The 144,179-nt window shown below is 35.4% G+C and overlaps 2 protein-coding genes across 4 annotated transcripts; one reads left to right on the forward strand and one right to left on the reverse strand.

The window, feature by feature from the left end:
- Nucleotides 1-41,190: 41,190 nt before the first annotated feature.
- On the forward strand, nt 41,191-71,058 carry LOC145684403 (uncharacterized). Of its 3 annotated transcripts, XM_081756700.1 has the most exons (4): nt 41,705-41,861; nt 50,824-51,138; nt 63,043-63,579; nt 69,850-71,058. In XM_081756700.1, exons 3-4 carry the CDS (start codon nt 63,341-63,343, stop codon nt 70,895-70,897), a joined length of 1,287 nt encoding a protein of 428 aa, XP_081612826.1. In that variant the 5' UTR covers nt 41,705-41,861; nt 50,824-51,138; nt 63,043-63,340; the 3' UTR covers nt 70,898-71,058. The 3 variants fall into 3 exon arrangements, with proteins under 3 accessions (XP_081612825.1, XP_081612826.1, XP_081612828.1); XM_081756699.1 differs by lacking the exons at nt 41,705-41,861; nt 50,824-51,138 and adding an exon at nt 41,191-41,308; XM_081756702.1 differs by lacking the exons at nt 41,705-41,861; nt 50,824-51,138 and adding an exon at nt 50,413-50,620.
- A 7,130-nt stretch (nt 71,059-78,188) lies between these two features.
- LOC145683562 (putative gustatory receptor 28b) lies at nt 78,189-88,157 on the reverse strand. The gene is made up of 3 exons (XM_081754911.1): nt 88,099-88,157; nt 86,938-87,027; nt 78,189-79,164 (listed from the first exon to the last, which is right to left on the reverse strand). Exons 1-3 carry the CDS (start codon nt 88,120-88,122, stop codon nt 79,009-79,011), a joined length of 270 nt encoding a protein of 89 aa, XP_081611037.1. The 5' UTR covers nt 88,123-88,157; the 3' UTR covers nt 78,189-79,008.
- Nucleotides 88,158-144,179: the final 56,022 nt, after the last annotated feature.

Genomic DNA, 144,179 nt, shown 5'->3' on the forward strand with positions numbered 1-144,179 from the left:
TGACACTGGGAGGCCATGACGAACTAGACTCGTCATTTCACTGCAAGGGGTTTATACAAACTCTTTACGAGGTACTTTGTTTCATGTTAATAATAGAAGTATTAACTTTTTAAATATTAATACAAAATTATATTACAATAATTTTAGATTATATCAATACAAAATAGAAATATATGTTTATTCAACGTTCGCACTCAATTTTCTATCTTCCAAAATATGTTAAACACCACAGTTTATTAATAGTCAACACTAACATTGTGCACTATGATACTGTTGTTTTGGAAGTGCACCTGGTATCCTTGGATGCTTGTCATTGTTGCAATAATAGGGTACGGTTTGAAATTCTTGAAATGGGTAAAGGCAATGGAAAATGTTTAGTCCACCTAGCAAGAAACACATAATTTTACAGAGAAGTGAGTAGAATGCGTAAAGTTTAGTTTAATTTGTTAATTATAATTGCAAGTATTTCACTGATTTTGAATCAGTTTGAAAAGTCTCTTCAGCGTTATTTTTTAGACAGGATAAAACTAATTTACGACCTCCCTGGCCCTCTAGCCTCCCTCTAGCCCCTCACTGGCTATGGGCCTGATCCGTTGTTTGTTTGGCTTATAATTGAAGTTTATACTACCCTTATATATCACCATCCTTACAATTAGCCAATGAAAATAAATCACAGTCGACACATCTGTGGGTGAGGATTGTTTACTCTGTAATGTCCGCCCCTCCGAGCAGGTGTGTGAGCTCGAATAGGTTCTTCTATTTTACAGTGCGCAAACTTCCCGTTGCAGGTACATCGCAGGCGCAATTTTCTCTGTTCTTAAGGTAGAGCGCAAATTTCCCAGCGCAAAATTCTCGGCACACTCAGTTATTACTTACATCCAGCTTTTTGTTTCACACTTTTTATTGCAGAATTGAGCTCAATAAATTTACATACATATGTGTAAAGCTTATTGGTATTCTCCAATAAAGTCGAAGAAAATGTATATCTAAAAATTTATACTTAACAGGAATAATAATCTTCTTCAGAGATACTGATACTGACACTTACAGTAGTCATGACGCTCATTATGACCATAATAAGACGAGAGTAAATTTAGATTTCTTTTTAACTAAAATGTCCAAATATAGGACACGTATCAGTCTATAGATGGCGTTGAGTTGAATACTGTATCGTGTTTGGGGATTCATTGCTAATTATTATTCACATTTAATTTGCTGGATATTTTTGTTCATTTATATCCTGTGTATATAGCAAGATACATTATTATCTAGCAGACTGTTGCTTCTCCTTTTTTAATGATGGCACACATACTCTTCACGCCCACATTACTTGTGACCATGCAGAATAATCATAGTAGATATTCTCATATTTTAAATATCCCAATTCTCTTTATTATTATCTGACTTATATTAGGTCTACATTCTACAAGAGAAATTATGATCATTTAATGTTTGTTTATTTCTGATACTTCACACGAAGTCTTTGAAATGGTAATGTACTGACTAATCATAGTGGCTCTTAATGTGTCAACAACATGTCACTTTTGATGTGGGCAAGGTTCAGTACACACCCATACAAATAACCTTGAAGTTATTGAAATCAATTGAAATTTACAGACAATAAGGAATAATGTGCTTAACTGAGTGCAGTTTGTAAGTCTGTATAATATTTTAAAAGACCCACAAATATTGCTTCATTATTATACTTTTATGAAACTAAACATAATACTAAAGAAAGCTGAACTGTAATGTTAATTATCTTCATGACAGCATTAGTTTTTTTTTTTTTTTTTTTTTTTCTCAATAGAATAAAGTTTGACTTTCAGAAATAACTTTTCGCTTTTGAATTGGAATGTTTGGTACTTCAATCGTATATTCGCAAAATTATCATTTGTGAATCATGGAGATCGTTTCAGCGTTCGATGTTCTCATTGTCTTCAGCAAAATATGTGGTTTAGCACCAGCTTCTGACGACTATAAACTACTCTCTGCTGCGTATATCTTTCTTACTGTCTTCGTGACCAATATATTGATCACATCAATAAAAGTCTATAATTACTCTTTTGAGACAAATATATCTGACATATTTCGTGGATTCTTAGAAATTTTGCCAGCGATAGTTGCATTTTTTGGGTCTATTTTCTTCATACTAGTTTCTTATAAAAATTCTTTGTCTATGATAAATTCACTATCACAACTATCTAACACTTTCGTTATTGAATCTAAAAACAATAAAACACGGATTATGAGCAGAATATTGTTTCCGACCATTTCATTCTTTCTTATTCTTATACTTTTCATGATATTTGTATTTTGTTCTAGCGCTGGACGTTTCTATTCTAAAATCATCGTAGTTTGTTATTGCTTTTCCCAATTTCAAAATGTAGTAGAAGAAATTTGGTACACAAATCTATGTTGTCTTCTTAGAGAACAATTTACAAACCTTAATATCGAAATGTCTAAAATACAACATGAAAATATCACAAGGTATTCAACTGAAATCACGAGAACCTCCTGTACCGGTACAGAAATTTATATTTACCGCCAGATTTATAACAATTTGGTTGAAATATTAAAAGAACTAAATTCAAGTTATGGATTTCCAATATTGGCGCATATACTCAATATTCAAGTGTATACTATGTTCGTTATTCTTTCAATCATATTCCAGATTAATATGATTAACATTGATCGATCAAGTGGTTTTAGTATTTTATTTTATATTTGTATGTTATTATGGTTTGCTGTTAAAGCATATATTCTTATGAAATTATCGTCAGCAGTTTGTGAAGAGGTAAGTAAGTAAATTGTTAAGTGTCTGTGTGTAGTTTAAGTAAAGGAGCAGTTTTTCCTACTATAAATAAAGTTTAATCGCTACTCAAAGCTTACAATTATTGTTAACCAACAATTCTAAGTAGAAAGCAAATGCAGATTCTGAAGACAACATTAACAATTTTTTATTATATAATTATAATATATACTGTATATTGCAACGCTATACAACACATAAAACGTTAGGGCTATTGTTTATATCTTACAGCGCATTGATCATTATGAATTATACCCATAAACAGCAAATCTAAAAATAAAAGAAATTCGTATAATTACTTTTTCTCTCTCTCGTTATGATCATAAGCTTATGAATTTCTACTGCCTTTTAATAAACATTTGTTATCATCATATTAGTCTAATTATAGTTTACTAACTTGTGTAATACGTACCTGATGTTTGTAACATCAATATTATTTAGTAAGCTCTTGTTATAGTCATCGAAGTGTAATTACTTTATTACTTCACATTTAGTTTTCTCTGAAGATATAGATCAATCTTCAATCTTCGTTCTCATTATCCTTCTTTCCTAACACTTTGCTGTAACTTGCTGTATACCTTATTATTATATTTTGGAAAATCACTTGTATCAAAGTAATTAACCATATTTTCATATATGTATAGAAGTCATCAGTTTATAATTTATATGGGATGCTTTTGTGACGCATTGACAAACTCAGTGTGAATATAGACGATGACAAAAGAAGGAATTTGAGAATAGAAACAAGTGTCCGGAAGTGCGTCGTTTCAGAGATAGAGACGCCCAAAAATTTGTAGCAACGCGACAAAAATGGTTGTGTAATTTGAGAACGAAATATCGGACTAAAGTCTGGTCAAAAGCAATATACATCATTCGTCTCTGAAGTGTCATAGTTGAAGGAATGAATTTGATGCAGGGACAGAACAAGATTAGTCCGTAAAGTACAATAAACCATACATCTAAGGCAAAAATGCAGCGAAAATCGTCAGTTTTACGTAATAAAATTGTAGTTGGGTGAAAAGGAAGCAAAAACTTGAATCAAATGAGTAGAAAATGTGGGTCTGAAGCCATAAGCTACGGTTTGAATAGAAAATATTAACTATAAAAAATTATAGAAATTGTGGGGATCACGAAACAATATTTCTGGGTTACAGCTTACTAGTTTGAAATGTTTCGTGGCTGAGTATGGCCATCCATAAAGTTGCGGGAATTCAGAGTAACTGAAAATAAAATTTCGGAATCCCTAATTAAAACAACCGTATGAAGCTTTTGTAGTTTCCCTAACATAACCATAAGTACGGTTTTCCCGTTTCGGTTTGTAGTTGTAGTAGAAAGTCTCGTCTATTCTCTTATACAGGGTGGCGCGTACTGTATCTATCAGGTACAGTTCTTAACCCTGATCAAATACGCATACAAATGCTGTGCATGCGTGCATCGTTCAGTATGAGGGTATCATTCAAATAGTATGCCATGAAGCGATAGTGTGTAAAGACACAAATTATGAGGGTGGAAGCCTTTATTCGAACTGGCTGTGTCACGGAGGCTCAACGGGCACTGTGGCAGTATAGTGCGACAACGGGCAGTGCACAAATATTACCGTACAACTAATGCGATGTTCATTGGTACGCCTACTGTATGATTTGAAGTTCCTTCCGTATGAACTACTGGTGTGGTTCAAGAGTTGAAAGACATTGATAAGCAAAACAGACTCAATAACTGCAATGACATTCTTGCAATGATTAACGAAGAAATAATGTTTCATCAACAACTGCTGATGTCCGATGAAGCAAACGTTTTCTTGACTGGATATGTGGATAAACAAATTATCCACGAAGTTCACATGTACAGCACCAAGCAACTTAAAAATTTGTGTGATTATTGGTCCCTATGGTGTGAAGATGATGCTGGACGCGTTGCAATCCTGAATGCCGACCGTTGAAGAATTCCTACAGTCCGGAATTTCAGGCAACAGGGTTGCTCAATACCATTTAGTTTCAGTTGAATGGTGCAACGGCACACACAGCACCCAAAATATGACTGTACTCCGACAAACTATTTCAAACTACATATTATCCTACCTTTGCGATATGATGTGGCCATTGTGTACTTCAGATTTAATAGCTCATATTATGAAGGAAATGGTGTTTGCTAATCGTTTGCAAACAATTGGCGAAATTAAGACTGACATTGATGTGTTGAATAGCAAAGTGGCGTAACCCATTTTTTAAAATTGGATTAAGTCATTTCCGTGAAATTGAAACCATAACCTGTTGGGTGGCAAAGTTGTGTATCTCAGAGTTAAAATACCAGGCATAGACCAAAAGATTGTAGCACAGAGAACCGATTTTGTCCGTTTTTTCTATGCCAATTCTAACTAAAGTCTCAACATCTCATAATGTCTCAAAACTGAGTTACACCACTTTGCCATCCAATGCCTCATTTGCGTAAAATAAGCGCTATTCTGCAAAACATGTTAAAGCGTGCAATGAAAGCCTTGCAGTGCTGCCTTCATCTGTGCATCCAGGCTAACTAGGAACATTTGGAAGAAATTATTTTCAAGGTGTAGTGACGTCTTTTGATATGTGTTAGATATTGTAAGAATTTCCAGTTTATGTACTTATATTTCATAACTGTATTAAAACACTATTTGCCTTCACCGTGTTTCTTTTATCATGTGGGGGACGCGGTGGCTCAGTGATAAAGCGTTCACCTCCGGTGCTTGGGGTCCCTGGTTCGATCCCAGCTCGCGCCGTGTGGACTTTGTGGTGGACAAACACCGTGCTCGTGTGTTTTCTCGGTGTTCTCCCGTTTCCTCCCACTTTCTTCATTCCACCGTTTCATTCATTTCTAATCATCACCGTCTCCTTTAGCCTAACCGGTATAACCGTGGGACGTAAAACTCAAAGATTTCATTTTTTATCATGTCAAGTTGATAGATACAATACACACCATCCTGTACCACTCTCTTAGGTTTTTCTATAGACAAGCTCTGATTCACGTGAGTTGTTTCTGGTGTCAATGAGGTTCTAAACTAAAAATGTGTACGATGCTTCCAATCCATAGCCATGAGGACGTTTTCTGTTTCAAAGAAGACCAACACATGACTACCAGGAAATAGCCAGTAGATAGACAGCTATTTGGAGATAATGATAGAAATAATGTAATCACGCCCTCTTTACTACAGCAGTATAGGATGTACGGGTCACTTTCCCACCGTACCAGCTATCACTTGTCTGTGAAATGTCTCATTTCATGTAGTTGCGAAGGTTTCATGGCAACCAACTGCTTAGTGCTGCCAGACTGATACTCATTGTGTCGTTTATACATCAGTAATTACTTTATCAGTGCTATGGAGTTCGTGGCTCACAAACTTCGAAATATGGTATTTACCTATGGAATAGTTAATGGAAACGATCATTAGTCGGATAGATTATGTCCTGAAAGATTTTCAAAAATCAGACATCCAAAATATTACACATTTTCGCGCCTGTTTGTGTTTGCGGGAAACATCGCATTCGCGACCGAAACTTTACTACCAAGGAAACGATGAACAACCAAGACTTCGAAGGAATACTTAATTGTGTGAAGGAACAGCCATCGCCAAGCAAGAGGACCATAGCGAATGAAATGGCTAAGGCACACAGTACTATGTAGAAAGCATTACATGAACATCAGTTGCATTCGGATCATTAACAAAGAGTACAAAATCTGAGTCAAGTTTACCACGACTCGTATTTTGTGAACGGGTAGTGCATCGCTGTATACCCGATCCTCTCTTTCATGCCTCTGTATTTTTCACCGGTGAACGCTGTTTAACTAGAGACAGCTCAATTAATGGGATAATGTTATCTCTTACTTGACAATCATCAAAAGTCATGAACAAAGATTTGCAGTACGCATGTGAGCAGGGATTGTTATCTGCCACTTAATAAGGTCATATCTTCCTCCTTCTCGTTTAACTACAGTAGGCACTTCTGGAACATATACTGCCAGAATTATAAGTACATGTCTCGCTTCGTGTTCATTACCATATGCGGTTGCTACACAACTGAGCACCAATCCACTTTTCTTCTGTTTCTGGTGCGTATCCCTATCAAAATTCCTTAAATAGGTGGATCGGACGAAGGAATCCTAGTTGGGTGCCAGATCGCTCACTGAATCTAGTCTTATCTAATTAGTTCTTGACGGGTTGCCTGAAAACCATTCTCTACGGAACTCACTTAGAGGGCAAAGGGGAAGTCACGTGGTTAATTAAAAACACTAAATTTGCTTCATCTAAATTACCTATATGGTTTTTCCATTTCCTGTCCATTGTCGGAGCAAAGAAAAAGGCTACTATTAGTTTAATTACACGCACAAATTAAAATAAATTGGAAACAAATATCAACAAGCGGTTTCCGCACAGTTAAAAAGAACTCAACTGAACTAACTTGTCCTCTTTTACTTGAAACATTGACTAGCTATTATAAATAGAAATTTATAATGCCTAACTGGCAACAGGTGGTGTATTTTATTAGCATCCCTTCTTTATCAACCGAAAATAACATTCCATAGAAAAGAAGTTTGGTAGGCAGGTCATTTACCCAACTTTGAAATATGGATTAGCGAGTAGTCATTATTGGTGTCAAGTAGCAGGTCATGGCTGGCTTTATGGGTCTTACTTTTGAAAAATGAAATGAAATCTTTGAGTTTTACGTCCCACGAGTATGCCGGTTAGGCTAAAGGAGACGGTTATGATGAGTAATGAATGAAATGGTGGAATGACGAAAGTGGGAGGAAACGGAAGAACCCCGAAGAAACCCAAGCACGCGGTGTTTGTCCACCACAAAGTTCACTTGGCGGGGTCTGGGATCGAACCCAGGACCCCAAGCACCAGAGGTGAACGCTCTATCACTGAGTCACCGTGGCCCGGGTCTTACTTTTGAATATGAGTAAGGGGGAGGAGAGAGGGAAGCAATAAATACCGCCTGTATCCTTGTTTCAACAAAGAAAAAAGAGCGAGCCAACCCCAAGCCAGCGAACTCGTGTCTCCGCTAGTGATGGGTAAATTCCCGGGAAGATATTTTTCGGGAATATTCTCGGTAAAATTCCCAAAATGGGAATTTATGTACAATCACAAAGAGTTGAGTTGAGTTCATTTTAGTTTAGCGTCCCTTTCAGCAGCGAGGCTATATGAGACGTGGACCTACTGATTAACGTGGAATCCGAACCACATGAGCTCCCGCCGGGAATCGAACCCGGGTCTCCCACGCCTACAATCACAAAGAAAATTGCATTCTATTACTATATTATGATTTCAAAGTTGAATTAATTTTTATATCACAGCATATTATTACTGTTGTCTCCAGAGGATTCTTTAAAATGTATATTCTGAACGGTACTATGTTACTTTATTAACACTTTATTATATTTAGATAGTACGCATAAATGTATATTTATTTACAATATGTTCTATCAATTAAATATGTGTGAAAAAATATATAGTAAGTCCTAATACTTTTAAACCGCTAAACAGTTTAAATTTATATATAAGTTGATTTGCTCAACTTGACTGTATTACTGATATTAAAAACATATTAAATTTATAAACGTTATAAACCAATTAGATTGGGTAAATGCTAAAAGATACATGTCTCACCAATTTATCAACATTTGCGCATAATATTTATGTTCACAAAATTATACGTATCTATATATTTTAGCACGTAACATTGCCATACACGACCTTTCATTCTATCTATTTCTCGAAATTCCATACGTTAGTTCGCATGTACAAGAAGTCCGAGTACCTCTTCAGAAATTAGAGTCAGAGATAATGATTGGTAAACTCCTGGGAGATATTTTTCCGGAATATTCCCGGGAAGATTCCCCAAAATGGGAATTTTCCGGGAATTTATGTACAATTACAATGAAAATTGCATTCTATTATTATATTATGATTTCAAAGATAAATTCGTTTTTATATCACAGTATGTTATTACTGTTCTCCCCAGAAGAGTCTTTAAAAGGTATATTCTGAACAATGTTATGTTATTTTATTAATATTCTATTATATTTAGAGAGTACGCATAAATGGATATTTATTTACAATAAGGTTCAATGAAAGTAAACATATTTCAAAAATGGTATAGTAAGTCCACATATTTTTAAACCGCTATAAAGTTTAAATTTACATGTAAGTGGTTTTTCTAAACTCGACTCTATTACTGATATTATAAACATATTAAATTTTTAAATGTTATAAACAATTTTGTCAACATTTGCGCATAAATATATATGTTCAGAATATTTGCAAGATACATTCTTATCTTTATAATTTTGCATGTAACATTGCCACACACGACCTTTCTTCCTGCCCATTTCTCGAAATTTCATGCGTTAATACACATGTAAGAGAAGTCCGAGTACCTCTTCAGAAATTCGATTCAGAGAGAGGAGACAGACCGACGTCTATTACTAACGGTGGTTCAGGGTTTATTAATCGTACTTCATCTCTATTTTTACATAATTCTACATTACTTTACAAAATGGTTCCTTTTCATCATTTGTAAATTAGTACTTTGCTAATTTTGGCTGTTGTTTAGCTTTGGGAGCCAGGTTTTGCACTTACTTTTTTGCGACATTCTATTCCGAGGTAGTTGTTTTATGGTTTCATACGTTAAATTACGTTACCAACATTAAATTCAGACAGCATTGCAGAGCGAGCGTTAGCGAGTAAAGGCGGGTTAGAGCCCCGCATGGCACGTTGTTTTATATTTTCGTTACCAACAATTCACTTTCTTTTCTCACATAAATCACTTCCACTTACTTTTACGGTTTGTACAAATCCTCTACTGGCCTAAAAAAATGTTTTCGATACTTTCTTGACTACTTGAACATCACTATCAACTCATTTCTTCCCTAAATCATCCTACTTTTTGCTAGTTTTGCCACCCCCTCCAATACTAAACAATTACCTTACTTTTTAGTGCAAATGGAAATGTAACTTAAAAAATCATATTATTAGTTATATAAAGTACAGTCAAAGAATTTTAAATTTTTAAACCTCCAAATTCTTTAAAACCTATAAGTAGATCATAATATATTAAAATAAAGTAATTTGTCATATGGTTCTTATAATTTGGAAGATAAAGTAAACAAATGGAAATAAATTCCTTCCCGGGAATTTATAGGCCAGGGAAAAAAACCGGGAATATTCCCATTTTTTAAATTCCTTTCCACCGGGAATACTCCCACTGCCCATCACTAATAATGCCTACGTATCCCTCCCTGTAGCTTTCTAGAGTACGAAAGCCAAAAAACTGACTAAACCATTTGTATAGAAAAGGACGTTTTCCATTTACAGCATCTTGTTTAAAATTATACGTTTGGCTAGGCTGCCATGGAGGTACTAGCAGATCATACCTATCAATGTCCGACAAACATGCCTGGGAATTTATGTCAACATAATTCCCAATATCTTTGGGATCATAACTGATCGCGTCACTTAAAACACTGTCAGAAAATCTGGAATCAAATTTGGGACATTTCAAGGAAAATACACTCACTTCATTGTCATTTGATAACTCTACTTCTCCACTTTTGTACCAACACTTACTGCAGAAGAAGTATCTTCAGTAAAGGTAGTTTCTTTTATAATATATCAATCTTTGTTTGTTTTTTCCTTTTCTTGTCCATTGTCGGAGCTGAGAAAAAGGCTACTATTAGTTTAATTACATGCACAAATTAAAATAAATTCGAAACAAATATCAACAATCGGTTTCACACAGTTAAGAACTCAATTGAACTAACTTGACCTGTTTTACTTAAAATATTGACTTACTACCACAAATATAAATTTATAATGTCTAGCTGGCAAATAGATGGTGTATTTTATTAGAATCCCTTCTTTATCAGCCGAAAATAACATTCCATACAAAGGAAGTTTGGGTAGGTCATTTACCCAACCTTGAAATATGGGTTAGGGAATAGTCATTATTGGTGTCAAGTAGCACGTCATGGCTGGCTTTATGGGTCTTGCTTTTGAATATGGGAAAGGGGGAGGAGAGAGGGAAGCAATAAATACCATCTGTTTCCTTGTTTCAACAAAGAAGAAAGAGTAAGCCTGCGAACTCGTGTCCCCCCTTTATTTTTAAAGATGTTCCGTTTTGCGTGCTTGTCCTTGGTCTCCTGGAAAGACACAAACAACGCCTTTGTTTTATTTATAGAGGAAACTGCCCGCTGAATTCAAATATTTATTTTCAATTGTGCACTTGACCCAACCCAAGTCACGTGTTTGTAGTGATTTCACACAAGCAACGCAGAGATTGAGAGAGAGAGAGAGAGAGAGAGAGCAATGCATATTTTTAACGATGAGTGTGTCTCCTCCTCTTTCTTCGAAGAAGTTTTGGTCACTTGGGAAGACGGAGTAATGCTACCTTGCTTTCCTGACATTTGATTTGGAACACCCACCAAGAGGTCTAGCAGGTGAAAGTAATCTCTTCTTGAGTTCTAAGAAAACAATTTCAAGATATTGTCATAATAAGCATTTTACATGTGTGCATCAGGTCGACATATATATATATATATATATATATATATATATATATAACTAGCACAGAAGTGGAAATGCGTAGATAAGATGTATGTACACAGGTGTCCAAAACTTAAGCATAATGACTGTTCGAGTATATAGGGCACGAAGAACGTAAAGAAGTCACACCAAATACCACCACCATAACAACATATCACACTTAAAGGCCACATTAACACGAAACAGGCCAAACTTGATGGAAAACATGGCAGAAGGGATCACACAACACAAACTCAAAACTTGGTACCAAAATACTCATACCACAAAAAAAACTGTGAGGCACTGCGGCATCGAAAACAGGTTAATATGGAATATGGTCGCCCCGAACAGCTATACATGTCTGGCAACGATGTTCCATGCTCAAGATCAGGTTATGGAAGAGCTCTTGGGGTAGCTAATTCTATTCCTCATGAAGAGCAGTACAGAGCTCGTGGTGTGTCCTGGAGGCGGCTGGCGGGTTCCAATACATCTTCCTAATGCGTCCCATTCATGTTCAATCGGCTTTAGGTCAGGAGGTCGATCTGGCCGCTCAATATGTTGTATGTCTTCCGTCTTTAGACATTCTTCCACCAGTTTGGCTCGACGGGGACGGGCATTGTCATGCATAAGCAGAAACTGCAGGCCAAGTACCCCCTGAAAAGCTGCATATGAGCATGCAAAACATCGTCCCTTTTCCTCTGGCTGTTGATGGACCAGCCTCGAAGATGTGCTGGTCAGTACGACCATTCATCATAATGCCTGCTCAAACCAGTATTTCACTACCATCATACAGATGCCTGTCCACGATGTTCTTGGCATGTAAACGAGTTCCCGGTTCGTGCCAGATCAGAGAGCGATGGGAATCGCTTTGAGAACTGAATCTGCACTCATCTGTGAACAGTACGCGGCCCTATTCGTTGAGGTACACTGGTGATGTTTTCGACACCACCATAAACGGGTCCTTTTGTGTGTCTGAGTCAGTGGAACGCATGTTGCTAGTCGTCGGTCATACAAACTACTGGCACTCAGTCTCCGGTACACAGTATGGTGTGACATTCTCACTCCTGAGGCGGCTGCAAGCTCCGTTGGCTGTTCTCTTGTAGGCATGGTGGGGTTCTGACGCGCGGTTACAGACAAGTATCGGTCCTGTTGTGGAGTTGTCACTCGTGGAGGTCCTCCAACGGACCTACAGCTGATGTCTCCTGTGTCGATAAACTGTTTCCACAACCTAGACACGACACTCTGTAGCACATTGATGGTTCGTATTACTGCAGTCTGTGTGTCACCTTTTTCCAAGTGCCCGATGATCCGGCCTTTGGTATATGCATCCAAATGACGTCTTTGTGCCATATTCCATTAATCTATTGCCATATTCAACTTAGCAGTACCTTCCACTCACTACAACACTCCACTCACTGAACACACGAAATGCGCCTATTACTAATCCAAGCACTAGTGTTCGCTTTCTTCCCATAGGAGGTCAGGCGGAAGTTTGCCACATTCGATTCAATGCTCCTCACAAGCAATACATTGCATCCACCACAATTTCTGTGCTCGCGATTGCCTTCCCGGACTTTACGTGCAACTTCTTGCATTATGCTTAAGTTTTTGACACCTGTGGATGTAAACAATATGAAGCTCTACTTTTATAAACATCTTTCTTTCTTTAAAAATAATAAATACATTTTTTATTTGAGACAATTACTTCTTGTTTTAGATATTAGCGTGTACTCACTAGATTCCAGGTGGGTCGGTCGACCCGTTCGACCCTCCCTGCGGATGTCATGGTCCCGAATGTTTTTTATTTTTATTATTAATTTCAAGTGTCTTAATTTTAGCCTGCAAAAAATTGCGTTTCTTTGTTCTAAAAGTTTTGGAAGTTTCCCGACTGATATCTACGAAATTTTGTGTATTTAAACAATTATATCACACAACCGACCCTTAAGAGTAAGAAAAGAAAGTCTTTCAGTGACAAATTCAACCCGCTTAACTGCTGATATTATTCGTTTGTGAACGAAAAACCCTGTTCCTAATTACTGGTTTTATTTCCTTCCCTGTAGAAAAGTAAAATTTCCGGTATTCACAGTTCCATTTCCTTCCCACCTAACTTCCTGAACTCCTACTAGACCCATCCTATATTTCTCTAACTCACTCATTAGGGATTTTAACGCACCTGACCTATAGAAACTTAATATTCCCAGTACATTTTCTCCTTAATAATAACAAATATTAATTAATAGTAACAAAGAGGCAAGAATTGAACTGAAAGTTTGCAGAGGTTTTACCAGTTGTTTGTTTGTTGGACAAACATCAACGTGACTTTCCTTTTTCATAAGTATCGATTTTCTTGACCCAATGTAATATCAAGAATTCAAGCTCGGGCAAAAGAGCAAATGCAGACAGCATCGTGTCCTACTACAAATTAAATGCTGCTCATATTTTATAGCTTATATACTTGTATATTATGTTATATTACAATACGCCTATAAATGTATTAGGCATTGTTAAGGTAAACTGAAACTAATTTACGTATTGAGCTATGTATCATTTATCATGAATTTGAAAAAGCCGGAACCTGTCCCGTTTTCAGCTGAAAATTTTGTGGTCATTCTGTTTGTCTACCAGTTTTCTTTCCCTTCCTACTGACACCGTTCTGCACGCAACCACACAAAGTTTTTTTTTTTTTTTTTTCTTTTGCGAGATATATGTAATGATAATAAGTACTTGCCTGCCGTAGCTCTCGTAAACATTTATGAGTGTAATTATTTTTCTGTCTGTCAGGGTCGTAACTCCTAACGTCAAATTGCTTCATTCATAATTAACCACAATTCCTATTAGTTTCTTATGGTCATAGAGTTCCGATCTATTATGTAGCTCATACTTTCGCAAACCCAAACGCTCATACTTTCTCTAAAAGAAAAATGCATTTTACGGACTTCCATTAAATAGCCTTTTTACATGACAACACTGCATCAAATTTGTCAGATTTTCGCTCCAATGAATATACGTTTATGCATACTGCATATATACATAGAAATTCACCCGCTGGAAATCAGTTTTCTGCAACTGAGCATTGATCTTCTTCATTTTATACACTTTTATTCTATATTTTCGCTAATTTATTTCGTTGCTACACAAAAACGTTACAAATTTCAAAATTGGTCAAGATCTCGAAAATATCTTCATGGAACATGCTTACATTTGTTTCAAATCTCAGATCTTTATCGTTCTTGGTTCAAAAGATATACGCAGTCAAACTTTATGGGTTGCGCAACTTTACAGACACACTGTAGTCTGTAACCAGTTTAAGAGATGTTCATTTACCTGTATGCAAGGGTGAACCCATCCAAAGCATTATATGGTATTGTTGACTTTCAATCTAATTATACAAGTTACTTTCATCTATGTATGATATATATGTTGAACCCATTCATATTTATAATAATCTTGAATGTATTTGTTATTTCACTTTACGCGCTTTCTACTACACGGAGTGATCCCTCATCCCAAATTCAATAGACTGAAAGTATTTGAGAACATAGACTGGACATAGGAAGAACATAGACTGATAGTATTTGAGAACAAGATCCTGAGACGAATATTCGGACCCAAGAGGAACGGGAATGGGGAATAGCGGAAACTTCATAACAAGGAACTACATAATTTATACGGTTTATCCAACATTGTTAGGGTCGTGAAGTCTAGGAGGCTTAAGTGGGCAGGTCATGTAGCTAGAATGGAAGAAAGTAGAAACGCTTTCAAAGCCTTGACTGGAAGACCAATCGGAAAATGACCATTAGGAAGACCTAGGCGCAGATGGGAGGATAATATTAAGATGGGTCTCGCAGAGAGGAATACAAAGTAGAAATTGGATCAAATTGGTTAAGGATAGAAGTCAGTGGAGATCTTTTGTAAATGCGGCATTGAACCTCCGGGTTCCATAGTCCATAGAGGTAGTTAGTTAATACCAAATTCATTTATTAATATCTTGTTATAGCTGGTTATCATTAGTTTATTTTCTTAAACTTTGAATCCGTGATATACCTGGTGCTGTATAACAACAAGCAGAATCTAACTAACAGACTTGTAAACAAATATATCTAAAGTTCTTTAACATATCTGATGGGATCAATATATTTTTGTTGTAAAGTTCAGAGTGCTCTTCTAGATTATTAATATGAAGTTAGTCTTTAACGTTGCTAGCAACATTAACAATATATGAGGGGAAAGTAATAGTGGGAACTCGGTGGGGAAAAGTAATAATCTGTCAACCCATGACAATGACATACTTAGTAATAAGTTGCTAATAACTATTCTTAATTGGCACTATTGTCTTTAATTTTGATGAATTGTATTTTCTTTTTCAGTATATGATTCTTCTGCATCTTCATCCACAGTATTCATTTTATTAGGTTTATTACATTTCATTTTTCTCTTCTTCCAACATGTAAGAAAACACCTTCGCAGCATATGTAATTAGACTTTTTTAATCTCCATTCGAATACTTACGTTATTAAAAGAAACTTATTGAAGGTACTTCGCATATTTTACTGTTTTAAGACAATTATATTATGTTTCTAGTTTTCATAACAAATTTTCAGAGTCAATGTACGCTGTACAAGAAACTCTTAACAATTTATTATAAATTTAGTATCATATTTGATGGACATATTATTTCGGAAACTGTGTTCTAACTGCCTTATGCTCTTTGAAATACATCTCACGTTTTTCATCTTGCTTTTTCACTTCTAAAGTGTTTTGTTAAGAAAACATAAGTGCCTGCTTTCCTTTGAAATTTCACTTTTTATTAATCTAGATAGCTCGTTCGTTCAACAAACAATCATTAATATTATTTTTTACAGGTAATAAATTTACGTGATATATCTGCTTACTTTCTTGCGATATGAAGTGGATACATATTATGAGTTTTATTCAGAATAGTCTCTAGCTTTGTATGGAAAGTTTAACTAAGACGTGGTGCCACCTTTCGTATTTGAAAACATGTTAGTGAATTAAAAACGGTTCATATTGAGAAAATCCAGGTACGACTTCTCCGCAGGGCTATCCAACACATTATATGAAATCAGGGTAATAGATACTAATACTGTTTTGTCCTGATTTCTTCTAGTGTGTTTGGACAATCCTGCGGAAAAGTCGTGGCTAGTCTTTTTCGAAATGAATCGCTGCTTATTCACTATATGTTTCTAAATTATAAAGTTGATATCAGATGTTAATCTAATTCTTAGTGTGACGTTAAAAACGACCCTGAATTGGACCCTATGTGTTTTATCAGAACTATAAACATTTACTGGCATATTTGGTGTGAAAACTTTTGTATATTTATTAACTCAACATAAAATTAGATGCTATCTCAGCCTTTCCTTCGTAATTCATTACTTATTTACTCGTAATATGAATGATTTTTCGTAGTGTGAACACCGGCCCATATGTTTTAAGTAAATTGCATTAGAATAAAAAAAAATATTCCTTGATTTTAATAGTGATTTCCTATATTATATCTTTGATTGGTTTGTGGAGGTTAATGTAAGAAGCATATTCTTAGTACAAACTTGTTTATTCATATTTCTTGTTGTATGTTTTCAGAAAATGAGTACTCTGAGCCACAACTTTAATAAACTTCTCTCATTTCTCATAAAACGATTTTATTTTGCATGATGTGTGTATTCATCTAGGTCAGTTGATTCAAACTTCCCTTTTTTTATGTTTAAAAATTGGGTTCTAGGACTTCTTTAATATAATTAGAAATGAGGTTAAATTTTAAATTGTAATTCTTGTATGATTTTGATACTAACAACTCTTCCACTAGCTCTTAGAAATTGCTTTGGATTATTATATTCACCTATGCTATCAACTATAATTGTTTGTAATTGCTATTGGAATCTGTTCCTTTTATTTCTACTTTAATGGATGCTTTTCAAGAATCTTTGTTTAGACGGAGGTACAATAATAAGCTTTAATATATTGTATTCATCTCGGTGTCCTTGTTGCTGCTCTTTATGTTTCTTAATACAATTAATTGATTTAATCATCCTTATGCGAGAGTAATCATTGATACCATTGGCTTTAGAAACCTTCTTTAACATAACTGCAGTATTCCATTTTAATATATCTATTTTTATTATATTAAAATTTTTAATTTAACTGTTAAATTTTATTTCACCCTTGGAAGTTTCGTTCTCATGTTGTTTGATAGTGTTAATTATTTCCTTTCTTTCTAGTCTGGAATAACCTGCTATTCCCTTTGATTCAAGAAACTTTCTTAATTAAACTACCTGTACCAGCCATTGTTTATGTTGAGGCATCTGTTACGTTAGTATTTACAGAAACTTGGACCATGTTAACTTGACAAAAATAGACATTTTCAAGCAATACATATTCTAATATACCAAAATTAAATTACATCCGCATTATAAGGTGTGATTACGACAGTTTCTGAATTGTTCATTTCAGGCATTTTATACAAATAATTGAAATTATTACTTAGTGAATTACTAAGAGAAATTATAATGTGTTTGACATACTGTTAAAATGCCACTTCGATATGGGCAAGGTTCAGTAAACGCCCATCGGTTAGTCTTGAAATAATTAAAATAAAATCAAATTTACTGCATAGGAATGCCTTTCATATACATGCGCCATGTTTTTGGACTTGAAAAACTACTGTTATTACTATAAAAAACATTCTAAAGACACTATAATAATAATAATAATAAATAGAACAACTATAAGTGCTATTTTGTTTAGTACAAACTGTTCTCCTGAGAACAATATCGTTTAAATTTATCGCATATTCTCGACTAAGAAAGTTTCCTAAGTTGCAATAATATTTTCCTTGGAAGTTGTAACGTTTCATAGTTAAAATAAATTTACACAACTATCATCTGGACATGGACATCGTCGGAGCTTTCGATCATCTCATTCTTTTGACTAAAATATGTGGCTTGGCGCCACTTTCTGAGAAATATAAATTCTCTTCATTTGTGTACATATTTCTTACTGTTTTTATGACCAATTTATATATCATATTCATGAAAATCTACCATCATTCTTTTCATACAAAGATATTTGAAATATTTCTTGGATTTTTAGAAGTCTTTCCAGAGGTATTTGCATTCGTTGGTTCAATTTTCTTCAGTAAACATTCCTATGGAAATTCTTTTGCAATGTTAAGATCATTGTCACAACTTTCAAACCCATTTACTTCTGAAACTAGGAAGCATAAAGCGCGGATCAAGAACATCTTATTGCTTCTGTCTGTTTTATTTTTGCTTGTTCTCATGCTGGACATCGCATTCATGCTCCAGTCTGGTCCTCAGAATTTCTACTTTAAAATAAGGATATTTTGCAATACATTATCCCAACTTCAAATTTTAGTAGTAGAAATTTGGTACATAAACCTATTATATGTTCTTAGACAAGAAATATTATTACTTAATGTTAAAATTGCTAACATACACTTTGAAAATATAAAAATATATTCTATTGCAAATAAAAGTACGCTCTGCAAAGAAATATATAATTGTCGCCAGTTTTATGGCAATTTAACAAAAATATTTAATGGTACTAAATTCAAGTTATGGATTTCCTATATTGACACATATTCTCGATATGCACTCTCTAACCACGTTTATTGTGGTCTCGATACTTCGTTCCATTAATATGGCTGATGTTGATCGATTCAGTGGATATGGAGTTTACTATTATATTTTAGCGTTATTATGTTTTGCTGCGAGAGCATTTATTCTTCTAAAATTATCGTCATTAGTTTGTGAAAAGGTAAGTAAACTCTGGGGTCCTTAGTCAAAAGCGTTCTTATTTGTTATTAACGTCATTCTAAGAGTTTGACTAACGTATGATTATAATTTCTGTATTTAGAAACAACTTCGCGATGTCATCCACAATTGTAAGAAAAATGATAAGCCTGAATTCTGCATAAAGTGTGTAAACACATTAAGAGAAAATTAGATATTGAGATTCTTAAGCAGATATAAAGCTATACGTTAAAATTAAAAGGGAACAAGCAGGCAATTATCTTAAATAATATAATGCAAGTATAGTATATAAATGAGCTACTTAATACGGAAAATTCTGAAGTAAAAACTGTTTCATATTCTAAACCAATTTTTAAACAAATTGTCAAAGAAAAGCAGCAGTGGGATTAAGGGCACCTTCAATTTTAGAAACCTTATCCCAAGTTGCACTCTTGTAGGAGTCCTTCCTGCTTCTAACGCAGTTGGGTGAATTTTTGTGCCTCTGGGTTCCTGCTCCAGAATTCATGTCCAGGGGTGCATAGCATAATCTTTCTAAATTTTTGCATGAGTATGTTGTCTAACAACCTAAATTTTGGGAAGAACAAATAGAACCAACTCCTTAAATTTTAGGTATTGCCAAACTTAAAATTTTCACATGGTAATTCCATCTTTCTGGAATTATTATATAACTAATTATTAATACTTAGGCCTGCTAGTTACCGTCTGATGAAGATAACATTAAGTTATTGAAACTATTACGACTTATTTTAATTGTAATTAATAAGTACCTACTCTGATCATAAAATTATTAATTATTCATATTGTAGTATAAGATCAGGGTATGTGCCCTTCTAAGTTTGGCTGATCAATCTCATTCCCCATATAAAATGCCGAAAAATAAAATTTCAAAAGATTTTCCAACTATATTATCGTCGTTGATGAGGTCTTATAGCTTTTATGTTTATATCCGGAAGTACAGAGGTATTTTCCTTTTACAAGACAAGGGTACATTAACACATCGCTCTTAAATTTCGGGAGAGGTACATAGGACCACCCTTAAATTTTGAAGTTGTAAAGAAACAAAGGTTGTCAAATGTTTTCTAAGATCCAGATATATATACCGCTATAAAGTTGGGAGTCAATCTCATTCCCTTTCATTCGTATAAATTTGCCAAAACTTTCAAATTTGGAACTTGTAGACCTATTTTATTTTTAACAGTTCTTAAATTTAAGAGGTGAGCCAACGTACCCTCACAAAAATTTAGAAAAACATATTATTGTACGCATGTCTTATAAAAGAGAATAGACTATTATACACAACCATTTAAACATATAAGACAAATAGACCTTCTGAAACAGGATAAAATAAGGGTAATACCTCCAAACTGAAAACTGACAATTTTATACCAATTTAAAGGGGAACGAGATGAGCCACCCAAATTTATAGTTAAATATATTTGGATCCTAGAGAACCTTTACCAATTTTTGACAACTTCCAAATTCAAGGGTGGTCTTATGTACTCCTGCCAAAATTCAAGAGTAGTGTGTCATTGTACCCATGTCTTGTGAAAAGTACTGGACCCTTGTATTTCCGGATATAAACACAAAAAGCAATAAGGACTCGTCATTGAGGATAATAGTTCCAAATCCTCAGTAATATATTTTTGGTATTTTTTGTATTAATGACTTGGAACGAAATAGACTACCCGAACATACAGAAATGCACACCCTTGTCCAGTACAATCATATCAGTTTTTTAAATTTAGCGATTACTAAAGGTTAAGAGGATAGTCGTATGTAACTCTCCCAAAACTTAGGAAATGAGTCAACGTACCCCTGAAAAATTTAGATAGAGTGTTGCAGTGTAGGAGCCCAAAGGTAAAAGAATTCTCCCAACCGCCCCCTATACTACTACGTTATCATTTCAGGTTGTTTCTATATTATATGAGTGAACTAAATTACAGGTACAGTAATAGTTTTCGAAATACAGAAGGAAGCAAGAATAACATTGAATGATGCACAAAGAAAAATCCGGAAGAATTTATTTTTAAAATGTTACAAAGTATGAAGTACTTTTTAGTCCACTTCAGTTCAAATTTTCAGTAGTAAATGACAGCTAGTCATTAATTGTACATACTTGTGTTCTATAATTTAATATTGTTGTTAATTGGATTTGCATTCAAATATTAATTTCAAGTGTTATTTTTTAAGTAATCTCTCGTACCTTGATAACCTTTAATGTGCTTCGAAATCCGTGTGGAAAAGCCGTGACTAGCCTCTTTCGACAGAAGTTAGCAAATTATTTTTTCATTGCGCAAAATGACAAACTTACATTTAGTCAGCATTTCCTGTAATTTGTTGAGTTGATTTTCAGTTTAACGTCCCGTTCAGAAGCGAGGCTATATGAGACGTCGACCTACTGATTAACGTGGAATCCGAACAACATGAGCTTCCGCCGGGAATCGAACCCGGGTCTCCCACTCGTACGCTAACCGCTTAGCCACGAAGGAGCTCTTCCTGTAATTTGTACTTCTACTAACAAGTTAACCATCACTGACTCTACAGAAAACATCGTCATATAAGAGTATATTAGCTAAAGTATGGAAGAATATAACAAATGAGATCATCTACATATTTTTATTGAGGTGGGATCAAGATTAAAAGGTTGCCATGTGGGCATGTGGCCAATTAAATTGATCATACTGGGGCACCTTCAGACACAATCTGACGTATAATCAGCATGGTACTAAGGATTTGAGTAATACATGACTAGAATTTAGTGTTCAGAAGTACGATTGCGATATATCTCAAGATTTATATCAAACGATGCAGATCACGACTTTTCCTCAGGAATATCGGAATACATTATGAAAAACCTAAGATAACTTTATGTATATCTACCTTTGAGTTTACTCTTAATATGTTTGAACAAACTTACAGAAAAGATCGTGGTTCACTTCTTTCGATATAAGTAATGGATAACTTAATCAAAATATTGCTGAGAACGGAAATTTAATTACGCTGTGTTCAAAATGCTCGCTATGATGCTAATCACAAGAAAAGCTGTGTCTGAATATACCCCACTATATTTTCTCATGAATTTTAAAGTTCATTACGTATTGGTTTATTTAAACAAAACGCAAAATTTCACTTTACTTTGCCGTAATTGATATAGTACTTACAATTACTTGTTCCAGCTTCTGCGTTTATTACAGTAAAAAAACTAATTGCTGAATTTTCGCCGTTATATACAATAATCAATATAATAGTTATATCGATATTTTACATTTTTGCATAACTATTTATACTCAGAATTTTGGAAATACTTGAGCAGAACTAGACCTCTATTATACTGAAAGTAATACTCTACTTTCGAGTTGACTTAGATTATTGTCTTTATTCCAGACTGAGCATATCATGAGTCCTATTATATGCTTCCTATAGTGTTGTGTATATAGAGGGTGATTCTTTCAAAACTCACGGATTTCATTTGGGATTTCTAGAATTTTTAACTGAAGTCCGATTTTCATGCCCTTTGTGGCAAATGATCAAGGAAGGATGGAAGATGTATGGGACTATATGTTATGGTTTAAATTCATCCGGGGTAATATCGATCACACCTCAAGAAAAACAGCAAATTTTCGCCAGTGTACCTTTCAATTGGAATGAGGTTTTCGAGTTTTTCAAGCGAAATTGCAGAATACCAATTAAGTGTTAATCAAAAAGCAAATTAAGTATTAGTAGTAACACCCATAAATCACATGCTGATTGCTATAGCCAGTTTCTTGCCACAAACGACGGAAAAATTTCTTAGGCGATCTAAGGAGTCAATAACTGACATCTTCCACAACAGCCGCATGCGGGGTCCGATGCGTCCCTGTCTCACTCAGAAGCGATCTTGTTTCTTCCAATGTATTTACTAGTGACCACATTATATTTCTGTCTGGGGCAGAACGTGAAGCAAATTTGTTTCTGAATTCCTTTTGCATAGCAAGAACAAATTCCATTCTCCAAAACTTTAAACAACAAACTCGTGTTGTTCCAAAGAATGCACTATTCACACTGTGCCCTGATCATACTAAAACAGTAGCACAGAACAGTACAGCACAATTCCACATACAGCGGCCCAGTTTCCTGCTTCTTCTTGACCTTGTGAGGTTGCCATCTAACGAAAAAACTCAAATCTCCACTCCCCACCACACCTGGTTCCAACTGTAAGGTACACTAGCGAAAATTTGCTGTTTTTCTTGAGGCGTGATCGATATCAAGCCGGACGAATTTAAACTAGTAAACATAGTCCCATAAATCTCCCATCCTTTCTTGATCATTTGCCACAAAGCGCATGAAAATCGCACGTCAGTTTGAAATTCTAGACCCAAATGAAATCCGTGAGTTTTAATAGAATCAATCTATATTATTTCGTGTAAGTAAATGTACTTCAATTGCCAGATGCCTTAACTGTTTGCATTAACACGAAGCAAAAATCTACGTTCTTCTTTGTCATAATACACATAACAGTAATTATTAAATTTTGAATATTTTGCTTTTCTTTCTGTTTCGCAAATTTTGCTCCGGTTGCTACGAAATAAATTCAAGAGATCCATTCTTATATCCGACAACTTTCATCTTTTAGAAAATGGTTTAATTTATAGTATATATTTGGAGTACATATTATACAATTTTATGTATATTATATATTTCGAGTGTAAATACCGAAATATTCAATCTTTAAAGAAATAACATTCAGCAAATAAATGAAATGAGGAGGAATGAGCATGAATGCCTCTTTTGCTGGTGGCAGTAAGACCCTTCGCAACAACGCCATGAACAAATAAATAGCACCTCCAGAAAACAGTCTGTGCAAACCAAGGATGTTAAAAATAGAGGATCTGCCTATACGTATCTTCATTATATGAACTGAATGAAGCCAAAAAACAAACGAGTCTCGTCTAAGCCGGCACGTCTGATTGGTTACTCTCCTTTCCGCCATGACTGTTGGCTCCAAACATTGCGATCTTAGTGGCGCGGAGTAGGCAGAGTAGGTGTGGCGAAGCTGTGACGTATGGCTTCACGGTTTTGTTGTAAGGGGAGATCCTCTATTTTATAACATCCTTGGTGCAAACGCAATATTTGAAAATGCGCTCGGACACGATGCTGGAAATCTGAAAGAGACTAAATATCGAGAACCAAATTGTTCCATGTCACCTTGTACTATATACATTTATCACATCATGTTAGGTAGGAAGTATGTGAATCCCTACTTGGATACGTGTGACTGAAAAAGGAATTTTGTTTGTTGCAGGCTAACGCAACCAGTGGAGTTGTTTATAGACTCATACGAAGAAACATGGATCCTGACATCAAAGAAGAGGTATGTTCGACTTACGACCACAACACGACCACGGCACACTGTGATCATTTTGTCAGAAATATTGTTGTATAAATACATATCGAAGAAGTCAAGGATGTTATAAAATAGAGGGTCTGTCCATATGTATCTTCATCCTATTAGATTAATAAAGCCCAAAAACAACCAAGCATCGGCACATTTGACTGGCTACTCTCGTTTGCGCCATGATTGTTGGCTCAAAACACTGCGATCTAATTGGGCGGAGTGGACAGAGTAGGGGTGGCAAAACTGTGACGTATGGCTTCAAGATTTTGTTGTAAGGGCAGATCCTCTATTTTAAACATTCTTGGAAGAAGTAAGTCATTCAACTATTAACATAAAATAATACTACCCATAATTAACATGTTTTTATTTAATATTTTAATATGTTTTATTATCATAATTCTCGTATTGTGATCCTTTGTAATTTAATGAAGGCAAAGAAATATAATCACATTATAACAAAATGAACGAACTTATATATATATATATATATATATATATATATATATATATAATAAACGAAAGATATTTCATCCCTTTAATTTAGTAGATAAGTTGTCTGAAGCCAGACCGAAGTAGTTATCCTTTCGTGCTAAAGAAAATTAACCGTTACAGAAAAAGTGCAACTTGACAGGTACTACAAAGGTGTACATAAAAAGAGGTTTGTTTTTTTATTATTTCATATCCACCTAACAAGGAAAACCAATAATAATTATAATCAGTGATAAAAGTGGAACTGGAAAAGTAGAGGGTCGCATGACGTCACACTGTCGGCACTGCGTATCTTTGCCCATTGTAGATTTTTTTTTAAGTGGAGGGACGCCATATATATTTTCTGGAAGTGAGAGAACTGTGTCTCCCTGCATACCCCTTCACTTTTACCACTGATTATAATTTTATTCGTTTTGCGGTGTTGCTTTAATCATGTCGCTTTAGTGCTATATTCACGATATGATGGATTTTCAATAAGTAGGAATACAGATTTAATGAACTAAAATTTGACTTTTTTGAAAAACGTTATTTTGAAGTACTGCTTACATAGATAACACATCCGTTTCCACGTATAACTTTCAGTAGATATTAAACCTGTAATATAATTTACAGCGATTCTATACCTCAAATCATTCTCGAGATATACTAAGTAATAGTAAAAGTTGCAGAACTGCTAAAAAAATAATCATGTAATTCCAAGATCTTGTTGTAATTACACTACCAAAATATTTTGTTGAAAGGTTATAGAAACAAACGTATGATTTAAATCCCAAGAGCGCCCTATTTTAAGCGATGTATCGAAATTAGCGATTTTTTCCGTATGTCTGGAATAGTTTGAGATATCAAATTGCTGCAAAAACAATTACGATCTTTTTAGCCTTTGAAAACCATCTGTATAATTGGATATAATACTTACCTAAATACTTTGAGAATAAGGCTAATTCAAGAAACTAACATTTTTGATTCCTTGTAGCTTTTTTCTACTTGTTCAAAATGCATAATATGATCACCGTATTATTTAATACTAAGGTGCTTTGCAAACGCATTATCCCGTCCGTGTAACTTGCGCTATTCTTGTTGTAGAAAGCTCCAAAATATGATTTTTTTTAATATTTGTGGTAGAGTGTCGTTCTTTCTTTGCAATACTGCATAACAAGCGTGGTACTGGAAGTTTCAAATTGTATTGAGATTTAAATGTAATAACGTAACGTAGTGTTATTTGAGAAAAAATAGAACTCTATGTTACGTTGGCAACATTTTAATGTCGGTGTATGGTAGAGTAAATCAAACAATCATCCCTGCCGATATTTCAATGGTGCTAAATTTCAACTTTTTGTTTAAGTTAGTTTAAAGATAACAAGGATTTATCAAGACAAATAGTTATATATATATATATATATATATATATATATATATATATATATATATATATATATATATATATATATATATATATATATGGTGCTAAAAACAACACAACACTAACGAACTTTAAGATTTGATTCCTTACATCAAAATAAAATTAAAAATTCATATTGACTTGGGAGGAAAAATAAATATAATACCTAAAAATACTAACATCACAATTCTCAGATATGGTATGATTTCAAAGTGACACCAATGTAGGCAAAATGTAAGATTTGATCATAACGAACACGGGATGCTTCGGCGGGAAGTCGGAACTGTTAGGGAACGTGTACGCCATGGTTTCTTGTGTTGGGAATAATGCATATTGCGATGTATTTTGTCACGGTATACTTCACATTTTTCACTTATAAACAACACACTCTACCACGTGTTATTCCGTACACGAGAGACCGTGCAGCTTACTCCAGCTGGTGCATGGAATCCCTGGTTCGATCCCAGCTCGAGCCAAGTGACCTTTGTGATTTACAAACACTGTGTGAGTGGGTTTCCTCGAGCTTCCCCCGTTTCCTCCGACTTTCTTCATTCCACCATTTCATTCATTTCTCATCATCACCGTCTCCTTTAGCCTAATCGTCATAACTGTGGGACATAAAACTCAAATATTTCATTTCATTTCTTTACTTTCATTTCAGTTGCAGTTGTTTGCAAATGAATTATCAAACAGAAAACTTCAGCTAACAGCCTGTGGAATGTTCCCTTTAGATATGACTCTATTACATTCAGTAAGTACGGACTTTTAAAATTATTTGCATCTTCTTTGTAATGTTTAATATTTGCAATAACTATTGAACAAACACATACGCAACACTACCAACGTGGAAACGTTTAATATAACAGTTATAATAAAACATTTATATTTTGATTTTCTTGTGATGAGAATAACTTGAATAATCAAAATATTTTATAATTGTTATATATTAAAAGCTAATTCTTTGCAAGTTATCAGAATAAATTGTAATTCAATAATTGATTTGCGAGTCATTCAATACAAAAAGGATGCTTTCAATTTCCAAGACGATAAAGAAAATTTGAGAATGGTAAATATTTATTTTAAAATCGTGTCAACTTTAATTCAGAAACTAGAGATAAGAGGAATAACCCTAAATGAATGTTTAGCTCTAGTTTGAAAAGCTCAGCACGACCTGCTAGTGAATTCTGGCGCCCTGTGAAAGAAATTAAGGTGGTTCTTGCCAGAAATCCTGATTACCACACAATTCAAGCCATTTAATGATAATGTCAAAAGTGAGATTCGTCTCTATAAACATTTTCCGATAACATCTGTTGATGCTGAAAATTTATTACTTATTACTTTTAACTGAGAAACTCCACAAACTGACGCCAGAAAACATTCAAAAGAACCTTCTCATTTACTGTAAACCAAATTATGAGACGGAATAAATCCTGATTTTTTTATACAGTGGAAACATATTGAAAAGAGGCTCGTATTACTTCTTGTAAAGTAAAAGCGCTCTAAAATATGCCTATGAAGTAAAATCAGAGGTAGCGTTCTCATGTTAGTTTATTAGTTTTAATCTTATAATTAATGTTTAGTTCCTTTTTTAAAAAATTGGAGCGTATAAACTGTAAACATCAAACCAATATATTTTGAATAGTGGTATTTGAAAGGTAAAATACATTTTCCATGCTATAGGCCTACGCCACCTTCAAAACTTCTGCCACTATTTTCAGCATCTTTCAAAATACTCTCTTTTATTGTATTGTCAGGACATATTAAATGCATATTTTAAGACTATTGACAAAATAGTTGTTAATATATTTCAGGAATTTTAAGTGTATTGAAATACAATGTTTGGTAGAAATTACCAAACTGTATTATCAAATTTAACAACAAGGTGATACAATTAGCACTTTTGATACGCTCGTCATCAGCAAAATATTTTTTCAGATAAAAAAATATTCGTAGTCATGACACACACCAATACGTACATGCTATTTCATAAAGAATGACCGCGCTCCTTATTGCTGTTTTGGGGGAAAATTTTCTAAGTTCAACTTCGGGTAACTTCGGAAAATAGTAAACAAGGTTCGAACCTCGAAGAAAATTTTTACAATCGGGAAAAAATTGTGCAGATGTACATATGTGTTCTTTTAAATATAATGAAACGTGTTACGAAGTGTAGAAAAAACGAACATTGATTGAAATATTTAATAATACAATACTTCGAAACTTGCATTAATGTCAGCACATGCTTATTTGCCATGTACCCCTCCATACGTAAAAGAACATTTAGATATTAAAGGAATCTTTCCATATGAAAACGAATGCTGAAAGTTAGGATATAAAACATAATTCTCGCCTATGTAATAAAATACAAGACAAAGTAGATCAAAAACAGCCTTTGCAATGGATATGAATATCATTGTCTTGAAAGCCCATTATACATCGCAAGAACCATGTGGCTAAGAGTGGTTGTGTTAGCTCAGTAGTAAGCCGTTGCATTTCAAATCGTAAAGTCGTGAGTTCGATTCCCATCTGAGTCAATGCTTTTTTAATGAAATTATATTTTCTTGAATGTCAGAAAAATTACATAAAATAATTAGATTAAAATACATCAGTTGTATATATATATATATATATATATATATATATATATATATATATATATATATATATATATATATATATATATATATATATATATATATAATCATTACAGAATTTAAGTAATTATTATATTTAAAATAAGACATCTGGTACAGGTGTTCACAGCACATCGGTATTATATATGGGAATGTTAAATGCAAATAATGAATATCGTATAATACCAATAAATAAGTTATGTAGTGTATTTCTTTGCAACTATTTGCCATATAGAAGTTACTTCTTAACATTCTTATCACAGCATGTCATTTACGTTCTTGAAGTATTTCTTGAGGCAGAGAGAGAGGAAGTATAAACAGAGAACATCCAAAGTTGGACCATGGTTCCAGACAAACATCTCAATAGCATAGAAACGCTTACTAAAAAAATCCCGAACACCAAAGGTCACGTGAAGAAACTGAAATTGTCCTTAGAATGGAAAGCCTTCACATAGGGTTACAGTTCAATACGCTGATATCCTTTCGTAACATGGATGTCAGATGTTTTATAACATGGGGATGGCTTGGTCGCTCATTTTCTGGCTATCTTATACATATTATTATTGTTACTATTATTATGATTAATAATAATAATAATAATAGTACCTTCAAGGTATGAAACTTGCTAACCATTATGAACATGAGGTTAAGCGTACCGGCACCTTTATTTCTAAAATGTAAGGAGCCGGTATGCTCAATCTCATGTTCATAATGGTTAGCAAGTTGCATACCTTTCAGAGTATTAACAATAATAATAATAATAATAATAATAATAATAATAATAATAATAATAATAATAATAGTGATAGTAATAATAATGTTCGCTAGCATATCACCGCAGTTTTGTAACTAGAAACTCTTACGTACTGATACATAAAGATGCTTGAAAAATGTCTGATTCTTACATCCTAATGTTACAATACAATAAACGTAATGATAATATTTCTTAATCATTTGTTTGTTGTTTTTCTGTCTTTCTGTAAACGGACAAAAGTAAGTTGCTATTGTTTGTTTTCCAAAGACATCAAGAGTTTCACAAATACTGACTTACAATAACAACAAATATACAGTACATTATTATTTACATAGTGTTGTTCAGTATATTAGTCATGCTACCAAAATGACCTACAAACCTCTACTAAATTAATGGATAAACTTTGTGAAAGAACCTAGGGGGTGTTTTCCCATAATCCTATTACTAACAATGAAGGGGCGCGGTGGCTCAGTGGTAGAGCGTTCACCTTTGGGGCTTGGGGTCCCGGGTTCGACCCCAGCCCCCACCAAGTGAATTTTGTGGTGGACAAACACCGTGCTTGTGGGTTTTATCGGGGTTCTCCCGCTTCCTTCCACTTTCTTCATTCCACCATTTCACTCATCTCTCATCATCACCGTCTCCTTTAGCCTAACCGGCAAAACTGTGGGACGTAAAACTTAAAGAAAGATTTTGGACCAAGACTAAGTCTTTTTTTAAAATTTCGAACCAGATGGTCTCAGGAAGGGCGTTTACCGGGGCATGTAGAAGTAATAGAAAATGACAGATACTAGTGTCGAATTTATAGTTTTCGCGGTCGCTGAGATCAATTGTGAATCTCCGATGGTCATTATATATATATATATATATTTGGTCTAGGAATTAATTCGTGCGGGTGGACAAGAGATGGCGCAACGAACGGAGCGTCCCACAGTTCCGTGTATCCACACATGCGTTGCAAACCCCTGTCATCGCGTATCGTTCGTAGTATAGGGCAGTGGATTAAAGCGTCAACAACACCAGTTTGTAGTTAAGTGAACATGGCGCAATTTGTGCCTGATAAAGTGTTTTTGCGGGGTGTCCTGCTGCATTACTTTAACATGCAGAAAAGTGCGACCGAAAGTCATCGTATTTTGGTCGAAGTGTATGGTGACCATGCTCTAGCTGAGCGAACGTGTCAGAAGTGGTTTGCACGGTTTAGAATTGGTGATTTCGGCTGGCAGACCAAGAGCGAGCTGGACAGCCAAAAAAATTTCAAGACGAAGAATTGACAGCATTGCTCGAGCAGGATTCGTGTCAAACGCAGGAACATCTTGCAGCAGCATTAGGCGTTGATCAAACAACAGTCTCCAAACGCTTGAAAGCCATGGGAATGATTCAAAAGATGTCACATTGGGTTCCACATGAATTGAAAGACAGAGACGTTGAAAGACGAAAAACCATTTGCGAATTGCTGCTTCAACGACAGAGCAGAAAGGGGTTTCTGCATCGAATTATTACGGGTGATGAGAAGTGGATCCATTACGAGAACCCTAAACGAAAAAAGGCCTGGGTGAAACCAGGTGAACCAGGTCCATCACAACCAAAACGAGATATTCACTGTGCAAAGGTTATGCTGTGCATATGGTGGGATATGAAAGGTGTGGTGTACTATGAGCTGCTGCAACCGGGTGAAACTATGAATGGAGAACGTTATCGACGACAATTAATGCGTTTGAAGCAAGCTCTGGCCAGAACACGACCAGAATGGGAGAACAGACATGATAAACTTATTGTTCAACATGATAACGCTCGCCCACATGTCGCAAAACCGGTCAAAACCTATTTAGAAAATGTCGGATGGGAAGTTTTACCCCACCCGCCGTATTCACCAGACGTTGCTCCTTCGGACTACTACTTGTTCGATTGCATGAACAACGATTTGATTGAACAGCGGTTTACTTCTTCAGAAGATATCGAAACATGGGTCTCTGACTGGATCGCTTCCAAGGATGAGGACTTCTTTCGCCACGGAATCCGTACATTGCCTGACAGATGGGCGAAAGTGGTGGCTAGCGATGGACAATATTTTTCTTAAGGTATTTATGTATTTTGTGTTTGTACTACAGCTTCAATGTGTGCGTACCAACCGCACGAATTAATTCCTAGACCAAATATATATATCAGGAGCGTCATTTAGGGAGGGCAGGAGGGGGCAATTGCCCCCTTAAGACTATGAGGAATACATATACTTTAATAGATTGTCCACTAATATACTAGTACAAAATGTGAAAGTCTTATGTCGGTGGTGCTCTTGCCCCTCTCAAGCGATGTCTGAAATAACGCCCCTTCATATATATATATATATATATATACAGGGTGGGCCATTTTAATCAATCCACGGAAAAATCTGAAAAATGATAAAACATAGAAGACATGTTTGAAGTACACGTTAGGTATTGCTAAGGGGGAAAACTAATTCCGCCAAAGTACCCGTCCCCGCCCCCCGTAAATGGGGGTAACTTTGAAATGTCAAATAGGAACATGGGTCGAGTAATACCTCGTTCGAAAGGTCTTGGAAAACTAAGTAACGCTGTACCAAAAGATGTTCTATACGGAGCACCAGTTTCAAAATGGCCGCCATGATATGGTTCGGAAACTTCAGTACCCGTAGTATGAAAACCATGGAAGGTAAATGAATGGAACAAAATTGAAATACGTAAATATCATAGGGCATATCGAGTTTTGTGATCCCACTGGCCTCCCTGAAGGGGTCTTGTGGGCTAACTTCAAAATTTCAATGTCCGACCGGACAACGGTTCGGGCGTACGCATCACCTACCCAATGCTGTTTGGAAGGCAGACTTCATTGATAGAGAATTGGTATACTGAGTTGATGCGGATGGCCACATTTACATATTTTGATTAACTATTACCACTCATGTCATATTGTGAGCTTCAGGGATGAAACGGTGTTTACATATATCACCGAAATGCTTTCTGAATAACCAGCACGCATTGCATAAAAGTTTCTGTGGCTACAGAGATTAGCAAATTCACACGTTTGTAAGTTCCAGCAACTGCATTATTCGACAACTTCTTTCGTGTAACGTTCGTTCTGTTTTCGCATCAAATCATACTCAGCCATACAGATATGCGTTACCATTCAAATAAAATTTCACCTTTTGTAGTCACTAAAGCGTCATTCTTACAAACAAATGTTTCAACCACACCATACCTATTTGTAGTGTAGCCTTAATTTGCGAATTAAAGTAGAGTTCTCATTTGAACTTTCACAGTTACTTTCCACCCCACTCACATACAGAGCGGAGGGAGAGATTATTTTGCAGGACTTGGATTTCTCTCTATACATTATGGCAATTTTACTCTTGCAGTTTTATCTCTGTTGTATTATTCTCGAGCCATGGATTCCGTCCTTGGGCTTCCTATTTAATGTTCATTATTTTTATCTCTAACCGTATTCATACTATGGGCACTAGACGTTTTCTTAGACACAGTCACCATGTCTTGGTGATCATTTTGAAAACGGTGTCTCATGTCGAAAATATTCTTACAGAAGCTGTTTAATATTAATTTGTCTATCTAACGTGATGTTACTCGCTTCAAGTTGCTATTTGAAATTTCCAAGTTGGCCCGGATACCCTTCAGTTGGCCCTTGGAGTCACCCCGACAACACCTCTCGATGTGCCGTACGTCAGTTACCTACTCCAGTTTTTCTTCTGTTGTTTATCTCCAATTGTTTTCATACTACGGGTACTAAACCTTTTCTCTGACACGGACACTATGTTTCGGCGGACTTTTGAGAACAGTGTCATTTCATCTCAATCGTTTTCTCCTGCAGGATGTTTGATTTTGAAAGATTTATCGAACGAGGTACCACTCGACTCAGGTTACTATTTGAAAGTTTGAAGTTAGCCCACAAGATCCCTTCAGGGAGGCCACTGAGATCAGAGGGATCACAACGATATGATCACAAGAATCGATATGCCATATGATATTTACGTATTTCAATTTGTTCCATTCATTTACCTTCCATGGTTTTCATACTACGGGTACTGAAGTTTCCGAACCATATCATGGCGGCCATTTTGAAACTGATGCTCCATATAGAACATCTTTGGTACAGCGTTACTTAGTTTTTCAAGACCTTTCGAACGAGGTATTACTCGACCCATGTTCCCATTTGACATTTCAAAGTTACCCCCGTTACCCCCATTTACGGGGGGCTGGCAGGGGTACTTTTGGCGGAATTGGTTTTCCCCCTTATCAATATATAATGTGTTTTTCAAACATGTCTTCTATGTTTTATCATTTTTCAGATATTTCCGTGGATTGATTAAAATGGCCCACCCTGTATATATAATGCATTTTAATGTAATTATTATATATAATTTTCATGCATTGAGGAAAATATGGTGTACAAACACGGTGTGCGTGGGTTTTCTTGGGGTTCTCCCGTTTCCTCCCACTTTCTTCATTCCACCATTTCACTCATTCCTCATAATCACCGTCTCTTTTAGCCTAACCGGCATAACCGTGGGACGTTAAACTTAAAGATTTCATTTCATTTTCATTTTTGAGGAAAATAGAATATTATAAAAATGTAACTCCAAAGGGTAATGATTCGGACCCTCGGGTTTACCATTAAGCTAACATGACCAGTCTTGGGAAACTGCTTCTAGTGAAATATAGCTCAGTTCATACGTAAATGTTCTTTTCCGTATGGAAATCACAATGACGATATGAGAGTGTGAATACGTAGTTTCGAAATGTTGTATCATTAATTATTTCAATAAATGTTACTTTTTTTCTATACTTAATACCATTTCAACATTTCTTATAATATTTATCAGGAAAAACATATCTGTACATTTTTTCCCGATTGTAAGGTTGGCTTGGAGGTTCGAACCAGCAGCTTTAGTTTACTGTTTTCCGAAGATACCCGAAGTTGGACTTCGAAAGTGTTCGTCTCATAACAGTCATTCTCATATCTGTTTGGAATATGGTACATCTTTTTGTACGTGTAAAGTCAGTATAACAATTCCTTCTTTAAACAGTTTTTTGTACGTATTAATATTCCTTTATGAAAACTGTTTTTATTATTGTTACTATATTTCTCGGACCATTTTAAGATTTCTTTCGCGAGTCGTTGATCAATTCTTTCCCCAGAATAGGCATGTCGTGCAAGTAACCAATCACATTTCAGGTACTAGCTTTTGCCTATTGATTCCTGATAACAGCACAGAGCATTGATAGCTGTGGATAGACGTACAGCAGTAATTACTTTATGGGAGTTGGAAGGCTATTCTACAACTGCAGCTAACAGGCGAATAGCTATCCCGGCGTCTGCAGGAAGACGATGGATTCGGCAATATGGTGTTACAGATCAGACTGGTAATTTACGATCTCCTGTTCGCCGTCATGTGTCTAATGAAGCGGAAGATGCAAGGTTAGTATATGAAGCCCGGTTAGACACAATAAGGACGTCTAGACAGTTAAGTGAAGCTTCCCACTTTTCTGGAAGCAAGCAGACAGCTTTGCGAATTCTTCGTCATGCTGGGTTACATGGCCGTGTTGCTGCCGTGAAGGAAAGACTCTCAGACAAACACAAAATTTACAGTCTCGCGTTTGCACATGCGAATGTAGGTCGCAACTGGGTTATGTGGCTGCTTGCAATCGCAGTGGCTATGTATCTATTTCATATTAGGGTTGGATTTCCAGTCGCGCTGCAGGACAGCTTCACAGAATTTAAGGACTCTGAACAATGCTCAGTACTTAGACATCATGAGTAATATCATGGTGCCATCCGTACAAGTACTTCAGCCTGATCGTGTATTTCAGTTCCAGAAAGACCCTTCGCCAATTCATACTTCCCGTGCGATACAGGAATGGTTCGCAGGGCAGCCTGAGATTGATTAAACTGACTAGACGCCTCGTGGAGCAGTCCTCAATCCCATGGAAAATATGTGGGCAGAAGTGAAGTGTACTCTAAGGGACAGTTGGCCTGAGGCAGATCCACCAAGAACTCGGGATGACCTGTGCGACCTTGTTTCCGAGACATGGTTGGAGGTAGAGGGATATGGATTTGTTACACATTTAATAGATTCCATGCCCAGAAGAATGGAGCGTGTAATAAATTCAGAAAGGTTTCGGACATAATGTTAATGTCAAAACTTTAGCTTCCGAAAACAGCCCTTTCCTGGGCTATCTAAACGTTTCTGAAACTATTGCTAGGAGTAAGCTACTTCTTGTATCCGACTTTTGTGCAATTCTACTAACAAAAGCATTCGGTTCAGATTTTGAACTCAAGACCTCATGATTGGTAATCCCGTACTCTACCAGTGAGCTAACATGAACACACAAACCCAATGTGAAGAAACACAACTTTCAATTTCCGGTGTTCGATGACAATGATACTCATACGCGTTGCAAATCTTGTATTAAACTTGGGATATTCCGCACCACACACACACACAAAGCAAGATAGAGAGAAAGAGAAAGAGAGAGAGAGAGATGCATATACAAAAGCATGTCAGAGTATTAAACTGAAACTCTATGTAAATATTTTCCATTCTAAAGACAATTTCAGTCTCTTCACGTGCCCTTAGGGGGATCAGGAAAAGTTGTTTGAGTGGAAGCACGATCTGACTTTGAATACACTTTCTTTTATAGCTAGGAATAGATTTTAAGAACGTAAATGACATACTGTAATTAGCATGTTGACAAGTAACTTCTGTATGACAAATAGCAGCAAATAAATAAAGTACATAACTTATTTATTGCTATTAAACAAATTTCTTAATTTGTATTTAACATTCTCATATATATAATACTCACGAACTGTGAACACGTATCTGAGTTGTCATATTTTAACATAATAATTACTTATGCTCTGCAATAATTATATATATATATATATATATATATATATATATATATATATATATATATATATGTATGTATGTATATATATATTGCGGAAAATATAATTTCATAAAAAAGAATAGACCCAGATGGGAACAGAACTCACGGCTTTACGATTTGAAATCCAACTGCTTACCACTGGCTAACACAAGTACTCTTGGTAACCTTCTTCTAGCGATGTTTAATGGCTTTCAACACAATGACAATTCACATCCATATGACATTCAATGCAAACGCTTTTTTTTTTAATTTTCTACGCAGGCGAGAATTATGTTCTATGTCTTAATTTTCAGCATGTTTTTACATATAGAAAGATTCCTTTACATATCTAAATGTTCCATTACGTATGGATTGCTAAATGACAAAGAAACATGTGCTGGCATTAATACAAGGTTTCCAAGTATTGTATCATTAAGTATTTGTTTTGTATGTTGCTTTTTTGCTTTTTTCTGTATATTTAAAAGAACATGCCTGCAGATCTGCACACTTTTTTCCGATTGCAAAGGTTGGCTTGGAGTTTCCAACCTGGTTTACTGTTTTCCGAAGGTACCCGAAGTGGGACTTAGAAAATGTTTGCCTCAAAACAGCAATAAGGAGTGCAGTCATTCTTTATGGAACAGCATGTACATCTTCCTCGTATACTTTAGAAAGCAATATGCCCTGAACTGTGGATAATGTATATATTGTGTCTTTTGCCCTCAAATTCACAGATATTTTCTCTTTTTTTCTAGATAGCAGCTTCTGTTATGACATACGTTGTAATCCTAATCCAATTTCTAAGTATAAGAAACCCAATTGCAACAGTAACTTGTGGACCTGATGTTAATTCAACTTTTCTTAGTACAAATTCTTAAGTTGTGGAGCAGGTAGTAGTTGAATTATTTCCCAACATGCAGGTAAATATTTGTATTACAGAATGTAATAAAACTTACTGAGTTGAGTACCTTGAAATATTTTTATATTTCGTTTCACGGACTAATCTTCCAGCTATTAACACTTTTTTGGTTTTAAGGTAAACTAATTTAAATAAATAGATTAAATCTTATTGCTTCTAACGTATTACAATTTTATTTTATATTGTTTATAATCAGTAAATGACAAAGTTAAGCACCTACTTAGGGCTAGACTACTTATTCTGTTATTGTAAGTATTTGGCGTCCTTTGGTTGTTTTAAACTTAAGGATCAAATAACTCCGAAAGTTCATATAACTAAAAATTAATAGTAAATAATCTACGGAAATTTTTCTGGAAGATATCAGTCATATTTATTGGAAAGATTTATCCAATAAATGTTATACCAAATTGTATTCGTGATGTCGTATACTATTAATAATATGAAAATACAATAAATGCTGAAGAAAATATCAAGTCACATTTTTGGAACAGAGAAATGCAATATACTGTTACTGATTTAAAAATTGCATTCATATTCTATATTTTAATTAATTCTTATTAGTAAACAAAATAATATTTTTTTCAGTTTTTTTGAAACAAAAGTATTGTTTTAAGAATGTCTCAAACAGGAATATGAATATCTAAAACTATTGAGATTATTTAAGATAATAATTCCATTAAAGGAATAAAAATATGAATATCTAACCACATTTAGTATTTAATGTAATGGATGCAATAATAGAAGGAAAATATGAATAACAACGAAATTAAACTATTGTAAAGCAGTGAATTGTTAAAACATGAGAATTCCAAAGTGACTCAAGTGAAGTAAAAAGAAATTTTCATTAAATCTTCCTTAAAAAATGGCGTATGAAGACTTAGTTTTGACAGTGCTTTAGTTCTGTTCCACAAAGTCAATCGGAAGCTTTACAAGAGCATAATTTATTCTGAGTTCTTCAACTTCAAGACGTGTGAAATGCCTGAGGGTTTATATTTAATTAATCACTCTTGTATTTCAAAGTTTATTGAGTTATTCTCCCAATCAGTTTCCAGAAGTAAGAATTTTAAGAAGTGGACATATTCTAACAAGACGATTACAATGGTCCTACATGATCCAAGAATTTGGGAGATTTCGCAAGTTTCATACGTTTACCTTTATAACTTCATTACGCTAAACTTGGCTAACGTTATTACTTGTTCAAACTAATGTGTAATAATGTGTATATACTTCTTGATTAGTTATTGCACTTATCGTTATAATATAAGCTTTCGTTGTAGTTAAGGGTATTTTTGATTTTAAATAATCAGCATTAGTATTGGTATAATTGACAAAATATTTGCTTTTACAGTATATTTGACTTTAGTTACTCTCTTCTCGAACTATTAGTTTAATTATTTATCCAATTACGTTATGTATAGAATTAATTTCACGACAGTTGAGTGATGTCTGAAATAATAGAGAATACTACAGGATTCAAATTAGTGTTCCATATCCCAACAATACAAACATCCAACGGGAAATCAAGTATTAACAAACTACCTGAAGATGAGTGCTTTTTAAATTATTGTAGAGGCAAGAAACTTTTAGCAGTTTGGAATGTTATAGTGATAGTCAAATATATTTTATACACAATATAAACTAATAATATAAAATTAAGAGGAAATAAAATGTGTTACGTTATACATTGAAATAATTTCTGTAAGAAGGTTCCTAGAAAATTACAATGGATTTTGAACAAATATAAGCAAAAAAGATTAAAATCTTCAGTAAATCCTAGATCCTAAATCACAGAATGCAGTAAGACTGGTGGTGTGTTACATATACTGTAGTATGGTAACCATGATGTGCTGTGATCATTACTGCAATGCATTCTTAATACATTGAATCCATATGGAAACAACTTCGTGCTCTTTCGTAGTTATTATTCATTGCCAATCATTACTCAAATCGAAAATGGTAGTATAGTTTTCCAATATGTATATATATATATAAATCTGCTGATTGAAAATATTGGAACACTGTTCCATGTGAAAAATTACTATTTCTGATCGTCTTTAATGTATGGTAATCGATTTTTAAACTGAAAATTGTTGAATTCTACCATTTAGAATTCCAACACAGAATTTAGGGAAAAGACTTTTTGGGACTTCGAATCAATATTAAACTTTCTCTTATACGAGTACCTCCTCTAAAAAGGACACAGCCGACATAGTCGTATTCTGAAATGCATATCTTAGCAAAACATATTTGAGAGTTCGAATGTACTGCGTTTATTATATCAAGTATTTATCATAATAATGTATTTCTCATTCGTTGAAAAACGATCATTTATAAAAGGACAGTATGTTTCTTTAGTTTTCCGAAACTATGATTGATTTGTATTGTGCTTCGTTCGTAAGGCTTTACTGAAAATATGTGTTCTTCTGTAAAAAGGAATCAAAAGATTTTAGTTGAATAACGAAAGAAATAATGATAAACGTTCATTGTGCTTAAGTATTATAAGAACAACATGTGGCTGTACTGTAGGCTTTCTCTATAGTACCTGAACTCTGGGATCTCACTTGAATTTTTCAATAGATTAAAATTTATTTGTTTAGTTTACTTGGTATTATATGTATGTCGTGATTCGTGATGTCGTATCTGTATCGGCCAATCAGATCAGAGGATATCTGAAGCGCTCGAGATCCGCGAAAATTCGAACGGTTTGGAGAGTTCGACAGAGGCCGTTACTGAGCGTGCCTCCTGTCTGGTGATGTTCTGTGACTACGAGAGTTAAGTGAAATCTCCTATACACCTAAACTACACTTACAGTTTCATTTACATTTACACGTACATGCATCCCCTTCTTTTTTCAACTCTGTTCTTTTTTTCATTTTACACTTCCCATTTTCCTCCAACTTTTCAAATTGGCTTTCAGCCCTCTTTCACTGTCTGAACTTCTCCTGATTTTGACGGGTTTTTTCCTGATTGTGTCCTTTGTTCCCAATTGTGTCCTGTATTTTATTCAACTTTGTTCCTGAATCATAAATCCTCCGTGTGAGGCAAACATTTGAAATATTTTGAATCGTATCACACATAATTAGCGAGCTAGTGCACCTACCTGGTTGACCTGTAATGGTCTCCGACAAGACACAAGCGGTTTCCTATTGGAATAACAATTGTCTTTAAGGCGAGTGCCCCGCGTGTGGGGGGGTACCCTGTGAAGAAGAGAGTTGAATGGGATTTCCTATACACCTACACTACACTTACACCTTCTTTTACATTTGCACGTATATATCCCCTTATTTTTATACTCTTTCTATTTCGTTTTACACTTTTCTCTAACGTTTTGCTCTATTCAACTTGGCTTTCAGCCCTCCTTCACTGTCTGAACTTCTTTCCCGATTTTGACCTTTTCCTGACTTTGACGTATTTTATTTCACGTTTGTGTCCTTTCTTCCCAAATGTGTCCTGTATCTTATTCAATTTTGTTCCAAAATCAGAAATCCTTCGTTTGAGGTACGCATAAGACAATTTTCTAATTGTTGTACATATGATTTTAATGCTGGTGCACCTACCTATTTCACCGATAATGGTCTCAAGGAAAGAAAAGGGTGCTATTGTTTACCTTTGTCTATTGCGTTACAGTAGGGCCCAAACATTAATAGCGTGAACTCTAAAATTTACCATTTTCATCAAAGAACAAACGGGTTAGGTAAGTTATTAACTGTATAAAATGTAAACCGTTTGGCAGTATAAGTACTTAAATTCCTGAATTATGACTTGTGCGACCAAGGAAGCAGGGACGTAAACAAGGGTAGTGGAAACAAAGTAGTACAGATTATGGGGCGTTTACACTTAGTCGATTTAGTCGCACGACTAAATCGACTCGCTGCATTTGCCACTAAATCGAAGCAACTAGGCCGAATCAAATTGATGGGTGTGTTCAATTATTTCAACCACAGAAAATAGAACGTCTTTTAATTCAGCTGCCAGTCGATTAGTCGCCTTCGATCAACAAGCGATTAAGTTGAAGTCCCGTTTACACGGTCGATTAAGTTGAAAGTGACGTCAATTCAACTGAATCGAACACAAATCGACTAAGTGTAAACGCCCCATTAGGGCTTGTGTATAGTGATGGGTAAATTCCCGGGAAGATATTTTTTGAGAATATTCCCTGGGAATATTCCCGGGAACATTCCCAAAATGGGAATTTATGTTCAATCAGAAAGGAAATTGCATTCTATTACTATATTATGATTTCAAAGGTGAATTAATTTTTATATCACAGCATATTATTATTGTTGTCCAGAGTATTCTTTAAAATATATATTCTGAACGGTACTATGTTACTTTATTAACACTTTATTATATTTAGAGAGTACGCATAAATGTATATTTATTTACAATATGTTCTATCAATTAAATATGTGTGAAAAAATTATATAGTAAATTATATAGTAACAATTTAAATTTATATGTAAGTGGATTTGCTCAACTTGACTTTATTACTGATATTATAAACACATTAAATTTATAAATGTTATAAACCAATTAGATTGGGTAAATGCTAGAAGATACATGTCTCATCAATTTATCAACATTTGCGCATACAGTTTTATGTTCACAAAATTTTCAAGATACTAACTTATCTTTTTATGTTAGCACGTAACGTTGCCATACACGACTTTTCATTCTACCTATTTTTCGAAATTCCATACGTTAATTCACATGTAAAAGAAGTCCGGGTAACTCTTGAGAAATTCGAGTCAGAGAGAGGATGCAGAAAGACGTCTATTACTATGGTGGTTCAGGGTTTATTAATAGTACTTCATCTCTATTTCTACATAATTCTAAATTACTTTACAAAATGGTTCCTTTTCATCATTTGTAAATCAGTACTTTGCTAATTTTGGCTGTTCTTTAGCATTGGGAACCAACTTTCGCACCTACTTTTTTGCGATATTCTATTCCGATGCGGTTGTTTTATTGTTTCATACGTTAAATTACGTTACCAACATTAAATTCAGACAGCATTGCAGAGCGAGCGTTAGCGAATGAAGGCGGGTTAGAGCCCCGCATGGCACGTTGTTTTCTATCTTCGTTACCATCAATTCACTTTCTTTTCTCACATAAATCACTTCTACTTACCTTTCCGTTTTGTATAAATCCCCTACTGCCCTAAAAAAATTGTGTTCGATACTTTCTTGACTACTTGAACATCACTATCAACTCATTTCTTCCGTACATCATCCTATTTTTTGCTAGTTTTGGCCTCCCAATACTAAACAATTACCTTACTTTTTAGTGCAAATGGAAATAGAACTTAAAAACTCAGATTATTAGTTATATAAAGTACCGTCAAATAATTTTAAATTTTTAAACCTCCAAATTCTTTAAAACCTAGAACTAAATCATAATATATTAAAATAAAGTAATTAATCATATGGTTCTTATAATTTGGAAGATAAAGTAGAGAAATGGAAATAAATTCCTTCCCGGGAATTTATAGGCCAGGGAAAAAAACCGGGAATATTCCCATTTTTAAATTCCTTCCCACCGGGAATATTCCCACTGCCCATCACTACTTGTGTATAGCCCGCTTCTTTCAGTTCTTTGTCACCGGAACTGGAAGAGTCACTACTACTACTACCCCTATTACTACTACTACTGCTTATATCGATTACATAACCCAACCAATCCCTGCGGGGCTTCTAACTAGTATTGCTACTAACTACCACCGCCACTGCTACTACTACCGCTACTACTACTTATGCTAAACCCTCCTTACTACAAGATTTACATGTTAAATTTTTATAACATGCGATTCCGATTCATTACGAACTAATTATGAATCGTTAGAATCACTATGATTCGTTAAAAATCAATGAAGGATAGCAGGCTATACTCAATCCGAGCACCGATGTAGTAATAGGCAGTGGAAATATTCCCGATGGGAAGAAAATATTTTTAAAAATGGGAGTATTCACGGTTTTTCCCTGGCATATAAATTTCCGGGAAGGAATTTATTTCCACTTCGTTACTTTAATTTACAAATTATAAGAGCCATATAAGTATTTAATTTATTTTCATTTATTATCATTTACTTCTCGGTTTAAAAATATAAAAGTCGTTGGCTGTACTTTATACAACTAATAACATGATCTTTTGGTCAATGTTCCTTTAAGGGGGTCCAGTAATTTCTTCCACACGAAATTTTAAATTTCTCCACTTCTTTCTATTGGATTTTGTTTGATTACGTAATATAACGTTATATTTGGTTAGGTTAGTTTTTGACCCCCTTAACGAAACATGGACCCCAGTTTGCAATGTAGGTATTATGTAGAAATCAAAATAAAGTACTACCAATTGACTCCGAACCACCGTTAGTAACAGATATCGGTCTGTCAGCTGTCTCTGACTCGAATTTCTGAAGAGGTAATCGGACTTCTTTACATGTGAATTAGCGCATTTAATAGGGGGTGATAGGAGAACAATAGAAAGAAATGCAGAGATCTTATTAAACGCTTGCAGGGACATGGGTTTAGAAGTAAATGCAGAGAAAACTAAATACATGGAAGTACGTCGGGACCGTAATACAGCAAATTATAGATGCGTTAAAATATTAAATAATACTTTTGATAAAATGGATAGTTTCAAATATCCAGGATTAATATTAACAGAGGTAAATCATATCCACGAAGAAATTAAATGTCGACTAAAAGCAAGGAATTCGTGTTATTATTCGGTTCAAAATCTCTTGTCGCGAATTCTGTCGAGGAATTTGAAGTTTAAAATATATAAATCGATAATCATCCCTGTTGTTTTGTATGGCTGCGAAACATGGTCACTTACTCTGAGGGAAGAACATAGACTGAAAGTATTTGAGAACAAGATCCTGAGACGAATATTCGGACCCAAAAGGAATGGGGAATGGCGGAAACTTCATAACGAGGAATTAAATTATTTATACGGTTTACCCAACATTGTTAGGGTCGTCAAGTCTAGGAGGCTTAGGTGGACGGGCCATGTAGCTAGAATGGAAGAAAGTAGAAACGCTTTGAAAGTCTGGACTGGAAGACCAATCGGAGAACGACCATTAGGAAGACCTAGACGCAGATGGGAGGACAATATTAAGATGGAGCTCGCAGAGATTGGAATACAAAGTAGAAATTGGATGCAGTCAGCTAAAAGTAGAAGTCAATGGAGAGCTTTTGTGTACGCAGCATTGAACCTCTGGGTTCCATAGGCCATAGAGTTAGTTAGTTAGTTATTAACGCATGAAATGCGTAGGAAGAGAGGTAGTCTATGCCAATGTTACGTGCAAAATTATAAGGCTAAGATAGTATCTTGCTAATATTGTGGACATACATAAGTATACGCAAATGTTGACAAAATGGTGAGACATGTGTTTTCTGGCAGATACCCAACTTTAAGAAATTTAATATGTTTATAATACAGTACTAGAGTAAGATTAGAATATCCCTTACCATATAAATTTACACTATTTTGCGATGTAAAACTATGCGGACTTACTGTACCAAATGTTATTTTTTTTCAACTTAGGCCAATTTCCTCCTATAAAATATTTATTTATTTATAATAGTCCTCTACCGAGCCAAACTCCATTTACAGAGGAACATATGTATACACACATAATTACATATGAAATACATATATATCTATATACTGAAAGAAATAAAAAAAATACATGTAAACAAGGAAAAATACAAGTTAAATAATAAAAACAAATTAAAATATTAATAGTATAAATTTAAAAGAAAATTAAAAATATGAAAAAAATGAATAATATGAAAAATAAAAAAGTCTCCAGCATACGTTCAACTCATAGAGATAACACTTCTTAATTATTTAATTAATCCATACATAATGTCATTTCAAAATATTATTTTTGAGTATATGCAAATATACAGCGGTAGGATAAGAGAAGTCAAGATCAAAATCTGATGAAACCAGCTGATTGAAATTCTTACAAGCCCTAACTATGAATGAGTCCTGGTGAATTGTAATATGAGATCTCGTTATGTTAAATATTAAATTCTTAAGCAATGGTCGTTTTGGTATATTGAAATTAATATATTGGAGCAAATTACAATTATCTGTTACTGAGTTTACTGTCTTGTACAAATATGTTTGCTGAATAAGGAAACGTCTACTGTAAAGAGAATGCATATCAAATTTAAGTAAAAGAGAATAATAAGAGATCTTATTTTTAGTTGCTGATATATGATACAATTTGAATAAAAGATGTTTCAAAAATTTAAATTGGACTCGTTCTATGTTATTTGCTTGTAATTTGTGAATAGGACCCCAAAGAGCACAACAGTATTCCAACTTCTAATCATCGCTATAAAGAGGTGTTTTAAAGCTTGTATATTATATAGGTCTCTTGTACTCCTTATTAAAAACCGTAGTGCCCTGTACGAGTCTGCAATAATTTTATTTATGTGACATTTAAGTGTAAACTTATGAACTAGTAATATACCTAAGTCATTAACAGAATATACTCTTTTTAACTTTTCACTATTAATCTTATACTCAAAAGATGGACAATTAATTTTATTTGAAAACGTTATAACATTACATTTTTTTATGTTAAAATATAATTTGTTTCTGATACACCATTGCAGACAACTATTAATATCTCTTTGTAGTTCATGTCGATCATTATTCACTTTTGTAGCTTTAAATATTTTCATGTCGTCGGCATATAATAAACAATTACTATATTTTACAACATTTAGTAAATCATTAATGAATAAGGAAAATAGCAATGGGCCCAAATTTGAACCTTGTGGTATACCTGAATTAGCTACGTAAATAAAAGATTTTACAAAATTATAATTGACAAAATATGTACTACCTCGCAAATAAGAGATCATAATATTTATCAAAGAGGTTGAAAATCCCATAGCCAGAAGCTTATTTATTAAAACCGTATGACTTAATTTATCAAATGCTTTTTGAAAATCCGTATAAATTACATCAATGTAATATCCATCATTTATAGAACTTGCAATAAATTGAGAAAAAGAAGTTAAGTTGGTCAAAGTTGAGCGTCCTGGGTAAAAACCATGCTAAAAAGGTGAAATATAGGATTTGACATGTGAGAAAATTCTGTTAAATAAAATTTGTTCGAAAATTTTTGAAGGAACTGAAATTAGGGCAATAGGTCTATAATTTTCAATATTCTTAGAGTTTCCTGTTTTTAATATCAGTGTTATTTTACTCAGCTTCCATTTCTCCGGAAAGGATTGAGTTTTCAAAATTAAATTGAATATCAAACATAGTGGAACTAATAAAGGTTCAGCACAACCTTTAAATAAATATGTGAGAAGTTCATCTGGGCCACTACTTCTGCTAGATTTTAATTGCTTTATTGATTGGTGAATTTCATTTTTAGAAATATGTGTTACTGCTAAACTATAGCTTATAACTGATTCATAATTTTCATTCAGAGTATATGTAGGTGGACTAGGATCATAAACACTGCCAAAATACTTAGCGAACCCATTTGCAATTTCTTGAGGTGAATTTAATGAATCATCCCTGTATTGCATTACAGAAATATTAGATTTTCTTTTTCTTTTACTATTCAATAATTTCCAAATTTTTTTAGGGTCGTGTTTGATTATTTCTTCATAAGATTTAATGTAGTTATTATACGCAGTTTTTATCAATTTTTTCGAATGTCTACGAAATTCATTATATTGTTCGTCGTGATAATTTGAAGTTTTTCTGCGTCTCCTATGATACTCTTTTCTTTTTAGAACATTAATTATTTCATTATCGAACCAAGGTGGAAATTTTCTTCTATTTCTATTGTTAAACTTGGGTACGTGTGCTTCAATAATTTTATATACTGTATCATAAAAAATATCTAAAGCGTAATTTATATTCCGAACGTTTCATAAGTCATTCCATGTTTCATTCTTTAAGTCTCTATAGATACCACAAAAATCTGCCTTACGATAATTATAATAAGAAGAGACGTCACATCTCTTTCGGGTATCCTTATAATTACATGGAATATTAAATACCAACGGTGGGTGATGTACATCAACTGATACCAGAGGTGAGGTACATAACTCGACTTTAATTACATCATCACGGCCGCATAAAACCAAATCAAGTGTTCTGTGATTAACATTTAAGACATTATTCACATTTGTTAACCCTAACAATGATATACAATTATTAATTTCTGTGATGAAAATATCATTTGCATTCCAATTTGTTGCAGTACCGATAAGTGATGGTATGTTAAAGTCACTTATAATTAATAATTTATCGTTATATTTGACAAATAAATACTCTATTTTTGAATACAACTCTCGATAAGTATCAATACTTGTACCAGGAGGTATATAAAGCACAATAACCATTATCCTAACAGCTCGTATTACAATTCGTGTACAAACAATTTGAATGCCATCGATACTAGTATCAATAGAATAACTATTATATTTGTCTTTAATGGCTAAGATTACACCTCCTCCTCTAGTCTCCAACCTATCCTGTCTATAGATTATATAGCTGTTATCTAATATTTCATTGTCATAAACATTACTAGTTAGCCAAGTTTCTGTAATAGCTATTAAATCATAATTCTCCGCCAAGACTCCCAAATACAAGTCACATGATTTGTTATTAATACTGCGTATATTTTGATAATAAACAGATAAATCATACTCACTAAATATGTCTACTTATGCGAGAGAGCTTGTATATCTGCCATCGAATTCAATGTATATACGCGTCTGTCATTGGCTGATTTTCTAAGCTTAATCTTACAAGCCCAGTCTATCCACACAAACTCATAATTATTTTCAAGCTTCACCTTCCTTGCTCCCTTGAGTAAGTTTCGCCTGTAACTAGTAAGGTTCGGATTGACATAGATAGGGCTATTAACCTTCAATCCAATATCACGACAGGAAAGATTACGTTTTACCTTTCGTTTTTGAAGGAATGCGTTCCTATTTTGTCTCCGCACAAACTTTACAATTATGCCTGGAATGGAGTTACCTGCTGTAGAACTTAATTTATGACAAGTATCTATCATAGAAGTGTCCAACTTACAATCAAGCGCATTACCTACATCTTTTGTATTTGTATTTGTATTTGTATTTATTTTGATCCTTTTTCATACAAATTGTTCACAACGTGAACGTATGAGTTGGACACGTCATAAGAACACTGAATGTGTACATATGTATAGATTTAAATCTACATGCAATATTAAAATAGTGTGAATTTATGTAAAAAGAAGAGGTACAATTTTTCATTATTCTAATTTACATACATCGATATAAAACAACATAACAGTTAATAAAACCTTACATTATAGATATACAAAATATATATACTTTAAACATTATTTACTACAGGCGAGATATTCTTCTACAGAATAGAAACAGTGCTCGAGTAGGTAGGACTTGACTGCTTTATTGAAACCAGATGTTTTGTTTTTTAAAGTGGAAGGAAGCTTGTTATAAATATTCACTGCCATAGGAAATGTACTATTCTTATGTACTTTTAAACGGGAGGAATCTACATGAAGGTCAGACGCTTGTCTTGTATTATGCATATGAATATCTGAGTTCAACCGGAAGCTGCTTGTATCTATCTGTATATTTTTTCTTACAAATTTTAGAAGTTCATATATATATAAACATGGAAGAGGTAAGATTTCAAGAAATTTAAATAGAGGTTTACAAGAATTTCGAGGTTTACTTCCGGTCATAAACCTTAAAGCTCTCTTTTGTAAAACGAATATGGAATTTAGCAGTGCAGTAGATCCCCAGAATATAATACCATATTTCAATTTAGAATGGAAAAGTCCAAAATAAGTTGTGAGCAGAACATGTTGACTGACACTATTTCGTAAAAAAGCTTTAACATGTAACAGGTTTGAGCCAATTTACTAGATAATTTTTGAATGTGAATTTTCCAATCTAATGTATCTGACACCCAAAGACCAAGAAATTTGATATCCGAGACGTAATTCAACGTTTTGCCGTTAATTGTTACACAAGGGCGTTTTCTTATCTCGTATTTTGCTTCGTAAAAACACATGCACGAAGACTTTGTTGTGTTTAGTATTAGTTTATTTCTATCCATCCAGTCACTGATGGCAGACATGGTGGAATCTACTGTATTACATAACTCAACGTAAGTTTCTCCAGTTACTAATATATTTGTATCGTCAGCATACAGAACAATTTTAGCAGAGTCTAAACATTGTAGTAAATCATTTATATATATTAAAAATAGAATAGAACCTAAGATGGAACCTTGAGTAACTCCAGATTTTAACTCTTTGGTATCTGAATAATATTTGCTTACTCCCTGAGTGTCTCGAGTTTGACAGTTAATTTCAACAGTTTGCCTTCCGTTGGATATATACGATTTAAACCACTCATAAGCATTTCCCCTAATACCATAATCTTGCAATTTTTTTAAGTAAAATTTGATGATCAATTGTATCGAAAGCTATGCTAAGATCAAGAAATATGCCGGTTGTATATTTCTTAGCGTTTATTGAATTTAAAGCAGAATAGAGAAAAGGGTAAAGAGCAGTTTCAGTAGATTTATTTGATCTAAAGCCATTTTGAGCAGGAGATATTAAGTTAAAATTATTTAGAAAGCTAACTAGTCTTATATACTTAAGTTTTTCAAAAAGTTTAGAGAAGGTAGACAGACATGATATTGGTCTATAGTTCGATGTAAGATCTTTCTTGCCACTTTTATATAAGGGCTTAACAACTGCTAGCTTCAATGACTCAGGAAAAACGCCACTACTAAATGAGTTATTTACTATGAAGCATAAGATATCAGCAATTTCACAAGAGCATTGCTTTAGAAATTTATCAGGAACTTCATCATATCCTGAAGAACTCTTATTTGTCATTTTGTTATTTGGGTAACATTTTCGTTATTCGCAACTGGAATACCATGCACTTCCAGTGTATTCCTCCGACCATATTGGTCCACCTCCTCAAATCTTGTAAGTAAATATATTGTAAGTAAATATACACTTATGCATGCACTTTAAATATAATAATATAATACTGTTCAGAATATACATTTTAAAGAATCATCTGGAGACAACAGTAATAAATGTACTGTAATAAGAAAACGAATTTAACCTTGGAATAATAATATAGTAGTCTAATGCAATTTTCTTTGCATTTATACATAAATTTCCAGAGTATTCCCGAAAAATATCCTCCCGGAAATTTAGCCATCACTACTCCGATCCAGACGTTACGGAATGGTGAACTACGTTTCCTTGTATTGAATACCTAGAAAATTGTGTTTAAAATACTGAATAAGTTAGAAAGAAAAGTTGTTCAGTTGAGCAAAGTGAAGTTCCGTGCAGATTTTTTTTATACACATTAATACACAAATTCATGAAAGACTTTTTTTCTCTGCGCATTTACTTCCTGTACCATCAGGCGTGCAATGGCATTCTTTGGTTCAGATTCACTTTGAGAGACCTGTTAAAACACCAACCAACCTGTGGTAGGTGGCTAGTAACAAGAACGGATATAATGTTAATAAAGCAGCTGAGCGAGCGAAGGTGGTCAGAAGCCTCGTAGGGCTCTTTGTTTGCTATCTTTATCACAATTTAGACAGAAACAAACTTGTCACTAAAAAGTACTAATGCTATCTTCACGAAATATAGCTGAGTGGGCGAAGGGGGTTACAAGACCTGAACGGTACGGTTGTTTCCTACCTTTATCACAATTTAGAGGACGTTTTGTTTTGCCCAATATCAAGAAGTTGCAATTTTCGCCTCAATTTGCACTGATACTAATGTTGGATGGTATAGTTTTTAAAGCTCTTTCTTCGTTAAAATTTGTTCGCGACTATCTGCAAAATCATTTTTTACCTGTTTTAGACTCACTCAATAGAATTAGTGTCCCCCAGGGTTAAAGGTCGTACGACACCGCGATTTGGTGATAGTGCACCGAAGACGTTTCTTGTTGTCATGCGAAGTCACTGTGGTTGAAAGGGTATTATCCTTCGTACTATTTAAATTGACACCTGTTCAGAACTTTGTATATTTGACGTACAAAACGTACATAAATATAAGGGAATGGGAAATACATAGCTAACCGTGTAATTTAATATTTTATATTGAATATATCATTGTTCTTATACTCATAAAAAATATATGTTTCGCAAATACTCAGTACTGCAACATGTACATAATTGAACCATCACGCAGTTACTTATTACTCAGAAACTTCTGTGGTTACACATCATTGAGTTACCACATAGCCTTTATACAGTCTACTTAACTTCGTTTATAGTGCCTAATGGTTTATGTATAAAGAATCTCTGCTTTACCCTCTCCACATTCCGTCATCTATCTATATGAAAATCACAAGTAAGATACATACTTTTTTTTACTACCAGTACAGTGGTCTATCATATTAATATTACGCATTTCTCATGCAAATTTTATAAATATCTGGACTTCTTATTGTACTTCGTTACCTTAAGTTTAATGTAAAGCCTGAAAAAATATTATGCAATTAAAATTATCTTTCTGCAAACGATTTGCACAGAATTGCATGGTAAAATTCGTAGTAAGTTTACATGAAGCAGAGAAGAAAATTAACAAACGTTGTTGCTTCTTTTTTTTCTTTTTTTGTCCAGTTTAAATTTACAAGGCAATAGCTCAATCATGGTTTCTGAAATATCATATGGGACTTGATGTTTTTATTATCCTCGTATTTTGTACTCACTTATTTACTTGTTTCCGAATCACAGTTATTGCGCACAGAAGGGGCAAACTAATGTGACATAAAAACGGTTATTCCACAGTAACTACAGTTTACTTTATACTGTAAATTTGTGCCTTTTCTATATGAGTCTTTTGTGCTTGTTTAGTTGCTAGCCTATATGGATTTTCGGAATGAATTTTTAGTTCGATTCTCGTTGGAGAACACTACAGAGGCTTTTATTCCACCTTATACTTTAGGTGTATGTCGAACATAGCCTCGTTGTTCAAAAGTAACAGTAAATTTCAAACAATAACCATTAGTTGCTTTGCGTATATTAGAGGAGCGGTAGCAAGCGGAGGCATGTGACTATCACTGAAAGTTAGGCGGGTGCAGGGACGTGTGATATTCTCAATTGCTCTATCAATACTAACTTACATGAACAAACCTGATTTAAAATGGGGCAGTTGTTACTTTACTAGGTATTTTTGGACAACAGGATTTGTTTTGTTACATAGTAATAAGTATTGGCTTCAAAGTAAGGAGGTAAATATGTAACACTGACGTTAGGATGCTAAGCTTAAAACGCCACACAATCGTTTTGTTCATACAAGTCTATATATTACTTGACTTTTCCAATGCATTTCTCAGTCTTAGGAAGTAACGTAACGGAAGTAGCGAGTTACATTTTAAGTAACGTCTCCTAGTAACGCGTTACATTTTTCCAAAGTAACTAACACGTTACAAATTTTTAAGTAACGTACCTAGTTTGAGTTACTTTTTTCGCGTTACTTTCGGATGAGTAACTACAATATAGGCCCTACGTTTTTTTTTTTTTTTTTTTTTTTTTTTTTTTTTTTTTTGAAACGAATGTTTCCTTCCTGTAAGTGAAGTTTCCAGAATGGGCAATGGAGCATGAACTACGTATGTCAGTGAGCGAGAGTCACCGACACACAGAGAAACCGATAGGGTCTTGGTGTCACCAGCTGGTTTTGGAAGATGAGGACAGCCTCAGGGAAATCACGTGTACTGATCGCAAGCACCTGGAAGATTTTGCCATAGATTTTGATAGATCCAAATCAATACACTCAGTAAGTGAACTACAACTCCAATGGGACCCGTAGCCTATTTTACTTTGATTGATGTTGTTTCTATAAAGACGGAGAACGAAAATATTTTACCGTTCGAACATTTGAAAGAATCCTTTTTCTTAAAAGCTGAGGGTGATGGTGGACAGAATTTAAAAGTGAAGTGCCTGAAGGCCGCGGCGGGAAATATTTATCAACAACTAGGGTGCCATAATTATCTATATACAGTAAGGGGTTAATATGAATTAACTGTGTTCTGATGAGCAGGCTACTTCCCTACTAGAAAATAGTTTGTTGATGGTATGTAATATTGGAGTTCTTTAAGATTAGTTTGCGTATCCTACAGTCCCATTGATTATACAGTTTGGAACAACTAGTTTTAAAAAGCATGTATCGATTTTAGAGTTACTGGCAAGTTTTGATTCACTCCCAGTTCATGTGTTCTTATTTTTTTAGATGTAGTGTAATGCTTCTCTGTATTTCGTATTTTTAATTTTACATAACATTGTTATTATTATATAATTAGTTTAGCAGAATAATAAGCAGCCATTTTTTCTAACGCATGGGTATGGGCACGAGTCGAGCTAAAACTCGACTCGACTCGAATTCAAGTCGAGTTTCAACTAGAGTCAAAGGAATTTTCTCGATTCGAGTTCCGAGCCGATTCACTGTTTCTGACGTCGATTTCGAGTCGAGTCCAGTTTGAAAAATGGTTTGCTCGTTCAGCTCGTTTTAACTAGTTTTGAAATCATAGCCTGATTACACTGGAAAACGAAATTCATGGTAAATGTTAGCCGTAATATAAAATACTTTTAGTGTTGCTAACGAGAGGGGGTACTCGCATCTCGTCTTGTCTCGATAACGAGACCACAAGAGATTTTTATAACGAGCTTAGTTCGGCTCGACTCAACTGAGAATTTGGCTCGAGCCGACTCGCTTGGGGCGAACCATCGGCTCTAGCCGGCTCGGTTAACTTCTCTCTTCGGTCCGATATGAATGAGCTATTAGCCGAGCTGCTCAAGCCGTTGACAATTCTAAACCCGGGCCGAGCAGTTTTGAACGTATTTCGCCAGCACCCTATAACTTTTAACATTGTTTAGCTCGAGCCCGAATACTCAAAACCTAGACCCTCAACCCAAATTAGGAAGCTCATGAACAATGTCTTTGACTTCTAGACTTCATCACTACCGAGGTTGAGAATCAACTAGTTTTTATTTTTTTTATTTATTTATTTATTTTTTAGTATTCACATACAAACCACCTACCTTTAATATTTATACGCAGTGTTGTTACAAATAATAATAATAAGTTGTAGTAGTAGTAGCAGTATCATTAATACTATTACTACTACAACGACTTATTATTATTATTATCATTAATAATAATTATATTGTCTATGTAGGATACTTGAAGAGATTACTTGAAACTACACATAGGATTTGGCTCGGTTTAGCTCGGCTGGAGTCGAAATTCGACCCGAATTTGAGTCGAGTTGGAGGATATTTTTCGAGCCGAGCACAAAGATATCTCTGTTGAGTTGAACGAGTTGAAAAGAAAACTCGCTCCGACTCACTCCTGCCCATTCCTACGAGTAACGCAGTAAGAGGTCTATGGCATTTTAGTCAGTGTTAGATTATATGAAAATGTTCATATAGCTGTCAAGTAAGAATTTATTCTTGCATCTACATAAAGCGAATCAGAACGTGTAATAATAATAATAATAATAATAATAATAATAGTAGTAGTAGTAGTAGTAGTACGAAAAATTGAAGTAATAAACTTTTTTCACATATTCAAAGTGTCGGACCTAAAAGTAACGCATTAGTAACAGTTACATTAGTAGGGTAACAGTTACTTTTTGGGGGGGCAAGTAACGCGTTACATTTTAAGGAAAAGTAAAGTAACTTGTAACGCGTTACATTTCTACAAGTAACTTACCCAACACTGGCATTTCTTTTATCATCTTCCCCATTTTATCCTCACGTACAATAGCATCATAATAAAGACTTTTCTTAATGTTGTTTCTCTGTCAATATAACAATCAAATATTCTGTCTCTGATTAAATGGAAATATTAAGTCATTTCCTTAACGTACACTTGTCGTTTATATTAGCTTTCTAAACATCTGCCCCTCCATTATTCTTATTTTGCTCCTTTGAATCTTTAACTTATTCTTTAAAATGTTGTACATGTATTTTTATTGGCGTCTTCAAATGGGTATGCATACACAAGAGGTTTCTCCGTGAACTCACTAGAACTGAAAATCAAAGGTTAGGGGAAGGACGGAAACCAAAGTTTTAATGCTCCAAATTCGTAGGTCCTGGCACTATGCTGACGTATATTACACAAGTACAGGCATAAAGGTACAGAAAATGGCTTGTTTGTTATGTCTTAGTTTTTACTCCTCCACGTGCGTTTGGTTATTTAGATCTCATTACCATACTTTTTTCACTTTGTATTTGAAATTCGAAACACTTTTATCGATTTCAGGGGGGTGCGGTGGCTCAGTGGTACAGCGTTCACCTCCGGTGCTTGGGGTCCCTGGTTCGATCCCACTTCGCGCCGTGTGGACTTTGTGGTGGACAAACACCGTGTTCGTGGGTTTTCTCTGGGTTCTCTCATTTCCTCCCACTTTCTTCATTTCACTCATTATCACCGTCTCCTTTAGCCTAACCGGCATAACCGTGGGACGTAAAACTTAAAGATTTCAGTTCATTTTTTTCTTTTATCAATTTCACATTTTTCATTTTTTCATCCATGAAAAGCAGTACATTTAGTTCCACATCGTACACATTTTGATGAATGTCCGTCTCGAACTGCGTTTTCCGAATCTTCGCCGGAGAAATAATATACGTAGCTTCAAAGAGTCAACAAGTAAAGCTACATGTTTTCTACTTCGTTATTTATAGGCCATTTATACAGCGTACTTCTCTTGCACGTGATCTTTCAATACATAGAAACCAGTGTCAGGAAGGTGTGTGAGTGGAATTACCTAATAACCCGTAGCTTAGCTTAGGTTTACATTAAACTTTCAACAGTAAGAAAGATATTATACTAAATAGAATTTACTTAACCCTTCAGTACACGGGTTATGTCTGAGAAGCACGCAGAAAGCAATAAGAATATATTTTTCTGTTTTTTCAGAAGATGACACATAGACACTATTGTATCACTCAGAGTACCTTCCTTTCCGATTACCGAGAGTCAATTTCTTCTATTTGTATACTTCGTGCTTGAGTTACCTGTGAGCGTTGAGGTATTGTTTTGGTTGTATGCCTGTCAAGCACCACCCGTGTGGTCGCGTAACATAGAAGCATTGATTGAAAATTTCGTTGGAACACTTGTAATTTGTGTCTTGTAAACAATGCCAAAAAAAAATGACTGTAGAAGAAACAAGAAATTTGACCGAAAACAATATCCCGTCGAATTTGGATTTTTCTCACCGACTTTTCAATATTCTAGTTCTCATTAAAGTAAAGCTCTTCAAAGCTGCTCAGGTTTCTTATGTTCCGAAGAAAGGTAGAAATTTTACTTCGTCAATGTACCACCATGACCACCATATTTACAGTAAAAACTGATAGAAAACGTGAAACTATAAAATTTTACGACAGCACGATGGGACGGGTAGATGCAACAGATGCAATGTGCGCAGACCGCCACTGTGTTTCTTCTATATACTGATGAACATTTCTGGAATAAACGCTTATATTGTGTTTCGATCAAATACTGATCAAGAGAACTTTATATCAACAAGGCAGTTTTTCAAGAAGTTAGGACTTAATTGCCGAATAAATGAGGGAAAGAGCTCAGCTGCGTTATCTGCCACGACACATCAGGAGCTCGCTGCAATACTATCAGGTTTTATACTAGAAGAAAAGGAAGATCCACTGCAAGAAAAAAGATAAAAATGCTGCAAGTGCAAACAGAGTTTTTTTTTTTTTTTTTTGGTAAGATATGCAAAAGTAGCTGTGTCTCAAACACTGTGCAATGTTATGCACGGAATGAACTGACGACAATTTGTATGGGTGAAAATGAGTTGTTTTTGACCTGTGTTCCAAGCAATACACCGCACACTTATAAGCCTCAATTCGTTTGTTTATGTTAATACACATTATTCTTAATATTTCATGCCTCCAATCACATGCATTTTCTGAAAAATCGTAATTTTATGGCGTAATATTTGAATGCACCCGTTTTCGGAAAATAAATAAAAAATATTGAGTTTCCTGTTTTGAACATTTTATATCAACAAATAACATATGTATCCTTTGAAACATAAAGACATTTTATTTAAAAAAGTATTTTATATATGTTTACCTTAGATTTTGTGGTGCCTCATAGGCACAACCCGTGCACTCACGTAACAACAATTTCACCCGTGTACTGAAGGGTTAACATAAGTCACCGGTCATCTAAGGCAGTTATGTGCAATAGATGGCGTCCAGGCCTGGCCAACCCACCTCTTTTATCATGCCCAATTAACTGTTATTGAATACTTATTTAGGTAATGCCATAAACAGAATTACAAATATTTCCATCCCTCGATCGCGTAGTGTAAAAGGTACTCAAACATATGCAGAAAGTGAAGTGTCAAGGTTGCCAGTATAATATTTAGTTAGAAAGATTTTATAGAAGTTTCCTTAATATGTAAATATTTGGTTACCCATATGAGTTTTTACTTACTCGGTGTTGCTGAACAACGGGATACTTTCTTGTGATTCGCTCACTCCTTTTCTAACTCGCACATCACTGACTAAATATAACTCAAAATAAACCAAAGAGAAATTTCTTTACTTTGTGTTCCTAAAGTGACCTTTCCGAAATACCAACTTAACAAACATCTGAAAATTGTATCTGATCTGAACATGTAAACGGAGAGCAACTGCAGATTTTGCTAACTTAACAAAAATCTACACTACTGCGAGTGACCCGAATTGCGAATACTCACTTAGTTCCCTGCTTTCTAGCTGTTGACCCCTTAAGTGTTGTACTATTAGTCTATATTCTTTCGCTCCAAATTTATGATTTGTACTGGATTACAAAATGAGTCATCTCGTGCAAGTTTATCTTCTAAAAATGGAATAGTTGCTAATGCAATAATACTTTAAATGGCATTAGGTAACCAGTCCATTTAGCAATTGTATTGTAATCATGTATGGTAGGTCACATACTCTAGAGCCATGACATGTTTTCAATTTGTCTTGAGAACATTTTCTCTTCCGTTTGGCGAAGAAGCGTATATTTTTTTAAATGCTGGAAAGTAATTTGCTGGTGTAAATTAGGGTGAAGATTGAAGAGTGGTGGGTGGATATCTTGTAATTTCTTACTTCCAATGAAGGTAGAATATGTACGAAAAACCACCTAATCACTCTGCACATAAACATTGCTCTTCTTTACATAGATTATAGTTGTAACGCTGATAACTCTCACTTTTACCATGAATGCTTGTACATCTAAAGTAGTTTCTTAATAGACTTAGAAATATGAAGTCTTATGGACTTGTCGCCCAAATCGGTAGACAGTAGAGCAAGCACCATAAAATGTCACTGACCTAAATTAACTTTTAGAATTACATGAGGGAAGCTAAAGTTACTATGCTTTTTGCGCTTTTTTCAGAAAGGATTAACAGGCGGACTGCCTAATTATTTATATCATTTCAGTCTTATTACTTTGGGTCGTGTTGCGTTGCGTGAATAGATACATTTAGTATGTAATAAGTTTTCTACTTGAACAATATATTTAAGTTTTCAAATTGTAGCTTTGTGTTGTTCATCATGATCTTAAACATATCCAGTAAAATTTACCGAATCGAGTATCCAGTTATTTACCGAAATATACCTTTTAAGGTCTCTCTCTCGCTATGTGGGTAGCGCACGCGCGTTTAACTGGAGACACTCGGGTTGGATTCGGATCTCAAGTTAAGTTTTGGGTCCGTTTCTTCTTCAGCCTCACTGCTCATCAGGATGCTAAACACAAAACCTATACAATATCTCTATTATTGAGTTTAGTTGATTGTGAGATTAACGTCCCGTTCAGCAGCGAGGCTATATGACACTTAGACCTACTGATTAACGTGGAATCTGAACCATATCAGCTGCCGCTGAGAATAGAACTCGAGTCTCCGACACCAAAGGCGCGTACGCTAAGCGCTTAGCCACGAAGGAGCTAAATATCTCTAGTATTAAAATATTAGTAGTTAGTAAATGTAGTAGAGTTGAATAATATGGTGATCAAGATGTGAAAACTGCATTGAAAGGATGATGTCTTGAGCAGTAATGAGGCATTATACATGTGATCAAACTAATGAGGTTAAAATTACTAATTTTTCACTAATATACAGTCATCCACAAGAGCAACATTTTACGCAATAACATATCCAAACACCTTGTGTCGTTTTCTAAGATATTCTAGGTTACAGTGACTTAAAATTGCATCTGCTTTTCATTTTCTGAAACATTATATAAAAGTTTTAAGATAGTTTCTATACTTACATTTAACTTGTTCCGATAACTTGCGTGCTTCTTAAAACATCGCGTCTTATGGGTAAAGACTAAATTTATCTACGCGGAACACTTTTAAAGTTAAACTATTAGGATAAAAAAAATACCGTTTTCATACACATCCTTCGCTTTCAAATGGTATTTTTAATTTTGTATTTCTTTTCGGGAAGAGTACTTGGGTCTTGTACAGAATATGAACGGAAATAAAGTTCAATTTTATGAAGATGCCGAACTATTCGGCTTTTACTTTGCTGACTAAATAATTGGCTCTAGAGGTACAGCAAAATTTTAATTCACTTAAGCCGACCTTTAATTAATTAGTATTTTTGAATATATTCAAAGTTGTCATTAAACTTGAAATAAAAATGTTGGTGAGCTGAAAACTTGCATAGGTACTGAGTATTATAAATTTTATTGTATTCGTAGTTGTTTCTTAGTTCAAAACGTCTCTGAATGACAGCAGTAGTTACGTGATTGTATCCTTGGAACTAGATAATTCATAATTTTTGAAAACTGGCGTGAATTGCCTCAATTTTCTTTACTCGAAATATTTATAGTTTTAAACACTTTTCATAAATCTCTTATTTAAGAGTCGTCGCCAGCTATTAGTTTTCGTGCTTTGGTTCTTTTTTACTCATTTGAGAAACACACACGTTAGTAAGGTCAGTTTCTTTAAGATTCATCTATTTCGATGGAAAATGTAAACTCCATTCATTCGAAAAATTTGGAGTTTTTAAAATTATATTGAAGTTATTATTTAATGTTTTTCTGTAGTACTAGGTATAAAATTCTTCGCTTTATATTACTGATCATCCTTTTAAAATCATACGTGTGTTTCGGTCTTTTCAATTTCGATTTCAATGTTTTCAAGTGACAATTTCTTGAGATACAACTTAATTGTTAACTTCGGTTATTGAAAAATAAATTAAAAATAAACAACATCTGATTTATTGGCAGTTACAATTACAAAATTAACAAATAATATAGTGGACACAAGTGAATGTATTATCCCCTCACGGCATAATGATTTAGCGACCCAATCCACAGCTCAGAGATCGGAGAAAAGAGAAAATGACTTAAACTATTGTCTCCGGTTCCATACTCCAAAAAATGTCTAATCCTTGATCGCTTTGAAGCGAAGTGACGAGACGAGAAGAGGCGCGATGAAAGAGAGATGACCTCGCTGCTCCCACCCACTGTTTTTATTTGCAAGTTTATTTTGTTTTTACCTTTCGTCTAGTTATGTTAGATTAAATCCCACTTCGATAGTCATTTATCTAAAGGTTGGGTGTTAGCATACGGGGCAGCATTTATCCAGTTGCATACTGGTTTTCATCGTTGTTAATCATTTACTATCTTAAACTCGTTTTAACACTTAAAGATTAAAAAAAAATGTTCGTCCTTCCTGGCGAGTACGTGACACGTGTTTTAAAAAAAACTAGAATTTTAATGAGAGAAATGTTACTTTTGCCTTATACTTGTTTTTCGTACATTATTAGCCTTGAAAAAAATACATTTTTGAATAATACTACGCACTTATACTGCGAGGAAGTAAAATTCAGGCGTTCTTTTTGAATTTTCAAGAGAATGAAAGTTCGACAATGTATACGTTAATTGTTCATATATTTCCATGAATGGCGACTTCGTAAATAAGACATTCGTTTACTAAATTATGGAAATATGGGTAATAAGTATAAAGAAATAAATATTTACGCATAAAAGAGATAAAAAATATGTGAGAATGGAGAAATTAACACAAATGTACTTGTGGAGCTCCTACTAGACCTTTAACTATCTTGTTTTCATGACTTGTACGTCATTTTGGTTAGAATAATTTAGGTTTTCAAATGATGTCACACACGTGGCTAACGATCAATGAATGCGGAGAAGTCCTTGGAAATTCATGGTATGATCTAAAAGAAAACATGTTAAGCAATGTGGGTTGTTTTGGCGAGACTCTTACGTCATAAACTTGCTCCAAATGGGACTGAAAATATTACGCGTTTTAAACGTATCTCCACAATCTGCATTACGGGCGGTAGATCCAAATATAGAAATATTCGTTAGGATATATTGCAGCGTTTTCAAATATAAAAGAAATCATTTAAGGAGCTCATTTTACCCTAATTTTCGTGTGTTTGTAGTTTGAACGTCATCTTCGTCTGAATGAAGGACGCTTTAGAATAATTACAAAGGAATTTCTAACTATCCATAAATTCGGGAGATTTTTTGCAATATATTTAAATTAGGACGCCCATATCGGTGTTGCAGGTTTAAATACCTGCACAAAATGTGCCCGGGTAAAAGCTCAATTCATCGGATTTATATCTTTCAAGATTCATTAAAATCTTGCTAGTAAGTATGAATGTACAAACTCAATTTTTCTTATATAAAACTTGTTTGTTCTTCAAAGAGCTTAGGAACATTTTGATTTTACTCTTGTCGAGTTATTGATGAATTGTACATTATTGTCTTCAATATGATGCAAGATTTCGAATGATATCACCCATATTTGTTACGATTCATAAATTTGGGAATCTATTCCGATATTTTCATGCTATTAAAAAGTTGGGCACGCAACTCGAAACTTTACGACAGCTGCCGTAAAATAATCTCCATTTTATATAGTGGAAATACATTAACATGTGACTGGTAGATGTGACATTATAGAAAGAATTGAAAAGAACACTTTTCCGTAGAAAATACAACCTTTTGAGAGAGAAGACGTAGAGTGCGATAAATGAAAAGAGCGAGATTGTGAGAACATACCTTTATATGTATATGATACATGGTAATCATGTATGTGTGTAAAAAGAGTTGTATAACACAAGGTATTTAAGTACATATAACTAATATTTTTGTGACAGCTTGTGTTTCGGATACGCCGATACAGCGAGTTTAAAAGTAAACAGCAAATTTCATGTGTGATGTATTATTGCTGTTCTATTCCTTGCCTATTCTGTTTTCCAGAAATTTAGGACAATTTATCTTGCTGCACTGACAATATTTCATGTCATAATTTGTTATTGCGGTGATTTTATTGTGATAATATTTGGTCTTTGTATTTTGATAATTGATTGAAAGAAGTTGTATTTTTATCCTTTCTAGGTTCATTTGACTGAGAATTAGTGCTGTAAAGGAACTGAAAGCTTCATATATAAGTATTTTGATTTATGGTGACCACAAAGTTACAGGTGTTAGAAAAATGTTCTTTTAGAGGTCTTCGGAAATCAGTACCGTATAGAAACATGATTTGATAATGGAAGATAGAGATACAACGCAAAGTGAACACCCTCGTGTGGATGCTGGACTATTATGTGAATCTGAATAAAGAAATTGTTTTGTTAAATTGAAACCATTGAATGATAACAAAATAGAAATTCCTTTATCAGTAGAAGAGAAAGGAATGGAACTATGCACGTTCACAGAAAAACATCTGAAGGGGTGTAACGCCGTCATTTGTCCGTCACTTTCGAATTTGGAACCACGCGTTATAAAGACAGAACCCGAACTGAAATTCAATGGAAAGTTTATGTGTGAAACTAACTTTAAAATAGAAGAGTGCAAAGGTGATCCATGTGGATTATTCTCAAATGACATAGTAGAAAATGAATCACATAGGATGGCTGAATGGAACGATGAAAGGTAATATTTTTTTTAATTTTATATTTGATAGGATAATACACGTTTACTAAACCTTAAACAGTAAATTGACAAACCTTTATTTATTGCGAAAATAGAAATCTTTTCTGTTAAATTCTTTAATTTTGTATATTGTCTCGATGCACCCGAAATATTCGATTTCAATTTAACAAGTTCTGTATTCACAAACATCGCAAGAGTGTGCTAGTGTGTAATAGAATAACAGACTAATGTTTGGACGTGAACAAGAATTGATCTTGTATTGTGTGGTCCGGTAGACATATGGACAATACTTTATTAGAAAAAATAAAAAAGCTTACACTAGAAAAGATAATTAGATAAAATTTAATACTATCCCTAGAAGAAACATGTTTGTTACGTTTCAGAAATTGTTGTAAGTAAGCGCTAAAGAAGACTCATTTTGGATAAATGCTGAAAAGATTACTTCGTTTCATAAATTGATACATTTATGTACAATTTTTATGTTTGAAAAATTTTGGAAAAAAACTGATTAGGATCCTTTTTTATTTCACATTGGAATCTCTAAAAAATATATAATTTCGTACAGCAGAAGCGATTTTTCTCGTGTTACTGATAAAAACACTGTATAACTGAAAAATTATAGTAGCTTTACGTGATTTTTTGTCAATTCTGAAACATAAATCGTATCACAAAGACAGTACTAATGTCGTTAACATCAGTTCATTTTGATCGAAATGGAAAATAATTTGAAATCCTCATAAATGTACTTAATGGTGAAAATTTAGTAATGTTTCTAGTTCGTGCTCATATACCCTTAGTATTGTCAAATTTCCAGCGGGAGAGTATTTTGAGAAAAAAGTATACAAGTGCTCTGTATAAAGAATTTGTCTTAGAAGAAGTAATAATGTTCTATACCACCAACATGATTAGTACGCTTATGGGAAACCTTGGATATGTCACCCTTTTACCTTTTTATCCCTTTTTTGAATTAAAACTATAAACAAAGTTAAATTCTTAATCTATTATAACGTTTCACTATTCGAAGTTAATTTGTGAACAGAGTATTCGACACTAGAATTATTTGAATGTAAATTTTCTTAAATATAAATGCAGACGTGAACGTTTCGAAGCCCCTTAAAATTGTGAGTTTCGTAACAATGCACCCGAAGTAATAGGAGGGGAAGTCATAAGAGAAAAACAGTAGTGAGGCATTCGCAGCAAACCTTGTTGTTTGAGGTTTGAGATATTCAGATCCTATTACACTACTCAATACAATGTTAGTTTCAGAGCAAAATAGTACCTTGGTAAATGCAGAAAACGTTGTTTAACTAAGGAAACGCACACATTTTAACCAAAGCAAACTCGTAAGAAACTAGAAAGACTTTAAGGACGTCCCTTGCTATCAATACATTGAAAAATAATGCTATATTGTTTCCGGTAGCCGTGCGTGCTTAGTTCGGTTTTTCTGTTGAAAATCAACTTTTGAACCTAGTTCGAATCCCACTCGCTGCTTTTACTTATTTATTTTTGTTAACATTTTTCGATGTTCTTAGTTTACATTTTCTGTTTTTTTTATTATTTGTTTCCTTCTTTCGTTCTTCAAAATCATGCTTCAGAAAGTCACTAACTGATTTCCGTTTGCATTCGACGATTTTCCAAATACCAAGCAAATGAATAACCTATTTTTTTCTTTTTCTAGGAATGAGTCACGGTGGCTCAGTGGTACAGCGTTCACCTATGGTGCATGGGATCTGTGGTTCTATCCCAGCTCGCGCCAAGTGATATAGGCGGTAAACAAACACTGTGCGTGGGTTTTCTCGTGGTTTTCCCGTTTCCTCCCACTTTCTACGTTCCATCATTTCATTCATTTCTCATCAGCATCGTCTCCTTTAGCCTAACCGACATAATCGTGTGATGTAAAACTTAAGGATTTTCTTTCTAGAATGATATATATGATGCTATTAAATTGTTAACTAACATGGGTTAAAGCGTTTGTTCTTCCCAGTGTGTGTATTGACGAGGAAATGCTAGGAATTTGGCCTGCCAAACACATAATCTAACTTCAAGAAAAAAATTTTCTTCCCTGGCATGGATATCTTTTTCCCCTCTAAAATGTTTTCGAGTGTTCATGAGGATAGAAACAGAGAACAACTTTTGTTTTGTAGTTTGCAGTACTATGTTTAAAAACAGGAGATTGGTTTATCAACCCTCCGTATATATCTACTATGTCCATCTATCCGCAAGACGAAAACAACTGAAGGATTACTTCATGGATCACCGCCACATATGTTCAATATATAGAGAGTCAAAATGAAGGGATCGAATTCTATTACAGAGGCAATACTCAGACCTTCAGTAATAGAGACAAACAGTTACCGTTTTTTATGTTGATCACTGAAGCATCCCAAGATTACATTTTGTATATATCCTGTACTTTTTACTAAAACTAGAAGCACTAGAAGTCCATTAAGACTTTCAGTTTCAGTACTGATCTAAATAGACCAAAATTATGAGATAGCAAGAATCGTTTTTTAAAAGTCGATTTTGCGTTCTAAGTGTAGGAAATATGTCTTTACCCCCTATTCAAACCGAAAGTTTCAAGTATAAGCTACTTTCGGGTTTAACGTTAATCCCCAAGAACGCAATAGGTAGTCAAAAGCGGTTTTCTGTGGCAGAAAATCGTCCACTTCCAGTTTTAACGTTAAATACTTCACAGTAAAAATAATAGTAGATAAGAAGAAATGCGTTTCTGCACTCAATCAAATACACCAAGATTATATTCTGTCTTCATTCTAATCTATCTACTACAACCGGAAGTAGTTGAAATCTAGTACAACTTCCGGCTACAATATTGAGAAAATATCACTCCGTACAAACCACTCTTTCAGGTGATATACACGTATCACTGTATACCGATCGAAAAAGTAATTGCATGCTTCCCTGTCAAACTCAACGTAATCATAATTTTAAAAAAAATTAGCTGTGACACTTACACACTTCCCGAAGGAGTGGTTTGTAATGCCATGTATAGAATAAATTCAGATATGTATGTACTCTGCCATCACATATACACATTATGTAATGGTTGAATTCCTATATGTGCGAATTTGTCCCCTATGCAAAATAACACTGAATTAGCAATCTGATTCGTCTTCATTTTTAAGTACAGGAAATTTATGTCAAATAGTTTAACTTCCAGCAAGTATTTACTCTTTATCTCGTTTTTTTTTTTTTTTTCTACATTTCAATCCACAGGTCGTAGCTGCTGCTTTGGTGGATTTAAAATCACTAGTTCGTGAGATTTGTGTGGCTATTCTGTATTTATCCTTGACAAATTTCAATAGACACCGCGAATTATTTAATTATCGTATTACACGCTTATAAGTGATATTTTTAAGGTATAGTATTTCTGAGTTTTAACTGGTGTTCATTTATACTTATTTTTAAAATGTAAACCAAATGAACTCATGCCCTACACTAGGTAGACCTATGTTCTGACTTTCGCCCAGTGAGAAAATCCAAGCGCATCTGCCAACGACTCCGCCTGGTACGCTGCCTAGGGGCCCTGCAGAAAGATCTAATATATAATCAACGAACCTACTTGACGTGTAGGTCGTCATCAAATGCCATTGTTTGCAGTACTTCACTTATTATTGTTTGGAAGAGCTAATTCGAAATATTAAATTAAGATGATAATTCGATAGGAAAGGCCGTACTGTGAGTGGAGCAAGTGGGGCATTTGCTCCAGACACCATGATATATGAGAGTGATATCATAGGGCGCCATGCGCTGTTTAAGAAGAGTAAAAATTTACTGCTTGTAAATCAGGCTTGAAAGAAAATATTTAGAGATATCGGAACATCAGTCTGTAAGGCACGTTTTTTAAGTGGTACCATTAGTGGACTAAAATAGTATAATGTCGCATCTTTCTCGCTGTTACACCTGTATATTTTCCAAATAACACGCGCTAAGAGCGTAAATAAGCGAAAATAGTGATGCGTTAATTTCCGGATTGAAAACATAGAGTAAACGAAATTCTTGTATATATTTTTACAAGTAACAACTATTATGAGTATGATCAATATAGATATGGGTATTCTTTTTAAAATAGGAGACACGGTGGCTCAGTGGTAGAGCGTTCACCTCCGGTAATTGGTGAACGCTCCCTGGTTCGATACCAGCTCGCGCCGTATGGACTTTGTGGGGGACAAACACCGTGCTCGTGGGTTTTCTCGGGGTTCTCCCGTTTCCTTCCACTTTCTTCATTCCATTTCACCCATCTCTCATCACCCCTTCTCCTTTAGTTTAACCAGCATAACCGTGGGGCGTAAAACAAAGATTTCATTTCATTTTCTTTTCTTTTTAAAATAAGAAAAAGCAAAAATCTGACGTATGTTCTCCTGTGAGAAATTACTCATATTGAAAATTACCATCACACATGTAGCTATAAGTGTAGTATTTTTCGGTACAGATATGCTACAAAACCAATTATTTTTTTTTTTTTCAATTTTCAATTTATTAGTACTTATGCATTTTGTAATGGGCATATTCTAAAGAGTGGGCGCAGTAAATATAATTAGGATTCCTCAAAATTTTATAATGTTTTTTCTTTTAACACAATTCTCTGTTTATACAATTTAGACTGTCCCAAAGTCTCATCAATATAAACGTTAGAGAGCTCATTGTATTGTTAACATAGCGAAAGCTTGTATTGAAATTTATTCGTACTAGCTAGCACATGCTGTGATGGTTTGCATCAATTCAGCACAAAATGTAAGATTTAGTTCGCAATAATTAGGATAGCAGTTACATGCATTTTTTGTGTTCTGCTGCTGTAAGCAGAATGACCTGTGTTGCGTGTTGAGAAACAAAGGTAGGTTTCCAAATTATGAATATTAGTGTTAAGACCGAAAGTGGTAGACCTATAACTTCCGGTTGCAATAGATGGATAAAATCGAATATGGAACCTGTTCTTCAGACGCTGAATCCGTATGAAAACATTCCCACTACTAATTTTGATCCAAGAGAATCGGAATTCAAACCGGAAGTTCTATAGATTTCTACAGTTTCCAGTTTTTCTATAAATATAAGGGTGGAAAGAGTCTGTTCCTATGATACTGAATCCATATAAATATACTACTTCTAGCTATCTACTAAAGGTAATGAGAGTAAAGATTTTTAAAAAAAAAGAAAAAGAAAATTATTACTCCGTTAAATTCGAATGGAAGGATAGAAACGAGGATATTCTTTTTTGGCAACAATGAACTACACTCTAGTAGTGATGGAAGTGTGATTGTGACCGATAGTGATTTCCTGAATACTAGAATCGACTCTTCTACGAATTTACTAAAATTTTACAAAACGATGTAAGAAGTGACTAAAAAAATTACGTTGAGGAATATAGAAATGCATTCACGCATACCTGTGCGACTTATTATTTTGGGTTAACCAGCAAATTGTCAATATCCTCGCTTAATACACATCCCTAAAAGAAATACGACAAGAATAACAGAAAAGTTACCCAGTTGGATTCGATCCTTTTTAAAAAAGTATTACTTCAAATAACAGCAAACCACTTAAAATGCATGGCTACAGAGACAACTGGAAGGCTTACTTCCAGTTATATTCATAAATAACGAACTCCTTATCAATCCTTCTTAATGCTTTTTCCTCCGTTGAGTAGAAAATCGTACGTATTATTTAAACAAAATTTTCTGCATATCCCAAGGTAATATTTTATTCTAAAAGTTTAATTACGTTAAGTAACAAAAGAAAAGGTGAATATCTCAAACAGTGAACTGTGTTCGGAAGTCTCGTTATTTTTTTTTTTTTTTCGTTACTTCCCCCCTGTTGCTTGGAATGCATAGTTCCCAAACTGGTAAACTTAAGAGACTAAAAAATCTACACGTGCAGTTATGCTTTAGAGAAGTGTACATTGCTCAATTCTTCTCACTTGCAGTGTTACTGTAGTATAGCATTCCAAAATTAATTTTTGTAACATCATAGGGTCTTAAGTTCGTAATAATACACTCAATAGTAGATGTGTATAGTGTTTTATTTTAATATGTAGATCAAACATGTCTAATAACCTGACGTAGTGTAGTATTTGATGAAATATAACTTTATGTCGGGTTGGAAGCATCACTAATCTCCTAGTAAACTATTTCCTCATGTCGATATTTGCATCGTACATTTGCGGCGTATTTTTTATCTACTGGTGTAATATTTATCAGGGTGTTTGCAGATAATATATGTACCTTGTTAAGTTTTTTTTCTTGGTCTTTTTTGTAGTAAATACTCTGACGGGAAAGGACATACGCCGTTGAGTACAATTGAAAAAGTTGACGATCAACAACACGAGTCTTTAGCTGAAAATACTAAAATAGTAAACGAGTTGTCAACTATTCCAAATACTAAATCAATTGCATCTATGGAATTTGGTGAGTTGTTTAATAATTCGCTGTTAGTAAAGCATTTTTCACATTACGTAGTTTCACCGTCTCGCTCTTGCGATTCGTCGTTTGAAGCTAAATTAAAACCGACAGGACTTCTCTCGGCTAACGAAGACAACGAACTCCTAAGACCAAGTAAATGCAAATCTATCCGGAAAAGTAACATATCAACACATTCAGTTGAAAAGCCATATTCTTGTGAACAATGTGGATTATCATTTAAATCGAGAAACGGCTTAAATAGACATTCAACAACTCATACTAATGAAAAAATATATTGTTGTGAAGAATGTGGAAAATGGTTTACACAGAATAGGTATTTACAAAGGCACAAAACAATTCATGGGATTGGTAAAATCTACTCTTGTGAGGAATGTGGCTATTTTGTTGGTTGTCTGTCTTACCTTAAAATGCATCTGCTAAGTCATTCGAAAATAAAATCTTATTGTTGTGAAGTATGTGGAAAATCGTTTTCAACTAAGATTATCTATGAACGGCATTTGTCAACACATTCAGCGCAGCTTACAGTAGATTTGTTACAGCAATTGAAAGTGAAATCTTACTCGTGTGAAATATGTGGAAATGTGTTTGCAGATAAGGTTGCCTTGAGAAGACATTTATCAAGACATTCACAAATGTTAAAAAGTGAAGAATGTTCCACATTTGCTTGCAATGATTGCGGTATAAAATTTTCTGACAAAGGTTCACTGAGAACGCATTTCTTGTTTGGTAGAAATCACGGGAACTACAAACCACACAAGTGTGATAAATGTGGTAAATTGTTTTCGAAGAAAAGTACATTAGATAATCATTTAGTTGTACATTTGGATGCTAAACCATATTCTTGTGCTGAGTGCGGTAAATCGTTTACTAGGAAGCACACTTAAAAGAACACTTCCTAGTTCATTCAGGTGAAAGGTATTTTTTGTGTGAGAAATGTGGTAAAAGTTTTACTTGTGAAAATACATTGAAATTATATTCACTAATGCATGCAGATTTCAAACCTTATCCTTGTAAAGTATGTAGTAAATCATTCGTTCAAAAAGCATCTTTGAATACACATTTATTGACTCATACGAATGAGAGGTCCTATATTTGTGAGAAATATTATAAATCGTTCAAATATAGTAGCACATTAAAGAATCATATTAGGTCATGCAGATAAGAATAATGATGTTTTGAACGTGGTAAGTAGTTCGCTGCACCACAGTTTCAAGATTATTTTCTTATGTGTATGTAAATAAAATATTCGTAATAAATTGAGATACCTCTTATTCAAATACAGAATTTTGTTCAAAGATACGTAGCCAGTCATCTCTCTCCTATTCAATCACGTTTATACAGAATGTCTTAATATTCTGCCTTGAGGTATCAGACTGATCTTTTCTAAAAGCCAAATCTGTGAATATAATGCCCTATGCATTTAAAAGTGGTTTTCAATATCTTATGTTGTAGAGAGGAACTGTTAAGAATGACACACACGTTCACATATTGACTTCACAGCAGTTAAAACGTTTTGTGATTGGGCTACATTATCAGTTAGCATCACTTGCTTTCCATATCTCCTGTTCATGGATATGTTATACAAGAAAGTTTTAGAATATTTACAATTAGAGACTGATTGATTTGAAGTTTATTAGATAAAATTTTAGTAGTCTATTGTATGTACAGTTCGAAATATATTTATGTGTATGATTTTTCCAAGTCCGTTAGAAACTGCTAGTTTGGCAACAACACATTTGTGACCGTCAGCCCGGCCACAAAACTAAGTTTTTGGACGAAGAGTGTATTTCTTTTTAACTTTTGTCCATGCAACGAAATTATTATTTTACTCATAGAAAAGAAAAGCTATTTCTCTTTTGGTGAGAACTTCAACTCTTTCTTTGTCTGCAGGTGTTCTTCAGTCGCTCTTATCGTTTCTCACGATGGAACAAAGAACTTGTTTTTCAATGCAACGCTCATCGTCTAGTCAAAGTGCTTCGTAGCAGCAAACTTGTTTTTTCTTTCCCTAAAAATAGTTTCCAACTTATAGTCTTCGTTACCATGACTGTTCCGCATATACTTTTTTCATAACAACATTTATTAAGATTGGAAATATTTTTGGACACGAAGTTGATATTGTGTGTAAACGATATTGTGTCTGTCGTGTTCTCACGCACTCATATTACGTTATCCTTCCTATGTAGAACAGTGTTCATGTCTTGCAGGAGTCGTAGGTGAAATGACTCATACACACAATTACCATCGTTCGCTCCTTTCCACTGAACTGTTTTACGTATAACAGTAATGTATAAAAATCCAATAACCATGGAAAGAATCTACTAGTTCAGACTGCAACACTTTTCTTAAGTATTATTTCCAAGCTTCACTCTCACGGGACCAAATCAAATGTTGCAAGTGTTCTCCATTATAACATCGACCTATTGGTATTGTGTATGAATGCAGAAAACTTTAGCATTTCTTTATTATTTGGTATAATGCATTGTCAACCCTAAGTCTAGCGAACGGGTTGTTCCCAAGCGTCAGTAAAAGCGGGGAGTTAGCAAAAAGTCGACGTAGGAAGAGTGAGAAAGAACATTGTGTCGCTCTATTAATATAAAGAAGCATGAAGAATACTTAAATATGTAAGAGGTATCTTACTTGTGTGTGGAGCTAAATAGTAAACGAACACCTTCTGGGTATGTAGCATTCCTTTGGAGTCAAGATACTTTATCAATCAGTGTTTTTCCCGTACTTCCCCATTCCCCTTGTCATTATTACGCAGTGAAAGTCTCACCTCAGTGCGAATAGTAAATGTATAGTGCAAGTGATATCTAAAACAAGGGCTATGTTTCTAGTGTTCGTATATAGTGTGCGCATATCTACATTTATCATGCAGTATTAAGTGTTTTATTCTTCATTTCGTTTATTCGATTGCCTCAGTGCAATTTCTTCTGTTTGAGCATTTAGCTCTGTAAAGTGAAAATTTTGTGTGTTGTTAATATATATTTCTTATTCCGCTTCGTACCCACGTATATTTATATTTAATAAATAAGAATTCACCTAAAGAAATATTATTATCTTCATTCATGTGTGTGTGAATCCCTGCGGACAGTCGGCTTGCCAGTTACGTATATGTATGCGTGTGCATACGCAAAAGTAAGTATAATACAACCTGAGTCTCAAAAGCACCAACGTGGCTCATGTCAAATCACTTGTTATATTTCAATATTATCAATCAGCGCCTGAACAGAGTATGAGCCTGGACCAGAATTGTTATCAGCTGTTTTCTTAGGGAGTTCTTCGGGAGCCAGCACCCAAGGGAAACGGTAGGTAGCACATTCAAAGTAATAGGAAAAAAAAATAATGAGATTTCCGAACTCAGCTCGATCTTTGATAAACTCAGCTTCACTTTTGTACTTAGCGTGATGATACTTCTAAAGCAAAATAGTACCCGCTAATTGAAAAAAAAAATACACATGTTTTTAGAAAATTAACCTTAAGAAACAATGGAGATTTCTAAGAATATATTAATAGATTAATATAACTGAAGAATGATTTACACTTATTCTAAGAGGCTGAGCTTTGTGGTGGATAGACACCCTGTGCGTGAGTTTCTCCGTGTTCTCATTTCCACACGCATTCTTTATTCCACCATTTCAATAATTTCTCATCATCTTCGTCTCCTTTAGCCAAGCCGGCGTGAAACAAGGACTTCATTTCATGTATTTCAATAGGCGTACGTGTTGTTTCTGTGATGATTCGATGATTTTGAACTTGGATTGAATCCCACTGAGTATTTTCTCTTATTCTAGCTTTTCTCCTACTTTGCTGCCTAGTTTCTTTTTAATTTTACGTATTTCACGGGAGTTATTCACAATTTTCTTCCCTAACCAAAAATAGACGCACAGGATTGAAACCTTTTTTGTGTGTGCCACTGTAATCCCTACTTAATGGAATTCACTTCTGACATAGATCCATAACATTTTCATATATCTGTAAAAGAGTGAGAGTCCTAGTGGTCACGAAATCACTTTCATCCAAATAACTCCTTCATTACTACTAGAATCTAATTGATTTCTGGTATCAAGCTAAGGAACAAGAAAGTTTTAAGGGTATTAAATTTGGTGAGACATGATTTTGTTCCTTCGTAACGTGCTGTTACACCTATGAATGATATATTGTCTTGGTGCTACACAACGATTTCAGAAAGTTTCTCCACAGTCATCTCATGTTTTGTTTTTCATGTAAACGTCTTATTAGTTCGCAACAGTATATTCCAGCCATCGTGTCTCCCTTTGTCAGATACTTCGTCATAAAAATATCCTCAGAATTCCAGAAAACCGCACCTTACCTTGAATGGCAGTATTTTGATATTAAGGATAATGTGTGTTTGCGTTGCTTTCCAAACTTATATCTCAGATTCAAATTTGGGGATATAAGTCATATTCGGAATCTTTTCTAAGACCTGTTTTTATTCTTATTATAAAGAAAAATTATGCTAGGTTTCAAATGATATGATTTCTTCCAGAATGAATTTGTTTGGAGAGAAATCAAAATGAATCAGCGTGCATTGTAGCTGCTTGGTATGTCTTAGTTCTGGTCGAGGGGAGTGAGAAGTACACCTCTAAACAACACTCAATTCGCCCTGGACTATATTCAACATTCAAACATTTGGAAACCTGTCTGGCATACAGTTTCCTCATTCTCTGCCACAGACCTATGTGCAAACCACTTTCTCAGAGGGTGTCGTAACTTGTTATACGAAATATCACTTGTTTCTTTAATATAGCAAATATTTTCAATCCTGTAATACAATTTCGTAGACGACAGAAATGTTTTCAGGTGTAAGGTTGCTGAAAATGAACAGGAACGAAATTTATCACCAATAGAGGTCTGATACTATTCGAAATCTGCAACTCAATTTCTCACAGTAGCATTGGAAGTTGCTACTCAATGATTTACGCAAGTCCCTTTGTGCCTGTTTCCTTCTTGTAGAGCTACTCGATAAGTGATTATGTTTTCGACGACTGTTTCTTGGGGACGCTTATTTAGAAATCCATTGTGTGAATTGGAGGGGTCATGAAAAAAAGTAAATTGTGGGTCAATGGTGTAAGGAAAAATTCCGTATCTATTATGATTAAATTATTTTGTGCTAACGTGGAGTATTTATGTTAATTATATTGATACTTCACTAAACATTTAAGACAAGGGTAAAATAATAATAATATTAATAACAGTAATACAATGAAGTATTTAGTATATGTTATACAGCATTCGTTACCTTCTATGTGCTATCAAATTTATTCGAATTAAAATTATGTATAAGAGTAGGTCAATACTTGCAGATTTAGGCTTCCGAACTATGCCTAAAGATGGCAAGACTTACAGAAATGTATATCCGTCCGTCTTACTGCTTTATTTGTCGACACATACCATATGAATATCTGCAAGATATATCAATTAACATAATTTAAATATGTACTCACTGTCTCAAAAGCCGATCAATCTCCTCTCTTAGACCTCTATTTGTCACAAAAATGGAGGAAGTCAACTATTATCGTTTTCAACGTTGACGATCGTAGAAAATATCTGTAAAATATAGCGAAAAACTACTACTTGAAAAGAATTGACCCTCCCAAGTATAGAACTTGTTCTCATCCCTCTATTCAAGCTGAGCGTGAAATGTTTTTCCTTTAGTCTCTACACTCATCGACATCAAGAGAGACAACGGCAGATAGCTAGAAACAGTTTCTTTGTATGGATTCAGTATCATAGGAAGAGTTGTATTGATAAAGAAACAGGAAGGTATAGAAATCTGTAGAACTTCCGGTTTCAATCTGTTCCTTTAGGGTACCTGCGTTCAAAGCCGTGCTTTGCTTCCGAGCCCAGCTTCGGAACGCAAAATTTTGTATCTGGACAGGGATTGGAACTGACTGATACGGACAGTAATAAAAATCGTCTCGAATGTTAACCCAAAGTGAATATTTTAGCTTTGTCTCAATACACCCATTCGCACAAATAAATAGACCTAAGAAAACCTATGTTCTTTCCTTAAATAAGTCTCCACTGCTGATGTCACTTATATACGTAGATACTAAGCAGAGGATATCGACGTCCAATTTCGTGTGTTCGAGTGTTTACTAGCAAATAAAATGATACATGAATAATAGTATCAATACTCCAACAGGACATCGAACTGGAATGTCACGTAAGTCATTCTTTACCTTGGCGCCATAACATCCAGCAACAAGATTTTATACTAGCATACACATGTAAATATTATTTTGTACACACACAGAAATAAAAGATTATTTAAATTTTACTCTAAGATTTTTTCTAATAACTTCTTTTATTGGCGAATCTAATACTTTCTAAAACTTTTTATCGCATGGAAATTAGACAAAATTGAAATATTACGTGAGATTATTATTTTCGATTTTACATGTTGTATCTTGCTAAAAACATCGTCGTTTTGCAATTGCCCCATAATAACACGACATGAAGATGACGAGATTTGAGACGCTAATAAAGTTAGTAAATATGACAATATCATACTTTTGTAGTAATAATTAGCTCATTATGTATATTAATGAGTCCTTCTTGCTGAATTATTGTCCACTGATGAGTATTGCGATTTGTTTCATTACATATACATACACAATAAAAATTGTTTTATAACTATATTGATATAGTGTAGTGCGTTGCTCCGTGAGTACGCTAACGTTGATTTATTTTCTCTGCTTCCAATTTCTCATATGTAAAATCAAATATTATTGTGTGTGCGTATCCCTGCAAACAGCCAAGTGTGGGTCGGAAAGGAAAAGCACCGTTAGCTTTCTTTAGAAAAATATATTACACTATTATTGGTGTATGTATGCGACTATATGCTCATTACTATATTTCACTAGTTTTGGTTAGTATTATACTTCTTTTATTTTTCACCAAAACATTGTTTCTGCGTAAGAAATCCGTACATTCACCTTGGGAAAACTGACTGAACTTTCCGAAGAACCGCAAAGTTTCTGGAATTTCTAACCAAGAGGCAATGCGTGATTCGAATGTGAAGTAAGTGTTAAAACAACGACGAACCATCACAAACTCAATATAAAAAGCACAGGCTTTTCTTATCAGCTTGCTGAACTATTCCAAACCATGTCTGGAGCAAGTAATGTAACAATGGTGTAGTGTTCCTTTAACCAAAAATACACATATTGCGACTCTGTATCGTTATACATTATGGTCGAACAGGGTGTTTCTTTGAAAAAGTTTGAACAACAATCAAGAACTCTGAAACTGCAATTCCAAAAACTCCCAATTTGAGTGGCACAAATAATTCTTTGTATCACGGAACCGTTATAGAGATACGGGCAGGGTTTCGCGACGGGCATGTAAGAATATCTATACAACTTTTATAGTTGAGGCTCATTCGTGGCTAAGCGTGGTAGATCCGGATTCTATTCCCGGCGGGAGTTTATGTGATTCGAATTCCACGTTAATCAGTAGGTCCCGTCTCATACAGCCTCGCTGCTGAAAAGGACGTTAAACTCAAAATCAACTCAACTTTTATAGTTCTTCAGTTAAATGTTTTAAATATTTAACTATCTGCACACTTTGATCGTTATACTTGCAGTAAAATTATTCATACACTTATGGATACTAATATACATATTATTTCTTATTTGTTTTCATACATAATGGAATCACACAAAACTATTTTCAAAACACAAATAATAAAACAAATGTGTCAAAATAGATGTTCAGTAAATTAAATATGCAATTTTCTTATCTAATGTTATCAGCTTCTTGCGTTCCGGAAACATTACTTACGATAATAAACATAGAATATAAATATACTTCATTTCTAAGTTAAATACCCAAAATGACATATAAAGTAAATACGAATGAATACTTACAAACTATCATTTGAGTATATCAAACATATTTTAATGGTTTATTAATTTGACGAGTTAAATATTGTATTATCTGAATATCAAGGACTACACATTTTTTTTTAAAAAAAATTCAATATTCTGAAAAATACTAATCTCAGTTTTTATACAAGTAACATAAAAATATATGAAATGGTTAAAATGCTACATGTAAAGACTTTCTTACATCTATGCAATAATATTTCATTTTACGAAAATTAAATAGGACTGGATGTACCATATGTTTATCATCTTCGTAGTACGGAAGCGCGGTGGCTCAGTGGTAGAGCGTTCACCTCCGGTGCCTGCGGTCCCTGGTTCGATCCTAGCTCGCGCCGTGTGAATTTTGTGGTGGACAAACGCAGTGCTCGTGAGTTTTCTCGGGGTTATCCCGTTTCCTCCCACTTTCTTCATTAGACCATTTCACTCATCTCCCATCATCACCGTCTGCACCTCGAGATATAAACACCCCTTGAAATTAAATGAAAGAGAAAGATCATTCTACATATGTACGAAATTTGAAATACGAAGTAATCCGCAAAAAAAAAACTATTAGGTCGCCAGGAACTACAACGTCACAACGGCTGATAGTCAACTATCTGATTCGTTGGGAATCAGCTATGGTAGTTAATCGCTATGTTTGAGTCCAGGATAGATTCTAGTTTCAATTTGTTTATTCAGTAACTACTTGAAGTAACGACGATATGACCTAAGGTGTCAGAAATAGAAATTTACTAGCAACAAAAATTAAAAATTGTTTGCTTTTTAAATTAATACTGCGCATTAATCTTAGATTTTTCTTTTCAAAAGTTGATTTGCGGACTATCTTTAACGACGTATTTTGTATTCCACCTTTTCTTTCCCTTAATTATAGCCGTTACAAATTCATCGAAATTAATATTCATTAAAATTAACACAAATTAACACGAATTCCTGCACAATTCACTCATGTTTCATATATTACAAACGTTCACAACAGAATAGCAATTTTAGATGGTTAGTTTAGTTTCGGCGGATATTCATAGTTACGTTTAACTACGATGTTGCGATGGGCTACGGCCTACGGGAACATTCAACGAAATAGTGGCTTAACTTGGTGTAAAGACTGAAAGAGGAGAATCTGTACTGCTATTGTCTCCAGGCGTCGTGCTAAATTTCATAAGCGGAGGAGGCGATGAGTTACCACCACTTGAAGATTGAAACTGAATCAGAATTACCAGGTAAGTTGTTACTGCAGCAACCACCTGGAATTAAGAAATTAAACATCAGTGTTAGCGCATCATGAAATTCTCAATCAATACAAGTATTCTTAACATAGAACCAAGGTTGTTATAAAATAGAGGATCTACCCATACGTGTCTTCATCCTATGAACTCATTGAAGACAAAAAAAAACAACCGAGCATCGTCTGAGCCAGCACATCTGCTTCGCTACTCTTGTTTCCGCCATGATTGTTGGCTCGAAACATTCCGATCTTAGTGGCGCGGAGCGGGTGTGGCGAAACTGTGATGTATGACTTCACGATTTTCTTGTATGAGCAGATCTTCTATTTTATATCCTTGCATAGAATACTCTTGACATCTCACAGGAACATAATTAATTTTTAAAAATTAACCACTTTTCTTCTCAGATCCCTTTAGTAAAATTGTTAGAAATAACACTTATGTTCATCCGAGACAGAAGTCTACGATGCACCCCTCCCTCTTAAATGGAACTCACTTATGTCCATACGAAAGCAACATCTACTTTTAAACTTCGTGATAGCTCTGACTTTCAATATCTTTCCTCAAGAAATAGTCTTGATTAAATGTGTTCCTTAGGCACGTAGCCAAGGGGTGGGTCCGGAACCCCCTTCGAAACCGTAAATGAAAAAAAAATAAGGAAGATGAAACAAAAACAAACGAGAAAAAGAGGAATCAGTGTTAAAAATATAAAACTACAGCAAACGTTTGGTTACTCTTTGTTATGAGGAGCTTTATGTGGAGGAAACGGAAGGGCTTCAAGTTTAAAATAGACATTATTGGAACGGAGCATTCCGACTTCCATCTAGCTCCATGTTAATCCTATGGACTACAAATGACAATCGATAAAACAGTTCGATCATATAGACTCTCAGCTAGAACTTAAGGAATACCCACACTCACCAATAATATGAGCCTGGCACCATTGATTCCAGTTACACTTGTTAAAGAAATTTTCAACTTCGCGGCAACACTAATCCATTTTATAGGATGTCTTTACTGTCAAAGAGATCTCACTGCTATCCTTGACGGCATTAAACGAAGATAAGAAAAAAAAGAAAGAAGACAAGACGAACCGAGTTCGAATGACCTCGAAAGACTATATAGTTTTTAATGTTTTTAAAATATTATTTCACTGGAGATTTCTTTATAGTTTATTAAAATACTTACTAACATATCCTCATTTTATTGTTTTAATAAACCAATATGGGTATGTTGCCAGTAAAATAGTTTAGATTGATCGAGCCCCTGGTGTGTAACCACAATATTTCATGTCACGATCTCCCCCATTACGAAATCCTGGCTAAACGAACTAATGTATATTGCCAGTTAAATAGTTCAGAACGATCCAGTCCCTGGTGTGATAACCACAGTGTTTCGTCACGGACCCCCTTCCCATTACGAAATCTTGGCTACGTGTCTGTGTTCCTATAATCTTTTCTTTTCTTTTACAAGCGATGTTCAAAATATTAATGAAGTTGAAAACAATGCTGTGGAGGATCAAGGAAACAGTTGTTTTCAACATTAGGAGGCGGGCAGATTTGAGGCTTATTCTCGGGAAGAGGATATGATTCATATTATGGTAGATGAATCTGAGTTCTGAGGTGAAGCTGTTGTATATTATAAATCAGGCGATGTAGATGAAGTGACAGTCTGACACAAATCATCACATTTCCCCCAAAACACACATTTCAAATCAGAATATTGAAAAGAGCAGTCCTCAGTTCCAAGACTGGGGGACATGCCCGCCTCATCTCCCCCGTATTTGCGACAGTGGTACAAACAAATGCAACATCACGTGCACTGATGGGTAAATTCCCAGGAAACTATTTTTCGCAAATATTCTCGGCAAAATTCCCTAAAATGGAAATATTCCGGGAACTTATGTACAAACACAAATAAAATTGCATTCTATTACTATATTATGATTTCAAAATAAAATTCGTTTTTGTCCCAGTATACTTATTACTGCTGTCTCCAGAGGATTCTTTAAAATATATATTATGAACGGTATTATGTTGTTTTATTATTATTTTATGCTATTAGAAACTACGCATAAATGTATGTTTACTTGCAATATGTTTTATGCGAGTAAATATGTAAGAAAATCATTTGGTATAGAAAGTCCGCATACCTTTACACCGCTAAAGAGTTTCCATGTAAGCAGATTTTCTAAACTTGACCCTACTACTTACATTATAACAATTTTAAATTTTTAAATGTTATAAACAAATTAGGTTGGTAACTGAGAGAAAACATATTAGTCTCTCGAAAATTTCGTAAGGTTGCCAGTGTATGGAGTGGTATTTATGCAGCATGGTGATTTTAGTTACACTGTGCTTTTGTTACTGTGTACTATTAAATCTTTAATTTAAGAATATAGGCTATTTCAAACAATTTACACGGATTTACAAAAATTCGCCAACAAAGCTTGGTACATGAATACACACGTAAAAGGAAGCAAACAAATCCTCATTAACACAGGTCCGGAAACACCGGTACTAATGAAACCTCCTTAGATGCAAGCCTAATTTTGATAGGTAAACATTACATTTTAAAAGTATATGTATTTACGAATGCAGAAATATGTTTATTCAATATCTGATTCTTTCTCAGAGAACGAATTTCGGATCAGAGACAGTAGACAGACCGACATCTATTACTAACGGTGGTTCAGGGTGTATTGATAGTGATGGGCAGTGGGAATATTCCCAGTGGGAAGAAAAATAAAAATGGGAATATTAGCGGGTTTTTTCCCGGCATATAAATTCCCGGGAATGAATTTATTTAAATTTCTTTACTTTATCTTCCAAATTATAGAACTATATGAGTAATTACTTTATTTAATTTATTACGATTTAGTTCTAAGTTTTAAATAATTTGGAGGTTACAAAATAAAATTCGTTGAATGCATTTTATATAATTAATAATATGATTTCCATTTCCATTTGCACTAAAAAGTAGCAAAGTACTAATTTACAAATGATGAAAAGAAACCATTTTGTAAAGTAATGTAGAATTACGTAGAAACAGAGATGAAGTTCTATTAATAAACCCTGAAGCACCGTTAGTAATAGACATCGATCTGTCTCCTGTCCCTGACTCGAATTGCTGAAGAGGTACTCGGACTTCTCTCCCATGTGAATTAACGTATTGAAATTTCGAGAAATAGGTAGGAAGAAAGGTCGTGTGTGGCAATGTTACGTGTATAATTATAAAGATAAGTCAGTATGTCGCAAATATTGTGAACATAAATAAGTTACCGAAATGTTGATAAAATGGTGAGACATGTGTCTTCTGGCAGTTACCGAACCTAATTTGTTTATAACATTTAAAACTTTAATATGTTTATAATATCACTAGTAGAGTCAAGTTTAGAGTATCCACTTACATATAAATTTAAACTGTTTAGCGGTGTAAAAGTATGTGTACTTATTACCATTTTTACATATTTACTTATATAGAACATATTGTAAATATACACTTATGCGTACTCTCTAAATATAATAAAATAACATAATATCGTTTAAAATATACATCTTAAGGAATCCACTGGAGACAACAGTAATAATATATTGTGATAAAGAATGAATGTAACTTTGAAATCATAATGTAGTAATAGAATGCAATTTTGTATGTGATTGTACATAAATTCCCAGAAAATTCCCATTTTGGGGAATATTCCCGAAAAATATCTTCCTTGGAATTTGCTCATCACTATGTATTGACAGTACTTCACCTCTACCTCTACAGTTCTAGATTACTTTACAAACTGATTCATTTTCATCATTTAAAAATTAGTACTTTGCTACTTTTTAGTGCAAATGGGAATGGAACTTTAAAAAATCATATTATTAGTTATAAAGTACAGTCAACGAATTTCATTTTTTTAACCTTTAAATTATTTAAAACGGGGGCCGCGGTGGCTCAGTGGTAGAGCGTTCACCTCTGGTGCTTGGTGTCCCAGGTTCGATCCCAGCCGCCGCCAAGTGAACTTTGTGGTGGACAAACATCGTGTGCGTGGGTTTTCTCGGGGTTCTCCCGTTTCCTCCCACTTTCTTCATTCCACCCTTTCATCCATTACTCATCATCACCGTCTCCTTTAGCCTAACCGGCATACCCGTGGGACGTAAAATTCAAAGATTTCATTTCATTTCATTATTTAAAACCTAAAAGTAAATGATATAAATAAAAATAAAGTAATTAGTCATATTTTTCTGATAATATGGAAAATGAAGTAAAGAAACGGAAATAAATTTCTTTCTGGGAATTTTTATATCAGGGAAAAACACGGTAATATTCCATTTTTTTATTTTCCTTCCCACCGCATAGGCGACTGAGCAAATACAAAGCACTGAAATAAATTAAACTGCCTTGTCCCATTGACCATCATTCCGGTTATAATTTGAAACTTCAGAAAATGGCACTTAGATCGAAATTTACTTCAGATCTTCATATATATATATATATATATATATATATATATATATATATGTGTGTGTGTGTGTGTGTGAGTGATTGGTGTGTCTGTGTCTGTGTGCCTGAAATGTGTTAGACTTGTGTAGAGACGCTTTTCTCCATGTGAGGCAATGTTTTCTGATGGATATACTTGCGCTTTGTGTGAAGAGTAAAAGAGGGATTATGTCAAAATTCAAATGATGAAGTATTTCCAATCTGAAGAAATAACTGTTATGGAAACGGATGGAGACGCAGATACACTAATCTGCTCAACTCCAGTAAATACAAGTCAGACCAGTGCCAGGTGAGTTCCAATAATAGATACTGATACAGATCTGCTTTCAATTCTAATTTCACGAGGTATCCCAGGAACATCAATGTACTTTTTACTATCCCAATGAACTAACTACGATGAAAAATGCTGCGACATAACCAAAACACAAGAAGCTCTGGGGCCGATGAAGAACGTTCTTCTCTGCTTGCATGTGACACTACGTCTGCAATATACAGAAAGAGGAAATCTACAGCTTTCAAGTTGATAAAGCAAAATAATAAACTGTGTTCTTTGATTTCACAGTTCAAGATTTCTCAATTTGATCACCAAAAGGTAATTGATACCGGAGAAACATCTCTTTGGAGGAAAGCAAATTCTCTGGATGACCTGCGATACATCCGGTGCAATAAGAAAGTAAACGAAACTCTTCCTTCCAAATTTAACTTAACAACTCTTCCAACAATAAGTGCAGCAGCTTCACAACATTCACTTTGGGTTTATCTTCAAGTCCAGCAGTCGCTAAGGGTACTCTACTAAATGGGGATGATTCGTGAAAGAAGGTAGATTGGACCTAGTGCCTTCAACGCTTCCCGGAACTTACGGAGAACTTCTAAAACTAATATCTTGTAACTGCAAAATAACAGCAAGAAGAGACTGTGACGAAACGTGAGGGTGATAAAAAACAGACATGCAGTGTTCCAAGATTTGTACACAGAGAAAAATCCGTTCTCCGGACAGCGGTATATTGTACAAATATACGGTATCCTCTTGCTCACTATAGAAATAAGTACGGAGCATAAGTTATCCGTATGCTACATAGGCACTGCCCTTAGATTTTACATCATGCCATTGCAGGATGTCTGACATCTAACAGTTTTCCGTATATCACATGCATATACTTATGTTTCCTTCGTCAGCTATATGTTATATACGTCCACTTGTATGTGAGATCCTGACCGCCTACATTGTTTCATACGGAAAGTACGTATAGATGGAACACTTATACAGAAAGTATTATAAAACATGCGTTTTCAGTTATACGTCTAGTGTACGTTAAGTCCAAAAACTACAGGAATTACGCATGTAACCTATCTTTTTAAGTATGCCACCTACATTTTTTTTTCTCAGTGTACGTCTTGCTTAGGAGAGATCTGTAAAAATTCAGCTCCTCCTCCTTATGGTTTTGACGACGATGATGATGGACTGGCCGATATTTTCCGTGTACAAATCGTTAAAAAAGAGCCCTACAAGAAACACTTTAATGACATTTTTCACGATTTATAAATGTACCCAACTTATAAGTTCAACTAAAACTTTAGAGCACAAAAGTTTTGATTTTTGGCATCAATAAAATTAATATGTATACACACATGGAAGTATTTTGTTCGTCATTTTATGGTATACATCGAAGTAGTAATTCTTGTAGAGTACGCAGGGTTTCTCATAATTGAAATATGTTTATTTTCAATTTAGATATGTGGAAAAATATCAAACAAGACAAAAGTGCTTGGCGGCCATCTTTGATCCGCCATTTTGGATAGAAGCGTACATGGGAAATTAGGGGATTTTTCAGGATTTGTTCTGCATGTAAAGAGGAACTAATCCTGAAATTTAAAGCTAATTATGAATTATTTTCACTTAAAATCCTATTTACTGGGCTATAAAGAAAATGGTCAAACAAATCCCAGCATGAATTGCTTGATTGTTGTCAAATTCAGGAACTCAATTCTCGAACAGTGACGAACATCTGTTCCATTTAGTTAGTTATCACAGTTTTGTTATAAAAACTAGTCTTGTCTTTGTCACAAACAAGTTCTGTATCATCGAAGGTAGAAACATTTTTTTCTTGATTTAATCTTTTAACGGATGTAGAAGGAAAATCAAAGATAAAACAGCTAGTTGCACTGGAATTGCAAACTGATATATTGAGATTGAAGCTCGATATTGAATTCTATAGAAAGGATTACTATATTTCCTCTTCAGGTGTGTTTGCTTAATCTTTCAATAACATAATAGATTATTACTTAAAGAAAAAACAGACATAACGAGATTGTATTTATAGTGTTTAGTCCTTTCTGAGTGCGAGTATTCTTCCCCGTCGTTGGTCATCATGGGGTAGCATACTTAAAATCATGGGTTTTAATATTTGTTCTCTCTGGAGAAAAGGGGGCAGCAAATCATGGTTTTACAGGCAGGCGACAAATTGCCTTAAGCCGATCTTGTGTAGAAATAGCGCTCCGCCTGTGTTCTCTTTTGTGACTAGATTAGGGTTATTATCAGTGAAAAGCACAAGAAATGGATTCAAGAAACACTACTGACTTAAGAAAGCATCACAACTATATTTATCCAGTAAAAGTGACAAAATAATACTATACTAGCATTTTTTAAACAATAAATGGAAATAATGCATTATAGTACTGTGTACAAATGATAATAATTCAGTTCTCACATATTCATTAATACTGAAGCTCACTTGCTCATTACGTTACTCAACTGTGTACTAGCGTTGTCAGTGTAACCAATTTCAGTGAAAAAAACAACACACACCTGGAAACAAATCAAACCGCCCCGAGTTGATGTTGCAGTATAATAATATATGAATATTATTTGTAGATAAAAAAAATATATCCACGTTACATAAATTTTCAATAAGAAGTATGGATATCCATATAATTTTTATAAATGCGGACTTGTCCGCTAAATTTGGAAGTCCGGTAACCCTAGACTCGATAGCTGTAGCCCCAGGGAAGGAAATATAGTTGCAGAATGTACTCCATTGGAACTGGCAAATTTTTGTACAGGAATATTTTGGCGCGGTCAACAAAGAATTTTAAATTTCGTGACATTGATGTGATTGACGGCTGACGGACAACGTATGTGATAGAATGATTATGTTAGACGTGCTAACAAAGAATAGCTTCTAATTTTTTTGTGAACAACAAATATATTGCGGCAATATGGATGCACAGTCTACAAAATTAGTACTTTTCTTAGAGTTAACGACCTTTCTAAACAATTCCGACAAGTATGTTTAATTTACTTACTGAATGCAGCAGGGAGAGATTTATTGGAAACAATCCACACGCTGTAAATTCTGCCTTTTTGTGAAGCAGTTGCGATGCGAAAAGCTGAAGCTGAAACACAAAATTGAAATGACAAAATTAGATGAGTATTTAGAAATTATCCATGTACTTTCTATAAAATAGTAAGAGCCGCTGTGACTCAGTGACTCTGGTGCAAGGGATTCCTGGTTAGATCTCAGCTCTCCTCTCCTCAATTGGATTTTGTAGTACGTTGGTGTTTCAGAGTTATCCTGCTTCCTCCCACTTTCTTCATTCCAGCATTTTCATCCATTTCATTATCATTGCCTCCGTTAACCTTAGTGGATATATGTAGAACGTTAAAATAAAAAATTTAAACCACAATTCAGAGACGATAGTATAGTCCTAATGGAACTAGATATTCCACTGAAACCTTATTCAATATCGACAGTCTCACCAGTATTCGTAGATTTTCTTAAGAAAATTTTCCCTCCACTGACAAAATTTTCCCTTTTGTTATCAAATTTTCCCTAGACTGTTGATTTTAGGACTTAGGATTTAGATTTCTGTGATTTCGGCATCTAAGGCCATTTAGCCCGTCATGTTTGAGGGATAACGTTCCTCGGCGAGCACACTATCCGGGGAAAGGGAAGGAAGGAAGCGGCTTGGGACCTATAATTTAGGTACCACTCCGCCATTTGCCTGGTGTGAATGAGGAAAATCTCCGTTCGGAAACAGACAGCGAGAAAGACAAATTCGTAACTGCGCACAGTACTCGATTGTCTGTTGTTCCCTTGTTGAAACAGTGACAAGGTATTTAGACCCATCATGTACTAAACTGGTGACTGATCAAGCTAGAGTTTCTCCATGTATTTCGAAGGCCACAAGCAAGATTCACTACTATGAAAACCTTCCTTCCTAATACTAACTTCGCAAGAACAACAAAATAATTTTGTTCCTAATTGCCGCACTGTTTATAAGTCAGCAATATAAAAGTGTAATATGGTCTAAGTATTATATGAAATTCCCATTTGAAAATACTTACATAGAAAAATTACTCTTTGAACTTTTTTAAACATGAACTAAAGCTGAATTTTGAACAAGATTGTAAAGTAGTATTTTTTAAAAACGATCTTCGTAAAACTTAACACAAGTTTGTCTTACCTCTTCTTTTGTTTCCGGATGCATGTCCCTCCTCAGAAGTCGATGCACAAGTACTCCTGTTCTGTCAGCCTAAAATAAAGGAAGGAAATCATATATGGGAACACTCGTTACAATACCAGATCGTTGCAAAGTAATTGACTCTTAATTTATTAACCTACTACAAGTTACGGAGGCATTGCCGGCAGCGAAAAAGTCGCCATTCAGTTGGAACCTTATACTTTGGAGGGGTAAAAGCAATCATCCCCATAACCATAAGGTAAATCAGAGAGCTAATTTGATGGAAATTTCTTCGAAGGTGATGCCAGTGGTCGCAATGGGGTTTGAGTACAAAACCTCTCGGCCCAAAATCTCGCCGACCCGAAATCTCGCCAGGCCAAAACCTCGCCTGTTCAAAACCTCGCGGTCCAAAATCTCGCCAGGTCGAAACCTCGCCTTGCCAAAACCTCGCGTCCCAAAATCTCACCTGCGAAAACTTCGCGGTCCTGAACTCTGGACACAGAATCTCGCCTTTTATAAACTACAAGACTACGGGAAGTAATCTTGCCTGGGAGGAAATGTCGTCAGTATAAAACCTCGTCACGACGATTTCTTCGATGCAGAATGCTCTATATATTGCTATATGTATATATTTTGTAATAACACATAATTGCATTAAAATAATGATAAGAAAATATTCTAACGCGTGCTTTGAAAATCTGTATATATAAAAATGAAAACTACAATGTTTGTGACATCATGCCTCTTGAGCCACCCGACCGATCTCGATCAAATTTTCAATATAGATGAGGTTCAAGCCTGGGATGTCTTTTGTAGTTTCACTTTGACGACATAATGAAGTGGAGGGGGAGATATATATAAAAATAAATAAAACTTAATAACTGTTGAACCAAGAGACCAATCTCGATCGAATTTACCAGACAGATCAGGTTACCGCCTGGGATGGTTTTTATCATTTCACTTTGACGGGAAGGCGGAGGGAAAGGGGAAAACATATAGAAATACATAAAAATTAAATTGGCTGCGTTTGTGACTTAATAACTCTTGAATTACTCGACCTGTCTCGATCAAATTTTCAATATATATGGAGTTTGAGCCTGGGATGGTTTTTATTTCACTTTGACGGTGACCTTAGGAAATTCTAAAATCGAATAATATTTATGAAATACGAAATAATATCTGAGTTTTTACGTCCCTCGATTATATCCTATAGGTTAAAAGAGACGTAGATGATCAGGATGAAGGAAATGATGGAATGAAGAAAGTGGTAAAAAAACGGGAATACCCCAAGAAAGCTCCCGCACACGATGTTTTCTATATTATTATTATTATTATTATTATTATTATTATTATTATTATTATTATTATTATTATTATTATTATCTGTAATATGGAATTGCATATTAAGAAACTCATTGGGTAAATTTTAAGGAATGGTTTCATTCCGCAAATATTTGGCCAAGCGAGATTTTGGTCCGCGAGGTTTTGACCAGGCGAGATTTTGGCTCACGGAGTTTTGGGCGGCGAGGTTTTGGTCACGCGAGATTTTGGGCGGCGAGATTTTGGCCATGCGAGGTTTTAGGCGGCAAGGTTTTGTCCACGCGAGATTCTGGCTCGGCGAGATTTTAGCCCGCGAGATTTTGGGAGGCGAGGTTTTGGCCACGCGAGGTTTTGGGCGGCGATGTTTTGGCCGCGAGATTTTGTCCGTATCCTTGCAATGGGCTACCTTGCATTGCTCCATGCTGATGTATATATAATGTTTTAATTTTTTTTCACGTACTTACCAGATTTTCGTCCTGAAAACTTAATCCAAGTAGTAGAAGGTCAAAATCAAAATATCAGGGAACAGTACGGGGACATAGTTTGCTAAAAGATTTGCTCTACACACAAGTGACATGTAACTCAAATTAAATTTATGTTCTCAAATTAAATTTATGTTGGCCAATTCTGGTGAGATAGGGAAAAATAAGTGTGAGTATAAGGAAAATGATAGTTATGGTGCCAGTATAGTCCTACAAAAACATCACATTTGTGGTAAATATACGCTTACTGTATTTTCATTATTTCTTCTTTATTTTACACTTTTACATCGACAACAAAATTTGATTTAAAAATAATAGTTACCATTATAATCATAGGTCAATGATAAATCATCAGAAAGTAAACTTGGAATATTCTTTTCAATCAAAATTGTTTGATGATTGTAAATATACATATTAATAAGGCACATATTATATTATTTTATTAGAGAATATTTTGGTAGCATCGTATTTATATTTGATTCTTCTAGTTCCAAAGCGGCTCTTGTCCATTTATATCAAATCCCAGGAAACCAAGAAAAACTGTAGGATAGATGCGTTTCGTAGAACTGGAAATATTCGAGGATGTTCAAGTTTTTCACATCAACACACTGAAGTATTCCCAGTATTACAAAACATGTAGATCCTAAAAAATTTTTTCCTAAGTTTTCTGGGATTTGCTGTAAATGGACAACAGCTTTTTTGTTTGGATCCGGACGAATCATTTGTAAAGTGTCTACGAAATTTAATTAGTTACGTAAAGAAATGGAAATGTTGATGTATTTTACAATTATAATCGATCAACCTTGGAACAAAAATTAATTCTCTTAGCATGGTCCTAACAGTTGCTCTCCTTCAAATTAATTATTCATATAAAATTTTCCTTCTACTTGTACTGGAAACAAATTTCCAAACGCAATTTCAGTCAGTAGCGACTAGGGTTGTAGTTGAAAGTATACGATGGTATACACCGCATATCTTCTGCTTAATCGTAGTAATTGAAGTATACCTTCTGACTCAACACGTACAATAGGTTTTCGTTCATATTTGTATAATTATTTATTTAATTGAGTCATGATTCCAGTCCTAAACTGACTCTATCACTTTCTTTTATATATATCTCTGTGGTTTGAGTATAAAAGGATCAATGTCACTTTTTGGCAAAAATGAGATACTCTTCAATTTTAACGTCTATAAATGGATGTTTTATTGTGCAAGAAGAGCAAATGTCTACACGAAATAGTTTGGAATATATACTACTCATTTAACAATTGCTCTTCTATAAGAAAATATCCACTTATAGCCGTTAAAATTTGACGAGCATGTCATTTTTGCCAAAAACTAACACTTGTCGTTTTAGACCCAAGCCACATCGGCCATATCATGTCAAATCACCTACTTTTTAAAACATGAAAGTGCTTCAATGTCTCAGATTCTCTTCAAAATATTTTCATACATAAATACCAATGAAATTATGCTAAATTATTTTTTCAGATTTTTGGAATGAGAAATGGACCGGAGAGAATTTTTTTGAAAAATGTGAATTTTGCTTCAATTTCACTTTCCGGCACTCAGCATCATGGAACTAAAATTACCATAACTTCCTTATTTTTAAGTTATTGGGTTCATCCAGGTGTCAAATGAAAGTTTAATTTTTGCTCTTTCAGTAGATTCTAAGAAACCTTGCGAAAGGTCTGTCAAACATTAATGGTCATACAAAGCAAATGTTAGGGTTTTTTTACTAATTGTGCCATTGCTCAAAAGTTACAACTATGAAATTTTTGAAACTTCTTTTGTACATTCATCTTAACACATATGTGGTATGGTCAGAAAATAAAGAGGGTGTTTTTTTTTTTTGTATTTTTGTAATTATTATTTTTTTATATTTTACATGTACGGAAATATACAGTTTTAAGTTTTGTTACAAATTATGTCATTGCTCATAAGTTACAACTATGGCACTTTTGAAACTTCTTTTTATAGAATCATTTTAGTACATACATGATATGGTTAAAAAATAAAAAGCGTGCTTTTGGTATTTTTGCAAATATTATTATTATTATTATTTATATTTTAAATGTACAGAAATATACAGTTTTACTATTGTTAACAGATTATGCCTTTCCTCTGAAGTAGTGACGGCCAATTCCGTAATTTTTACTTTCCGGATTCCGGAAAATAAAATCGGAAAATTTTCGGAATTCGGAAAAATCTGGAATTCGGAAAAATTCCGGAAAGTAAAATTTCCGATTCCGGAAAATTTTGGGCATCCTTACTCTGAAATGACAACTGTCACACTTTAAAACTTTTTCAAATAATCATTTTCTTAAATATTAGGTATGCTTAAAAATAGAACTGGTGTAATGTTCTATTATGTGTAATTAGTTTTGGTATTACGATTATGATATATTTTTCTACTTTAACTATGACTTTCAACTTCTTTCTCAACTGTACCATCGCTTACAACTATCAAACTTTTGTAACTTTTTATAGGATTAGTTTGCATTTACTAGGTATGATTAAATAACAAAAAGGGATACCTTTTTTGTAATAATTTTGCGGTTTTGTGAATGGAAAATATAGGCCTAGCAATGTAAGAGGTTGAGTGATTATTACAAACCCTATCGACAGAAATAAAAAATAGACTAATATACATAGATTAAAACAATAAACATACATGCTGGTAATACTTCTTAGAATTGCATAGATTTATATGCAAAACGTTGTGTCCTATATTTCACAGCTCATTCTTTTCATTGATGATATGATGTCTTCTTTTAATTTTGCTTTTAGTTGCGTAAGTCCGGGCAGATTGGATTGTAAGAGATGGAACAGGAACTTCCAAAATGATATTTTCAAAAGGTACCCAACAAAGGTCTTCATTTTCTGGCCAGTAGAATATGGAAAGCCCAGAGTGATTCATAAATTGTACACTGACGTACAAAAATAATAATTACAAAAATACTAAACAAACCCTTTTTTGTATCTTAACCATATCATGTATGTGCTAAAATGATTCTATAAAAAAGGTTTCAAGAGTTTCACTTGTAATTTACGAGCAATGACACAATTTGGAACAAAACTTAAAACTGTATATTTCCGTACATGTAAAACATAAAAAAATAATAATTACAAAAATACAAAAAAGCACCCTCTTTATTTTCTGGCCATACCATGTACGTGTTAAGATGAATGTACTAAAAAGTTTCAAAAGTTTCATAGTTGTAACTTTTGAGTAATGGCACAATTAGTTAAAAAAAAAAAAACTAAAATTTGCTTTGTATGGCCACTAATGTTTGACAGCGTAACCTTTCGCAAAGTTTCTTAGAATATACTGAAAGAGCAAAAATTAAGTTTTTATTTGACACCTGGATGAACCCAATAACTTCAAAAATAAGGAAGTTATGGTAATTTTAGTTCCATGATGCTGAGTGCCGGAAAGTGAAATTGAAGCAAAATTCACATTTTTTAGAAAATTTCTCATCCAAGAAATCTTTAAAAAAAGGAAATAATTTAGCTTAATTCTGAAGAGAATCTGAGACATTGAGGCACATTGATAGGTAGATAGATACATATAACTGTCTTAGGAAACAAACTGTACAAGGTAGACAAAAACAAATTTTTTACTGTATACCACAAATGACAAGTAGAGACCTACATAGCATCCTAAATACGGTGGTGTGACGAAATTAGTGAGCACTGTAAATATCTTGGAAACGAAATATTCAAGATAGATGGTTCTCAAACTGGGGCAGCAAATAAATATTTAAATGTTTGTTGCAGTACATATCACAATATTATATATATTACTATATGTTCATTACAAACTTACCTCGCTACTCATGGATTGACATATCGTTGCAATTGTTGCCAATCTCAGAAAGAATGTAAATGTCCAGACAGTATTTAAGACAAGCAGTGGCAAGCCCATTTTGATGCCAATGTAAAATGAGTAAAATAGAGTAAAGACCAGATTGGAAAAGATATCCATTACATGTGTTAGTAAGGTAAAACCAAAACATTCATTCATTTTAGTTATTGTCTCACATAAGTCATCGTAAAGTTCTCGGAAATGCTGTAGCTTGTAGCATGAATCAATTGCCTCTGAGGTCATCGAACATGACACAAATCTAGGTATAGGAGTTGTAACATCTATTCTCCTGTTAAGGAGACGTGGATGCCGCAAGTTTAATTTTGTGTTTGGAAGTAAATTATGGAACGTTTTCATTTCAGACAACTGAGTATTAATGCTCAGAAAGAAATGTTTCATCCTGACAACAATACTTAAATAGAACGTTTCAAACACTGTACTTTGAAACTGAAATAGATAATAACACAGTAATGCAATTTTCCAGCTGATACTATGTGAGTCTTCACGAGACTCGTAATTCAGATGTTCCCAAGGCCTTAGTATAAGGATAGCAATTGGAGTGGTTGCCAATTGAAATTGTATTTTAGACATCGTTTTGGCTATATTTTTGGTGTGCAGATCCTGTTTAATTTTCGATAAATCAGAAAAGATATCTATAATATCTTGTGAACGAAAGAATGAGAACACCAAAGTTCCTAAAGCAGATACAAGAACAGACAAAAGAGTGGACGCAACAACTATTCTATGTACGGAAGAGTAAGTTTCCCACTCTTTAGTTACCTGTGTCAAATCAGAAAGTAATTCGTGTAAATAATATATGATTGGAGAGGCAAGAGCAGTGTACAGAATAACGGAATATATTTTAGCTACTTTGGACGAGAGATAACAGAAGTTATTTCCCTGAAATGCTCGAGTAACAGATAGAATTCCGAATATTTTGAAGAGATAATATAACAATGAAGTGAAGTAGAAACAAATTTTTGTTCCATCTACGGCCATCTTCTTTTACAAGCTTTGAAAGTTGCGTTTGTTTCTTTCAATAGCAGAGAAGAATGTGTGGTTATTAATTACGGAAGACTTTTTGCCAATGTCATAACCATTTTGTGTAATTATAAATATGACTGTGTATAATTATGTTGTCTAATATGACGTGTATTTGCTTTGATCACAGGATTGATAAATATCTTTTAAAACAAACTGACGCATATTGTGCTTGTTATTCTTCTGGAAACTCAATTATCGAATAATAAAGACTAATTGTTTTGAACCCTACATGGATAACTGATATAAGAATATTGGAATTCGAAATCAATCGAGTGGCCCTAAGGTCGACCTAGATGTGGGCTTACCCACCCCCTCAGGATATTGTTTCGTCAGTGTTGATTTCGGAGAAAATATCCCATATCCCAACATGAATCTGTCGAGACTTCAAACTGTCATAACTTTCGTATTTATTATTATTATTATTATTATTATTACGCCTTCGTTACTGCACTCGATACCGGTAACTTTTGAACGGAAACTAATTTTCCCATTCTTTTTCTGTAATGCATAACTACAGTGATTTTCTCCGCCGATTTCGTTAATGGAGTCCACCTGTTAATATCCTTAACGAGTAACAGTGACTTTAACGGTAATTAATATGTTATCTTCTGCTATTGAAACAGAGGAAAATGAAGTTATACATATCGCCATCTGATCGCAGTAAACATTCTCCAATGTTGACATGCCATCCACACAGCTCTGCAGGCACACTCACCTTCTTTCGATTAAATTTTTCTATACCTTTCGGCATATTTGCACCTCTAGATCTGACGCCGGATCTCGGCATTGAGCTCTGCAAAAGATTGTAGTTTGATGTTGAGTTGAGTTGATTTTGAGTTTAACGTTCCGTTCAGCAGCGAGGCTATATGAGACGTGGACCTACTGATTAACGTGAAATCCGAACCACATGAGCTCCCCCCGGGAAACGAACCCGGGCCTCCTCTGGTTTGATGTCGTACATACGAGATTTCAAATACCCCCCACAAAAAGAAATCACATTGAGTGAAATCACAAGATTTGGGTGGCCAATTCACGTCACAAGATTTGGGAGACCAATTCACGTCACAAGATTTGGGTGGCGAGAAATAACCCGGCCAGGGAACCTCTACATTCCTACCCGCATAGGAAACAGATGATCATCATGCTCTATTCTGTGCTCCGTGACTACTAACCTAAAGAGAACAGATGAAAATCGTGATATATCAGCAATCACGTGCAGATAAACGATGATGGGCTTGGTACGTATATGGAATATTATGGTGCTCAGGTATTTGGCTGAGTCGCTACGATCATGCTAATTGCTTTAATAAGATTATAATGTGAGTATGTACGTCTTTCCGATACTCCACACGATAACGCTTGAATAAAACTAAATTTTGAAACTCTGTTCTTTGCAATACACAGTTATATCGATTATCTTCGTTGAGTATGAGCACGAGTAGGAGTGTTAATGGGGACGTCAGCATCGAGGCTATATGTCCTCGTCACGATTAACGCGGTTGCTCGAAAACGAACTGCAACATAAAAGGAGGAGAAAGCTAAAATAAGTATATTAGAAAAGGATAAAAACGATGCTAAATTAAAAACAAGAAGATAAAAGAATAAATAAATAAAATAAAAATATAACAATAACAACATATAGAAAAAATAATAAAAAGGGAGTAGAAACGATAAAAGAGTGGCAGCTACGAAACACAAACAGTAAACTAAAAGTGCTCAGAGAACATGAGCAACCCCACAATCATGAATGAACATAAACACTCTGCTAACAACATCCCCCAAGGCACGGGTAAGTAGACAAGGTAGTCCAAGACGTTCTCTGAGATCTGAGTATTCAGGACATTCAACAAGAATGTGCCGAATACTCAGAGGGACAATACACCCTTTACAATACGGACGGTTCAATCTCCACAGCAAGTAACGATGCGTCAGATGAGAGTGGCCTATACGCAAACGCGTCAGGAGCACTTTATCTCGACGATTATGCTGCCATGACGTGTGCCAGTCTTCGGTGAGTTCCTTCATCGAGTCAATCCGTAAATATATTTACTGTTAAAGGCGCGTTACATTCATCCGTTACTCCACACGATAAATCTTGAAAGAAAGAGGATTTTAACGGAATTCTGTTGTTTTTGTGCAAAATTTACATAACTACAGTTATTATTTGGGCCAAGTTCGTTAACGGAGATAATCTGATAACTCCTTCATGGCTGACGGTAGCTATTTCCCATACATGGATAATATAAGTTCCATGTGATCTTTTTTTACTATCTCTACCGGAGTTTATTGGGCTTATTAATCAAATTTTCGCAAAATATTCACTCATACGCGATTGATGAAATTAATCTGATCCTGACTAAACTTAGCATAGTTCTTGACTTTGATATGTTTATTAGGCAAGTATCGCTGCAAATTATGAAAGCGTCTAAATATCAAACAATACTTTCGACAAAGAGCATACTTTCAATTATCTATGATCAATATTAACAAACCAAAATCATATACACTAACAAATTAAATGTCGACTGAAAGTCGTCAAATTCGTGTTATTATTCAGTTCAAAATCTTTTGTCGTCGCAAATTCTGTCGAGAAATTCGAGGCTTAAAATATATAAAACCATAACGAAATTGTTGTTATGCTGTATGGTTGCGAAACATGGTCGCTTACTCTGAAGGGAAAACACAAACTGAAAGTATTTAAGAATAAAACCGCGAGACAAATATTAGGGTCCAAGAGAAACAGGAATGCGGAATGGCGGAAACTTCACAACAAGGAACTGCATAATTTATACCGTTATCAAACATTGTTATGGTCATCAAGTCTAGGATGCTCAGGTGGGTGGACCATGTGGCCAGAATGGAAAAAAAATAGGAACGCTTTCAAAGTTTCAATTGGAAATCTAATCGAAAAACGACCATTAGGGACATCTAGGTCCAGATGGGAGGAAAATATTAAGATGGATCTCGCAGAAATAGGAATAAAAAGAAACTGGATTCAGTTGGCTAAGGAAAGAAGTCTACGGAGAGGTTTTCTGAACGCAGAATTGAACCTCTGGATTCCATAGGCCATAGAGTTAGTTATTACGCAAGTATAATCTTTATGGTTGACAGCTTTTGAATGCATTACTGTAAAACATCCGTAATATACAGAGACAATCCTAACGATGAGTGGTCATAGACTATTCAGGCCTACTTCCACTTCCTTGTAAAGGTTGTCAACCAAAATGCATCTCCAGCTGGGAAATAATAAACTTTTAAACATATGAAAGTTTCTTATACTGTATGATCGGTCTTATATTGCACGGTACGCTCAAATTACTTTTACTAAAATCAACGAAAGATTTTTTTCACTTGCGTTAATCATACTTATTGTACATGTTTTCACAAGTATCTGCAATACATAGTATATTACGTCAGCTAGCATTGGAAATACCATCAAATGGGTTAAAATTGGACGGAACTGGGACATTTTCAATTGTGCTGGAATTACGCTACATTATTTTGTTAATGCAAATAGCTATATCATGGGGGATATGTTCCAGGAATAGTATAAACGAAAGAAAAGGATGTTTGAACAACTGTGGACATAGTTAGAAAACATTAAAATGTTGCGATGTCATCTCGTGTCTTGGGGTGACTTCGGACACTATAGCATTTTGGCATGATAGTATGAAGCTGTGTCACTATGGTGTAAAATAGGACAGTAAACAATATTTGGCAGCAAAAACGAAATTTGTCGGACATTTATTTGAATGTTTTCATAGTTTCTGTTAAGATACCGTTTCACAAGATACATTATATCTTCAGATCTTTAAGAGAAACCCCAATTTGAAGCTCTAAGAATGTCACGCACGAACATGTTCTCCTCTTCTGCACTTATAGCAGTTTAGTCTCTCATAGTTCTGGTGTGGTTGTTTTCTATTGTCGAACGCGGTACGTGATAAGCATAACTGTTTTGCGGTAGAACAGTCATCCCTCCTCCACAATACGAATAGCACTTTTAAGTAGCTTCGGGTCGTAAATTCGTTTTGGCTGTACGCCAAATAATAACGTGGCACCGTGCGAAATCACCCCAGATCACTCCACTTGACTTCCAAAAATGCACAACCGTTGGAATATGAGAGGTTATTGTTTGCGTAACCGACGTATATTCTTAGCAAGTAACTGAGGGTTATTATTCCTCTCGGTAGGTTACATGTAATTTATTATTTTGATTTTCATTCGCGTTGTTTTCCAGGGATAAGTTTTTGCTTCTTTTCACAATGGCATTTCCAGCTATGTGTACAGCGGTAGCAAATTACATTTTTGCTCTGATATTTACATCTAATGCACGGGACATCATCTATTGACCACCAACCGAAATCGCGACTATCTAGCTTTAATAACAACAGATTAAATTACAGAAACAACAAATAACTTGCAATCGTCCGATTTCAGCTCATTTGACAGCACTTCAAAAAATTTCAACGTTTTGTCTACTTTTCTCAAACCTCCCTATACAACGTCGTACATCATCTAAGCAATTCTGTTCAATATTCTGCGACGTACTCGCACTTGTTATAGAAATTTCTTGTTCGTGTCGTGCTAATATCCAGTGTGTTTTTTCTTGTTCTAATGCAAGAAAAAAGGTTTAAATTGTAATTTCTTTTTTAGTTACTACACTCCCAAACAACGCTACGAATAAGTATCAGAAATCTTATCTAGAACGCATATGTTCATTTGTCTGTTCCTCTAGCGACAAAAATATCAGAACAAAAACAGTAGAAGATATCTAGAAGCGGCCTTTTCCTGCAATCACGTAATTAAGCTTCCTGGCAATAAATTCCATCTTCTCCAATAACTCTTTAATCAAACCGTAAATGGAAGCAATTAACCATTTTCCACTTTCAAGGCTTATCCCCATAGTACAAAAGCATTAATTGGCAGCGACAAGCAGTTTCTTGGAATTTATTCAATGCTTTAAGAAAATATACCGTCTTTATTCCTAATACTCTATAACAATCATATGTGCTAAAATTACTACTACTTCCGGTTTAAGTGTTGATCGCCATAGAACAAAAGTAGTAATAAATAGCGACAAGCGGTTTCCTGGAATCTGATCAGTGTCTCAAGAAACCATACCACCTCTACCCGTAACATTCTACTGAAACCAAAAATGACATAAATTTACTTGTATTTCGTGTTTCAATAGTGATCTCTATAAAGTAAAAATGTGAAGAGAAATTTAGAAGCTGTCTTTTGGAATCTATTCAGTTTCCCAACAAAAGATTCCGTCTCTTTTATTCAAACCAGAAATAGTAAACATCAACGGTTCCCAGTTCCAATGTTGAACGCCCTACAACTAAGAAGATAATAGTTGCAACAATATTTTTAAATCAACTCATCGTCTTTAGAAAAGACACCATCTCCAGCCGTATTATTCTACTGAAGCCGGAAATGGTATGAGTTTACTAGTACTTCCGGTTTCAATATCGATTCTGTAGAGCTAAAACGGTAAGAGATATCGAAAAAAAGTTAATCTTCTATATTTCAAACCGGAAATGGTAAAAATCATCAGTTTCCAGTTTCAGTGTTGATAGCCAAAGAGCAAAACTGGTAACGGATAGCGATAAGTGTTTCTGTAGGAATCAATTCAACATCTCAATAAAATATACCATCTTCATTGTTATTATTCTATTATCTACTGGAGTGGTAAAATTACTGTACTACTTCTGTTGTAAAGTCTATGTTGACCAATATAAAACAAAAACGGTTGTATATGGCGATAAAGAGGTTTCCTGAAACCAATTCACCATCTGAAGAAAACGTACCATTTCCACCTGTATTACTGTACTGAAATCGAAAGTTGTAATAGTGTGCTAGTAGTACCGGTTCCAATATTGATCACCCTTGAATTGAAACGATAATAGGTGCGACAAACAAATTTTGAATCGATTCGTCGTCTCCAGAAGTAAAGATATGATCTCCACCTGTATTACTTTACTAACACCGGAAGTGGTAAAAATTTACTGGCACTTTCAGTTTGAATATTAACATGCATAGGGATGCGCACGAGACAAGATTCGTGGCTGTCTCGTTTCGAAAATATGCTGTAAAAGTCATGTCTCGACTCGAAAAATGTATATTTTTCTATTGGAAGAACCGTGTCTCGACTCGAATTTTGAGAGGAAAATCCTGTGTCGACTCGTCTCGTGCTCATCCTTAAACGTGCAGGATACCCAGTAAAATATAATGGACTATATCTTTCTGATAAGGTTTCATCGTCCCAAGAATCTACATCTTTATACATTTATTAAAACTAAAAATAGTAGAATTCTTTTATTTATGGTTTCAACGCTGATTACCATAGTGAAAAACGGACATGGATAGCAAGAAGCACTTTTTTCTACGTGAATTCAGTACCACAACAAGTTTCCATCTCATAAATAAAATGAAATCTTTCAGTTTAATGTCCCGCCATTATGTCCTTTAGGGTAAAGAAGACGATGATTAAGGCAAATCAATGATGATAAAAGAATTGCTGGAATGATATGAAATATTTCAGTTAAATGTCCCTCGAGTATGCCCTTTAAGCTAAAGGAGTCAATGATTAAGGCAAATCAATGATGATAAAAGAATTGCTGGAATGATATGAAATATTTCAGTTTAATGTCCCGCGATTATGCCCTGTAGGCTAAAGGAGGCGATGATTAAGGCAAATCAATAATGATAAAAGAATTTCTGGAATGATATGAAATATTTCAGCTTAATGTCCCGCGATTATGCCCTTTAGGGTAAAGAAGGCGATAATTAAGGCAAATCAATGATGATAAAAGAATTGCTGGAATGATATGAAATATTTCAGTTTAATGTCCCTCGAGTATGCCCTGTAGGCTAAAGGAGGCGATGATTAAGGCAAATCAATGATGATAAAAGAATTTCTGGAATGATATGAAATATTTCAGCTTAATGTCCCGCGATTATGCCCTTTAGGGTAAAGAAGACGATGATTAAGGCAAATCAATGATGATAAAAGAATTGCTGGAATGATATGAAATATTTCAGTTTAATGTCCCTCGAGTATGCCCTGTAGGCTAAAGGAGGCGATGATTAAGGCAAATCAATGATGATAAAAGAATTGCTGGAATGATATGAAATATTTCAGCTTAATGTCCCGCGATTATGCCCTGTAGGCTAAAGGAGGCGATGATTAAGGCAAATCAATGATGATAAAAGAATTTCTGGAATGATATGAAATATTTCAGCTTAATGTCCCGCGATTATGCCCTGTAGGCTAAAGAAGGCGATGATTAAGGCAAATCAATGATGATAAAAGAATTGCTGGAATGATATGAAATATTTCAGTTTAATGTCCCTCGAGTATGCCCTGTAGGCTAAAGGAGGCGATGATTAAGGTAAATCAATGATGATAAAAGAATTGCTAAAAAGATATGAAATATTTCAGTTTAATGTCCCTCGAGTATGCCCTGTAGGCTAAAGGAGGAGATGATTAAGGCAAATCAATGATGATAAAAGAATTGCTAAAAAGATATGAAATATTTCAGTTTAATGTCCCTCGAGTATGCCCTGTAGGCTAAAGGAGGCGATGATTAAGGCAAATCAATGATGATAAAAGAATTGCTGGAATGATATGAAATATTTCAGTTTAATGTCCCTCGAGTATGCCCTGTAGGCTAAAGGAGGCGATGATTAAGGCAAATCAATGATGATAAAAGAATTGCTGGAATGATATGAAATATTTCAGTTTAATGTCCCTCGAGTATGCCCTGTAGGCTAAAGGAGGCGATGATTAAGGCAAATCAATGATGATAAAAGAATTTCTGGAATGATATGAAATATTTCAGCTTAATGTCCCGCGATTATGCCCTTTAGGGTAAAGAAGGCGATGATTAAGGCAAATCAATAATGATAAAAGAATTGCTGGAATGATATGAAATATTTCAGTTTAATGTCCCTCGAGTATGCCCTGTAGGCTAAAGGAGGCGATGATTAAGACAAATCAATGATGATAAAAGAATTGCTGGAATGATATGAAATATTTCAGCTTAATGTCCCGCGATTATGCCCTTTAGGCTAAAGGAGGCGATGATTAAGACAAATCAATGATGATAAAAATATTGCTGGAATTATATGAAATATTTCAGCTTAATGTCCCGCGATTATGCTCTTTAGGCTAAAGGAGGTGATGATTAAGACAAATCAACGATGATGAAAGAATTGCTGGAATGATATGAAATATTTCAGCTTGTCCAGTGATTATGCTTTTTAATCTAAAGGAGGCGATGATTAAGACAAATCAATGATGATAAAAGAATTGCTGGAATGATATGAAATATTTCAGCTTAATGTCCCGCGATTATGCCCTTTAGGCTAAAGGAGGCGATGATTAAGACAAATCAACGATGATAAAAGAATTGCTGGAATGATATGAAATATTTCAGCTTAATGTCCAGTGATTATGCTTTTTAATCTAAAGGAGGCGATGATTAAGACAAATCAATGATGATAAAAGAATTGCTGGAATGATATGAAATATTTCAGCTTAATGTCCCGCGATTATGCCCTTTAGACTAAAGGAGGCGATGATTAAGACAAATCAATGATGATAAAAGAATTGCTGGAATGATATGAAATATTTCAGCTTAATGTCCCGCGATTATGCCCTTTAGGCTAAAGGAGGCGATGATTAAGACAAATCAACGATGATAAAAAATTGCTCGAATGATATGAAATATTTCAGCTTAATGTCCCGTGATTATGCTTTTCAATCTAAAGGAGGCGATGATTAAGACAAATCAATGATGATAAAAGAATTGCTGGAATGATAAAGTGTGAGGAAACGGGAGTATTCCTAGAAAACCCACGGATATGATGTTGTCTACCACAAATTTATTGATCGAATCAGGAAACAGGGATGAACGCTCTACCCTGCCCCCATTTTTCATCTCTCATTTTATTGTTCTATTTCAACCAAAAATGTTACTACACTGTAAAAAAAATCGTTGTGTTAATTCAACGACATGCCTATGTGTTAAAATATAACACAAACAGGTGGTTAGAACAACTCACTCTCCATTTGGAGTTGTGTGTCAAATGTCGGTAGTTAAAATGACACACAGCCTGTGTGTTAACTTAACACAAGTGTAGAATCTTTGATGTTGTTTTCTGCGTGATTGCCAAATATGTCGGGCATGTAATTATAAAGGATTATGAATTGAAGCTACAGACAAACACAGTAGAAAGAAATGCTTAAATAAATCCAGGTATACGCAAAATTTCAACATGGAAACCGCGCGATGTGTTTTCAATTGTTTTAAATAATGTTTCTGAAGAAATATATCAACAACGAGAAACAACATCGTATTACTGTGTCACTTCTATACTGCACTACAGCTCACGAGTCAACACTGGGGACTGCGCTTCAAAAATGGCGGAAAACAAGTAGAATCACGATTAAGATGCAAACATATTATAAGGATATAGGTAAGAATTTCCTTTCGTTCTTGAACAAGAATGTTGATAAAGGTTGTGTTTCGCACTATCAAGAAATACTTGACAATAAATGTTGGGGGAGGGCAACAAAAATTTTTATGAAGATTTTCTATATGAAGTGTTCTGTAGTTTACTATTCTTATTTTAAAATTAGAATATTCGGTAAGCGTAAGCATGCACACCACATGGTTTTCCAACACAGAAAAATGGTTACATCAACACCACACACGGAGTCATTTCAACACCGAAATAGGTATCGTCGTAACACAGAAGTTGAGTCGAACGAAGATCAAAAATGGTATTAATCTGGTGGTCTAACCTTGAATTTTAACATAGGGAGTGTTAAATTAACACCAAAACGATGTTACTTACACTACCTTGACCTTGAATTGTGACACAGATTGTGTGTTGAAATAATGAGAAAATGATGTTGAAGTAACACAGAGAATGTGTTATATTGATACTTGACATGGTGTAATATTAACACAAAATAATTAACACACTACACACTGTGTTACTTTCTTCGTGTTGGTGCAACACCGCCACAAGTAATACTCAACACTTTTCTCCACACTACCGACCCTGACATGGTGTCGAATCAACACCGGAAATACTAACACAGATCCGAATTTAACACGGGTTGTGTGTTAAAGACGTAACACACACCCTGTGTTAAACGCCAATACCGCGGGGTCAGTGTTGAACTAACACCGCATAGTGGTAGTCACGCTGGAACCACTGCACTGTGTTAAAATAGAATTGAATCAACGCAACCATTTTCTACTGTGTAATCTGCTATTATTTCCTTTTTTTAATGTTGATCCTTACAGAAGAAAAATGGCAATACGAGGCGATATCCGATTTCTGATATGGATTGAGCATCCGAAAAATAGATTCATCCTCTTCTTTATTCTTCTATTGATACCGCTCGTAGCTTCCGGTTTCAATTTGAACTCCAATTTACTAATCATTATAAAACATAGCAAGAAAGTGTTTCTGATATGGGTTCAGCGTCAGGTAAGCAAGTTCAGCCTCTCACATTATCCCTCTATTACAATTGGAAGTTACAGATCTGTTTCAATTTTGAGTTCATCTACTTCGGAAGTCCACCTTAGTCTCACAACTATGAAGCGAAACTCGCTTGTTAGATGGTATTTGAAGACAATTCAGAATATTTGTTAGTACTTGCGCAGTTTTTTTTTACTTTCCGTTATAGATATTTAGTTGTACTAAATTGCTGTAAAGTGTAAACTCAATTCAGAAGTGCTAAATCTTAAGACACAAAGCTATCCTCAGCACCGCATTCTATCATTTGGAAAACTAAAGATCACAAAGTTCTAGAAAATGCCTATAGAAAATCCTTGCATCTTGTTTTCTGAAACAATAGAGAAGGCATTTCTTCGAAGAACTATCTTTACATGAAGGACTTATGTCCTGGCCATTCAACATGTCCTTCGGATTGTCCGTGTGATATCGATGAACGTCCTTAAAACTAAACTTTTCGCTTTCAATTGTTTTTCATTTTCTGTAATAGTTGTATCCCTTCCCGGTGATGTACTCTAGTGCGCTTGCCTTTGGTGCATGGTAAATTTTGATATTTGAATTTCTGTCTGAAAAGGGGCTAACCTAATAATTGAACACGTCATTTGAAGAAGGAAAATATTTAAATTTTGTTAGAATGAAACATTCCATAATCTTTTGAATGTTCTAATAGCTGTTGTAAATCACATAGATTAGACAAGTAATCAGTTACTTAATAACACACATACAAAGAACGGAAACGATTTGGACAGCAGGAAGTTTGTTTTTATTTTCTGAAAATCGACTGAATGGAATATTTCCCTTTTGTAAATAACCCATCCAATTGAGATTCTTAGTTTTTTTTCTTATAACACATAATCATAATAAGAGAGAGGACTTACCTCTGAACTAGCTGAAGAACAACTCTTCGTAATGGCTGTTAGTCTTAACACATACAAAGATAACCAAGTAACTGATAAACCAGTTACGAGTTTTTCGTCCACTTGATTCAGCCTAATAGTCACAAAGAACAAATAGAAAGAGCAACATAAAACAAAGCAGAAGATTTCTGTCACATGAGTGGCAAGTGAAAATCCGTAACATTTGTTAATCTTATGAATAACAGAGCACAACTTATCATGAGTCTCTCGCAAATTTTGCAACTTTTCGCAACAAACAAAAGCTTCTGTTGCTTTAATGTTTTCAGCAATGGTCACAATGGAACTCGGCAGATAATTAGAGTCACATGCAGTACTAGCAAATTGGCGTCTTCGTTTATTAAAAATATACGACGTAGACAAAACCAGAGGTTTAAGTTCTGACAACTGACAATTGATACCCGAGAAGCACTGCCTTGTCAGTAGCACAATGTCCAAGTAAAGTATTTCAAACAAGATGTTTTGATTTATGAAAATATAATAAGACGACAATCGAAATCCTCGCATGAAAAATTCAGCGCCAACTTGAGAGAAATATATTACATATTCCAACGCACTCAATAGAGGAACAACTGCAACCGAAAGAAAGATTTCCAAAATCAAAATTACAATCGATGATTTGATGTAATTATTTTTGGGAGGCAGCCTTTTCCTAATAGCTAGTAAGACAAGAAGAATATCTGGAATCTTCTGACATTTGCAAAGAGAAAAATAAACTGATCCTGTCGCTGATATCGTAACAGAAACATAATTAATAGCAATGACAACACTGCAAATATCCCAATCGGATCCGAAGCTGTCAGTGATACTTCTGAAGTTGAACATTGTACGTAATATATAATAGGTTATTGGAAATGCAGTAATAACGTAAAAAATCAAGGAGTAAATTTTTGCAAACTTTGAAGGAATTAAATATGATCTATCCTTGTTGTGAATTCGAGATAAAGGGAATATCCCCATCATTTTGAACAAATAATAAAGAACAAGTGTAACGGTACGAGTAAGAGTCGAGAACATGCTGTGATATGTTTAACACGAGGCGTGTGTCGTATACCCTCTAAGTGTTGTTGAGGAAATAAATAGCTCTGCGAAGATATAATTATTTTTCGATACAACAACAAAGAAACCTTACTGAAGAACAAGGAATATGGTTTACGATATACGGTTATTCCCTTCAAAGTGTGAAGAAGAGAGGGCATGTATCCACTTTAATTGTCCCGTAAAATATTGGCATTTGGTCAGACTATAAGAGAGACTATTTAGTACGTAAATAAAACGCATTTACTTACAATTAACGTACAAAGTATTTGACGTTTTAATACACACTCATCAATGTCTTGTACGGACTGAAAAGGGAGAAATAAGGCAGTGTTTAAACACATTCGGTCTTTGTGTATATAAAACTCAATTCAAGCGCATAAAGCAACTAGGTATTATTGTTTTTAGGCAATGGCAACCATAATAACACGTTGAAACGTTCACACTTTATTATGTTTCTTAATCGCTTTTGTAGTTAAGTTTTCTTCATATCTCTGAATGAGTAATGTGTAGAGTAAATAATAATTACGTTACAGTGTACTTCAATTACCTCTGATCACCTACATCCTTTAATTAATCATCTTCTTCGTCTGTACCTGGACGTAAATTGTTTTGTTTTATTCTTCTGAGTACATGTTGGCGAAACGTTTCAACACAAAGCATTTTGAGATTTTTATATAGACTTTCAACGCTTGTGTGTGTATATGTGTGTGTGTATTAATATATGTAAAGGGTATTGGACAATTATACTTCATACAATATATCACGATGTCTGAAACGTACTGATCCTTAGAGCTCAAAATTGAGAAGATGTTCATTGTTATTTGAAAACAACGTTATGAAAACAACATGTGCACCATTTTGTTTGTGATCTGCAATTTTTTTCTGCAATATCATAATCCTGTCCCGTTCCTACAGAACTTACGAAGTTTGTGTTTAAAAAATTGTGACACGTGATATTCAGAGCAATCTATTGATACTAACCTAACTCTATTCATCGAGTTCTACAGAGAGCGAAACAAATGATAACCTCATGGTGCCAGGTCAGGGTATACGATGGATGCATTAAAACCTCCTGGTCAGGTATTTTCCATTTCTGACCAAATGTAGGCAGTCAGTCTGGTGTTGTCAGCATGGTATACAACACCCTTTCTGTTAATCAATTCCGGCTATTTATTTTGAATTGCCAGGTTTGCTCGCGCATTGACACATGTCCAAGCCTATCTTTCCCAGCGGCAGCAGTTCATGATTACTCCCACCAAACACCATCATAACATTCCTGAGCGTCTGTGTAAGCCTTGCCAGAGACTCTGAAGCTTCTCCTAGAATCGACCACGGTGCTGTTGTTATCAGGGTTGATATGTTTAAAACAAAATGTTCAAAACAAGTGTTTAAAGCATGTTTTAAACGAGGGCTGTTGTTTTATTCAGTTTGTTTTAAACGTTTTAAACAAATTGTTTCTAACGTGTTTTTTTCGATGGTGGTTGGACATGTTTAAAACAACTAAAATATCAGATTGAAGAAGCTAATTTAATTTTCTAACAAACAACCCATCCTCCGCAGGATTTGTGCATGAAGTAAATTACAAGCAGAGTTATATTCGTATTATAACAGCAATTACTGAACGAAATTCTGTACAGCAATGTGCGTAGAACTAAACCAACAGAAATTGAAGTGAAGTATTTGAACATTTCTTGATTTCCAAGAATACCTGAGGTTAAACACACTATACACTATTCTAAGATCCAAATTCACAAATTCAAAACTTGAATATTTTTTGGTCACTATCATTTCCATAATAATGAACAGTTCTCACATCATAAGCTAGAAGAAATACTCTGACAAATACAATACAACTCATAGAAAAGAGCAGTGACTAGCCTACAAGAAACAAATGACATTTTTTAACTAAACAGTTTTCAAGATACATCTTTATCTGCAACATGGATAGCTAACAATGATTACTGTCTACGGCATAACAACACAATTAACCTTTAGACGCCCGCCAGGGATTTTAACAAAATGGTAGACTCTCAAGTTCGGAGCTCTGGTGACCCTCCTAATTATCACAGAGTCATGATTTATACACAGTTGGAAAGCTTATAGACCACAGATTTCAATGAGGTAACATTCGTGAAATTCCCGCCGTATTTGTAGAAACGAACAGACATAAAAATCATTAAAAAATATGAAAATATTGATTTTGCAGGGCCCTGGCAACTCTTGCAGTTACCTGCGCTGACAAAATTATGCTAATGTGTAGGCCACATACTTGTGACAATAATATAAGAAATGGTAGCCATTGCTGCCATTGCGTAATGAATTCGTTTTATGTAGGAAGTATTAAAAAATGCGCAGAAAAACATTCATTGAATTAAGACATTCTCTCCCCTCCCCCACGACAGCACCACGTCCATTTGCAAATCATTTTTGCTGCATACATCATGTATACGAACAAGAATTATGCTTCTAGACCACTTCAGTAAAATATATCTTGCCTTATATGGAACCGTTCTGAAACTAAATGTAAATTAGCCAAATTTGACCCCTTCTTCCTCTATAAACACAAGTATATATACAGGTTACTATCATGTAGGGGACTACTTCATTGCTTCACATACTAATTTTTGTGGATGTACCACAAAGGGGGAGGAATGGCCTCCAAAATCCGATGAAAAAATTGATGAAAAATTTTAAAAAACGAACTTCATCCTCCCTCTCTCAGCCGTACATAAATACCCCCTACATACATAAAATGTAGGGATGTGCACGAGCGAGTTCGAGGGAGTTTTCATTGAAGCTCGACTCGACTCGAAACCGACATCATTGAGCCCGGCTATTATTATTATTATTATTATTATTATTATTATTATTATTAGTAGTAGTAGTAGTAGTAGTAGTAGTAGTAGTAGTAGTAGTAGTATAACACCAGCATGTATAAACATGAATGATAGGCCGTTTGTATCTGAATACTAAAAAGTAGTTCACTGCTGACCTCGGAAAAAGTGACGTCAAGGAGGCAAGGACATCGTTCACGAGGTTCTGGCTTTCAGTTCCGGAGAAACAAGTATCCAGGCTCGAACCAAAAATCGTTAAAAGTTAGCCTGCGTCGGCCAAACATGTTCAAACCTGCTCGGCTCGGGTTCTCAACGGCTCTAGCAGCTCAGCTCACAGCTCATTCACTATCGAACCGAGCCTACAGCCCACCCAACCGAGCCGGTGCCTCATCTCAACCGAGCCGGCTCGAGCTGCTCCTCAGTTTAACCGAACTGAGCCAGTTAACATCACTACTTGGGTTGGGCTTCTGCTTCGGCTCAAAAGTTAGATCGTGCAAGTCTCAGCCTTGGTGGTAAGGACTACAGTATATACCGGTGTTTACATTGGTGCTCACATTTGAGGCTGTCTCGTTATAAAAATCTATAGTCGTCTTGTTAATCGAGACGAGACGAGATGCAAGCAGTGTCCCATCTTCTGAGCAACATTAAAAATGTTCCATATTACTGCTTACATTTCTTGAGACTTTCGCTTTCCAGTTTAATCAGGTCATGATTTCAAAACGAGTTAAAACGAGCTAAACGAGCGAGCCGTTTATCAGACTCGACTCGACTCGAAACTCGACCTCAAAACAGTAACTTGGCTCGAAACTCGACTCGTGAAAATTACCTTTGACTCGACTCGAATTTGCTTCGAGTTTCGAGTCGAGTCGAGTTTTAGCTCGACTCGTGCCCATCCCTAATAAAATGCATACTAGCGGAAGGTTTCATTCCTCAGGAATACTTTGGTACCAAATCATCTTTCTAGCTTAATTAGGGGCTGAGCTATTCGTGTTTGTTGTAAAATTAAATGTAATTTACGTCAAAAAACTGAAACTCCAAAAATTGGCTAACTTTGCCCCCTCCCTGCTCCCCATATAAGCAAGAAGTACAAATACACGATATTACCATGTAGTGGCCTACTTCATTGCTTCACGTACCAATTTTTATGAATCTATTCCCCAAGAGGAAGAATTGCTCCCAAAAAACCGTTTAAAAAAACAAAAGAACACGATATTTACCCTCCTCCCACCGCCACGTGGTACCCCACATACATAAAATGCACACCAGCGGAGAGCTGCATCTTTCAGGAATAAATTGGTTTCAAAACCATCTTCCAGCTTTAATTAGGGACTGAGCCATTGAGGTTTAAAGCCCTGATACAGCAGTTGCGTCAATGGGCGATTAAAGATTAAGAATGCAGACGACCAGTAAAACGTAACACAAAGAAACTACATATTCAGTAAACAGAAATCGGGAAATTCCCTATTTCTTTCTCCGGAATTGAACATTTGGACGGATCGAGATTAGGGAAGTTCCCGAAATTTGATCTAACGGTTGAATATAAATGGTAAGTAATACCTGTGAGCGTGTAAAAATGGAATATATTCTATATGCCTATTTAGATTATTGTTTTAAACAAAATAAACATTTTAAACGTGTTTTTGTTTAAAACAAAGTACTTTGTTTTAAACGTTAAAAACGTTTTAAACAAAAAACGTTTTAAACATAAAAACGTTCTTTTTGTTTTTGTTTTTTTAACGTGTTTTTTTTTTTTTTTTTTTTTTTTTTTACCCTGGTTGTTATATGTCATCCACTTTTCATAGTTCATGATCAACAGCTTCAAACATGGCTCGAGTTCGGTATTTTTTGGTTCAGATTCGCAGATCGCATTTCGTCGATCGACTAAATGTCTTAGAGTCAGATCATGTGGCACCCAAACGTCGAGCTTCGTTTTGAAGTCAGCTTCCTCTAAATGGATTAACGCTGTTTACTGATGGGTGTTTATATTATTGATCATGCCATGACTGTTTGAATGCCCGTCTTGCTCGTCTTTTGATAAAAATACCATCCAGTTTTGCTGTAGTTAGTTGTCCACTGCGAGGATCATCGAAATTTTCGGAATAAAAACGACTGCATCATCTTTTGACTGTTGCTTTTGATAACATATCTTACCCATAAGCAGCATGAAATTCTTCACGGACCTCTGCAGCATTTCCACCTTTATGGAAATGAAGCGTAAAATGGAGCGGTTTTGCGGAAGATACACTCATCTTTCACGGCACCAATACCTTGCGCCTCATTAAAAGAATTCCAACACTTTATGTACATCTATCTAATAGCTTCAACTGTCAACTTTGAAATGACGTGAGACCTGAACCGCTGCGACTCAAATACTCTGAGACTTTGAACACTAAAGTTATCTCCTACTCAAAAGGTTACATGCCTTTTAGACAATCTGATATTGAATAGCAAGCGTAGATGGGGTTTCAAAAATTAATGTTAGTAGTAAGATTACAACAGTGTAAATCAGATTCGTTGAGGATGTCATTCTCCTTCAGGCAAAAAACGAAATTCCCATAAGGAAAAGATATTTGCTGAACGTGGCCTTTCCTAAGACATATAAGGCAAGGAATACTAATTAAGTTATTCAAAGTATATATTTATAGACCAAACATAATTATTTCTAAAGCATTAAACTAAATACTAATGAAGAAAGTAAGTAAAATTCCACGACCTCCGATATTGAACGCAAATTTCAAAGCTAGAATTTCACTAAGAGTAACTTTTAATTACGCATACTTCATTGTTTTGCTTTTAATGATGTAGTGACATGAATTCTTTTAAAACTTACTTTCATCCATAACATTTTCATATTCTCAAAGATGTTTGATAAATAATTAATCATGTTATGTGTTACATTTTGAATCACATATTGCTAATTTTGAGAAACAGTAGTCTTTCTGTTTTTACCTGCTTCTTGTCATACCTTCATGTAAATTTTGTAAGTCATTAGCCATACTAAATAAATATAATAATGATCAAGCCTTATATCGAAAAATAACCCGTTTTCATTGTAAACAAAGATATAATAATGTTAGTTTGCAAGGAAACAGAAGATTCCAAGTAGAAAGAATATGTCAAATAGGTCTGAGTTTGATACAATAGTAAATAAGAGGGTCGTGTGCTTGTGGCTCAAGATTTCCCTTTTCGAATTAACATGAAACATTACGTAAGCCGAAGTATCCAATTAGCACTGAATAAGCTGAAGTACACGATGTAGATTAAACCGATGTAAAAATAAGTTTTTCTTTTCAATTGATGGATATTGAAGTTTATGTATTCTAATATTTCATTTTTCTTTGAAATATGAAATTCTTAGACATTATCAGCGTCTTAGCAAAAGTAAATGTCCAAACTGAGACATACAGTTATCGACAGATCTTACCATACCACTTGTGGGATCCTTAGTTTAATCTCAGTCAGAACTAGATGTGATGCTTTCCTTTTAGCTAATAATTACAAGCATTTCAGAATAATGACACAACTTCACTACAATGACTTTCGCGCTGTCCTTCCTCCTTCCCTGCTGCCATCCCCCAAATATGGCGTACCTGAAACACGTCTCTGTGTATCTCCAATACTGCGTTCAAGGTTGGTCTAATGTCCCCATATCCGATCCTACCCACTGTGTCAATATTGTAAAATTCTGCTAAAGCAGGTAGAAGATAGAGCAATTACATACGGGAATAATTTCCTCCCACTACCAATTTTATTACAAAACTTCCTGCTATACAACAGTATAATACAGCTCAAGTAAATAAGTACAAAGTTTACCAGTGTCGCAAGGCCCAGACAATCAAGAGAAGGACTCCTCACAAAGCTACAAACTGAGTGTGATGGGGTAGAATTCTCAGTGCTAGGGATGCGCTCGAGTCGAGACATGTCTCGAATCTCGACTCGACTCGACTCGAATTCGAGTCTAGATTCGAGTCGAGACACACTTTGTAAAATTCGAGACGAGTCGAGACAAACGTATTTCTCGACTCGAATTTTCGAGTCGAGACACGAGTCGAGTCGAGACGGCTCTTAAAAATCTCGACTCGACTCGAATGTCTCGAAAATCTTTCTATAATTTTTAATATTATTTTGAAGAAAGTATTCACTCAGAAACAGCCTTGAAACCCATTCCAGCTTTTATTCCTTCAGAAAGGTACAGAACGCATAAAATTAATAGTTAATCTTTAAAGATCAAAATTTAATTTTCAGCTCAATTCAGTTAATTAGAACTAATAGTTAATGTCGTTGTATTTGGTTGTACTGCAAATATAATGATAATAATAATAATAATTGATTATCTAGTTTGTATAAAACTATTATCCGTAGTCTAAATCTAGTTTGTATAAAACTATTGCGATAAAGTGAACTTCATAAATACTCTGAATGAGCAGTTGGTAGTCTATAGTAATTTAGCATAGTTATAATTATTGTGTTTTCGTTCCTATGAACGCAATAGGGTAACATAACTTCTGGATTATTCGCTTGCCCAACTATTCTGAGGCTTTAATATGTTGCAGCATATCACGAGCTACGGATAATATATAATGTAACATTTGTTGTAAATCACATATTATGATATGAGACTATTTTACATAGTATATCATATCTAATATAAATAAAATAAAGAGTTTGTTTGTGTGTTTGTCTGGCTGTCTGTGTGCGACCTGGGGACCAGACGAGTGGACCGAGAGTTCCCAAAATTTGGTCACGGGTACCTTAGTCCAGGCCCCAGATCAAGACGAAGCGTTTTTTTTTTAATTTCGAACCAGCGGGGTCTCGGGGGAACGTTTACTGGGACCGACCTGGGGACCAGACAAGTTGACCGAGAGTTACCAAATTTTGGTCACGGATACCTTGGTCCAGGTCCCAGTCTAAGGCGAAGCGTTTTTGTCAAAATTGGAACCAGGGGGTCTCAGGGGGGCGTTTAGCGAGACATGTAGTAAAAGTAATCCAAATTGATCGACATTAGTGTCAAATCCATAGTTTTCACGGTCGCTGAGATCAATGGTGACACTTCCATCAGCGATGACTTGCAAATTCAGCTACTACTGTATGCGGGCCGGGTGTCAGCGAGTGAGGAATACCGAAACATGTATAAATAGCCCATATTGATTGATACTAGTGTCAAATCCATAGTTTTTGCGGTCACTGAAATGAATGGTGATACTTCCACAGGTGTTGATTTCGAAATACAGCCCCCATGCGAAGAATGGGTATATTAAGCTAGTATTACAATAAATGGACTTCTTGGATGCCAAGAACTAGTACAGATAAGTACCATTCACTTCTATGAATAGGTATTTTTTAAAAGGATTTTTGTAAACCCTAAGTTATAAAACAATGAACTACATACAGTAGTTATGGTTTCGGTTCCCAACATAAAAGAAATATGGATTGTTCATGAGATATTGAACTTCAACTTTCACTCCTGGAAAATTTCAATTTTGGAGTTAGGCCACTTGGCATCAAAGCAGTTCACTGTAAGATAAATACATTCCGCATATTAGTAACATAGTTGTTCAGGGGCCTTCGATTTCCATCCTCTCAAATGAAAGCTGAACGATTGCTTGATACATGCTGACTATATAGGAGAAATAGTGTATTAAGTTTTCGAGCTTTGGTGCGTATCCGTATTTACACTCTGATATGTTTAGAGTGCTTGCACGTGACATCTAACTATATTTCTCATCAAATGTGTCACAGATGAAAATTTCCGTTTGTACTGCCTCTATTTTCTGGTACATATGTTTCATTTATGTTATGTTGCTAAAATTTGTTGGGAAACAAGTGCAGACTGCGCCTGTGTGCCTGACAAAACGTAAATGTACTGGATAATTATTATTCACTTTCTTCCAGAAAAAAAAGTAACCCATCTCATGTCGGCTAACAAAAGGAGGTAGCGGACCAAAGATAGCCGTTGTTTACCTAAGGTCGTTACACAGCAGGGGTTTCATTCAGTCAGAGGGAAAAGAAAAAATAATTTAAGGTTTCTACATTTGTTTTGAACTGCAATATACTTCTTCCTTTTATTTTAAGAACCATTTCCTTCTCATTTGTCTGCGTCAGAAAAAAAAATGCAAAAAAATCACTAGAATGTGCCTATTTACCCAAAGTACGCACTAGATCACTAGTTCAATAGTAAAATCACTTAATCTAGTACGAAATCATAAATGTGGCATCCCTGGGTTGGAGCGAAAGTAATGGTTGGAGTAAAAACTAGTCCGTATTTCTATTGCGTTCTGTTGTTGAATTCACAGAAATGTTCAAAAATAAATTTAAGAAGTAAAACACGATCCTACAAAAGACTGTTTACTTGCTCACTGGTTTTCGTATTGTGAACTGAAACTCAAGTGCGCAGTCATGTTGAATACTTCTATCCCTTTCTACTTTACAACTTGAGGTGGGATGAGGGTCAGGATAGATCTAGTGATATACCGCTAAAGAAAGTGCTTCAGTACAGAGTCGGAAGCGGTATGTATTGTTTATACTACTTACAACGTTACCCCCCACATAAAATATAAATTCACCCTTTCTCCCTTCCCTTTTTCGAATACAATGAACCGACTATTTTGCTGAAGAAAGATGCTAAAAGAAAATTGAAACATCTGTGTCTAAACTTTCTTTGAAGCGCAGTCTTTTGTATTTGTAAGGTTTTGCGAGTGTTTTCGAGATAGCCAAATCTTTTATCATGGACTCCTGCTGCGAACTGACCGTGAGTAAACACCCGATCTCGCTGTGCTCAATTTCTCTCGCACACGTGAAATGGGTTTGTTGTTTCCAAAACAAATAGGAAGTTACCTTGTGCTTTTGCATTTCTGCACGCACACAGGTGCCATTGTTGTTTTAATGATCAGAAGAAATATCAAAACCATCCGATATATATGATACGAAACAGCTAACAGAGGGAGGCAAAGATAAAAGTAGGCCTATACCACGTTTTCCGCGTGGTACCATTATGGAGAATAAATATTTGATAAAGTCACGTAGATGCGCTTAAACCTATTCCATCTGTCCTTATAACTTTTCTGGTCTCATCAATTTCTCAGGATAATACGTACAACATATGTCCAAATTCCATATATACTCTTTCTAAACTAATGAGTAAACTCATTAAGAACACCAACTGATATCAATAAACAGGAAAGAAAACAATGCTTTATACTTCTATCATTTGGTACACATATCTATGAAGCACAGCTTGTTTCTTTTCGAAATAGCTCCTTCGTGTCACAGCTGTGGTTAGTTTTGTTTTGTGTTAGGATGAAAGAGAGAAATGCAACATTTGCTTCGCGGTGAAGTTATATATATTATTAAGATGAGCGGTGATAAGCGAGGTTTAACAAAGAGTGCCTTTCGGATGCACAATTTAACGGGTAGTTGCAGTCCGTGTTGAGAATCGAACCAAAGCTATGTAAGACATGTTATGACAAATCCAAAAGGTGTGTTGTATCGGTGCAGTACCAGTTTTTCACGTTTTTCAAAATGTTCCAAAACCCAAAGAATAATCTTTAATTTCTGATATTTTAGTCGTCACAAATTACAATTTTATAATGTAGTCAATGTTTATAATTACTGGGCAGTTGGGCGTTTAAACTAATGACATCATAATAAAGTCAAAACCATAATTTTGAGTTGAATTGATTCTGAGTTTAACGTCCCGTTCAGCAGCGAGGCTATGTGAGACGTGGACCTACTGATTAACGTGGAATCCGAACCACATGAACTCCCACCGGGAATCAAGCCCAGGTTTCCCACGCCAAAGGCAAGTATGCTAACCGTTAGCCACGAAGGAGCTCCACCATAATTTTAGTGGGCGATAAGAAATATCTCGCCAGTGCTTTTACAATAAATAAAATTTTATAAGTATTAAAGAATGGTGGTAAGAGATTTTATAATAGCTCTTTTATTTATGAGATATGAGTATTTTGAAAAAAAACTAAAGAATAGGTTGGCGGAACCACAAAAGACTCGTAAAATAAACTTTCTTATAAATACATACGCACCTTACTCACCTTTTATAATTGCCATGCTTACGTTCTCCATAAAAACAGAAATTCTCTTTTAGTGATACTTTACACAAGATCATGAAGTGGGTTCAAATTTAATTAAAGGCAAAATACAATACAATAATCCACAAATATTGCCTCAAGTGAGTTTAAAGATTTCTAAACACTAGTGCGAAACCGGGCTCTGCCGTTGCGATCGATTTACAGGTCTTGAGACGAAAGTAAGAAAGGACTTACGCACACAGTAAGTAAAAACAATTAATATGCCTGTAACTTTCCCCCAAATGGGTGTATCTTAAAACTAACCTCACCATTATTTTTCTAATTAAATTCTAGCCCGAAATTATGTATCATATTACCCTATTCCCGTTTTGAAAACTTGACCTTAATTCAAAATGGCGGATTTCAAGATGGCTGCCATCAAGGTCATATCTACCATACGACTTCCCCCCAGGACTTATATGTGTCCACATGGTTTTTCTTCACTTTTCTTCATTAACGCTCTGTTTACAAAGGGTAGTAAGGGACTTCTGTAGTAATCTCTAATAACCACATTACAATTCTTAAAAGTTATTTTAAAAAAAAATAGAAAACATGCACCATGGCAAAAATTTGTCATCACAAGTAATGATGCACACATGCCTTCTATCAGCAAAAAAAGTTTCATTGAAATTGGAGCCGGACATTTGAGTGGTGTCCCTTGTGGGATGTGATTGAACGTGACGTCAGAACACATCGCCCCCCTTCCCGGAATTTACGGGAATTAGGTGACCTGAGTGAGCACATGTGGTGCCAGCTCTCTCCAGCGACCTATCAAGGATCATTGCGTGTATGCCAAGACGTGTCACCGTTTTTATCCATGCCAAAAGTCGACATACTGACAGGTAGGTAGTCATGATGGTCTGGCTGATGTGTGCGTATATTTTAACTCGTACATTTTGTCTCGACTCGAATTTCGAGACGTCTCGACTCGAATTCGAGTCGAGTCGAGACAGAGACTGTCGAGTCGAGACACGAGTTGAGACAGAAACATATTTTCGAGTCGAGACACGAGTCGAGACAACATTTTCTCGAGACGAGTCGAGACAGGCTTAAATCTCGACTCGACTCGACTCGAATGCATCCCTACTCAGTGCGCTAACAGAGGAGTTAAGTTTCCAACAGAGCTCTACTGCAAACTTAGTGGGCACGGGTCCTTAGAGCTCTACAGCAAGCTAGAAGGCTTGTGTTAGGTTAAGGTTCTCTTAGAGCTCCACAGCAAGCTAGAAGGCTTGCGTTAGATTAAGGTTCTCTTAGAGCTCCACAGCAAGCTAGAAGGTTTGCGTTAGGTTAAGGTTCTCTTAGAGCTCCACTGCAATCTAAGAAAGGGGAGCTGACAAGCCAAAACTAATACCAGTTGTTAAGTTCGGAATTTTCTAGCTGCTCCTGCGTAGCGGCGGCGCTGATGTTCCTCTTCTATCATATGATTAGTAGTGGTGCTGATTCCTGTCGTCTGCTTCGTGTAGTAGCTTGTAGTAAAATGCCTGGGACGTTGTTTACAAGCAAAAGCATATGTTGATGTTTACAGATAGAATTATGTGCTCTATATTACAATATTCAATTTCTTATAATACTTTTGCATGCATCAATTCGCAGTACATCTTTCCCCATATCCAACCAACAAAAGAAAGCTGTTCTTTGTTCTGGCGCAATATTTATAATTTCACCATTTCTACTGATATTAATAGTTTATTAGATACAATAGTGAATTATCTAGTTCATACAGGTGATGCTACAACATATTGGTGTCCTTTTGGCGAATGCCTATCGTTCCTACGGTGAACCTAATACAATTAAACACAGACTCATGATGGTATGTGTGTACTCTGCTTCTATCTGGGCTCATTTACAAAGACTGTTAAGTGAAACTTGTTCAGAGTCTACTACGTTTGACCAAAATTATATACATTCCCCGCAATGTTGTTTCTTCCTGATTGCCAGAGATTCCTGGTTAATCAGCCAAACAATATATTATACTGGCCAACATAGGCTGTATTGTGTTTTTATACAATATTCTTCAAAATACCTGTAAACAACTGTGTATATTAATCTAGAATGAATATATTTTGCTAATTACTGATGAATATTATGTGCTGAATATACAAAGTAAGACGTAAGAGTAGCTTATAACTCTTCTACAATGGAGGATTTAAAACAAGCCAAATGTTCCGAGACTGCGAGGATATAGTAGTCATTGATTCGAGTACATCTAAAGTCACACGAAGTTTTAACTTGTCCTCAAAACTTCCATGTACGTGTACCAGTCGGCACCGACTAATGTGAATTTAAAATAACAGATGAATTAGGGAACAATATAGAAAACAATATCCCGTAAGACGCGAAGTCATAATATAGAAATAAATAAATAAAGCAGAAAGTGCATTTGCATTTTTCAACACATTTTATGAGGCACTAGCATCAATTACTCGCTTTGCTGGGTCAAAATAAGAAAAATTAGTAATTTGTTTAGTTAGTCAGCCAATTTTTATTATTATTGAAGCCCTCTCTTATATCGGTCATTTTCGATCAATTTTTTATATTTCCCTTTTCTCCTCTCCCACCCCCAAGTTGAGGGTCTGAACTTGGATTCAAACAGCATCGAAAATGTTACTGTTCATCTCAGCGACCTCAAAAACTATGGATTCGGCACTCATATCGGTGATTCTCAATCATTATTATATATATCCTCCTCCCCTTTCCCTAAAATGCCCCGTCAAAGGGAAATGAAAAAAGTCATCCCAAGCCCGAAGCTCATCTATGTTGAAAATTTGATCGAGATCGGTCGGCTGATTCAAGATTTATTAAGTCAAACATAGTCACTTTCATTTTTATTTGTATACTTAGGTAGATAGATACGTCGAAAATCTCGTACCGTCAGCACTTCAGAATGGTTAAAGATAGAAATATTAATTAGGTCTATTTTGTTATGTAGTACGAAGCAGTCCTAGTCGAACTGATCCAACAATTGCGTACAATAATTATTATTTAGGAGCGAATATGCATTCGTCCAATTTACTTTTGTAAGATTGTAACTTTGATACTCATGTGCATATAATATTGAATACTAAAAACTTTATCCAATCCTAAGTAACATATACTGGATATTAGTACTACTTTTCTACGATGTTCTGTCATATTTCTAACTATATTGCTGATTGATTGGTTAGTTAATTCGAGTTTAACGTTGGTTTCCGGTAGCTGGTTTATATGGAGGGAACTTACTTTAAACTGCAATACGAAACAGTGTCGAATTTTAAGCATCCTCACAAGAATTTGATGACATCCGTGGCAATATTTACGTTATTCTTATTATAATTCTTTCATTCCTTTACACAGAAATTATTAGTATTAAGTATTCTGCCTTTTGGCAAGTCCTAGGACTAATGAGGGTTCTTCTATTATTATTTTAGGTTTGGGCCTTAACATGTTTCTTCCATATTTGTCGATCTTCAACTTCCTCTTTCAACTCCCAATATTTTTTTATATTTTTAAATCATCGATCAGCTGTTATTCTTCTTCCTATTTTTTGCTTTCCTTGCATATTTCCTTCTATGGCGGTATGAAGAAGACAATTTCTTCGCAAGATGTGTCCCCTTCTTTCCTATCCGTTTCAAAACATCTTCTTTTGTTACTCTCTGCTCCTTTTATCTTCTCAATCTTCCTCCAACACCACATTCTAATACTCCATATATAGCATATGACCAACTTCTTCATTAGTCCAATATTAAGCCTGTTAGCTTAGTTATGATTTTGCAATTTCAAAATGAATAAGAAAAAACAGACCAATTATTATATTTGTAAAAAAAAAAAAAAAAAAAAAAAAAAAAAGGTGACTGCTTGATTTTACGTTACTTCACAGGATGATAATAGACTACTAAGTGTACCTAATATTTTGTTTCCGGTTATGGCATTTTATATTTGCAATTCATATAATATCCTTTCCTAATCGAATTTAAAAAACGAATTACTAAAGGAACATTCAAACCAATCTTTTCATCTCAGTCTCCGAGGAACCTTTATAGGACAGACAGGAATTTCTAGAAAATCGTAGATCTTTACGTTGGCGGCCGTAGTAACCCTTCTAATTGTCACACGGACATGAACCATACCTCGTTGTAAAGGTTATGGAACACAGATAGTGATGAGCACGAGTCGAGCTAAAACTCGACTCGGCTCGAAGCGAATTAGAGTCGAGTTTCGAGTCGAGTCAGAGGTAATTTTCTCGAGTCGAGTTCCGAGCCGAGTCACTATTTTGAGGTCGAGTTTTTCGAATCGAGTTTGAAAAATGGCTCGCTCGTTTTAACTCGTTTTTAAATCATTGCCTGATGAGACTGAAAAGCGAAAGCTATGAGATATGTAAGTAGTAATGTGGAATATTTTTAGTGTTGCTCACGAGGCGCGTCAGTGCTCGCATCTCGCCTCGTTTCAATTAACAAGACAAGGAATTAACAAGACAAGACAATGGATTTTTATAATGAGACAGGCTCAAATGTCGTGAGCACTAACATAAGTATATACTATAGTTCTCACGACCAAGGCTGAGACATACACGGTGAAAGTTTTGAGCCGAAGCAAAAGCCCAACCCGTGTAGGGATGTTAACTAGCTTAGCTCGGTTCAACTGAGCGAACGGCTCTAGCCAGTTTGGTTGAGATGAGGCACCGACTCGGCTCAGGTGAGCCATGTCTCGAGCCGGCTCGGTTGGGGTGAGCCATTAGCTCGGTTTGTTTCGACTCGTGTCGGTTTGGGTGGGTGAGCTGTTGGCTTGGCTCGATCGGGAATGAGCTGTGAGCTGAGTCGCTCGAACCGTTGAGAGCCCTAAACCTGGACCAAGCAGTTTTGAATATGTGTGACCGGCGCCCTCTAACTTTTAACGACTTTTGGTTCGACCCGGATACTTGCTCCTTCGGAACTCAAACCCAGAACCTCGTGAACGATGTCCTTGCCTCCTAGTCTTCACGACTACCGAGGTCAGCACAGTCAACTAGTTGTTAGTATTCAGATACAAACCACCTATCTTTCATATTTATACACGGTGTTGTTATAGTAATAATAATAATAATAATAATAATAATAATAATAATAATAATAATAATAATAATAATAATAATAATATTGTAATGCTATAGTAGTAGTAGTATCATTGACAATAATTATATTGTCTATGTAGGATACTTAAAGAAAGTACTTGAAACTACACACAGCATTTGGCTCGATTCGACTCGAAACTCGAGTCAAATTCGAGTTGAGTTGGAGGAAATTTTTCGAGCCGAGTTCTCAAATCGAGCTCAAAGATGTCTGTTTCGAGTCGAGTTGAGTTTCAATGAACTCGCTTGTGCCCATCCCTAAACAGATACCAACGAGCTAACTTTTGTGCCCCCTGTGCCAAACCCATAGATGATTTTTTTTGTAAAAAATTAGATATTTTGTTTTTGGAAATTTGTGAGGAGCTGGCAACACTATTACTTGTCGTACTAAGGAAAAATATTTCCATGTGTACTCGAGACATTGGGTAGTATCATGTAAAAAAAAAGTGAAGAATGAAAGTACAGACCCAAATTAAAGTATAGGGCGAAGGGCGAAAGTACAATGCCAAAATGAAGGGCGAAAGTGAAAGAAATAATTCCAAACGTGTTTGGTACGAGAATGACCCTGTACATATTTTTCGAAATATTTTGGTCTCCCCTAATCGTCACAGAGATATAAGCCACACCTCGTTGGAAATCTTATGGGACAGATTCCAACGAGCTAATTTTCGTGCCCCTCATGCCCAACCCGTAAAAGAAGTAAAAGAAGAAAAAGAAAAATACATTTTCTCGAAGTTGGCAACACTGTTATTTGCCGTACGCAAGAATGGTCATACACAGGGTATTATTAGTTAGGATATTTATTTATCTTTATTAATACCACTTTTTATGCTTGTAGCTCCTTTGGGGTGAAAGTTTGCCTCATCCAAATATTGACGGAGAGGGAAAACTAAAAACATCCAACTTTTCCCCCACCCTTCCGCTGCTGGATCCCCAATGTGAACGAAATGCACACTGTTGGAAAGTGTCATCCTTCCTGGAGAGATAGACACCTAAATTATCTGTCTCGATTAATTAGGGGCGGAGCGATGGATGCTTAAACTGCTGGCTCAGCTCCTGAGCCGTTCTTTCTGTAAGGTAGAAGCAAACGAAAATATTAAGCTCCTACAGGGTTTGAATACTTAAGCGTCCTATTTGCCGACTACTTCTTACGCTTCTGATATATTCTTTTGATTTCTGTGTGAACTGCTTTTCTGCTTCACACTATTTTCAGTTTACTATCAGACACGACGGGTTTGTTGCGAATAATGGCAAGTTTCGACTCTTGCAATGCACAGACGCATATCAGCGCAACTTACACTATATCTTACTTTATATAACTTCTGTAAAACACGTTGAATCCGTCAGTTGATTGGTGCTGGAATGATTGTAAATATTTTCATAGTTAGGAGACTAGATAATACAAACCCGCTGAACGTGCTATTTATATTCTTGAAATCGTGTACGTACGTAGTACTTTTAATGAAGGAAGACAATTCATAAATTTTATTGTGTGCTCAAAATTTCATTTTGGAGTAGAATATAGATGTTTGCTACAAAATGCAGAATCAGTGGTTGTAATGTAATGAAAATTTAGAAACACACACATACACACACACACATACACACATACACACACACACACACACACACACATATATATATATATATATATATATATATATATATATATATATATATATATATATATATATATATATATATATATATATATACTTTGTTTTTAGATTTTCATTACAATATATATACATGTATATATTTTATAAAATACATAAAAAAATTCCCTGGGGTTAAAAAAACTCTAAAATTAAAAGTATTATTTTTATATTGTTATTTTTTGTAGCAACTTAAAAATGTAAATATTAGGTTATGGGAATCTAAATATAACAAAAAAAATATTAAACCAATTAGTTTTAGGCGATCACGTATCCTCTCGTGTCATTTAAAATCATTTTTTTAAATATAATAATTATAGTAAACCTCAAGGTCCAAAATAATGCAATTTTTCTAATATAAAAGGTACACGAGAGGACAGTAAAAATAAAGGTTCACATTAAAACTCAAAACAAAAACTCCCAATAATCGTAACTCAAAGAATGGGTGGACGACAGAAAACTAAACTCAAATCCTGTTTAATGTAAATAGTATTTTTCTTTTACAAAACGCTATTATTTTGGTAACCTAAGTTTCAAGTTTGGTTTCCTTACAATAAAATTGAGCGTCAAATTTTATGCCTATCTCATTTTATATTATGTAATCATTAAATTAACTTCTGTAATTATATCTATAAATAAAACATTGCATTTTCGGCAAAGATAAAAATAAAAACATTTATCCTTTAATTTAAAAACCATCCAATAACTTGTTAAATCAATGGCAGGTGGTAATATTCATCCTCTCAATAAAATCTAACCGCTATATTACCGCACTATTTAAACTTTGTCTTTAGATTTTCATTACAGTAAATCATAATGCTAAAGACTAATACGGTGATCCATTTATTCAATAGTCAATTTGTAAGGGAGTCTTTCCTCTAAATATAATCACCATTACATGGAATAACGTGGAAGTACAATGACTAAGAGGTACAGTAGGAAACTTGCAATGGTGACAGAAGTTGATATAAATAATGTGTGATATTATGTTCCGATATATCTGTCATTCAAAAGACAAAAAGCACATAGAAGTAGCGGTGGTTCAGTTGAAGAGGAAGTGGGTTTCCTGGTTCTATCTAAGGCCGCGCCAAATGGAGTTTGTGGCGAACAAACACCGTATTTCTGGGTTTTCTCGGGATTCTTCTATTACCTTTCACTTTTTTCATTCCAGCATTTCATTCATGATCATGATCACTGTCTCACATAGGCCTCTTTTATGCACGCAGTGGCGGTTGTTATTTACGCTGTGTCACCACTGATAGTTACGATGCGAGACGGTTCAGCGGTTTCTATTTGCATTGTATCGTGTGAAGCCTTTAATCTACAGCGATTCGGTTTGTCAATTACCTTCAGCGCTGTCGGTCCTTATGTACTCCGCCTCATTTTCATTTGGTTGTTGTTGTCTTAAGTCAACGATCTATTAAGTGAAGGAAAAGTATTCTAGTATGAAAAAAGTTGCTACACTGTGTAGATGGTATTAAACAGAAATATTTCTTACACTGAGAGAGAAAAGATGTATCTGGCATAAGTAAAAACGTAGATTACATGCGTAAATCCAAGGATCTTATAAAATAGAGGATCTGCCCATATATATCTTCATCCTATTAAATCAATGAAGCCAAAAAAAGAACCGAGAATCGGCACGTCTGATTGACTACTCTCATATATGCCATCGTCTGATTGGTCGTATCCGCCATGATTATTGGCTCAAAACATTGCGATCCTATTGGGCGGAGTGGGCAGAGTAGGGGTGGCGAAACTGTGACGTATGGCTTCAAGATTTTGTTGTAAGGGCAAATCCTCTATTTTATAAGATCATTGCGTAAATCATGTAGTTTTTGGACTTTAGGTAACATCCTGCAAAAAATTGGAAACGTATGTTTTACTCGTCTAGTACTTTCCGTATTATTATTCCATCTATACATACTTTCCGTATGAAACAAAGAAATGTACATAGGCGCTCAGGATCTCACATATAGATGGATGTATCTAACATGTAGTTGAGGTAAGGAACATACGTACATGTATGTAACGTACGGAGGACTGCTAGATGTCAGACATCCTGCAGCGGAATGATGTAACATCTAAGCGGGGAAAAAGGCAGTACGAATGTAACATATGGATAACGTATGCTTCGTACAGATTTTCAAAGTAAACTTATGCATTCAGTATATTTGTAGGATATACTGCGTTCCGGATAACAGATTTTTTCTCAGCGCAAGGATGGGGAACATTTGTAAAAGACCAAATTTTGGCCTCGCTCCGTTACAGACGTTTTAGCGCTTTAATGAATAATGTCGTTGTTAACTCTTGAAAGTTGCCAATTCGGGGAAGTCAAGGATCTTATAAAATAGAGGATGTCCCCTTACCACAAAATCTTGAAGCCATACGTCACAGTTTCGCCACCCCTACTCTCCCCACTACGCCCAATACGATCGCAATGTTTTGAGCCAACAATCATGATGGAAACGAAAGTAGTCAATCAGACGATGGTAGAAACGAGAGTAGTCAATCAGACGTGCCGATGCTCGGTTGCTTTTTGCCTTCACCGATTCAATAGGATGAAGATACATATAGGCAGATCATCTATTTATAACTATCCACTATCCTTGGGGAAAGTGGAAAAAGAATTTGGAATATTATTTATTTCCAAAGATGGTTTATTTATTTCCAAAGATACATTATATCCAGAAATGCCATGAATTTATACTATTTTTGGAGAGATTATGTTAACATTTATATAGAAATTATTATTGAAGAATTTCTGGTACAGTTTTACTATACGGATCCGTAGATTGTAAATTACACGGGAAAATGTGGGGAAGTCTTTAATGTGTCCATTTTATGCCAACAGAACCCAACGAACCCCTGTGGGGCTTCTAACCCGTCCCTACTCCTACTCCTACTTCTAATACTACTTATACTATGGATCCGTATAGTAAAACTGCACGGAATTTCTTTCCTTAAAATAATGAATATCTATATATATTTGAATATTGTAATATAGTACAATATAATTATGTTCTTTCTCTACTATTGTAAATATATTTATGATGTTATATTAAAATTGAACATATTAGAAGACAAGAAAAGGAAAAGAAATATATATACTGTTGTTGAGGAAATATAAATCTAATTATGTAACGACCAAGGATCTTATAAAATAGAGGATCTGCCCTTAGAACAAAATCTTGAAGCCATACGTCACAGTTTCGCCATCCCTACTCTGCCCACTCCGCCCAATAGGATCGCAATGTTTTGAGCCAACAATCATGGCGGAAACGAAAGTAGTCAATCAGACGATGGCAGAAACAAGAGTAGCCAATCAGACGTGCCGATGCTCGGTTGTTTTTAGGCTTCACCGATTTAATAGGATGAAGATACATATGGGCAGATCCTCTATTTATAACAGCCTTGGTAACGACGAACTGAATATAGTGGAAAACGTCGTTAAATTTATGTAGTTCACGGACCCATAAATCTTGTGAAATTTTGTATAATCCTGTTAATGGTTATTATTGATTAGTGTCCTATGTATTTAGTCTGGTAGGAATCGGAGAATGAATATGTACGAGTAAATAAGTTTCGGGTTCCCTCCACTACCACATCTCACCTCACTACTAATAAATTATCAATGCATCTGATTAATAAATATATATATTTTCATGTACACAAGGATTGGTCGATAATCAAATGTAATAAATTTTATATGATATTGTCTGATTAGGTTGACATAGAAACTGTATTTTCATTTCTATGTAGTGGCTCGGAGTACTTATATGTGTATATCTTCTAGTATATGTATTTTGATGGTATATGTATAATGTATACGTGGTCTAGTATATGCATATATAGTCGACTAGTGATAATACTTATAGATTCCGCCTGGTTAAGAATATTGTGGAGTCCGTGCCTAATGCATGCCGAACGAAGTATAATAAAACTGGCGTTAGAAACTTAGATGAAAGTCATTAGGTCGACTTGATTTTAAGGATCGCCACCGTATATAGGCCTATATTGAGAGATTAAGGATATAAAAATACTCTTATTTGCCTAGGTACAAGTATACAGATAACACCAAGTTATCATCCGCCGTCCTAATAGATGTTGCACAAGAGAAGAATATATGCCAAACGCATACATGGATTCCAATCCTAAACGAACCAGGAAAGTGATATCCGAAATCTTCTGACTTTTTTTTATACATTGATAGTTATACATTGAACCAATAGTAAACAAATTCTTAATAAAATATGTACGTATCTTGATATTTTATGAATTATTTCGGGCAAAGTGTACTATCAACTTCATATCTTGTAAAACAGCTACGAGAGAGTCATATATATATATATATATATATATATATATATATACTGGTACACTTCGTTGGTTTACTGTATTGCATTTATTTTCAACCTATTTCAAATGTCTGATCTACAATATAATTGAATCAGTAGTTTTGAATAGGTCATGACCCAGTAAGGTTATTAAAAAATCGAACAAAAACCTGGTTAATTTTTCAAACTCCTCCTAGACAAGATCGAACTTTGTTTGAACATGTAGAGTTTTCTTGTTATTGTACGAAATGAACAACTTGTTTAGAGAAATTGAAGCCGTGATTTCCACACAAGTCCAGCTGAAAAGATATTGAGAAACTTAATAAAACCTTAATATTTGTTGGAAATGTGAACTTGGAAATCAGATATTTTTTTTCATACTTAGTGACATTTCTTATTAAGCAAAGTGTAAGTATATAAAAAAAAAGTCTGATTTCCAAGTTTACATTTCCAACAAATATTCAGTTTTTATTGAGTTTCTGAATATCTCTTCAGCTGGACTTGTGCAGCTATGGAAGTCACAGCTTCAATTGGTAGCAACGAAAACTGTACTCAATGCAAACTCGCTATTTTCTGACTCATGACCTTTTCAAAACGACTGATTTAATTGTTCCTATGACAATATCAAACTGTAAGAACGAAAATACTAGAAACTTACCTCTTTACTTGTTGATTCACATATCTTTGTAATTATTGCCAATCTAAGAAAATAGACCATTATCCAGACAGTATTTAGGATAATGATAAAAAATGTATCCACCAGATCTCTGGTGATGAGAACTTGAAAAGAGTAAAATAAGTAGCAGATGCCATTGGAGAAGATTTCCATGAAATGTGTCAAGAGTGTAAACCCAGAGCAACTATTAATTCGGTCTATTGCCTCACATAAGTCATCATGCAGCGCACGGAATTGTTGTATCTTGTGAGACACATTAAGTGACACTCGGATCCTCGCCGTTGTGTCAATCATAGCAACAGACATGTTCCTCCTAAAGAGTGGTGACATTTGTGTCTTTAACTTTGGATTTAGAAGTGAATTATGGAGTAATTTGAATTGGGATAGTTCATCGTTAATACCAGAAAAGCAGTCTTTTATCTTTGAAACAATATTCAAGTAAAATACTTCAAACAATATACTTTGATATTGAAATATATGAGAACAAGCTAATCCAATTTTCCACATGAAATTTTTGTGAGACGTGTAAAATAAAAAGTCAAAAGTCCCTAGTGTAAGTATGGCAATTGTAGGAGCTATGATTTGTAACAGGAGTCCTATCTTATATGTTTTGTTGAGTATTTCTTTGCAGCATAGTTTCCCTTTTATAATTGATAAACCAGAAAAGATATTTGGAATATCCTGTGAACGAAAAATTGTGAAAACGAAATTCCCTGTAGCAGTTGTGAGAATAGTCAGTGCGTTAAGGATGACAACGACTGCATAAATGAAAGACTTAGATGTGACGGATTCAGATACTTGAGTCGTTTCACAAAAGATTTCCCGTAAGAAATACATTATTGGGAATGACAAAACAGCGTATAGAATCAATGAATACAGTTTAACCACTCTAGACAAGGAGTAATGAAACTCATTTCCGACAGGAACTCGAGCAACAGGTAGAATTCCCAATATCTTTAAGAGAAAATATAACGATGGCAGAAAAGTTCTCACTGTACCATCCTCCGCCATTTTGCCAACTGTACTGGCTCTGGAAGTTTCCGTTCATACTCTTCAATTGTGATTGACAAGTTCCCATATATTATTACTGAAAAATAAAAGACAAAATAACGTGTGTTTATATCGATATCTTATCTTGCATCCTTATTCGTAATTTCCACGCACGACACTTGATAAATGTCTTAACTCATACACATACATATATATACACATATGTTATTCCTTTTCAGTAAACATAATCCAAGATAGGTAGTTATTTTGTCTTCTTACCTGCTCTTATTGTGTAGCAGTTGACACTAATAGAAGTGTTACAACCAAAATGGATGGAGATATTTTTATATGTGGTAGATGTAATTTAATAATTTGTAAATATTCTGTATGAAGGAAGAGTTAAAACGTAAGAACGGAATCAATGGATAAAATTAGGTTTGTTTCCTGAAACAGTGTCCATAGAAAGACGATTGAGTTTAATTCCCAGAAGGAACATTAGTTCAATTCGTATCTGTCACAATATCAACTTCAAGCGAATAATTCTCGTTGGCCTTCCTAACATAAAAACATTCCAAAATGAAGTAACCAGTATACAACGTACACTAAATACAAAAATCTTGCTGATTTAGGGGGTAGCGCGCGTACCTTTTCTCCACAGGGTCACCCGTTTGATTCCTGATGGAGAACCATTTGAACACATTGCTGGCTTCGTATACCATGCTAAGCTGTACACTCATGTTTCCGCCAGCCGGAAAACGGGCGCTAAACTTCAATAAATAACACACGGCCTGCGATGGCTCACTGGTAGGGTATTCACCTCTGGCACTTGGGGTCTCTGGTTGAATTCGAGCTCACAAGTGGACTTCCAGTGGACAAACATCGTGTCCATGGGTTTTCTCGGAGTTCTCCCACTTTCTTCATTTCATTCATTCTCATCATCAGAGTCTCCTTTACCCAACACGGCATAACCGTGATTTCATTTCATTTCATAAAGTGTGAGATGTGTAATTCACTTGAATTATATATTTGTTAGTCTTTTTTAGATATCAACTTAAGAGGATCACAAGTGCATACCTCAAACGCTCGGTTAAATTCTGATAAATATGATTCAAATCAATAATATTTCTAGAGATTTTAGGTCATACAAGAAAAAGCTGAATATAATCATAGTATGCAGAACACGTACTTACCTCGTTGATTGTGCCAGAACAAGTCCAACCAAGTAATGCCATTTTCCAAATGCAAATAACAATGAGAACATAATTCGGTGACGTGTACTCCTTAGTGTTAGTTCCAAAGATATTTAAGAAAATCGCGTACACAATTACACAGAATATTGCAGTAATATGACAAGTTAAAGTGAACCCGAAAGAGGTGTTTAAACTTACAACTACCTCACATAACTTGTCATGTAGTTTTCTTAAGTCTTCGAAAATTAAAGAATTATTGGAGTGTGTTTTTACCTGTAAACAAATTTCCTTTCGTCTTAGATTTACAGGTCTTGTAACATGCAGATTACTTACGTCTAGTATTTTCATTGTTGATTGAAATAATTTTGTATTACTACAATTTATCATGATTTCAAGTTGGGAGTTAATTGACGAAAAACAATCTTTCACTGCTGATACCAAAATCATAAACAACGCATCGAGAAGTAAATTTTGAATGTCTATAATAATCATCGAAATCATAGCCATTTTGGCCAAATTATCTGACGTATTAGCGTATAGAATAAATTCGTAAATAGAAACAATTAGTGAAATGAAAATTAGAATGGTATTCTGAAGAACATTGTTGACCAGAATGCCACTATGGATATTGGATTGAAGATATTTGTTATTATAACTCTGCAATATCGTTCTTAAAACATCATTAATATTTTGAGAATATTTCACTGAAAATACCAAGGAGCTGAAAGAAGCTACAATCTCAGAAATCATTATCACAACAGACGTTAATAAGATTGTTTGTGTTGTATTATCTTCAAGCCTTTGTTGCAGCCAGAATTGAAAGAATGATTCCACATTAAGTGCTATTGGCACCCAAAGGGCAAATACAAAGATTATCGATAGTAACATCTTATAAGTAGAAGGGACGTATCTTAAGTCGTTACTACTACATTGTGAAAGTGGCAAAAGACCAAGTAATTTTAACACTCCGTAGATTGTAACGAACACTTTTGGAAATGTTATTTGTAACATGATATTGAACCTTCAAATGATAGGTTTAACTCAATGGAAAGCCGAGGAAAGCTTGTGAATTTGTGAAGGTTATTGGGAATGTGAATGATGTAACAAAATGGACTACTTAACAACACATTCTTTAATTTCATCATACGTAATTGTGAAATAGGTTTTCTACTTGATATTTGGAAGTGCATTAATTTGAATTTTTAATATTAACTGAATGTGACAGTTATTCATATTCTACCGTGGACAACCTAAAAGAAAATGTTGTTTGCTTAGCCATTAAAATAATTAAAAATTACGAGATTATGTGCTGAATCTATATTTGTGTGGTTTGATGTTCATTTTCACAATCAATTTCACATACGTTACAGAAATTATCATAATAAAACCCCATAATTTCCTGTCAATTATTAATTCTAAAGTCTTGTTAACATTTAATGAAAAACTATCCAAAGCAAAGACATACGTATTTCAATCAATAGAAGTCACTGAGATAAATATCATGATGCGTAGTTTTTGAGATAATCGAAAAAATTGTAAACCTAAAAAAATCATGTTATATGATACCCAAGTCGCATGTTAGGACGAAACTTATCCTGTGCTGTATTTTCATCAGTTTTCATTGTGATATTACCAATATGGTAGTGCATAGTTTGGTTAATCTCTATATACCACGTAACCCAAAAAGTTCCTGCCCTTTGTGGCGTCCCATTAATCATACGCTCACAGAGAAGAAACGAACTGACGGAGTGACTGCTAAGCAATCAGAAAGTAGTCTGATCATCGATCTTTAGTAAATACAGGCACGTTGCGCACATACAGCTGTCATAGTTCGTCCAGTGTCGAAGGGAAATGGAGGTATCGAAGCAGCTAGTTCGCGTGTTTTGTAGTACGCTTTTTAAGTCGACCTGTCAGCTGCCGAATCAATTCGCTGCATATGCCAGACATTTGGGGAAAATGCCGTGAACAAACGCACCGCTAAGCATTGGTTCCTGAAATTTCGTTCGGGATAAGTGAGTCTTTCGGATGAACCACATGTGTTGAATGACGAGGCCCTGGAAGCAGTTATCGAGGAGGCCAATGATCTAACATGTGATGAACTTGCAGAAAGATTCCATATTTCCGCTGAAACAGTCAGTCTGCATCTGCATGGAATAGGGGAAGTCATACAAATTAAGCAAGTGAGTACCCTACACGTCTGCAGCCAACAAGGAACAGCGAGTGAAAATCTGTTTTTCCTTGCTCAGTCGGCAGCTGAACATACCCATCTAAGATCGCTTGCTCACTGTGACGAAAAGTGGGTCCTCTATGATACTTCTAAGCGTACCAGACATTGTTGTCGCCACATGATCCTGTTCGTCACACCTAAAGATACTTCTGCACCCATGAAAGGTTATGCTCTCTGTATGGTGGAAATGTCGGCAAATGGTGCACTATCGAGCTTCATCCACCTGTTCAGACCATCACTGTTGATCTCCACTCTCAGCACTTGCAAAGAGTGCACCGTGCTTTGCAGTAGAAGGAGCTAGCATTGGTGAATCGCAAGGATGTGCTGTTCTGCATGACAATGGTAAGTGACATGTGGCAAAGAGGACCCAGGAGACCCTTCAATACCTTGCCTTGGAGACACTATGCTATGCACCATATTCGCCGGATCTTGCGCCAACAGATTACCACCTATTGCATTAAATTGATAACTACCTCCGTGGGAAATCCTTTGCAAATCAGAGAGACCTGCGGAATGTACTAACGGACTTCTTAGCATCCACAACCTCCGAGATTTATCACTAGGGTATTGTGCACATGCAAGAACGTTTGCAAATAGTGTTGGATGCTGAAGGAGATTACTTCGGAACCTAAAGGTACATGGCGTCCACTGTATTGCTCTTTGCTTATCAATGCTCTAGGACGGTAAGAACTTTTTTTGGTTACCTGATATAAAAAGAGTAAATACACTGACTCAGTCATTAACAGATATCCTACAATATTAGCCGTAGAATCTTGGAATTTTGTATAAATATCCTTCTTGCACCTTGAGCTACAAATAAGATATGAGTTTTGCGTAGTGTGGTTCTTAAGGTTGAATGATCTTTTTTTTTTTCCTCCGAAACTGTTAGGCGTACAACCTTGGAACTTTGTGTAAAAGTTTTCGTTGCGTCCTAGACGGTAGATTAGATAGGATTTTGCGAACTGTGACTCATTACAGGAGAATGGGCTGCGGCTATGCTTTCAGTTCACTATGATTAACATATCAAGGGATGTATGAGAGAGGTATTGTAATCTTAACAATAACCAACTTTTTCTTACAAATCTAGACATCGATAATCCCTACACCAGTGCTCATGAACATTTTTTTTTATGGTGGAATAAAAAATAAAGTTAAGAAGAATGAGTTTAATACGTGTAAGTTATGTTTATTCGTGTCTATAGAATTGTTTCAAGTACCGTATCATAACTAGTGGTGGGCACAAAAAACGGTTTCGGTTTTCTCCAAAACCAGTTCGATTTTCCACGATCCGGTTTCGGTTTTCTTCAAAATCGGTTTCTGTTTTTTTTTTTTTTTTTTTCAAAATTTGTTCTATTTCTTGCCAAAATAGTGTTACGTTGTTCTCCGGAAACCGCTTCCGTTTCCACAGAAATAATTTTGTGTTTTCCAAACGTTTTCACCGAAACCAGTTTCGGTGAAAAACCGAACCGATTTTTGGAGAAAGTCGAGACCAGTTTCGTTGAAAAACCGAACCGGTTTTGGAGAAAACCGAAATATCGGTTTTTCGGGTTTTGTTTTTCTAGAAACCGGTTTCCGATTTTTATGAAAACCGGTTTTGCCAATCCATTCATAACTATCCAAATATCTAAAACTAGTCACTTATTCTATTTTGTCTCCTCTTCTATATTTGACATAGAATGTTTCGTTCCAATCACCATGATCTATGTCGTTTCAATGTGTACTACAATACAGGCACGTAGCCAACGGGTGGGTCCTTGAGGTCCGGATCCCCCCCCTTCGGATCCAGAAATGAAAAATATTAAGGAAGGATGAAACAAAAAGAAAAGAGAAAAAGATGAATCAGCGTCAAAAATATAAAGCTACAGCAAGCGTTTTATTATGAGCAGCTTTGTGTGCAGGAAACGGGGAGGGGTCAAGTTGAAAATGCATATTATTGTAACGGAGCATTCCGAATTCCATCTAACTCCATGCTAATCCTATGGACTACAAATGACGATCGATAAACCAGTTCGATCAGATAGACTCTCAGGTAGAACTTTCGAAATGCCCAGAATCACCAATAATATGAGCCATTTTGAATTTCGCGGCAATACTAATCCATTTTATAGGATGGCTTTACTCCCGAAAGAGATCTCTTGCTGTCCTTGACGGCATTAAACGAAGATAAGAAAAAGAAGAAAAGTAGAACAGAGTTCGAATGACCTCGGAAGATTATATCTTTTTCAAGACTTCTTTATATTCTTTTACTCAAGATTTCTTCATAGTCTTTTTATTAATATACTTACTAACATATCCTCATTTTATTGGCCTAACAAACCAATATGGATATGTTGCCAGTAAAATAGTTTAGATTGATCGATCCTCTGGTGTGTAACCACAGTATTTCATCTCACGCCCCCCCCCCTTCCATTACGAAATCTTGGCTAAACGAACGAATATATGTTGTCAGTAAAATAGTTTAGAATGATCGAGGCCCTGATGTGATAACCACAGTATTTCGTCACGGACCCCTCCCCCCCTATTGCGAAATCCTGGCTATGTGCCTGTACAATATCAAATCAAACTCATTTTTATCGAAAACAAAATCAAGAAAGATGAAATACATGTGGGGGTGATTTATTTCTGACTAGTTTTTTTTTAGAAAAAAAAGATGAAACTATTTTATTCATAACGTGTTAATACATTACATCAATAATTACTTCATACTATAATTATTTTACAGGTATATTTCATTATTTACTTTATACCTTAGAAATATCAAAAGGAAACCCATTTCTTACGGAAATAAGCAGAGCAAGAAACTGATGTGATCAATTTTGTTATTATTGGTTTCCTTTGAATACGGTTACAATTATTTTATATATACTGTATTTTATAAGTACTTACAGTTTAGCATAAGTAACTTATCTTGAAACAGCTCATAAAGACTGGCTTAGTAATGAACTGAATTTGCTCCAATCAACGTATCTATAAGACGTCTAGAATAATTTTGATCATATTTCGTGTGATCATATATATTAGTGATAACTTTTGAATTTGGCAATGTTCATGATTCAATTTCAAAAATGAATGTCAGAATTTAATGCAGTGTATCGTATCTTTTATTTTGAAAGGAGAAAGATATGAAGACAAAGGAAGGACCAACCTATTTCAAATTAATTTGTTTGTGATTTTTTTTAAAATAAAGATATCAACTGGATTCTTCAATAAATCAATAATTTCTGTCAAACAGAGTAAAGTCATACTACAATTGGTTATCGATATCTCAGTTAACTCTAAAGTATAAAGTTTGTTGTTGTTGTTTTTATGGAGATATTTTACCTGATTATTTTTCTTAACATAAGTGTTAATGAGAACTTGTAATATTAAATATACATTCCAATTACAACTAAAAGTATCTAGCATGTTATATACAGGAAGTCTCAAGAATCTCGGCACATTGAAGTGTGTTTTTCTTTTCTTTTCTTTTCTTTTCTTTTCTTTTCTTTTTTTTCAATATGAACGTCAATATGAAGGTCGAAGTCTGGGAAGGAGATTGATCAGTCCTTCATCGGCTTACTCAAGTGATTGAGAAACTAACTGTCAAACCATAGATGTTCATTTTCCTTCGACCTCACTCACCCTCGCCCTCGCAGTAGCAGTTGGCCCTCGCCCTCGCGAATGGAATTGTCCATCGCCCTCGCGCGCCCTCACCCTCGCTGTCGAAACTTGTCCTCGCCCTCGCGCACCCTCGCCCTCGCGGCCAAAACTTGTCCTCGTCCTCGCGCACCCTCACCCTCGCCATCGAAGCTTGTCCTCGTCCTCGCGCACCCTCGCCCTTGCTGCCGAAACTTGCCCTCGCCCTCGCGCACCCTCGCCCTCTCGCACCCTCACCTTCGCCATCGAAGCTTGTCCTCGCCCTCGCACACCCTCGCCCTTTTCGTCGAAGCTTCTCTTCGCCCTCGCGCACCCTCGCCATCGAAGCTTGTCCTCGCCCTCGCGCATCCTCGCCCTCGCGATAGGAGTTGTTCATTATCCTCGCTCGCCCTCGCCTTCGTGCTCAAAATTTTTCCTCACCCTCGCGCACCCTCGCCCTCAATGATATGAGGGCGAGGGTGCGCGAGGGCGAGGAGGCCTCGAGAGGGCCTCCTTCGTGAGGATCAGAGCATCAATTATTCAACCTATTTGTTGAATTATTTCCTTATCGTCAGTGGCGGATCCAGGGGGGGCGATCGCTTCCCCCCCCAGAAGAGGAAACTTCTTTATTTTATATATACAAATAAAACGCATCCCAGAGTTTGGAGCTCTTAAAAGTAGCTCTAAGTAGCAGTATTACAACCCACCACCCCCACCAGAAGTCCGTCCTGGATCCGCCCTTGCTTAACATACGTCCTAAAGAAAGGAAACTAAACATATCATCGTATAACTTACTGTGGAACACCTAAAATGGAACAACTGTTCTGTTACAATGGAGATCTCGGTCGATAGTGACGTTTACATCATTTATCAACAGTATCCAATGCCTTTACTTCAAAATGTTCCTTGAACTACGATGCAAGCAGTGTTGGGCAAATTTCAATTGAATTAACAATTAACAATTAATCTGTAAATTTAATTGTTAATTGCAATTAACAATTGGAATAAGTAATGGTTAATTGTTAATTGCAGTTGGCCATTAATAAAGGAGAATCAATTGCAATTGATCAATCGATTGAAAGTAATTGCAGTGGAAAGTAATTGCAATTGAATTCTGTAATTCAATTGCAATTGAAATTAATTGGCAATTGATTCAATTGCAATTGATTTCCACAGCAATTACTTTCAATTGATTGATCAATTGCAATTGATTTTCACTGATTAATTTTCAACACTGTAGTTCAGAGAGGGCGTGGGGCAATGAAAACTTTAGCCACGACCAATTGACTCACCACCCGTCGTGACCCATGACCCACAGTGACCCACTGTGACCCACCACCCACCATAAACCACTCTTACCCACTCTGACCCACAGACCCACCAAAACCCATTGTCATCAACTCTGACCCATGATTGACGCCCTCTTCTCTACTGACTAAAGAGTTTAAACTTGTAATAAAACAAGCCTATGAAATTATCACTCATCGGAGTTTGAATTTCTACGATCAATCGCTCAAGCACCGCACTAATACAATAACGGCGGATTTGACCTTTCTAATATAAATAAAATATAGTTTGTTCGTGTGTCTGTCTGTCTACCTTTGTGCGGCCTGTGGACGAGACGAGTGGACCGAAACTTTTCAAAATTTGGCCACGGGTAGCTTGGTCTAGGCCCCAGACCAAGACGAAGAGTTTTTTTTAATTTCTTACTAGGGGGTCTCCAGGGAACGTTTACCGGGACCGGCCTGGGGACCAGAAAAGTCGACCGAGAGTTACCAAATTTTGGTCAAAGATACCTTGGTCCAGGTCCCACACCAAGGCAAAGCATTTTCGACAAAATTCGAACCAGGGGGTCTCAGGGGGGCATTTACAGGGACATGTAAAAGTAGTAGAAAATGAACGATATCAGTGTCGATTTCATAGTTTTCGCGGTCGCTGAGATCAATGGTGAAACTCCGATCGCATTAACTTCCAAATTCACCGTATTCGGCTGCGGGCCGTGGGTCAACAAGGGGGGGGGGATACCGAAACGTAAAAGTAATCCAAAATGACCGATATTAGTGTCAAATCCATAGTTTTCGCGGTTGCTGATATCAATGGCGACACTATCATTAGCGATGACTTTCCAATTCATTCACCGTTGTATGCGGGCCTTGGGTCACCAGAGGGGGGAATTCCGAGACATGTAAAAATAATCGAAAATGACCGATATTAATGTCAAATCCATAGTTTTCTGGATAGCTGAGCTCAATGGTGAAACTCAAGACCGCGTTTACTTTCATATTTAGCCCCCATCAAGGGGGGCTTTATAAAGGGGATCACGAGACATGTAAAAATAATCCACAATGACCGATGTAAAATCCGTAGTTTTCGCGGTGGCTGAGATAAATGGTGATACTTTTATTAGCGATGATTTTCAAATTTAGCCACCATTGTATGCGGGCCGGAAGTCACTGGGGGTGGGGAATTTACGAGACATGTAAAAATAATGGAGAATGACCGATATTAGTGTCAAATCCCTAGTTTTCACTGTCGCTGAGATGAATGGTGATACTTCCACAGGCGTTGACTTCCAAATACAGCCCCCATCGGCTGTGGGCCAGAGGCATTGTTTTTTTCAAAATTGGAACCAGAGGATTATAGGGACTTTTACCGGCATATGTAAAAGGTAGTAGAAAATGGCAGATGTTAGTGTCACATTCATAGTTTTCGCGGTATTGGTTGGGGATTGGTGGGGGCCAGAGGAGATTTTTTCACAATACGAACCAAGGGGGTCTGAGGGGGGTTCACTGGGACATGTAAAAGTAGTAGAATTTGTGTCGAATCCATATTTATTGGGGTTGCTCAGACTTATAGTGACACCCCCGATAGTGTTTACGTTCAAATTCAGCCCCCATCGGCCTTCCCAATGAAAACACATGTACGTTGTTGGATATATATTCACACAAAATATATCCAATTTTAGAAATGTTTCTTAATTGTTCTCCAGATGTTCAGTTTGTTACATTGTTATTTTATCTGATCCGTGCGAAGAGCGGGCATAACAGCTAGTACGAAATGGTAAAGTGTTTGTTATGGAACAAATTACAATGAATTCAATTACATAGATAATAATTATAATTAATAATTATTTCCTTGTTGAATTATAGATACTTTTCAGGGGAAAACTGAATAAAATTTAAAAGTCCCAAATCAACGTAAAGTAGACCAACGTAAAGGAAAAATGTATAAAATTTTCCATATAATTAAGCTTACAGACTTAAATGGAAATTTAGCTTAATTACATGGAAATTTTTTGTGTCGTTTTGTGCGCCTATTTCCTCGTTTTCTGCGTCACCGGAAATGGGTCAATGTTATCCTACAAATATGGCGGAACAAGTTAATGCTGTTCCGTCAGGAACGATTTCAAGGTCGTTTCCTTCACATCGTCTTGTCGTGTTTTCTACCGTTTAGTAAGCCTATTTCCACGTTTTGTGAATCAATGGTAGTGGGTCAAAATGGGCATTCAATGTGGGAAGAAAAATGATCCACTCTCCCACAGTATCGAATTTCAAGGTCGCTTTTTCGCATTGTTTAGTGCATGTTTTACCGTTTCTGCGCATATTTTCACGTTTTGTAGGCCAACGAAACTGGTTCAAAGACGACCTACAAATATGGCAGAAAAAGACATATTCATTCCACTTTCAAGGTCCATTTTGACCCTCTCCCACTGATGCACAAAGCGACACAAATCATGTATAAAAATGTGAAGGATAGGGATGCGCACGAGACAAGATTTGAGGCTGTCTCGTCTCGAAAATGTGCTGAAAAAGTGATGTCTCGTCTCGAAAAACGTATTATTTTCTGTTGGAAGAGCTGTGTCTCGACTCGAAATTTGTCAGGAAAATTCTGTCTCGACTCGTCTCGTGCGTATCCCTAGTGAAGGAAACGACTTCGACATTCGATGGTGACGGAACAGCATTAAGTTATTCCGCTATACTTGTAGGCCATTTTGACCCATTTTCTTTGTCGCACTAAAGTGGAAATAGGAGCACAAAACAGTACAAAGCAGACACTATACGATGCGAAAGAAACGACCTCCAAATTCGATAGTGGCGGAACAATGGCTTTATTTCCTCACACATTGATGGACCATTTTGACGCATTTCTGGTGATACTCAAAACGTGGAAGTAGGCGAACAGAACGGTACAAAATACACACTAAACGATGCGAAAGAACCAAACCCGAAATTCGATAGTGGCGGAACAGTGAGCCATTTAACTCCCACTTTAAAGCCCCGTTAAACTCACCTCGAGTGATGCACAAGACGAGAAATAGGTGCAGAAAACTTTAAAAAAAAAAGCACTAAACGATGCGATAGTAACGATCTAGAAATTCGATGGTGTCGGAACAGTGGGTCATTTTCGTCACACCTTGGATTCTCATCTTGACACACTTCTGGTGACGAACAAAACGTGGAAATAGGGGCACAAAACGTCACAAAACAGGCACTAGTCAATGCAAAAGGAAGGACCTCGAAATTCGGTAGTGGCGGAGGAGTGAGTCATTTTCGTCACACTTTGGAGGCCCATTTTGACCGTCTTCCAGTAACGCACAAAACGTCGAAATACGCGCACAAAAGGGTACGCGATGTGAAATTAACGACCTCGAAATTCGATAGTAGCGGAACTCTTGGTCATTTTCGTCCCATCTTGAAAGCCCATTTTGACCCACTTCCGGTGACGCACAAAACGTGGAAATAAGGGCACGAAACGGCACGAAACATTCACTAGTCGATGCGAAAGGAAGAATCTCAAAATTCGGTAGTGGCGGAGCAGTGGGTCAATTTCGTCCCACCTTTGAGGCCCATTTTGACCGTCTTCCAGTGACGCACAAAACGTCGAAATAGACACACAAAAGGGTACGCGATGTGAAATTAACGACCTCGAGATTCAATAGTGGCGGTATCTTTTGGTCATTTTCGTCCCACCTTCGGGAATCATTTTAACCCACTTCCAATGACGCAGAAAACGGAAGTAGACGCACAAAACGGCACAAAACGATGTGAAGGAAACGAACTCGAAATTCATTGGTGACGGAAGAGCAATAATTTGTTCCGCCATATTTGTAGGCCCATTTTGACCCACTTCCGGTGATGCACAAAATGTGGGAATAGGCGCACAAAGCGACACAAAACACAAACAAAAGATGCAAAATAAAGTACCTCGAAATTCGTTGGTGATGGAAAAAGTTAATGACGCCGTGAGCACCAATATAAGCATATACTGTAGTTCTTACCAGGGGGCGCGGTGGGTCAGTGGTAGAGTGTTCACCTCCGGTGCTTGAGGTCCCTGGTTCGATCCCAGCTCGCGCAGTTTGGACTTTGTGGTGGACAAACACCGTGCTCGTGGATTTTCTCGGGGTTCTCCCACTTTCTTCATTTCATTCATTTTCCATCATCACCGTCTCCTTTAGCCTAACCGGCATAAGCGTGGGACGTAAAACTAAAGATTTCATATCATTTTTTGTAGTTCTTACCATCAAGGCTGAGAACTGCACGGTCCAATTTTTTAGCCAAAGTAGAAGCCCAACCGGAATAGTGATGTTAACCGACTCGGCTTGGTTCAACTGAGCGTACAGCTTGAGCTGGCTTGGTTGGGATTACCCATCGACTGGGCTCAATTGAGCCAATGGCTTGAACCGGCTCGGTAAAGACGAGTCATCGGCTCGGCTCGATTGGAGCCAATGGCTCGAACCAGCTCCGTTGAAACGAGTCCATAGGCTGGGTTCGAGTCAGCTTAACTAAGCCAATGGCTCGAACCGGCTCGATTGGGGTAAGCAATCAGCTCGGTTCGGTTCGGCTCGTGTGAGCCATCGATTCGAGCTGGCTCGGTTGGATGAGCTGTTGGCTCGGCTCACTTCTCGGTTCGGCTCGATAAGTGAATGAGCTGTGAGCGAGCCGCTTGAGTCGTTGACAACTCTAAACCCGGGTCGAGCAGTTTTAAACATGTTTGGCTGGAGTCCCATAACTTCTAACAATTTTTGCCTCGAGCCCGAATACTTGCTCCTCCTGAACTCAAACCAAGAACCTCGTGACCGATGTCCTTGCCTCCTGAAGATTTCTTGACTACCGAGATCGACAGTCAACTAGTTTTTAGTATTCCGATACAAACCGCCTATATTCCATGTTTATACAGGTACACGGTGT

Source organism: Thermobia domestica, chromosome 4, assembly GCF_964235325.1.
Source record: "Thermobia domestica chromosome 4, izTheDome1.hap1.1, whole genome shotgun sequence".
NCBI lineage: Eukaryota > Metazoa > Arthropoda > Insecta > Zygentoma > Lepismatidae > Thermobia > Thermobia domestica.

Bases quoted from the DNA above. Each gene is read 5' to 3' on its own strand.
- LOC145684403 (XM_081756699.1), top strand. From the start codon at position 63,341: ATGGAACTATGCACGTTCACAGAAAAACATCTGAAGGGGTGTAACGCC. The intron at 63,580-69,849 runs GTAATATTTTTT...TCTTTTTTGTAG, and splicing joins GCTGAATGGAACGATGAAAG to TAAATACTCTGACGGGAAAG.
- LOC145683562 (XM_081754911.1), bottom strand. From the start codon at position 88,122: ATGCATCCGGAAACAAAAGAAGAG. The intron at 87,028-88,098 runs GTAAGACAAACT...TTTGTGTTTCAG, and splicing joins ATCCGGAAACAAAAGAAGAG to CTTCAGCTTTTCGCATCGCA. The intron at 79,165-86,937 runs GTAAGTAAATTA...TCTTAATTCCAG, and splicing joins ATCTCTCCCTGCTGCATTCA to GTGGTTGCTGCAGTAACAAC.